The sequence below is a fragment of the Micropterus salmoides genome, unplaced genomic scaffold (assembly GCF_014851395.1).
Source record: "Micropterus salmoides isolate LMB-PRFRI ecotype aquatic unplaced genomic scaffold, ASM1485139v1 Ms_hic_scaffold_3, whole genome shotgun sequence".
Classification (NCBI taxonomy): domain Eukaryota; kingdom Metazoa; phylum Chordata; class Actinopteri; order Centrarchiformes; family Centrarchidae; genus Micropterus; species Micropterus salmoides.
Window position 1 is genome coordinate 16,565,479 of NW_024042261.1, and position 119,409 is coordinate 16,684,887.

The window sequence follows — 119,409 nt, forward strand, 5'->3', positions numbered from 1 at the left end:
CTCTTTGTCTCCGCAGGTCTGTTCACTGTTAGCAAAGCATCTTTCTGTTCTAATTTACATTGGGATGTAGACATATTGTGTAATGGTGCCAGTGTGTGTGTATCCTCTCAGGAGTTCTGGAGCAACAGATAGGAACTTTTAGCCAGAGGATCATTACCACTGAGGGCAAGGCTCGGTAAGTGAATTCAACTGGACAAATTGTCTAAAGATGGACTTTCACAGAAACAATCCCGACTTTGTTCAAATCAATTTCTCTTTTTCTGCTTGCGAAGATCCAGGAAACCATTATTCAGTTTCTTTAAGTATCATATTTGTACATGTCTTTTTTGTTACTCCAAGTGACCAGAAAGACAGGAAGAAAGACAGAAAAGATAGACTTCATTGATTTCACTGGTAAAGATTTATTGTACAATTCTGTCAGGAAAGAGACAAGAAGGCAGTGTCAGACATGCAGAAGGTGAAACAGGCAAATATACAATCTATAACTTAAAAATTGTTAAAATACAGCATTCATTTGTTTGCAGTATCAATTCATAGTAATATAAAAACAACGAAGACACAGAGGTGACAAGATAAAAATCGGTCATTCATCGTTTCAGTGGTCTTTCCGGACAGGATTGAAGTGTTATGACAGCACTTGTAAAAAATAAATATTGGCCGTATATCAAAAAATCAAACTTAAAATCAAAGTTAATTTAACACACTGTCCTATGATTCTTTACACAAGGCTGATATTTATGCTGAGAAATGGTTTTATACATTCAGGAATACTTGTGTCAATCATCTTCACATGTAGTCTACAGTGTGTGTGATTGTTGAAATATACAGCTGTGTTTCCATCCTGACATCAGCTTTCCAAAATGTAAATGTAATCTCATTGTGCTTTAAAGTAGCCAAAATAACAGCTCACTATTCTCCAGTGCGAGACATAGATAGATAGATCGATAGATAGATAGATAGATAGATAGACAGAGAGATAGAGAGACAGCTGCCTACAAATATATTTTAATGAAGAGGAAACTACCCTAAAAAAATTGCTCATTTTGGCAAAGAAAATGCTGGCCCCCCGCAGGCTTGGAAACTATGGCAGAAAGCGTTCGCATTGTTAAATCTACACAACTTTGACATTCATATGATCAGACATTCATTTCAAACACCAATAAATCAACACTGTCAGCCTCATGGTACACTTAGAGCGCAAGGTAGAGGATTTTCTAAACTTAAGGGTGGCAGTGGATTTAAAATCCAGCTACAGTCAAGTAATATGTGTGTATAGTTAAGTTCAGCGCAAATACTTTTGTTTGTTCCAACCTGCATAACAGCCCAGATAGGTGGGCCAAGACAAATGCCAGAAAGTGTCAATAATCAAGTCCATTTGATTATCTGGCAGTATTTGTCCTGAGGTGCTATATGTGGCACACAAGGAATTTAAAAAATATTTTTAAATTAGCTTTTACTTGGGTCTGTTTGCTTTAATCCTCCAGACGCTGGGGTGCATAGATAGCTGTGTGTATGTGGGTCATAAATCTAAATAAAAAGAAGGAGGATGGAGGTAATCAAGATGTGTTGGAGTAGCATGGTATAAATATTCATCATCATGTGTAAGCTCTGCTGTGAATGGAGAGTAACCTGACCTGGTGAGAAAGGCAATGTGTATGTAGCAATATTCTGAAAAATGCATTTTATATATTTAACCAAAACCAAATCATTTGATACAGATGAGGAGAGTGATACATTCACCAGTAGGCGGACACACACCTCTGATGTGGATCCAGATAAAGGATCAAAATCAGACATACAAAATAATTGATTTGCCATGGCCAACCCTGATTGTTTGTCTGGGGCAGACAGTTCAGAGCATGTTTGTCATCTGCATCCTGGTTAGTGAGTAACATAGTGCTCCACGTGTTCTGCCACAGGAGCTCATTTTTCACGATACTGGAAGTTGTAAAGAGGTAAAGACTGGGACTTTAACAGTCAGATGCTCACTTCCACTATGTCCAATCTCATGGTTTAAACAAAAGACCATAAAACACATGCGCCTTTAATCTCTAACCTTTGGAAATGGCCTGTTTTAAAATGACAGAGATCACCTTCATTCTTTATACTGAATCGTGGTAAATCATTGTGACTGAACTGGCACTGGTTTCTAAATCTGCAAGGAAACCACAAATTTACTTCAACGTTTACTTTGAAATCTGTGGTCTACTCCCTTTTAAAGAAACAGTTGGGCTGACACTAGAGTGAAACACCGAGTGAAGGGTTGCAGAAGTTTCTTGTTCGGGAAAGCCAGAAATAGCCCAGTCCATTTAGTATCGAGATTGCAAAAGAACAGAAATGTGACCACTTCATTAAATCTTAGGGGACTTGCTTCATAAGCATTTTAGTACAAGACAGAAACAAACAGAAAATACGACAAAATTGTTTGGATGGTTGGATGAAACACTTCTTAAATAACTCAACTTGAGCTATTACCTGCTGACTTTGGGGAGAAAATATTTTTGCTAGTGATAGAAAATACCTTATGTAAGTCAAAAATACAGAAAATACATGATACAAAATTATTTTAAAACACTGGATTGAATATTTACATCCATGTTCCACAAGAGTTTGAGTAGTTCTTGCCAAGCGTTAGATGAGATGATTAATATCAATCTCTTGGCATATCTAACTATGAAGCTACAGCCAGCAGCTGCTTAGCATAACTTAGCATAAAGACTGAAAACAGGGTGAAACAGCTCGCTTGGTTTCGTCCAAAGGTAAAGAAGTTGTGGTTTTACAGGGGGGTTATGTGCGTGACTATTTCTCGTTCGGGAGCAGCAACTTCCTGAAGTCTTGAAGTCATTGTGAGTTTGCAAGACAACCAGCAGTGACTTCTGGGGGTCTCTGCTGGTTGTCTGGCAAACTCAGATAAAACAAAGAGCTTTAGAGTTTCTGGTAGGTGGATTTTATTATTTTTACACTTGTGAAAAGCACTTTGCAACTTGTTTTTGAAAAGTGCTCTACAAATAAAGATTAATATTCTTATTATTTTGTTACCTTTGGACAGAACCAGGCTAGCTGTATCCCTCTGTCTCCTGTCTTTATGCTAAGCTAAGATAACCTTCCGTTTTGTGACTGTAGCTTCTTGTTTAGAGTACAGAAGTGAGTGATATTCAATGTTCTCTAAATCTTGGAAAGAAAGCAAATATATCCCAAAATGTTGAACTATTCCTTTAAGACTACATCATACTCTCTCTCTCACACACACATACACACACACACACACACACACACACACACACACACACACACACACACACACATTATTCCAGTCTTGAATGTCCTTCTCATCTGCTGTCCATTAGCTCCTCTTCTTCTTCCTTCCTGCTTTTCAAGAGAAACTGTTCAGTCTCATTATTGCTACAAGTCCTTATGAGGTCTGTGCTTCTATTAAGTCTTTATTGCTAAATACTACTCTGGGCTCAAATACATCCCAATCATCGTGCATCATTAAAAATCCCAAGTTTCCACACATGCTGGTTTTGTTTGGTTGTTGAAGCTCATAGCAGTGTCTGGCCTCAAGCTGAGGGAGCTGAAGTTTCTGTACTGTATAGTACTGCTTGTGTAACTTCAATCTTTAACACTTGTATGTGAGTACTGTAACATTCATTTATGATGGTCCACAGTCATAAATACATCAGAGTCTGTGGTGTAATGGTAAGTACAGGGAGTCAGTATTTTTTTAAATGTAACCATCCTTCATTTTTCCACAGTCTTTTATCGCTGGTTTATTCAAAGTCTTTTTCCCCCTAAAAATACTGCATAGCAAGTATTTTCGATTGTTTTTGATGAGGATTAAAGATGTATATCACAGATTACAGGTATATAGTTATGTTATTGGCAGTGGATGTTTTAGTGTACAGCTATGCAAGATATTACTAAGTTAAGTGTATGTTTGTGTGCATGGCACATATTGCCAATAGTACAGTAGCCTGTGTGTGACCTCATTAGTTAACTGTGTTGCTCTCACAGGTAGGTGGTAGCCTCTCTGTTCTCCCTCTCTTTGGCCTGAGCCACGGCCACGTTGATGCACTGCAGCCACTCCTCCGCATGTTTCTCATCCTGAGCTTTCAGCACATACGTCTTACTGTCTGTGAAGATCTCAAAGGCCCGCGGCAGGCCCCGATCCCGCCGCTTCCTGGCTACCACCTATAGGTGAAAAAAAGAACAAGAAAGATGAGAAAAAGGAGGAGGAGAGGATGACAAACTCAGACTTGAACAGCTGTCTTCTGGGAAGAGATGCTGCTGTAATTTTTGAGATTGATGTAATTTGGCTTTATGTAGCCACCTCTTTTCTTACTTCACAGCTGTAAGGCAACCCTGCTCATAGCATTTGGGGATGTGATCTGCCTTCTTTAATTATGTAAACTCTCATTGGGGAGGATTTAGACCTTCCACACTGTACACTATAACATGATCAGATGATATAAGTAGCTTTAAAATGACAACAATGTCACCTCCTTTAAAAGTAGTAGCAAAACCACAGCTATGAGACCAGGTAAACAGCTAATAATGCTAAAAAACACATGAAGATCAAAAGGTTTTGGGAGCAGATTTGGGAGAGACAATGAACTCCTCACCTTGACACTTTGCACTTTGCTCAGCTCAATAGGGATGTCATCCAGCTCGTCTTTCTATGGGTAAAGAATCCATCCAAACAAAAGAACAAATGAAAACCTTAGATGGTAAATCATGTAAGTTTCCAACAGCAATTGTACCATATCATTTGTGGATGTTCCCTATCACCTGGAGCTGTACAACCTGTGCTCACCGACTTAATGCAGGCTTCAGAAAAGAGATTTTACTAATAATGAATACCATGTTGTGCATTTGTCATTGGTAGACGACAACTCCACATCTTTTATTTAAGTGAAAATAACTTGTTCTTTAATAATTCTCAGTTACAAGTATAATGCATGCATTCAAAATGTTACTTATATATAAATAGGTCACTGTTACTTATTATATTATTGGATTATTATTACTGATGCATACATATGTAAGAAGCATTTTAATAACGTTGGTTGAGGTGGAGCAAATTCTAACTATTTTATATACTGTTCGTTAGTTTATCCTGTAAAAATGTATCATATTTATAAGAGCTTGTGTTAATCTGATAAAAAACTATAGTTGTAAAAAAAATACAGTGATGTGATTCTTGATCTTCAGCCATGTTAAAAAGCTCTTTGTACATTTTAAGTATTTCAGTACCTGCTGTTGCTGTTGATATCACATGTAGCCTCCTGATTTCAGCACGGTGTTGTTTACAGTTCATTCTACCTCAGAACAGTTACACTTCCAGCTCTGCTGCACATCACCTCTGTGTTTTACCCCACTAAGTGTCAATTTGAATGTGTCTCTTTGTAAGTGTGTGTGTATTGCACCATAGTCATGTCTTCTTACACCACAGTTAGATGTGTGTTTATAACCACATAACCCTGTGTTTATAACCACTTAACCAGAGCTCGCTGCAGGATTCATGGCAACTGCCCACATCCTTTCTGTGTTTGTTGAAAAGCATTCAGTTGGATGTTCACAGTTTTACCTCCCGGATAGCTGTGCTGAGGGTCTGATTGCTGTTTTTCCACAGTGGATTCACGTCAGTGGATTTGTGTACTGATTTAAATGGACATTTGATTGATGTTTAGCCATATGATGAAATGTTTTATCATGACCAAAAAGTCCATTAAGATATTTTCATACATTTAGACTAAACACACTACTTTTACTAGTATTTTGAATCTTTGTTGTGCACCTTATTTATTCTTTCATTGCATTTGACAGCTTGCATTTCAGGAGACAATGATGCTGGTATGAAGCCAAAGATTTGAAGATCCTGTGGATTGCAATAAATACTAAATGCATCCAGAGAAATTAGTGAATTTTCATCTGTATTTATTGAGACAGTAAATTATGTATTTATTATTATCATTATACAATTAAAATTATTTGTCATACTTGTATACTGACAAAAACTTTTTTTTCTTGTTTGTGCTTAACAGCACAACTACACTTAGCTGCTGCATAGAAGCGGTTGGGCAGCTGCATGTTTGTTTTTTGTGTTTCTTGTACTCTTATTTTCATAAATCAAATCAACTTGTAAATAAATGATATGCTGCATTTTGGAGTTTCTTAGTGTCAAGTGGCAAGCATTTAATGACTCAATAATAAGTTTCACTAACAAAAATGAAACAAGACATAATTACTTTAATGGACTAAGTAGCGCAAGACAGTTTTAGGTGTCTTGACAGTAACACAAATGAAAACTAATGGCTGCTTGGAAGGTAGGGAAATAATATTCAGCATGTTTTAGCAGCAAAAATAGCAAAAAGTAACAGTTTGGTACACTGAACACATCCTTCATTCTCATATTATTCTCATTTAATATTACTCTCTGTCTCTATTTTTTTCTGTATTCCTGCATGAGGTCTTGCCAAATTGAAGTTCAGGCCTGCCTGTAGTATGGCATCACTCTTTGTCTGGTCTCAATAAAGGAGAAAATACAGTATTCAGCAGAGGAGCTCAGCAATAACCTGCAGTACAGATAATATAGGAATCTTCCTTTTTAGAATGTTTGATTGACTCGGTATATGCTCATGGAAATGTGGCACGTTAAGAGTGAGATGCAAGACTTAGCTTTGTGTGGTTTTGGGGAATGTTTCAAACCCCTCAGTGTGTCAAAGCTACTCAACCGTTCAGTTTTCACATTTTTTGGTTCTTAATCTCACTCCCCATTTGGGAAAAGGTCTTTCACAACACGCCAACCACCTCCAGTTCATACTGGCAAAGATGGACTGAGCTCCGAGAAAAAAGCCACAAAACCTTTCCAATTTGTGACTGCTGCTAAAAGAGAGGAATCCATAACCATCTGGGTAGGAGCACAAAGACTATTGTTTAGAGTAAAAAAAAAAGAAACAAAAGAGAGCTCAAATCTACTAGACAATATTCCCCCTGTTTCCAGATTTTCCTGTCATAGCCCTGCTTCGCTCTAGTTTTTAGGAGCTGATTGTGTAAACACGGCGCTGTCTAAAGATCCAGAGGAAACCCGATCTCCTGTTGGCTGTGAAAATGATTTCAATTATAATTAATTGCTTGTAGATGGCTGCCATAAACCAGGATAAAAGCACGGAGACACTCAGATGGTGTAAGTTTCCAAATAAATTGGATTTTCTTATGAACAGAATATATTTTTCTGTCAGCTAGACAAGATCAAACTTGACAATTTTTTTTAGCAAACATTTTCAGACCTCTGACCTCAGCACATGTTTGATCACACTCCATGTTTTTGATTAGGCAATATTTTGCACAATAATTCTCTGTTCAGTGACCTCACCCTTTGTTCACCAGCAAAGTTGGGAAGTTGGAGGAAAAATGATTGCTGTTTTTGTTGTTGCAACCCACAGGAACTCACCTTTACGTTTGGTCTTTCTCTCCCTCACACGTACTTTACGAAACTGTACCTCTTGTGTGTTTGCTACTTGTGCGTAATGATATCTGCTTTGAGTTATAGTGGGTGAAAGTGACTCATGTATTTGCAGTATCATGCTTTGGCCTTGGGAGTCCCCCAAGAGTCCTGAACGGAGCCAAGGTTTGTTACAGTCGGATTCACCGGATGCTCCTGAGGGACAGTTGAGCTTATCACGGGATTAGGTTTCCACTGTTTCAGAATTTCATCATGATTCAAATGACGTGGAACAGGGGAAACATTAATGAGGGTTTTCTGAGTGGGAGGCCAGGGACAGTGTGCATGCGTATCAATGTGTTAGTGTGTTTGTGTGTGAGGAGCCTTCGTTTTCACTGGCTACGTACTGATTTGCCTCTCCGGAAGAGAAGCTGGTTTCCCGCCAAGGTGAAGTAACGGGTTTTCCAGCGCTTGATGAACTTCCAGCGGACCTGCTTCTCCTTCAGCTTCCCCTCAATCAGAGGCTGTCCCTCCTGGTTCACAACTAGATACAAACACAGAACGGCAGACAGAAACAAAGGAAGACACAGACAAAAAGAAAATGTATTAGTGTTTTTAAGAAATGTTTCCCCCATTTACTTTACATAACTGCTGACCATCAATGGGCTGATCTCAAAGGTCTGTCACTATGATGCATTCAGGAGCTGGTGGGAGGGTCTGACATGAGCTATGTTTCCAGAAAATGGAGCCTGAAAGGTAAAAAATATGCGAAAATGGTGGTTGTGAAATAAATAATGTGGCATGTTTGGCAACCAATCAGTTTTTGGTTTCAACTCTGCATGTTGATTTTTCTACCAGAGGACAAGCCAGATCTAGCCCATGAGACAATTTCACAAGACCCCCTACATAGCCCCCCTAAATGAATTTATTATTACATCTGGCTCGCAAATGTCTATTTTCCTATTTCTTTCCCTATTTTGATTTTTCCCCAGTTTTTATTTTACAGTAATCATTTAATTTTCTAGCAAGGCTGTAACATCAGAGAATAAAAGGCTTTTTATTTCATGTATAAAGTTTTGCAGATTGCACCTAATTGTACAACTTCTCAACACTTCATGACAAACAGCACTCTGATTTACCGCATCATACACCACAATGTCTCTTTTTGAAACAAAAAGAAAGTTTGATCTGGAGGATAGGTTAATGTGACTACTTCCTGTCTAATCTCCAACAAGAAAGCTGTCGTTCTCTAGGAAAACAATCTCAGTGGCATTTCTCTTCTAAACATGCGGAGCACTCAATGCACTCGACGTCTGAGTATAGCCATACAGTTTATATGTAGTGTTTATTTATTAAAAAACACCACCACGTGTTGAATAGCGAAATGAATGGAAACCAGTGGCTGCCTGCAGCATATGAAGAATGCATTCCCAAACTGAAAAGACTCAGGTATGCTTTGGATATGGGCTGGGAGTAACACAGAGCATATGTAATTGGTAGTGCATAGCTAAATATACAGTATGAAAGATATGTTGCAGATATGTTGCATTTAAGACAAGAGCAGCTTGATTCTGGATCCATCAATAATAAATGTTAGTAAATGCACCCCATGTAGTGAAACCTGCAGATCTCATAGATCACAGAGTACCTGCCCTCTTCATGTCCCCGTAGATTTCTCCTGATAAAGTGAGAAACATTAAGCATTTCTAAAGAGTGGCACAACCCTGTTGATCTGAGACTTGCATCATGAATTTACTGTAAAACAAACCAGTTCGGCATTCACATAGTTATTTTGTATCTTAAAGTTCAATTCTGTCCTCAATTTCCTTTACTGTTTATTTATCTGTTTCTGTCTCTTTAGTTCTTTGCTGTAACGTTTTATAACCCCAAAGCACCTTGAACTGCATTTTTATGAAATTGTGTGATACAAGCAAACTTGAACTTTTCCACTTCCAGTCAACATTAATGGCTTGTTTGTTTTAAATCAACACAAGCATGTTGTCTCGTGTGTGTGTGTGTGTGTGTGTGATCAGATAGAGGAGGCCTCCCACAAAGTCGGGTCTGGATCTGTCTGATTAGAAACACACACCAACGTGAAACTCCTGGACTAAGTTGGATCAAGTACTGATTTGAGTGTGTGTGTGTGTGTGTGTGTGTGTGTATGTGTGAGCGTCTTATAATCGCATGCATCAATGTGTCTGCGTTTATGTAAATGGCTTTTTGCTTGAATACAAACGGTTTATTTTGTTCCGACTGACACCAAAAAGATGAATCATCAAGTGATCACAGATTTTCAGTAACTGATGAATTGAGCAGTTGTTTCAATGTGTGCATGTGGTGTATGCACGTGTGTTACTGTGTACTTGGAGAGACTGTGGCTGGTTCAGGTTTGGTGCCAGCAAACCGGGACTTCAGATGTTGACCACCAAACAGAGCCACTCTTTGTATCCACAACGATGAGAAAAGCAGTCAAGAGATTACTTGCAATCTGATCAGAGTGTGTGCGAATGTGTGGGCATGCTGGAAAGATGATTTAAGGAGGTGCCCGACGCCAAACAGGACAAACCTTTAAAGGCCATCAGAACCTCACATAACACGAGAGGAGAAAGTGTCCTTTCTGCTTTTCTGTTTTCACATCAGTGTCAATGAAATTCCTCTCTGTTTTGTTGACAGATTGTCAAACAAAACTTTATAAAGCATTAAAAAGACATTACTACAGATTCTTATCTGAAAACTTTTTATGGGCATTTAATAGTATGTTTTGACATTTTATAGACTAAATGATGAATTGATTAATCAAAAAAAAGGTGTATTAATTGATTAATGATAATTATCCTGAACTTCAGCCATAAACATTATACAATACAACATAATTGGAAACACCTTGCTATGCAGGGCGGTAACAGAAACATTGGGGTCAAAATACCCAAATTTATTTTCTCATTTACCTCTTGTGGTATCTAGCCATATTTATTTATTCTATCCAGGTTTTGAGATAGCTGTCTCTGACCCAATACAATAGAGGTGAATAGAATTCAGTTTTCGCTGCTCTTTTTTAGAGAAGATGTTTAAATGTAAGTTTGACTGGATGAGGGTAAAGTTTGATAATGTTTTGAATGTTTCCTATATTGTACTGATGATTCACTGGGATGCCGAGCGTCTGAGTAAAACATTTGCATCTTTCTAATTGATCTGTCTGTGTGTCTGTGTACAGTCCACACCCAGTTCCTGTCCGCCTGTTCAGACAGAAACACTGCTGAGATGAGGCACTGCGGCTCATTTGCGTCATCTAACAAATATTTCAGTTTTTTGGGGGGTGCAGAAATAAACTTGTCGGGTGCATAAATCACCGCGCCTCGTGCCATCTCTTTGCTTTGATGCATACACCTGGAAATTGATCCCTGGATTTGTTGTTCGCCTCAGGCAAGTAGTTCACAACCCCTCATCCGAGACACGCTGACGTCAAGCAATGAGACGAGGACACAAACAGTGGTGGAAAGTAACTAAGTGCATTTTCTCAAGTACTGTGTCTGTATTTACTGTATATATAAGTTTAATTAGTTATTAGATTTTTACTGTAGTCAGTAAGGAGGTATTAATTAACATGTTTCCTTATGACCACGACCCTGCAATGATGATATTACCAGAATATCAAATAGCACCCTCGAGAAACGATGTCTGAAATTATTATTATCAGCCAACTTCTCTAACTCTCAAAACTCCATCCGTGGTAATGACACGGAAACTTAAGCACAACGTGGTGAACATCTCTCTTTACTGAGGGAATCTCCTGAATTTGCAAAATAATTCCTGGAGGTGAGAATTTCTGTTCAGCGTGTCTTCACGGGTTGATGATTGAATGCTGGAGAGTCTCGCTTGGGGTTTTCCATCTTTTTGCAAACAGAGGACCTGCCTTTCACACACGAGTGAATGTGTTCTCAAATCCACATGTAAAGGCATGAGGGATGTTTTGTGTGTGTATGTAATTCACTCAAGGCAATTACAATTCCCTTTTCTCTTGTAAGTTTGGTGATGAGGTGATGGCATGTTGTCGCCATCCAAGTAAAAACACTCAACAACGGCAGAAACACAGAAAAAAAACCAAAGATGGTGAACCTGTGTACCTTATTCTGGCATGTCCACACATACAGTACATGCACAAACACGCACACAACTCTGCTCATTACCGCTCACTTCAAAGGCATTCCAGTAGTTAAACTCAACAGTAGATCATAAAGCATCATGGAGTGGCAGTAACCACTGGCTCCACTTTGGCCTTCGCAGTGGAAAACACTTCACCTTTCTCTCTTTTCTCCTTTACCATTAAAACACCAGCTCCTTGCTTGTGCGTTGTAACCTCTGCCGTAATCACAACGAGCCACTCCGGCCAAGTCAGCAAGATTTTTATTATAGTAAAGCAATATAAAGCATTATAAAGTATAACTCTGGCTGGTGGCAGCTGGTAATGTGAACACTGTGGTTATATGCTGCATTTATAATGAAAATAAAAAAGCGGGTCACCTAAAAGTGAAAAAGTTCCAAATCCAAATTGCACAGCGTCTAAAGTGAAGCTGTTAAATTTGTTTCAGTGACATTAGATGAGTCATCACTGTCATTTACTGTAACTTGAACTAATATACTGGATGCAGCTGGACAGCTTTCAGTTAGACAAGTAAGAACGTTTCCAGTGGACACCTTGGGGCTTGTTTTCTGGCTCCACATTGTGGGCTTGTTTTATAGACATTTTCATTTTGGTGAAAGACCTCTTCACAAACCATTTGAATTTGTGCACAGTTTCATGTACATGGACCATTTGAATTTGCAAAGAGTTTCTGTCCAGTGTTTGATGGCATGGATACAGGAACTAAGGTACAATCACTAACCCAAAGTATTAAAGTGCTATACAGTATGTAGCATTTTGTCTTTCTACTAACTAAAAACAACTTTCCCGTAAATCCATTCAGGCAGCAAAGAAGTTACCTCCCACCTTGTTTTGATGAGTTTGTGTACCGCAAAGCAAAAACGGGTTCCTATTATTTGCTTTGAAGAAATTCAGTACATCAGTATTGATGAATGATCAGCTGCAGATAGTGTTGCTGGTTGGAGGTAGCCTTTGATGCTCAATTGACTTGGAATGTGTTTCAATAAAAATGTCCTCATTGGGTAAAGCTCCATGCTGCAGAGAACAGCTGACTGTGTTTGTGTTTTAGCTCCAACCTTAACAGTGATTCAATATATTGGCTTTAATGATAGTGATTAAGGCTCTGCAGCTACAGGAGGTGTGTCCGAGTTTGACTCTGATGCAGAGTGACTCTGATCTGTCTGTTTAACCTGATTTCTTCTTAAAATTATGGGTGGTAGGTTTATTGATATCATTAACAATGTTAATGGGTTTTAATGAGCCCAGGTTTCACAGTGGTGCGCTGGGTTAATTTAATAGTTTAACACTTAAGCCTCATTTGGAAAAAATGAGACAAGTAGACATATTATTGGTTTAATAACAGGTCAGACTTAAGCATAAAAGATGTATCATGGGCCTAAATGCAATTAGTTCAGGTAAAAAGTGTATTACTGTTTAAAAAAACTTGACTAGATATTGTGAGGAATAAGTGATCAAATATACTGGATTTCTTTTGTAATTTGGGTGAACCGAACCTTTATGCCATGAAAGACGAGCGGAGTAGTAGAATAGCCAAGGACACAAATGCAAGAAGTAAACACATGTATCCACATGCTTCCAATCACACAGTCCCAGTGGGAAAGTACTACTACTCCTTTTGTAAATCCTCCTGTAATGTAGAGGCTGGCATGAATCTAAAATGTAATCATCCGTTCCTTGCAGTCATTCAGCTGGCTCAGTGATTACACTGGTTTGTTCTGAGCAGCAGAACTGGAAGAGTGGCTCACATTTGGCTTTTGTACTGTTTGGATCGGGCTGTGTGTGTGTGTGTGTGTGTGTGTGTGTGTGTGTGTATGTGTGTACCTCTGTGAATCTGTGTGAACCTAGCTTAATGATTTCGTATAAATGAGCCGAATGAATCTTAATTCTACCTGAATGGATGAAGATCATTCATCAGTCACTAAATTTTATTATATCTTGAAGACTGATGAAGTAAATTAGACTGTGCAGTGTTATTCCAATTTTGCAATGTTGTCTTCAGCTAGTTAAAGCTTATACTTAATTAACTTATACTTACTTAACTTATCTAAGTTATAGATACTATACTGTATCTAATACTGCAATATAGTGTCATACTGTCAATTTCCATATAGACTATAACTGTGGAGAAAAGGATGTGTTATGGCTGCTTTAGGTCTTTATTAGCAGAGAAGATTGTACTGGGTTGCAGTACTCCTGGCAGAGGACATGAACACAAAACTTTAATCAGAACTGATGGCAGGATAAAAAATAAATGTGGAAAATAAGGCAACAGTGTATTTGGAATTAGCCCTAATAATACTTGAGCATTTCCTCTAATACCGGTGACTGTTTATTATTAACTCTGACATATAGTATAAGAGTGAGTTTGTCCAACTAGTACAAAACCTCAGACTCCGAACTGTTAACTCCATTGAACCAGTTTGCTTTTATATTGAAAGGCGTTAGGTCTGAACTGGGGCCATGTAAATACGATCCCATACTATCAACACAAATACACCAAAAAGAACATGCTGACGCTATGCAGATAGGCCTGGGACGACCAAGGTCCGAACCCTTCTTGCATTTCTGTCCTTGTGGCCTTGCCACTAACAATGTCTGTGATCTCATACTGGAAATACATTATGACCTTAAATATCAATGTGAATGTTGAAGAACTTTACAGTATATAATCAATCCCATGAATTTTTATTTAGTTTGAGACATACTCTGCACGTCTTTCTGGCATACAGGGTCAGTTCACCCAAATTACAAATTAAATACAGTATATTTGATTATTTATTCCTGGTGGTATCTAGCCAAACACAGGTTTTGAGATAACTACAGTATCTCCACCGTAATACAATGAAAATTAATTTTGTTTGTGGCATGAAACAGCAACATATCTTTCTAGTAAGAAATTCACTAACCTCACTGTGAACAGTTTTCATTGGAAATGCTTTCTAATAAACAAAAAGTTCCTGTGAAAACAGAAACGTCAGAGAGGCATATCAAAACCTAGGCAAATAAAACCATCTAGATTACTTGATAACACCAAATATAAAGGGGTGAGAGTTTTTTTAACATTAGTACACTTTTTACCTAAACTAATTGCAGCTCTGCACAGGAAACCTCTTTTATGCAGCATGCACTCAGTGTATTTAAGTCCGATATTTATTCAATCACCCTGTTGTTACACTAAGTTGTATTTGCGAATATTTTAAATAAATTATTAATTTTCTTGAGATCTCATAATAACCCAAATTCAACACAAGTTGTGGTAGTCCAATCTATAATCTCAACGTTTCTTCCTCCAAAGCACACAAACATAAATAAACACATACACATGCACACATGCTAAACTTTAACTGCATCCCATCTGCCCATTTCCTTCCTTTACCAAACTTCCTGCCTCTTGTTTTTAACTTTCTGGGAAATACCTGCTGGCTTCTTATTAGCAGTCATCAAACAGCAGAGCCTGAAACACATTGTTGCTTGCTGGGACAAAGGTTTACAGATATTTATTAGTGCCACTACAGTCGATTTTGAGTTCACTTTCTCAGAAGCCAGTCTCTCTCAGTTTGACCTTTTCTGCCCTCTCCATGTTTCACAACATCTGCCTTAAACTGCCCTCTTGTAACTCCTCTTATATAACTAATAACAGCTTCCATGTGAGACTGAGATAAACACAGATTGAAAGCCTGTTTCCTAAACACTGTCACATTTGCTCTCATAAGGCTACACTGTCACACGTTAATTTATACGCTCTGTTAAAGTATCACCTACACACTGTCTTTGTGCTTTCTTTGTTTGTCAGAGTGGAGAAACAAGTGAGACTGACAGGCAACAGAGAAGAGACGCCTAACAGCAAAATCAAGCCTGAGCGAGAAAGTCTGAATAGCGAGGAGCCACTGTGTGGGGGACAAACGGATGAAAGAGGTGTTTTTGTTTTTTATTTGCTTTTTAATGTGCTTCAAACAGTTTCCCTATATTTTGATCACATTTTAAACAGTTTTAAGCCTCGAGTGTGTAGAGTTGTAGAGTTGTAGAGTAGACACACGGCGCTCTAAATGTGATTTGTCTTCATTAGGACAAAGTGCTCATCGAAGGGGGGTCTCTGGTCCAAAGTAAACTAATCAGAACTGAGTCATGATGGCAGTGACCCTTCATCACAAAACTGAAATCAGTCAGACAGTTATTAAATAAGAGCTGCTCTTTGCTCCGTTTTCCTTCAATGTTCTGGGAAACGATTATTCCTCTTGAAGGCATTGTGACTAAAAACATCCCATGAAGCTCTGCGTTGGTTTTACCATCAGACCCCAGGGAAATACAACTGTGCCCAGCAAAGCTGATGAGATGACTGGAAATGAGAAAAACATCTTTTAGAATCCCACTTTCCAATTTGTTCATTGCTCTGTTTAGAGAGGACAACAAAGGCTGGGAGCAATTCAGGGGAAACCGCAGTGAAATGTCAGGCAAAGTGTTTATTTTTTGATGGTTGTTAATATGTGTTGTAAAGGTCAATTTATCCATGCTTTCTTCCTGTCTTTTTTCCTTGTGCATTTCCTCTTTGCCTAACCTTTTTTTAAAAATAGTTTTATGGCCATGAATTTATTGATTCTGTGTGGTTACTTCATCGATCAGTGTGTTCATCGTTGTCATTTTAAATTCAATGTATATGGAACAAACAACAATCTTACAATCTTTCTCCAAGAACTTATTCATCTCCAGGTGACGTCAACTTCTGAAGTCAACATTGTCAGCTGCTCCTATGAAAACTGTCACGTAATTCCTGTCTGTGTCTCCTTAATGAGTATTCTCATGCGGGGGCAGCTGTGGCTCAGGAGATAGAGCGGGTTGGCCATTAATCCGAAGGTCGTAGGTTCAATCCTGGCTCCCCCAGGCTGCGTGTCAAAGTGTCCTTGGGCAAGATACTGAATCCTGGCTGTTCTGCCAGTGTGTGAGTGGTGAATACAGATGTAGTGTAAAAGTGCTTTGAGTAGTCAAAAAGACTAGAAATACAAATACGGAGCTTTTACATTCAAGTTTCACTGCTGCCAAGACAACAATCTGAAAATGAAAAACACAAACTGCTGTCAGGGACGAGGTGGAGGCGTCCTGTTTTGTACAAACCTCTCAAGGTTTGTTTGTCTGAAACGGATCTGGTTCATCTGGACCTCTAATCATCGTTATTATATAGTGCTTATATAATAGTGTTTAAGAGTGTGTGTGTGTATGTGTGTGTACCTGTGGCCTTCTCGGGGTTATTACACATGAAGCAGAGCCAACCTCCCTCTTCCTCACTGTAGCCAAACAGGTCAAAGAAACGCACCTCCTCTAGCTGAATCTGGAGACTGTCCAGGTCCTGAAGACAGAGAAAAGAAAACGGAATATTTATTAAAACTGTCCTGTAATTTTATTTAAACGTTCTAGTTGATATGCCTTTTTCACGGCTTTTTCACGGCTTTTTCACACTTCACGCAAGGAAAAGCACAAGTGTAAATGTAAAAAACATTGTAAATTATTAACGAATGATAGCTGAATTCCATTAACTGCTTCAGTTTCAGGGTCCTGTTGCATGCTTGCTCACTGTCAGACTGTCATGACCTACTGGGACACTTGAATATAACAAAGCCATTGTTGGTGTTGCTATGACAATACTGAGTTTGATCCATCCAATACTATTTTTAATAGTTTTCTCCTACATACAGCTGCACAGTGCACACTTACAGTAGGACTGAATTAAAAATAATATGACATTAGAATTGCTCTATATTATAAAAGTAAAGCCTGCATCACAGATTGTCTTTAATGGTCTCCTATAATATTTTCTTCAGTGTATTTTATATAACATCTGTGGAGGCAGGAGTGTCAGTGTAGGTCTGCACAGAAGAGCTCTATTTTTTTGTAAACCAAAGTGGCTCTGCTCACATTGTTTGTTGCTGGCTGATGTTTATATTTATTGTACACCTGTGTGGTATCACCTGTAGGTCACACACTCACAAGACTGTACATCAGATGACATATCCAGCAGTTTTACAGAGCACAGTGGTTTGTTTTCGAACAATTGGTCTACCCAGAGGAAGGTTTATCAACAGCATCAGGCTTTTTATTTACTGCACGAACACTATAAAGAGAAAAAAGAAATGAGACTTTACAGGAGACGTACCAGCCTGAAGAAAGGCTTGTTAAAGCTGCAGTACATGGAGACACATAAAATCACAAGTGTATACACACAAATTATAATTGACTTAAGAGCATGACATTATAGTTATAGACTGCGCAACTTTGCATTAGTGTCTGTGTGTGTTTGTGTCAGAATAGAAATTTCAAAATCCCTGAAGACCCCACGCACATGGTAAGAGTTATACTTCACTTCAAATACACACAAACTTAACTTAACTTAACACTTAAACACATGAGATGATATTCATCTTCGGCTGGTTTGGAGAAAAACCGACACATTTAAGGAGATGATGGATCCTGTTGTTCATATCTGCATGGTTTCACAAAATCTCTCTATAATGAATTCACGGTTTATATATCCAGCAGAACACTCTGCTTTTTCATTTCTCTAAACTCTATACCCGCTGCAGTCATTTTACATTTCCCGGTGACCCATTCAAGAACGAGTATCACTACCGCAAAGTTAGACTCACATGAGATGCCCGGAGGGAGCTAGATTTTACATGTATTGGCTGGGCTACTAGTGTGTTTGATCTTTAGACCTGTGCCCCTTCAGTCCTTGATGTTAATGAGCCCCCCCCCCCTTCTTCTGTACTTTCCCTTAAGTAAGATTATGAATACTGTTGCATTGGTTCTTACGTCTTACTTAAAACTGAGGTAAGTGTATTTTTCAGCCACTTGGGGACAGCGAAGCAAAGTTTTTAGCAAACTGTTGCTGAATGTTCACTCTCTTTAAGCTCTTTTTGGTCTCCACCAACTCCTGAGGGAAATATCTTTAGCTTCTAAATGCTCCACTATGTTCAGCAGCTAGGCGTTAACTGTGTCTGTCTGCTATTCATCGCTGAGCAGGTAGTGTACAGAGGGGTTTTTGGAGCTTTTTTCTCTGAAAACAAAAGTATGACAGCAGAGTGAGAGTGAACCAAAACAGTAAAGTTGCATCCAGACAGCTAAACAAAGAGCTGAAACTCACTATAAAGTTCTGTAAATCCGCTGGAAGGACATTGGCATTTATTACAGTGTCATCAAAAAAATATCAATTACAGCTGCTTTAAGTGGAGGATTTGAATACTTCCAGACAAAAAGTTTAAGTTGCTCACCCAAGGCAATAATGTTACACAGAAAAAAGTTGTTGAAGTCAAATTGTGCCTGCAAAAACTGCCAATGTTGCCACTTGAGGCTGACAAACAGGAATTGCTCCTGATATTCACTATTCACTCAATAATTTTGGCTCTTTTTTTTAATATTACCTTTTCTGGATTAGACAATCCAATTCATGCCTAAATTGCTTTAACATTGTTTACTGATTACAAAACAAAGCTGATTAATCTATTGTCTAAAATGCAACAAGCAAAGGAAGGACAGAAGCGGAAAGACGATGAAAGGCAGTCTGACTCAGAGGTTGAGAAACAATGTGTGAGAGAACAAATCAAAGCCCAAATGTTTTGCATAACACAATGAGAAATGAATCATTAATGAAGTGAAATGAGTAACATACCACATATTTTGCTTCTTTCATTCCTTTCTCCATTACCAGAAGACCTTAAACGACAGTCTGAGATCGACCTGTTTAGAGTGACATATTTGCAGCCGGGCAACAGGCTGATGTGGACAAACACAATACAAGATGAAGAAACAACAGCTGGATTATGTGATTCTGAATATAATCCCTCTATCCTCATGTAACCCCCTTTACTCTTTGAATAAACCCCTCCCTCTATTTAAGCACCCCCCCCCCTCCATCACTGTTTGTAGATCATCATTATAATTTGATCAAGATGCAAGATTGTAAATGAACATGACCCCTGACGACTGAAGGCAGGCTGCAACAACAACGACGGAGAGCTGCACTGAATCTGCACAATGTGTCCAAAACAAAAGCAACTATTGTTCTCATATTAAGTTTTAAAACGCTATTTTACTGAAATAACAGAAGAAGTCTTATTTATCTTTGTCATTTTTGTTAACTCATATACATCAAAATTTCTCTTTGCAGGTATTACTACTACATAGTTGCTTGAGGAAGCTGTGTGAAGTCTGATAAATTGCCTCAAGTGATGTCATTTGAGTCGACATCTATTGGGGCTTTAAATTTGCTTATGAAAAAAAATCTTGTGGTATAGAGTTAGAAAGTAGGGAGCTTACTTGACCAAAGCTTGAGGCTAGTGGTTTGAGACTACTATAGCTGCTACTACTGTAACACACCTGAATCTCTTTGACCAAGCTGTTGGAGGTCAGGGTTGCATTGTGGGTAATGTAGGTGCCAGGTTTTGACATGGAAGAAGAATACATAGAATAAAAAAGATGATATCTCTGGTTCTGCAGCATTGATTTAAATTTTTGAGTCCGACAATGTTATAAGATAGCAATCCTAAATTGGTAGAGTGTTCTTTTAAAAGCCTGGATAAAATGTTAATTCACTACAAAAACAAACACATTCTGAGGTTATCTTTTTGGAAAAGGTGAGAAAATGTGTTATTTTCACATTTAAAAGAATCACTCAGTAACTGATTAAATGTGATATGGCACAATCAATTTTAAGATTAAGCATTGCACATCTAAGATCAATTGGGCTAAATGCTTAGGAGAGGAGAGAAGAGGGGAGCAAATGAGAGAGAGAAGAGAGTAAACAAGAGAAGAGGACACAGAAGCTTTTTGGGGGTTTCCTGAACACACTTAACCAGAGACAGAAAAAGAAAGGAGGTGGGGCAGAAAGAGGAGTAGAGAGGGGAGTGTAAATCAGGAGAAAGGTGAGTCGATGAGAAGAGGGGGTGGGAGTGTTGGAAAGGGGGATTGGAGGAGAGATGGATGAAGGCAATAAACAAGGCGCAGTCTCTATTTCTGTCTCTCCAGGCATTTATCTTTAGGTCTGTCTGGGCATAAATGTGTGAGAAGAGAAAACAAGGGACCTGACATTATAAGCCATTTCAAACAGGCACAGATAGAGGCAACAACATGTAAACCAGATCCTGTAAGGACAGGTTCACACCTAAAGGTTCGGCTCCTGAATCGAACCAATGCGAGGATGATACATTATTTAAAATTTCCAACTGTTGAGTTCAGTAAACAAAAGCCATGTGGTGGAAATGTTGTTTGATTATTGATCATACAGTCAGTGGGCAAAGGAAGACAACAAACACCTTCAATATCCCTGAATATCTTTCATCATGGAGCACCGTCAGGTTCATGGTGTTTGTCTGGAGCACCAACTTATTCTTGCATGGTCAAGACCCGTTGGTATCAGTTTGTAACGCACTGGGGATCCCCATAGTGTCATATTTCAACGCAGTGGGGGAAGCCCTGTAGCACCACTCTGTAAACATTTCATACCACCTCTTCTCAATCTCCTCCTCTACATTACAACCCCCTATCCGTATCCACGTCCTCCTCCAATTCAGTTTCACTCTCTTCGTCTCTCTTTAGACAATCCCACCCTCCTCCTGTCTTTTTCATTCTGCATGTTCACGTCTTTGTGTTCAGCCTCTCCATGTATCGCAATTTTCTTTCTCTTTTGCTTTTTCAATAGTACTCTTAATACTCCTTTCCTCTCACGTAACCAACTGTTTTTTTTATTCTTAACATTCTCTTCTCAAGGAACTGAGAATTAGAGCATTCTCTAATGTTGTGTATGATAATCTTTTCACTCTTGTAATCTTTAATCCCTCCTCTTCATTTTCCTTTTCAATTCCTTTCAATTGCATCTCACTATATAGACTTCTTCCCTCCTTTCTCCCCTTCATGGTACTTTTTTGTGACATCCACAGTCACCTCTTTCTCTTAAAAGTTTGACACTTCTATCTCCTTTTCTGTTTTACCACTCAGTGCCTGCATGTATGTTTTCCAGTCTTGCCCATTTTTCCATTATGTCCTTTCATCCTTCAATCTCCACTTCACCTTCCTCCCTCGTACTGATTTATGTTTATTGTGATAACACAACAATGGTACAGCTCTTCAATTTTGTGGGGCTTGTTAAAGTTTAACCTTAAAGAACCCTAACCTTTATCTATTTCTCAACCATTTCCTCCTCCTGAGTATTTCACATCCATCATTGTCCTCCTTGCCCCCTTTTTATTCTTGACATTCTTACCTCCTTCCTCCTTCTCTCATCTTCACTCACACCAGCTTTCTATTATTCAGCAGTCATAAAACTACTAAATGGAGTTGTGAGAGGCCCTACACCAATAACCAATAACCTTTTCTGTCATAGCTTTCCTCCCTTCGCATATTTTCTCTCCTCTTCTTTCACTACATATGTTTCTGATTGGCTGACAGTGACAGGAGTGAAGATGTAGGACTAACAGAGAGGGTAAGAAAGCAAACAGGAAATGCAGAGCATATGGATGGAGGGAGAGGTCATGACCTTCTTCCTCTCTCCTGTTAAATCTCATCTTCTCTCTGAGTTTTTTGGAGTTTGCTAGAAAATGAGACTGAGCCCATTTCAGAGCAAAAAGAGATAGTAAAAGTGTATCATACTGTTAGTCTACCATGTGTACTTTGCAGGTCCGCTGTATCGGCATCTGAGCCTATTAAGTTGACGGGTATCCACAAAATGTCATTGATCCACATTAAATACAGCTCTTATGTACTATTGTTAGCAGTAAGTCAACATGTATAAAGCTACTGCTAAATATTCGCCATTACCTGCATGTCTCACAAGAAATATGTTTATATGAAGGCAGTGGCAGATCTTTACTGTGAAACCTGAAGTGTTCACACTGACCATTGTGCTAACAGTATCAGTAATTTACACCAAATTGTTTTTCTAATGGTAGATAGACATTATCTGCCTGTCTGTTTTTTGGGGTGGTTATGTTGAATCTTTATGGGTGTGATACATTACATTACATGATTAACAAAGCTTGATGAAGGGGAACAAACGAATAAACGAGGACTGATGTTACAATACAAGACTCTGGGGTCTATTTCGTCTGAGTAGCGTTAGCAAGCCTGATAAGTACTGACATACATGAATGAGAATTATTCCTCTACAGTGGCAGAAAAAACAACATATGTATTATGTATATATACTTAAAAATTAACTGGAGCTAAAAAAAAAACACTACTAGATGAGCTACACTGTTTGGCAGGTCTTTTTACATTTCTGTACACTACAGCTTAAACAAGCAAGATATAACATGTCAATTACTGAGCTTTTGAGGTCTTGGTTTCCAGTTCTTATGCTAAGCTAAGCTAACTGGCTGCTATTTTTCCTATAGACATGAAAGTATTGATATTCTCATCTGACTCTCAAGCAAGCAAAATAGATTTTAAAATTTCAAACTATTCCTTTAATGTACGAGTGGTCCAGTTGGGGCCAGCTGAGCAGCAGAAAGCACATTTTACTGGTGACTGAGCAGGTAGATCAGAGATTTTACTGGGGAAGGATACAATGAAGACGGTAAAAGCAGAAGTTTACGACCATGATTGAACCGTTGAGTGTCTCACAGATGTGTATAGTTGATATGTGTTTTTGAGTGTGTGTGTGTTTGAGTGAATAACTGGTTATGTCCAGGCTCCATATGGTAACCATAGCTGGTCCATCTCATTGCTGCCACAACACACGTTTAGAGAAAGTCAAATGACAGCTGTATTTTCTTTGTGGGTCTAATTGTTTCCTAGTGACCACTTACCTTGTCACGTTATGAAGGGGCAGCACGAGGAACACCACCCACATCCACGCTCTTAAAAAAACAGACACTGAAATAGGTGCACATATCCACACACACACACACACACACACACACACACACTGTTTTTTGTCTTGTTCAGTGTAGCTTTCTCTCTGTAATCTTTGACATGCACACAAACACATCCACACATCCACAAAGAAACGATAAAGATGAAGAGTTGGGGTGAGCAGAGGCCTTGTATACAAAAATGTCCATTTAGTGTATTCCTTATTTAAACAAAGTGGATGTTGAACTTTCACTCTTTCCTATCTTGGTGTTCCGGTTTATTACTACAGATGAGTTCATCCCCTCTGTTGGAGACAGACAGCTTTTAGGAGGAAGCAGCATGCACCCACACCCACCCACACACACACACACACACACACACACACACACACACACACAAACCCACAGTTGTTGAGTACCTTCCTGTGTGGGGTGGTGTGCTGTGTCATAGCCATGGGGAAACTGTGAGCTCCTTTTAGCTGCGTCTTCTCCCAAAGAGAAGCAAGTCTTTGGACACACTCGTCCCTGGAGCAGAGAGGAACACTGGACTTACTCTGGACAAAAGAGAAAAAAAAGACCAAAAGCAGATATATGGTTTGGATAGAGACAGAGGAAAAGTATGGGGAAAAGTAAGGGTTTGGAAAAAAAAGCTACAAAATAAGACATGGAGGATTTCAGAATAAACATTTACTTTGATGCTTATACTTATACTGGGTTTTACTGCTAAATGGAAAGACGACAAGGTTTTCAAAAGGGCATTACATTATTTCTGCTCTGCACTCTAATACAACTTCAGAAAGCAAAACAATACACTTTGGTTCAGACTCAAATTTCTCACTAACATTAGCATTTAGCTTAAATCAATAGTACAGTCAACCTCACAGAGCTGCTAGCAAGGCTGTAGACTATTAGTCTTTGCTCTATGCTTTATATTATGGAGTACTTTAATGCTTCAAGGCGATGAGTTTGATTGTTCTGGATAAATACTTTTAGATACAGTGACATGCTATATGCATTACAGCAGTATGTTCGAGTATTCTCTGCACCTGTAGATGTAGCAGCATGATGTGTATCCAAAGATGAGGCTGTCGGCTGGTCAGGTTGAAACAGGACTTGGCGTACAGACAGTAGTGGCCCTTAAGAGGACAGGAGAACGACAGCTTGGCCACACATCCTCGATTTGAATCTGTCACACAAACGCAGACACACAAATGCAAACGGATAAAAATGTCACAATCGTTCACATTTAGCAGATGCTGAAAAGTTCCACAGCTTAAATTGAAATTCCCAAGATGAACCAGAGACAGTTAGCTCTCTTTCTCTGTGTGTTTCTCTCTGTTTCTTGCACATATGGACTTGGGTAACCTTGGGAACATATTTACAGAGTGATTCATAGCTTGCAAGGACGCTGTGTCTTGTAACCATCAGAAAATGACTTCTCTTCCCACCGCTGCCTCCCACGAACTTCCACATCTCAGCCAAAGAGTAGAAAACCAGTGAAGGAAATCATCTGGTACGTCAGAATGGTGATCAAAATAAAATAATGAACGTTTCTTTGTGATGTGCTTCATTTTAGTATTTTATTTTTATTTCATGCCATGCAACGTAAAATAATAAGGATCTTCTTTTAGCTGTATTGTAAACATGTAAAATCATTTTTAACTGGTAAAAGATGTTTAGGATTTCTTCTGTCTTTTATTGCAATAATTATACATTTTTGGTAATAATTTTATGAGAGGTTAGATGTTAGATGAGATGACTGATACCACTCAAAGCGAAGAAGGTGGATAGTATGCACATCCAACCCTAGTTGGGTATGGAGCAGCTGAATCAGTTGACTGAGTTCTGAGTACAACTGATTTTAAGATTTTAATTGCATGGCACAAAATCCCCCGTAAAACAGCAGACTGTTGTATGTGCTGGTAGGCAGTGACTTTTGTGAAGAGCCTCTGTTTCCATTCTTTTTGCAAAGCTTAGCTAACTTGCTGCTGGCTGTAGCTTATATTTAAAGACATGAGAGTGGTAACGATGCCAGAAAGTGAATAAGTGCATTTCCCAAAATGGTTTAAGGAATCAAACTATTCCCCTTAACCTGACACTCATTTTCTACTTAGACAATTGTAAAAACTCTAATGCGGATATCTGCTAAAAATATTAATGACAAAGTGAAACTATCTATTTATGATCAAACTCAACTCTCTTAACTCTTAATTAGTTACTCTGCAAAACCTTGTGTGTCAGACAACGCTTCTGGTTCCATACCGCGAGTAAACATGGAAGATGCAACACACTGTACAGAGCTTAGGTTACATCAGTTCATATGTGTGTAAAAATAAGAAACTATGAAAGAGAAATGTGTGTGTGTGTGCGTGTGCGTTCTTCTGCGTAATCCTCATCCCCTCGAGACAGAGGGACTGCAGCAGATGTTTAGGTCAGCCAGCAGCACGATGACATCATCCAGCTGAGACCACCTGTGACATCATCTCCTAAGTGCCTTGGGAGTTGATTCTCATTAAGAGACTTAATACTAAGAGAGCAAATGCAAGGCATCAATTATGGTGTTAGGAAGACGTGTGTATCTATGTGTGTGTGCATGTTTAACAACTGTATATTTAGATTCATTTTTAAATTGAATCAATTAACCAGAGTCCAAAGGAGGAGTTTGTTATTTTTTGTCTTGTTTCCTGTTTTAATTGTGTGCATACGTGTGTGTGTTTGTGCGTCTGTGTTTGTGTGACTCCTGGCTGCCTCCTACTTAAAATGACATTAAGCCCAAGGGCGGAGCAATAACATCCCCTCCTGTCAATCAAAATATCATCACGTCTCGTATCGTGTTTGAGTCTGGTGATGTGTGTGTGTATGTGTGTGTGTGTTTAAAAGAATGAAGCCGTGTCCCCATAGGTGGGGTTCACTGCTGCAGATGGCTCAGACAAAGAAATACAGTATTGCACTGTCCAAATGCACATGTATGAAAGTAAGTGTGAACTGATGTGTTTAATGTGTTCATATGAATGTCTGCAGGCGGGCAAGGCTCAACATGTTTTATGTCTATCTTGTAAAATATGTGTATCTGTCTCCATGCAATTCATATTTATTTTCAAATGCATTTCAGAATATTATGTTTCTGTTGGTAGCATTATATCACATCAAGCAAAGATTTATCATTTTGGAACAGGGTGGGGTGAAGTAAAAACAAGTGTGATTCATTAGATAAAGGGGGATGACAGTTAAAAGATGGCAATTAAGTCTTAATTCAAGTGATGCAGATTGGATAGAAATATGAAAAAATAAGCAGAAATCATACGACATGAACGAAAATAAAACAATCAAATCCATGAATATGAGAAGAATGAGCGGGGAAATGTGAAAGTGGATTACAGCGTTTTAGAAAATGGATTAGATTAGTTTGGAGACATACGAGGTTTCTCATTTCATTGTTTTTTTTTCACATTTTGAACTCCATGACCCAAAAAGGTTTCTAGTCAGCATGCACTGCTAGAACTACATTACGAAAGCATGCACACACACAAAACTGCATCCATATATAAGCTACATGTACTTCATGCATACTACATATGTATGCATAACATTCATCATCTGTTTCTACTTAAACCTCACTGTGTTATATAGATGTAACTGAATATAATGACCCTGCCCACATCAAAACAATTCTCTGCCTTTATACCTCAATACATTCGTCCATTAACAAATTAGCTTCATGACATTTAGACTTGTACCCCATTTAATTTGGCTCATAGTTTTTAACATTACAGTCCATTACTTCACTCCAGATTAAGGGCAAGTAAAAGTTCACAGGAGTCTGCAGCTGAATAAAAGGACAGGCCTAGGAATAATCCCTACTTCCTTTTTGTCAAATAAATCCCATGAAAAGACCAAAACCAACAATAAATTGATCAGACTAAGATGTATTTCCTGTGTAGCCAAAGATGATGTAGCTTTTTCCTCTGTGCCATAGACCTCCATTTTTGTCAAAACCCATCACTGAGCCACACATTTGTACTGGGTGACTTTATTACCGCCATCCTGCTGATGGAAATTGTCACTAAAGCATTAAATCTGAAGCTGAAGGTTTACAGTACATCTGTTTGAGTAATGTTTGCTAAAATCCCCAGTGCCCAACTGTGCCTAAGGAAATCATTTTTTAAACTGGCAGTAATATTATATTCTTCAGTGGGAACAAAACGGTTACAGACTGAAAAATGGGGCAAGGAAATCAGAAAGTTTTCTTGTTTGTTTTTGTTGAAAATACAGAATATCACGAGCCCCTTTTCCTTTAAGGCTGGTTTGCTGCTATTAGACAAAAGTCTATCAAACATTTTTCATGTTGATAGAACATGTTGGAAACAACAACAGAAGATGATACAATGTGGAATCTGAATTGCAAAGATTAGATTTCAACCAAAATGCAAAATGTTCTTTGCATGGTGGGTTGTATATAGTGTAAATCCATGGATGAGGTCAATGGGTAAAAAATATTGTGGTCCTCAGTAACTAAACTGCTGTTGTTCTAGACAGAATTGCGGCCACTGCCTAATTGTACAAGTTCATGACAAAGATGGAAACTGGAAACAGCTCTTATCACACAAAAGGTGAGAAATACAATTTCCAATATAATGTGTCTTTCCAGACAAGATAAAAATTATAAGAGCACAATGATATGCATTCATGACTGTAACTAATATGGTGGTAGAAAGAGAATAATCACATTCTGCCCTCTGGACAGGATTAAAATCACTGATCACCATGTGCAATATTAAGGTGAAAGTATTCCCACTGGAGAAAAAAATCCCTGTCTGATTGGGGCTCAAGAGACACTAACCAACCTGCTACTGACTACTGTGCAAATCTGCATCTGTATGTGTGTGTTTGTATTTGAGATGAAGAGGGAAAGTGGGAAGGAGAGAGGGGGAAGAGGAGGTATGTTCATACCACATCATTAATCAACTCCAGGCACCATGTCTGACTGTAATCTCACTCAGGTTCAGCAGGTTACACAAACCCTCCCTTTTCCTCTCTCTGTGAACCCTTTTATTATCCTTCTACTGCATAAACTAATAACACTGTCATGAAATTATTTCTAGTGCTGATCTCAAAGAAAACATGCACTGACAAAGCCGTTTCGTCGTGTCCGCATTACCTTCGATCACACACTGCTCTGGTGTGGGGATCTGCTGCACCATGTCTTTACAGAACTCTCTGATCATCTCCATATTGTCTCTTAAATGGATGAAGAGTCTGTCAGCTTCGCCATCCTGCTCCTCTCCATCCTTCTCTCTGCGTTGACCTTTCTCAGCCTCTTTGACCCCTCTGTCCAGGGAAGCAGTGACGGGCATCGAGCCGTCACCCGTCACTTTTCTGTCAGCCGGCGGTGCTTCCTGGTTTACTGAGTGCGAATTCATCAGTGTGTTGGAGAAGATGTTGTCTGGGCTTTGCTCCAACCCCTCACCGTCCTCCCCGGTGTCTGAGTTGATGGAGCGCGAGCGCACAGCGTGGAGGGCCAGGCTCTTTGACCTAAGACACACCATGAAATAAAAACAGTCAAAGTGCTGCAAAATTTTAGATTTTAACAATTAAAACTGTGTGCGTCCTGCTTTTGACATTGTTGACATTGAATGAGAACATAAAACAGCAAAATGTCAGACTTTCAGTGCATGGCAGGAGTATTGTGGACACAAGCATGATTTTAATAAAGATACTAATCTTTTGTGTCAGCCTTTGGTTGAATATCTTTTCTGTTGTAAGAAAACTGCTGTTAAACTAAATAAAACCAACTTTAGGTAAGCTATTAATTATGTTAAAAGGATTCTGCACTCCAATTCCAAACTCAAAACATAACCTTCAAGGATGTGTAGAAGTCCTACAGAAGGACTCATTGACCTTTTAGTACACAGTCTCCATATTTTAGGACAATGAAGCATGACAGTGATCCTAAACACACAGACAAGCCTACCAAATGACCAGTCACTTGACCTCAATAACAATAAGGACCCGGGTATGCTCAGTCATATCTAGTTTGCACAACATGTTGTCCGACCACATCCAAAATCCAAAAAGTGTTTACAGTTATTCCAAACAGCCATACTCAGAGGCGGGGTAAAGAGCCGGCCACCATAGAGAGGGTGAGATGTACATTTTCTGCACATTGTCAGACTCTCCTGGAAGACATTCATAGCCCGGCAACAGTTGTTCACATGTTCATGTGTCAAGAATGAGAAAAGACCAATTGCGTCACGAAGTGGGTGGGAAAGGTCGAAGTGTCAGTCACCCCCCCGTCTATGAGTCATTCCCTGCTAAGGGTTTGTATAAAAGAAACTATAACATATGGCTTTGAAGTTTATCATTTTTTCCCCCCCTCAAAAATGGGAAACTATGTATAAAAACATTTTATACACCATTCATCTGATATGGGTGTAACATTCAAATCAAAGCTGAAAGCAGAACTTTGACTCTTTGTAAATATTTCATTTAAAATCTAATGTGTTGGGCTACAGAGCAAACACAACAAAAACCGCATTATTATCTCAACATGTATCTCAACTACAACAACAATGTAAATATATCAGGGTTGGGCTTGTTGTGTGTAAGTTGTGTATTCTCAGCATATGAGCTTTTTTTAACAGTTCGCTATGTTTGCAATGTCTTCTTGGTTCCATTTGACTGCAAATCAATAAAATCCACCAGGCCGCACAGTGACAGTGATAACAGTCTATTCTTCATAAAAAGACATTCTTTTTATATCCAGTCAGAACTGAGCAAATACGCAGCAGAGCCATGCAACCTTACACACTAACTGACCTGTTGAATCTCATCTCTCGCCTCTCCTCCCTGACAGCTTGGCTCAGGCTGTAGCGACGCTGGGGGGCAGGAGAGTCTTCCTCCACCTCCTCCTCTCCCCCCTCCTCCCCCATTTTCTCCTCGAAGGCCTGGATCTTCACCTGCAGCCGCTGCTCTGACCCATCTCCTCCACCTCCTCCTTCACCAGGAAGAGATGCACAGGGAGACGGAGGGCACGTCTCGTCCACTCTGTAAAACACACACAGACACAGGGCAACGTGTTGTATTGCAGGTGGTGGGCACGTGAGATGAAGCTGGACAGACACATTTGGATAGATTTCAGTAACCTCTCTCCCTCCACCCCTCCCCCTTCTGGCAAGCTTTCCTGTAATTCTCGCTTTCTCATGATGACCGGCTCTATTTCTGTGTCTCTCACCACATGTGTCCCCTTCTCTCCCTCTTTTGCTGGCTACATCTCACCTTCTCCCCTCTTTCTTTGGCTTTGTTCTTCTTTGTGCCCCACTATGGTGCCTGTCTGCTCTATTTTGCTCTCTAATCAAACTAATTATTCCCTTCTTCACTCCATCTCTCTTTCTTTCTTTCCTAATTTCTTTTTCCCCAAGCGGCCTTTATAACTTCATTAAACAGCCCACTTGTTTGCTGAAAGAGGACTTCCAAATGGCCCGTTGTTGTTTTTTTTCTGTCTTCACCCCCTGCTCTTTCACTAATAAACCACCCTGCCTCTCTAAATCCCTCGTTCCCCTACCAGAAGACCCCAAGCAAAGCCTTTGGAAGCCTCCAATCCTGCACACAATGTTCTTTTTTTCGGAGGAAGCTGTGCGTGCCATTCCCACACTGCAGCCACATGAATACCAGTCAATTTATGCACATTAACACTCATACATGCACATCCTATCACCCTCACATGCAGCATTCTGCATTTTGAAGCATTTTTCACGACTCCCATTTAATGTAAATAAAGCAATTATAAGAAGTCAATGGGGAACAGGACTGGATATAAAGATTAATAAAAATAGTATGTTGTTACACCTAAAAAAACAAACCCAATTTATTGAGGTTTTAGTACCAAAAAATCTGTTGAATGTGTGAGCTCAATATATCCATTCTCTTGCCTTATAAACCAGTATAAAAGCTGTTGAATCAGAAATAAAAAGATTTCATTATCAATTCTTGCTACTCAATCTAGTACTTTATTGACGGTCATTTATCAACAAACCTAAAGCCCACAAAATCTTTAAAATTCTGAGTATTTCTGTATAACATCCTTAGGTCTGTTATACAATCCAATATTGTTCAATCCTGTATGGTGAAGTCATCACCTTTTTCCAACTTAAAACCAGTGAAAAGACCACAGGCAAAGTCACAAATTAATAAGAAGCTGTTTAAGAAAATAGGTTTTCTTTTTATATTTTATAGCGGATTGAGCAAAAACACATCTGTATTACTTGAAGGAGCATCACAGCTCATCCAAGCACCAATAAAAATATGAGCAAAAACATTTGCCTACGTTGATAATGCATAGGGGGTTTCTGGAGCTACTTATAGTTCTTTCCTCAAGGATGTCACAACTATTAACAAATATTCAACAAATCCCTGTGAATTCAGCGCGACTTACAATTTTGACCAATCACTGCAACTTTTCCACAAATTTGACCTATCAACACCGTTTCCCGCAAAAAGCAGACATGTGTGATACCAAAGTCTCACATCTGCCTACAAAACATAACAGCAAAGGGCCGTACAAACAGTATCCAGATCTTCTTTACCAAAGCGTTGGTCAACTGCTTTGCAAAACGTGCTGTATTGTGGTCAAACACAAAAAGGAAACTGTATTGACAAACACTTTGCCACTGCAAAACATACGTGGAGAATAGCAGAAATGCATGGAGGACATCAGACGAGACAAATCACTGTGACACAGGCTGCATGGTTAGGGTTCAGGTAAGGGCCGCAAAATCCTGGAGGGACTGTTTAATGATTTAACTCTAAAGTTAAAAATATCACATCTACCATTGCAGCTTTTACTTATTCTCACAATTTCATAACAAAAAAACGCCCCAAAACACCGCAACTTTCATCACAATGTTTTTAGAAAAGCTGCCACAAAATCAACCACTTTAATCCTAGAAGGACTGATTAGTTAGTTTGTTGTTCAATTCTGTATTCTTAAATTCACAGAACACTTCAACATTTTGGGAATGCCGCTTAGTCGCATTATTGACAGGAATTTGATGACAAAATGAATACCGGTCTCATGTGTATGTTGCATTTGGGGCAAAATGGCTGAAGATGCAGCCCGTCAGTTTCCTGTACAGGTATCTCTCCTGACCTGCAGTGTGTGGCCGTGTTCTCCTCCAGTCTTCTCCCCAGCAGTCTGGCTATAGCAGCGAAGGAGTTGCTCATTCTGTATATGTCTTTACTGCAGCCTCCCAGTAAGGACGGGTAACGGTCGGTCAGAGCTCTGATCTCCAGCAGCAGTGTGTGGTGAAAGCTGTGCTCCATGCTGCCCAGAAGAGACACCAGGTAGACCAACGAGCTGTGAGCATGAGTCTGGAAAGAGAGAGAGGAGGATGATAATATCTGGGGCTGTGATCCAAGCTGAACATTCTGAACTAATCAGAGAAATATTAAAATAAATAGAGAAAGAATAAGATTGTGAACAAGTTGTTTTATTACAAAAGTTTAATGGTTATTTCTAATGTTATGTGTTGTTTACATTTACTCATTTGGCAGACGCTTTTATCCAAAGTGACTAACATTTGAGGAACAACATAAAAGCATCAATAAAATAAGAGATCTACAAGTGACAATATATTCTAGTAAGAGCAGCAATAACTAGTAGTACGAGCTATTGGCGAATAAGTCATCATATCGGTAAATACCTAGGGGAAGAAGTAAGAGTAAACTGAATAGTGCAATCAATACAAGAGAATTGTAAGAAAAAGAAAAGCACAGGAAGTGCATGTTAGAGGTTAGGCATTAGAGGAAGTGTTCTCAGAAGAGATGAGTTTTCAAGAGCTTCTTGAAGTTAGAGAGGGACGCCCCTGCTCTGACAGCATGTGGTAGCTCGTTCCACCATCGTGGTGTCACAGATGTAGGGAGGGAAGAGCCAGACGGCATTCGTTGGAAGAGCAAAAGGGAACATAAGCGTGTATTACGGAGTTTCAGTAGATGGGTGCAGAACCAGTAGTCACTCTGTATGGTAGTATTAGTGACTTAAATTTGATTTGGGAGGCCACGGGGAGCCAGGAGAGGTCGCTGAGTAATGGAGTGATATGAGTCCTTTTGGGCTGATCACACATGGCGCTCTGTTCTAAACCATGTGCAGTGGTTTCACCGCACAAGGAGGGCATCACAATAGTTGAAGTGAGAGATAACCATATCCTGTACCAGAAGCTGCATGGCGTACTGAGTAAGTGGGGCCTGATTTTTCTTATGTTGTATATAGCAAAGCGGCATGGCTAAGAGACATGGTGTGAGAAGGACAATTTCTCACCACCCTGGTAGGAGTGATGGTTGAGGAGCCAATTTTTTATTTGATGTTATGATGGATAGATTGCTTGGCTGGGCTGACCAAGTGTTCAATCTTAGAGAGGTTTAGTTGAACGTGGCAAGCCTTCATTCTTGCAGATTCAGGGTTTCTGAGTGTACTGAAAATCATACTGAAAATGGGACCAGTGTTGTGTTATAGGATGGCTTGAAAGTACTGTTTCACTAAATGTGTTTTGGTGATTGTATCTAATTCAACACACATTAGTTTTACACTTCCAAGTTGTTTGGGGGGGGGTTGGTGTAACTTCTTTTGTTTCTAAATCACGCCAAACAATAATAAATACAAACACATGCAGTTGGCTCTCAGCAAACTTAGAAAAATGTAAACTTCTTTTCCCAATAGACATTACTTTTTCCGTCTGCCGTTGTAACAACACACTTACACACACACATTTCATCATTCTCAGCCTGCTTTTTGTCTCAACTGTATCCAGAATATATACAACCAACTTGTATTCTCAATGGAGGGTTCATACCTCTCTTTTTTATATAGATTCTTGTAATGTGCAAAATCATAAACAATAAAGCCCTTTAAATGCAACAGGTACTTTATCACTATTTAAAGCAAGGTTATAGCCATAAGGTGACATGATTAAATAACAGCTCTCTTACTGTGTTTTAAGGCAGAACCAAAGCCAACAAGACCTCTCTAGACAAAAACAGGATTTTCTTTAAAAATGAAGTCGCTGCACTTGTAAAAACTCACAGTACTTGGACTGAAAACTGAAAAAATAAGGACTAAGGACCTCCCTCTACTCCTCTGACTGAGAGACGACTGATTGATAGAGGGACAGAAAGCCAGACAGAGCCAACAGAGCTTAAGTACACCTTGTAACGAGGAGAGAAGAATGCAGTTACAGCACAGTCTGGGCATGTTTCACAAGCACTCACTGTAGGATGCTAAATATGTGGGGATGCTAAAACTACTTATTGTCAAGATGATTTTACTTTTGAAGGACTCGCTACAATACTTTCAATCATTACAGTATGAGCAGAACATGCATCATTTACTGTTTGTAAGTGAGACATTTTACAGTAACACTATTTGCCAGCTCATATGAAGCCCTCCTTCAACATCAAATATTACAGATTGTGTTTAATTGTGTGGAAAAAGCACTTGGCCCTGATTTAATGTCCTAAATACATCAGTGGTTTAACTCATAACCAAATTGTGTAAAACCCTGAAAAAGAGGACAATAACAGGAAGTAAAAAACAAAGAAAAATTGAAGACAAAAAAGACCAAGAACTGTTGTATTTAATTATAACGTCCCATGTTCTCCAAGAAATTATGGCAGAGTAACAGATGTTTTTCCAAAGGACAGATGCGGATCTGGAGAAAGAAATCAGTTCTTTCTGGTTCATGTGAACAAACAGACACACACACACAAACACATCCTCTGTGAAAGACACAACTTGGCCCATTCGTTTCCATCACTCCTTATCATAATTCCAACAACACTGGGAGCCATTCTCCTCTGGCAGTAGCACATGTGTTTGTGTGCAAGAGATATCTGTTCAGAAAACTTCACTTAAACATTGAATGATTCATAGTTTACAAAAACAGAAAAGAAAACACTGCATTGCTCCAGCAGCAAGCCAGATCCTTTTCCGTGCTCACTAACCTGTAATTTATTTTTTTCTTTCTTTCCTCATTTGCTTGTTTGCTTAGTTTCCCCTGATTGTCCATCAGCCCACTGATCTCTCTGCTTTCTCTGGAGCTGCAGTCTGGCGCACAGCCACCAACCCTCTCTCTAACAAGCTCCATGGAGATACTGGTGTGTGCATAAATGTGTGCTTTCTTTCTCAAAGCACATTCATTATTTGTGACAACAAGAGTGTGTTAGCGTGAGTGTGTGTGTGTGTGTGTGTGTGTATATATATCAAAGGAGAGATGATTCAAACTTTGAAATCTGAAAATGTGTGTGAGGAATTACTGGAAAGTGATCAATTGCATGAAAGTGATATCCCCTCAGTACAAAAACACTTCCCTATTCAAAACATAACAATTACTTGACTGATTTAATACAACCTGTTAACAGGAAATAGACGAGCAAACCTCCTCCAATAATAAATCTAAGCCTGCCACTTATTTCAGTCAATTCAACACTGTTAATAAATGTTTTTTTCCCTGGAGTTTTGATCAGTGTCTTTACACTTGCTAAATCACCCATATGGACTACAGGTCATGTTCTGTCTCTATGCCTATGCCTCTATGTCGTTCCTAACCTTTTTGGCTCGTGAAGCTTTAAAACAAAGTTAACTTGTGCCCCCTTGTAGAAGGTTTTATATTTTTATGAGCTATGAGCAAAGAGTTATTTTTACCTTCTCAAAGTTTTATAGGCCTGAAGAGGTAAAACTATCCAGTATCTCACAAAAACAGCAAAAAGACATGGCTGGGTTAAAAACAACATTGTTTTTGTTTAATCTTTCATAACATATAGGACACTTAATCGTGTAGATCTATCTTGTCTTCACCTTGGGTACCACAGCTCCATTTTTTAAAAAGTAAATAAAACTATTTGTTTATTTGTTAACATTTCTTTATGCCAACATGAGGATGTTACACAATATTAGCAGCTTTAAAACAGTCCAGCCTCGTAACCTTCATTTTGACTGGTAAAATGATTGTTGTTTTATGGAAACTATGATTTGAACTGAGTGACCAGTAAAACAGCAACACCTGTATGATGCAGTCTAACTTTAACAGTTTGGATAATACTTAAATGGTTTCACTGTTGACTCAGTTGTTCACTTTGCATACTGGGTCAGACATTTCAGATGTTGTGTCCACCTAATTAAAAAAGAGGAGCAAAAAAACCAAGAACGATTACTGCAGTACTATGCAAGCTCGCCACAAACTGCAGCCTTAAAAATTCAATCAACACTTTTCCGAAATACCAGTAACACCATATAAAAATTATCTCAGTTTCTGAAAACTAAGATTTACTACAGGACTGCTGGGCTAGACAGCATTACAATGTACAGGGTTACTTTTTCTCAGTGTATGAACATAATGATATATACTGATTTAACACACAATAAGTCTAGAAACAACATATAGACTGGCTTCAGTAGGCAAAGGAATCCAGAGGGAGTGTTGTGCAATCACATCAAATACAAATGCCCCCCAGTGAGAAAGTGAGTGTTTGTGCGTGTGTGTGTGTGTGTGTGTGTGCGCGCGTGCAGGGCACAAACACAAACCCACAGGGGGTACTCTCCACTGCCATCACCAGGAGGGCTCCGTGGAGGCATTTCCCAGAAAAACATGGCTTATTTTCCAAATGGTTCCAATGTGAAGAAAGAGAGGACACTAAGGTCTGACCGACTGTGTGCATGTGTGTTTGCGCTGAAGCTGGTTTGGCAGGTTCTTCGACGTGAAGAATGAGGAGGAAGGGACCTTTTAGACGACGTTTGCCCGGGAGTAATAGAAAACTTAATTATGGTTTCCAGCTCCACAATCTGTTTGTGTGTGTGTGTGTGTCCTTGTCTATCTGTGTCTGTGTGTGTGGAGGGGCACGCACCATCCAAAGAAAGTCATGTGAAACTTCCCCCTCTCTTTAATTTGCACAAATGTTCCTCAAAGTGTCTTAAGAGAGACGTGGGAGCTTTCACCCTGTCCTGCTGTCACCTTCATCACTCTGCACACACACATTACAGACTTGTACAGACTGTAACGTATAACTTCATTGCACAATGTTGCGTGGACATTCATGTATTACTAACTACATCAGCACAACAAGGTGACACAATTATCTCATGCGCTATATGTTGACCTGAGCACTCTGTACAATCCATGACTCGGTCACACAGCCTTCTCAGCGCAAACCTTATGGGACAAATACAAGCCTTATTTTTTACCTGTTTAATGGCAGCGGCTTGCTTCCAATGTATTTTCTAGGTGACATGGATCAGAACACTTTTGCCTGGTGCAAAACCAAACGTTTAAATCCAGCATTAAGTCAATACTCCATTTTGGCACTGCAGTGCTTTGAGCTAAAAGCTAACACATGCTATCATCCTCACAATAACAATGCCAACATGCTGATGTTCAGCAGGTATAATGTTTACTATTTTATTTAAGCATGTTAGCATACTGCTAATATGTGCTAAATAGCACTAAAATACAGCTAAACTGTACTACTAAAGTACAACTTAGCCTGATGGGAAGTTCATTAGTTTTGCAGGTATTTAGTCATAAAAGCTGACTGATAAAAAGTGAATCATTTAAATCAGGTGTGTTAAGCAGGGAGAGCTTTAAAACATGCGTGACATTCCACAAGAGGTTTGGGAAATAGGCTCTCCCTGAAACAAATTTTGATATTGTAAGTCTTCCAAAAATGTAGTTTCAGTATTAATATTTTGAGAAATGATGCAGCCAGCAAATACTTACAATACCAGACAGAAAGTTCTGTCACACAAGTGTAGCTCAGATGAGATTGTCCCTTTTGAACACATTTCCTCCTCTGTAATACAGCTGATATACTGTTTTCCCACATGTATAAAAAAGTACCCTTCTTGAGGTTAATGTTCTCTTAAATTGTGTTTTGCTTGCATCACTAGGTTATAGCTTACATGGCCGCTCCTTAACTGTTCCTTCAAATTATATTTTTTTTCTCCTGCACCAGGACAGCAGTTCATTGTGTTTCTTCAATCTATAGTAGAGAGACAGAACTCTCTAAGGAGTCTGCATGTGTTTGTTTAGGACAGACGCTGCAACTGAACACTGGTGTAGGTGTTAGACCTCCGGATAACCACCAGCCTGTCTGGTGTGTGAGTGTGTTTTATACTTGGAAGGACAACAGAGAACAAGTCATGTGAGAGTGCAGCCAATTCCTCCCTACTCATTAAAATAATCACTACTGCCTGTTTCTGTGTGTGTTTCATGTTTTCATATCCTGGTGGGGACTTGCACCTGAATGAACACTAACCGATGTGGACCCGTGCCACTGTGGGGACAAAAATTAAGGTCCAAATAGTAGAGACTGCTTTTTGAGGGTTAAGATGTGGTTTTAAGGTTTAAAGTAAGAGTTTAGGTTAGGCATGTAGTTGTGAACGTTAAGGTTAGGATAAGGGCCTGGGGAATCATTATGTCAAAGAGATGTCCCCACGGGGATAGAGGAACAAACTTGTATGTGTGTGTGTGTGTGTGTGTGTGTGTGTGTGTGTGTGTGTGTGTGTGTTTGTGTGTGTGAAAACCCACTGCCAAGCAGACTTCAGGTACATTCATAACATTATTCTCATGCCATTTCTACATGAATGCAGACTGTCTGACATTTGCTGCAGAGAGCTGACAACACACCACCTGTGTCTGCTTTTGTGTGACAGGGTCTGTCTATGAGTCTCAGAGTAAGACTGATTTCAAGGAACTCCACTTGATTGTTATCGACACCACTCTCATGTCTCAACACGTTCAGGATTATTAAATATACTACAGAGCAGAGTGGAGCTCTGCAGCAGCGACAGCAGGGAACACTTGCAGGGGCACATCAGAGAAGCCCATGCGGGCGGGGTACTCTTGTGGGGACAGGGCTTATAGCCTGCAATGTGGTAGTGAATTGTTGAAACGGAGTTATCGTCATCACTCGGGTTTGTTATACACTGAACAAAATTATGAACGTAACACTTTTGTTTTTGCCATTCATCATGTGTTTCTCTGAAACGCCTTTTGAGACGACTTATGGTAGAGAAATTAACATTCAATTCACGGGCAACAGCTCTGGTGGACATTCCTGCAGTCAGCATGCCAATTGCACGCTCCCTTAAAACTGGCGACATCTGTGGAATTGTGCTGTGTGATGGAACTGCACATTTTCAAGTGGCCTTTTATTGTGGCCAGCCTAAGGCACACCTGTGCAATACCCGTGCTGACTGATCAGCATCTTGATATGCCACACCTGTGAGGTGGATGGATTATCTCGGCAAAGGAGAAGTGCTCACTAACACAGATTTTGAAAGATTTGTGAACAATATTTGTGTACACAGAGAAAGTCTTAGATCTTTGAGTTCAGCTCATGATGAATGGGGGATAAACAAAAGTGTTTATAATTTTGTCCATTGAATATTAGAAACGGGTGAGTTGTATGCGTTGAATATTTAGCAGTCCCTCTGCCACTGTCATGTTGTTTCATTGTGTAATTAATGCTGTAGGTGAGGGGGTCGGCAAGTAAGTGTAAGTGCCTGGTTAGCCCAGTCATGCACAGGCCTTTCAATCGGAGAATTGTGTGTTCGGTCCCACCTTGTGTGAACATCTTTTTTTTCCCTCTTCAACAAATTAAATATGAAGAGACTGTTTCATATGCTCACAATAAAGCATGTGCTCCAGTGTGTGCGTCCCGGCAATTGGTCCACATCCATCACCCTGGACACTTATTTTCATTTCCCCAGCATCTCCAGGCAGAGGAAAGTCCTGCGCTCTCATTCAGGGGAATCCAATATCTCGTTTCCTGGCGGCTTTTTTTAAGAGGTGTCAACCAATCCACAGACTCTTATGAATGTCTTTCAGATCTTTTCAAAGTAAAAGCTCTCTATTCAACTCTAAATAAAGCAGTGCTGCAAAAAACTGTCTCACGCTTTTTTTTGTAGGCACAATCACTCAAGAGGAAGTGATTATGCGAGTAACTGTTGCTGTCAAGACTGAGATCCATTTCAGCACCAGCCGCTATCAAAGCATAATTTAAAAAGGACACTGTTATAGGGTTATTGCTTGGCTGGGATCATGGAGTCTCCAGTGGTTACTTGGTGAATTGTAGTGTTCATTAAAAATTTATCATTTTTAACCTGGGTGGATGTGTCAGTTTGCTAGAATTAACCCATGTCTATTCACATTCGTTCCTGTCTTTCCACTGACTAACTGCCTTTCAGTCTGAACATACCTAAAGTGCAACAGAAACACATGCTTCCATTTTCTGTATAAAATGAAAATTGCTGCTGCAAACAAATGTAAACCTTCATTTGTACCTCATTGATGATACCCACGGCACCATGGATTTTGGCCACGTGACCCAGGAAAGCAGGGCATTGTTGTCCCATGATCCTCAGCACCGGCAGAAAGCTGACCAGTGAGGAAGGGCTGGCCTGTGACACGTCCATGAGCGCGCCCAGTATGGCCTCAGTTAGGGATTGGTCTTCTAGGTAACTGATTAGTGCAGGCACCTGAGGGCTCAACATCTGTACAGGTAAGAACAAAACAAAGATGAAGAGGAAAGGAAGGTAAAGTATAATTTGTTATCTTTATTTATAGTGGTAATTCTGTCAACAGTCACTTTATAGCGATAATTCTGTCACTAACCAACAAACATCAGAGGTTTAATGTGTCTGTAATGAAGGCTGGAGGTGAGAGGAGTTACCTTGGAGCACGATGAACAGACTAAAAATACACAAAAGTTTGACTATAAGACTGTCTGGACAAACTGAGTGAATGAACAGTTCCTCCTAATTATCTGGACTGGTCACATTGGACCGCACAAGACTGGACTGGATCTGACTAACAATGCCCATCACTGCCAGCCCTCCTGCTGCTACTTTATGAGTGACTTGTTCAGAATAATCATATTAATATTAAACATTATATGGTCCTCAGGGAGAAGATGTTTGACCCCATATTAAATTTTTATTTTGTAATTTCAATATATTTTGTGTGACTGTGTTGGAGATAGAGATTAGAATAACTCCAGATGGCTGGTTTTGCCTCTCTGTGTGCTGGTATGTGGTACTTTCCCCTCAAGTTGAACAGCTCTGCTCCAAAATATGCAGGATTAAGGGAATTCCTACTGAGAAATGTGTACTCCACATTTCCCCACTTCTATCTACGTTCCAGTGGCTTTTTCGGAATTTCGACATAAGCTCATTACAGGATATGGCAAAGTTGAACGGTCAAAGGTCTGATTAAGCTTGAATCATAGGCAGAAATGTTACCAAAAAAAGCAACACACATACTTCATTGCAAGCAGCAGCCAAGTTAAATATAAACTTATGCCACAGGCTCAGAGACTCAGTTCTGATTTTGTTGGATAATGCTGTATTTTCAGATACCCCCATGGTTTGATGTATTGTAACTACTTCATCATTATTTCAAATAACAGTCAATAATAATAAGGCTGCTTGTTTTAGGTGTTACTAGGCCATGGTTTCTTGAAACAGTATTCCAAGGCAGACAAAGACATTGCCAACAAAAAGATTTAAACAAAATAACAAAATATAATTTATATTTAGATCACTGAGAAAATGACAGTGTTATAAAGTGGGATAAAATACCTTGGCCCATGTGGTTATAAAAACACAACACAGTTTCCGGCAGAACAGTAAATAGTTTGATTTACTCACAGTACGTGGTGCTTCATTTCTAACATAAAACTTCACAAACACTCACAAGTGGATGTTGCTCTGCAACCATTTGGATGAGTCTGATCAGGTGTAGTTGCTCTGGGGACTCCAGCTGTGACATCATGGCAGTGAGGCTGCCTATGTGACAGTGGATTGTATCTGGTTGTCTGGGGTAGACCGAGGGCAACACTCTTAACAGCATGTGGTTACCTGCCAGAGAGAAAGAGAGAGAGGCAGAGATGCTTTCAGTAAGCCACCACAGCCAAATTCAAAACTGTACAGCAACAAATCTTGAATACAAACTTGGCGACCACTGTATGGATATTGTAAAGCAGAAAACTTAGAAAGAGAAAAAAGATAATGTGCCCAGAGTGAACAGTGGACGAGGATACCATGAGTCCATTGTCATGTAAAATGCGCAGGACTGTTGTATCAGACTGCATTCGTTTCAGCTGGGTGTAACTAAAGTTTGGTTTCTCTCTGACTTTGTAAAAGATTGTACAATTGTCTGACTGCTTGTATGAAACCGGAATTTTCCTTTAAGCTCTTTGTGGTGTAGCTGTACTGTAACATCATGTATATTTACTGTAACTGTTATTTTCTTCAGAAAAAACACACGACCCCCAGTCATGATACAACATACATCTGTGATCAGAAAATAAAACTTTCTCCATTTGCTGTCAATGCTGTCAGTGCTGACGCATAACTGGACATAAAGGCATCTGTAGATCAGCATGCAGCCCAACAAAACCCACAGCATTACCCAACAGCCTTTGACTCACGTATGCAACATCTTTAAATGATTCACATCACTGAACAAAGACTCTTGTTTTCAAATGGTAGGTTATTATTGGTGACATTTCAAGATTACAAACAATGGCTTTTGTGTCCTGCAGTGAACCAAATGCAAGACAACAATGGATATTGTAAATGTAATGTTTGTCTACAGTAACATTTTGAAGTTTATTGTAAAAATTGTGTAGAATAAAGGCTTATGTCACAGATTCTGTCAGATTTAAACCATGGACAAAATTATGTGCGGAACACTGAGTGCTTACATGATCTGACAAGGACAGTAAGATGGAAGAAGAGATGAATGTTTAATAAGAAGTATTGACTGGAGGATTGTTAATCAGATTTTGTCAATGCTAAAACACGAACACAGTAACAAGAAGAGCTCTACTGAACCCAAAAGGCAAAGTAGGGATTTCTGACATAACTTTACCTGCTGTAATCTGTCATGATTAAATTCAGTTAGATAAACTTGATCTATTCTGCAAGAGGAAACAGAAACAGATTATGGAAGAATAAGTGGGTATCTTGCTACATGCCAAATTTGACCAAATCTGTTAGCAAGCTCATCATTATTATTTTTTAATCCTGTTTTTATTTTCTATTTCACCAAAATTATATTTTAATGTGTATTTTTGTTGCTTTTATGTTTAATGTAAAGCACTTTGAATTGCCTTGTTGTTGAAATGTGCTATACAAATAAACTTGCCTTGCCTTTTGGTTACTATGTTTTTAATTTCCATTTTATTACACTTGTTTATTCATGCCAAATAAATCAATAGTGTATCAACAAGAAATGAAACATGCTGATGTTTAGCAGATATATTGTCTACTGTGTTTACCCTCTCAGTTTAACATTTAGCTTGTTAACGATTTGCCAATTCGCTAATTAGTGAAGTACAGCTGAGACTGATGGGGATGTAATTAGTTTTGCAGGTATTTGGTACAGGCATGTCTGAACCAAATGTCTTGATAATCCATCCAGCAGTAGTGGAGACATGCAACTCAAAAACACAAACTTAAACATCACGGTAGTGCTAAAAGTCCACCAGAATCACTGGGATTCATCGACTAGGTACCATTAATGTTCTATCTATCTAATAGTCACACTATACTTATTTTTGACATGCAGCTAAATATTTCATTTCAAGTTACAACTTTGATATCTTGAAGCAAAATTAGAGTATTTATCAAATTTACAGAACACATAAAGTTTCAAACAACTAGCAGCTCATTTGATAAGCTTTTGTCATATTAGATAAAAATCCCCACAAAAGGTGATCCACAGCTATAAATCCCTTTTTTGGTGGAACAGACAACTGGTAGTGATCAACAGAAAGGACTGACTGTTCCGTGCGAAGGCAGAGGAGGAGAAGAAGAGTGCACATAAATATTTAGGAGATGGTCACTGGCTCTTTTTATGTCCCTTCTTTTCCCTTTAATCATAGATCATACTGTTTCACATATCTACACTTATGATCTACACTTAGGACACAAATCACCATAAAAAGAGACAGTTACAGCATGTGTACAGAAAGAGAGAGCTGGTAATAACCATGAAGTTGAGGTTGTAGCAGTTACAGGTCTGTTCAGAGGAATGTAAAAAGGCAGGAGGAGACGAGAGTCTGCACAGAAACAATGATTAAGATTTATAGAGCTTACCTGTTAGAGCACACTCACCCACATCTAAACACACTGGCAGTACATGTGAGACACAGCCTGAGCTGAATATACTCTGATTACTGAATAAATGCACTTATTGACCTATATTTAATTTGTGAAACCACCTCATTCGACTCCCACAGTGTGCGTACCTTCATTCCAGCATACACCCAACCCATCCTCATGACTTACAAATCTCGATAAAATATTCTGCAATGACCTTTGGTTCTTTAGCACACAAAGGCCACATTTTTGAAAGGCTCCACGGACATTTTCCAAGAAAACAGAGAACTAACTGATCCATATTGTTAACTTTATGTGAAGAGGCAGGAGAGGACATGATGGCCTTCTTTTGCTGTGCTGTTTTCCAAATGTCACATTAGAATCCCAAGGTGAGTCAAAAAATGCAATTACCAATTCTGGAGAGATACTTAACTGTGAATAAAAAATGACTTTAATACAGCTATTGGCAATCTAACAGTAATATTCTTTCTTTGTCCCTACTATATTAAAATGTCTGTGCAATATATCTCCCTGAAGCCCCTAAGAGGGCCCTAATACAGTCTGAGTCATGGGAAAAATTATTTTTCTGTGCCTTTGCTATAGATATGCCTCTGGTAAAAAGGCCATTATATCCCACAGCAATGACAAAACCATAAAGTGAAGGTATCTGTAACAGCGCTGAGAACAGCGCATCTAAATCAAAGTATCTTTCTGAGATATGAATTAAAGATGCAAATGCATATTTGAGTTTTCAATGACATGTTAGACCCCAAAGTCTATGAGACCAACAACCAAGTGGATCAAGATACATTTAAACTGAGAGAAGGGATAGCACATACTGTAGAGCAAAAACAAGGTGTTACACATCTCACACGCAGCCCTATTTCCTGTAGTATATAAAAGTGGCTATATAAAAGTCAAAAGAAATTATTTTTAAAACAAAATGCAAAGAAAGAAACAAAAACACCCAAACACATTTAGTTAGTTGTCTTAGTTAGTTAGCTTGCTAACATTTAAGCAACCAGAAAAGCAATAATTAGCTAATTAGCAATAAACCCAAAGGACAGTCGAGGCTAATGAGGACGTCATCAGTTTTGCAGGCATTTGGTCAAAAATAAAACTATTGGACAAATTAGAAATTTTCACCAGAGGGTGGTGCTAAATGAAAAGTCACAGGTTCACGAAAGTTATTAGGATTCATCATATGGGAACCCTGAATGGAAAATTTCATGCAATCCATCTAATAGTTTAATAGATACTTCAGTCCAAACCAAAGTGGTGGACAGAGAGACTGACCAACAGCCCAACCAACAGACCAACAATTCATAAAGCCATGGCACGAGCAACCCAAACATTCTGCTTATTTTATTAAGATTGAAAATATTTCACATTTAAGAAGCTGGAATAATTTTTGCTTGTAAAACTGCTCAAACAACTAGTCAGTTATCAAAATGTTCCTGTTGTTTGTCGATTGGCTAATAAATTAATCGACTATTGCTGCAGATTTGTTTTGGACAAAGAGAGGAACATTACGTTCATATCCAGCAATGCACATAACTTTCCAAAAGAAACTCCTAAACATTGAACTCTTATGCAAGGGAGGTTATAGTGCAGGACATAAATGCAGAGATCAGCACAAATGATATCCAGAGGGACATTTTTGGATAGCTTTACAACTTAAATGTGTTTTCTCTAGCTTCCAACTCTGATTTCGTGTATGTACGTATGTCCCGAAAGTCATATATCACACAGCTCCAATAACCTCAGGTGGGTGGGGGTAGGGAGAAAGAGTCACATCAAAATGTAAGAGATGGGAGTCAAACCTCACCCAGAAAGCCCATAGATTTAGGATTCTGTGCATTTTTGTCGCATGAACAAAATATCCCCCCTGCAACGCAGCATAAAAAGTATTCAGCACCAACTGAAACATGACTTCTCAGCTCTCTGAAAGGGATCCAGTTGCAGGGGGTGTAAAGAAAGACTAAGCATTTCCATCACGTGAACACATGACTCAAAATGTTTCATGCATGAAAATATTTCATAGGTAAATCATAAAGTGTACACCATAACAGCAGACCAGATGTGCGCCAGTAAAACTCACAGATCTATATTCATACACACTGACAGGTTCTCTTGCAAAGTTCAAACTCAATGACTATCCTCCCCTTTCATCTAGATAATTTCTCCCCATACAGGCAAAATGTCCCATCCATTCTGACTTCCTCATCATTACCACTTAATCCAAGACTCATCAGTGAGTCACATTCCTCAACACTTCTTTCATTAACTGCTGAGTCAGCTGCATGCTTTATATCAAAGGATATGATATCCCTTGGTGTAAAGTATTTTACTTAAAGGTCATACTTAAACTAAAAAGGACATTTGTCTATAGTTAAGTCCCTATAGTTAAGGTATGTTTTAACATCAGAAACTATTAAATTTAGTCACCTTCATGGTTACATGACAGGAGCAGAGTTACAATCCACACTTTGCTAGAGTCAAACACTTTTTATGTCCATCTATCCATCTCAAGAATCAACAACATGCTATATCTTGTAACGCTAAAGCCCCTTCCGCAACAGTTCATGTGTAACAGAATGATGTGAGTATAGCAATGTCCAACTTAATATTGGCAGAATTACATTTTTCTGTATGTATGATTGCTTTTTATCTGTGTTCTGTGTTAAAAGTGAGAACATGAAGGTAAACGTAACATCTCCAGTGGACACAACTGTATCTCTCTTAGCTTCTTTCATCAATCATTTTCCCTATTTGTCTTTTTTCCTCTCAGAAGCTTTACTGACATTGTTTTGCAACGTACAGTCCTCCCTGTAGTGACAGTGAAACAATTCAAAGTACTCATCTCAAAGTAAAAACATTGCATATTTGTTTTAATGGTGAAAAAATAGGAAGCAAGACTTATTTTTCTGATGAATTATGGATACATGATGAGGTTTGGAGTCTTGCAAAGTAACTACGCATTTGTTCCTCAATCTTCAATACTGTAAGAATTAGCAAAATAGAAAAAAATCTAGGAAATTATTTTTTATCCATGATTTCTTCAGAATAAGTCACATTTATCCAACAACATGCATAACGTACCTGCGCACACACTGAAGTGATGTGATCAACATGTATGATGTGTTTCCAGTTGGCTTAATTCCCACCTCAGGTGGAAACATTTACACTGCACACATGCACACACATACTGTGGAAATACCCACACCAGTTGTGTGCCTTTTTAAATTTCTTTCTTTAAACATTACATTCGTTTGCCTCTGACTCTACCTCTCTCCATGATAAGGCATTACATCCACACACCACTCTGTTTTAGTGCCTTCTTATGTTAAATAACATATAAAAGTTAGGCTTTCTTTGTCAGCTAAAAAAGTTTTTTAATTCCAATTTTTTGGGGGCATAAATGCAGTTTTAAGTCTAGTCAGCATGTCTCTCAGCTTTTTGTCCAATTAAATTCAAGTCATAGAGTGTCAAACCGTGGCAGAAATGATAAGTTTGTTTTCCCTTGGGCGGCACAACATTTTTAACTGATGTTTCGCCAAAATTCCAGGACTAACAGCTCAGTTGCTATTTGATCTACAGACTTCAATGTGGTATCAATTGAATGATTAGAGACCATGCTTCCATCAGGCTTTCACTGCTAGTTTCTGTGTTTTGAGTTATGAGACACATGTCTGTCCTCTCTTGCTCTCTATTGAATGTTTTTGCAACTTTTTAAATTGTGGCCTATGAAGATAAGGACTGACCAGCATGGTTATACAGTCTTTCCAGGAAATTAATCTTATTGTCAGCGGGGACAAGAGGTTAAAAATTACAATGACCTTTGCAAAAGAATAGTAGCTTAATAAAAGCATGAAAGACTGCCCTCTGTGGCTAAAAGTGACGTCACGTTGTATTGAAGTACACTTCTGCATCATAAATTCTTCACAACCAAAATAAAGTTGTTCAAAAAAGTAAATGGATGACAAAAAATAGGGGACAAAAACATTTACCTACTAAATACCTCAATATTGCATAATACTGTAAGAACTTGCAACCCATCTTTCATTAATGAGCCTTATACTTTTACTTTATATATGTGATGTAATTGGATCCTCTCAGTACATTGTCTATATTTTGAAGGCTATATTTTAAATCAACAAACACACATTCTCACATAATTCACAATTCAAAGTATTTCTTTTTAAAAAGCACAAAAGTGCCTTATTACTCTCTCAATACTCGGAATTATTGAAGTGTGTACTTGTAGTTGTTATTAGATTTCTTTCACTTACATTTATTTACTTACTTATTTTTTTTTACATAATACATCATTCTTGTTCTATTTGCACATTCAATTCAACTTTTGCCAGTCAGTATAAGATTTTTTGCTTCTGCTATGGTTACTTTAAAGTCTTTTTCTTTGAGATGTTCAGTTGATGTCTTAGTTAACTTGGTAGATGCACTATTTTCTTTGGCTTCTCAGCAACTATTCATATGAATACTCAGTATTTATTATATGAACCCGAACAAATCTCTGCAGCTTCTGAATGAAAAAACATAAAACACACAACAACTCAACAACTCAAAACGTAAACGCTTTAATACACTGGTAAAAGCAATATCATGTTCTTCCGAAGCAGTTACTTGTCCCTTTTTCTCGCACAACTCCCTCTCTCTCTCTGTCTGAATGAAAAGGCTGTTTCACCCAGATAACAAGTGAACAAGTGTGTGTTTCAGTAGATATTTGAGGGAGGGAAAACAGACACAATGAAAGAGAGACACAGGCAAACAGAACGATGGGGGGAGGGGGAATGAGGTGAGAGTGGGAGAAGGGGCAAATCCTAAAACCTCAAGAGGAAGTGATTATTTCCATGCCCTTTAAAACACACACAATATATACAGTCACACACTCACACTATACAAATGCACACAAATACAGTATATTCACACAAATATGCACACACACACGGTGAGGCTGACAAATAAATAAATGAACAAACAGAGGAAAGCAGGAGAACAATAAACCCATTTAGAAACCCCTGATGTCTGGGTTCCATTCAAACTTCCCTCAGCACACACACACACACACACACAAACACACACACACACACACACACACAATCTCTGCATGGGGCAAAAATCAGGAAAGTTTATGTTCCTTGCTTTCTCCTCTGTCCATTACCTCTTTCCCCCTCTCTCTCTTTCTCGTTCTCAATAAGAGTCGCAGGAGCTGCAGTTATATCTGATTACGACATACAGGCTACCTCCAACGACGCATTACTCACCGCTGAGCACTGCTTTTTCACTTCTATATTTGTGAGAGCCACATGTTTTCACAAGGATGGAAATTTAGAGAAATTTTTCATACCTTTCTTCAAAGGAAATTCCTCATGTGTTTTAATGTATCATTTTGTGTAACAACAGGTTCAGATCAGAGAATGGATCAAACATTTTTGGGGAAGGGTTTAGAGTTAATTCAATTAATTTCAATTTAGTTTTATTTATATAGCGCAAATTCATAACATATGTTATCCCATTGCACACTTCATATAGAGTAGGTAGACCATACTCTTTATAGTATTATTACAGAGACCCAACAATTCCCACCATGAGCAAGCACTTGGCAACAAAGGCAAGAACTCCCTTTTCCTTTCATTCATTTCCTTTCATTTAATTTATTTGTTTATTTGACAGGGACAGTGCTCATTAATGACCTTTTCAGGAGGTAGAAGTAGTATAAGGACTAGTTTTAGGGTTGAAGAATTATTCCAGTTTATTACAACTTGGATCTTACCTTTGTAGGATTGGCAATTGTTTGGTTTTTTTTTTGGTAATACGATGGCAGTCATCACAGAGATATGGGGCCCATTTCAAAAAAGAGATTTGTGAGCACTGCTTACATGCAAATTGCAGGTGGTGGCAGCGGTTCCACAAAAGATCGCTTACAAATTCCATGCATCCACATGCATGGGTCACAGGTATGAAGTTTATTTTGATTTGTGAAACTTGTCCAAATGAAGACAAGAGGAAATTATTTCAAGATGCAAATCGCAAGGTGCATGTTGTAAACTTGGTGAAATGGATCCCTGGAGGAAAGCAAAAAGGAGACAGATAAGGAAATGATCGCAAACAGTCACATGACCAGGCAGATCAAAAACCCATATAAGCTAAACTGATTTGGAAGATAAAACCAATCTGGTGACTCTCCTCTCAGGGAAAATACTGAGAGCCATTTAATCCAAAACAACCCGCTTCCTCAATAGCACCGACTGCACGACTATCTACTAAATGGATCCTCAAGCCCACTCCACTGACTGTCCTGACTTGCAGCATGACCTACAGCACTGGCACTCTACTTTAAAAATTTTATCTTTATTTAACTTATATCTTTTAAGATGGTATGCTTGTGTGTGTGTATGGTTAAAGAAGGATGGGGGAGTATTTTTCTTCTTTTTTTTTTATACTTCTTCACTTCAACACTTCTGTGTGTTAATGAGCACACTGCACCAAATTCCAAGCAACTTAGTTGCATGGCAATAAAGTATTGAGTCATGGGTGTGCTAATTTTTGGGTTTAAACCTGTCTGATCGCCTGGGCCCTGTCAGACTTTGCTGTAGCTATGTTCCCACATCTCAGCATTGATTGTGGAGAGTTATCCTAACTGATTATTCGCAAAACTACAAAAATTAGACCCACGTTGGAATCAACCAAATGTATCCTTTAAGATTAAAGTAAAGTAGTAGTACAGCTCTGTGTGGCTGGAGTGCTCTTCACTTTTGAGCTTCCTACGAAAGATTGCTCAGCATTTAATGAAAAAGGAGAGAGAGAGAGAGAGGTGGGAAGGCATTAGGGGGAGGGACAAATACAGTATGAGAGAGTGAGGGGTTGAAAAGGAGAGTGGTGGACCTGCAGCGCTGTAGTAAGTGAGACAGACAGCGAGAAGCAGCAGAGACAAACAAAACACACACAGCCAACCTGACAGTAACCTTCTCTCACAGCACTTACCCAACAAGCAGATAGGCAGAGGAGCAGAAACTTACCAGACACACTCATTCATCCTCACACACTCGGTCAGCAGCAGCAGCAGTATGTTTCGGTGGAGGCTCCCCCAGGCAGTGTGTGTGCTGTCGGCGTGTGTGTGTCTGGTTCTTGCATATGAGGATGATATTGATGTCAACTACTCAGAAGCCTACTTCAATGAAATCACAGAGGGAGACACAGGAGAACGTAAGTGTTATACTGTGCATGTGTGTGTATGTGTGTGTGTGTGTGTGTGTGCAAAGATTTATCTGATTAAGATTCTCAGATGGCTTTGGTTGCAATATAATTGAATTATGGAGCGTGATATTGATTTTTTTGTAGGATTCATGCATGGGGTTGTGTGATTGAAAATACAGCATAATAAAATATAAATATACTGTGTCTGAGCTGAGCCCTTAAAACTGACAAAAAGTGCAGAGCAGTTATGATTTAAGAAGTACGACAGCAATGATATTACTATAAGATGACAGAGCACACAACAACTGAGAGACTGAGGAGAAAAAGAGTGAAAGCATTAAGTAACTGTAGTTATAGTATAGAAAAAGTAGAGTTAGATGAGTACTTTGTATTTTATGTACTAAAAGGCATCTTTAAATGCAGAGATAGACAGAAGAAGAGACCGAGCGCAGAGGAAGCAAGGACCAGAGTATGTACAGTATACAGACTGAGAGACAGAGACGGAGTTTATGTATGAGACGAGCAGCATCAAAGAATATGCTGAGGCAGAAAATCAGAGGGCTTTTCCAGCTGCTTACCGGAACCGACACATATTACAGCATGAATGACTGGCCCCAAATCGCAGGCACATTACAGTTTATCATTATGAATCTCTTCTCTCAGCTGTTTGGGAAAGCATCACCGTTTGTGAGAGAAAATAATCTGTTCAAGTGTGCACATGGAGAAAGTGTGAGCACAATGAGTTTGTGTGCGTGCAACGGGCCCCTCGCAGCTTTCATTTCGGCTTGTTTGTTGTTTTAAAAGCTGGCAGGAGGTATAATTGCAGCACCAACAGCGTGTGATTAACCCTGACTGAAGGGAAAAATGTTAAAGACTTGAACAAATGACTAGGAATAGTGAAATACAAGCACATGAATTACAGCGCTAAGGGTAGATTGGCCTGCCAAGGCAAGAAAAGGTGGGTGCAAGAAGGACAAAAGAAAGACATTCAAATTCACAATTTACTTGCTGGATTCAGGAGGAAAAGTCAAATCATGTGAGGGCAGTGCAGTCTGTATGCAGGTGTGTGACGCAGAGAGACGTCAAAGCCTGGTGGAAGACACAGATCATCGCTTCTGACCTGCTCAAAACTCTGAATTTCTCAAAAGTAAATCAAAAGTAAATCTAATTAACATAAGGTGTAAAACAACTAAACAGGTAGTAATCTCTCTTATATATAAGTAGTAACCAATTCAAAATAACAGGAAAGACTTCATGAGTCCTCAAACTCAGTAGGTCAAAAGTATGAGAAAGGCTTAAACTAATATCTCGGGTTCTTTTACACTCTACTTATGTCCAGATTCATCTAAATCCTTTATAAACCTGTGACCTTAGCCTAATGATTCCCGCAGTCCTCTGATAATGCCCCTCTAGAATACATTCGCAGGTATAAACAGACTTTGAGAGGCCCAGACGTTAATCAGCACAGTGTGTCTGACACATATTCTGGCTCCCGGATTGGGATTGCTTTACACCCTAGTTTTGCTTTATCTCCCTATCTCTAAGTTTCTCTCTGTTGTTATCTCTCCCCTACTCTCTGCAGATCTTCCCTTTCCTTTTTAGTGTGAAAGAAACTTTCCTTTTCCTTCCTTCTCATTCAAGCAGGAAGCCAGATGATCTTTCTGGAAAGAGTAGTTTATGAGTCAATTGTCCAGTTTCTTTCTTACGTTCTTATCTCTCCCCTAACAACTTCCTCTTTTCCCCCCACCTGTATTCTTCATTTTACCTGCTGTTCAACTGCCCTCCACTATGTCTGCGGCTAAAGAAGACATCCTCATCTTGCAGCATTAACAGTTTTCTTTCCAACAGACTCAAATGTATTTTCCTTATCCTGTGGTCCTCCTTACAATTATGGCCCAGAGTTCCTGTCAAAGCTGGCGAGATCATGGGCATAGTAATAGTTCTATCTCAGCACATCTGATAAAATTTAAAGATATTTCCTGCTTGCTCTCTTTGAAGCCACACCTGCCCCAGCGTCTGGAAAATAACTGAGCAAGTTAAGCCTTTTTAAACTCTGTGGGACGAATACACTTTTCCATTGCTCTCGTTTTATGAAGAGCACAATATGAACATGATGACGGAGCAGTGCTTAAATCATGGACTCCTGTGAGGATGATGATTTTATTTCCCCAAATTGAAGTAAAATAAAGAATAATGCTAGGAGTGACAAAACCCATTCATATTATATTTTCTATATTAGAGTCAACTGTTAGTGTCATACTGTGAAAATCCCTCTATCTAAAAAGAAATCCTCCTCTACATACATGCTTTGGAAAACCCAATAATTTCATCTTCTGTTAGCGATCTTAACATTTCTCTTTTCTCTCCCTCTCTTTTTACCATCTATCTCTCCAGCCACACCAAGCCCAGCCCCCTGCAGTTCTCCAGACCTGACCAAATGGGACAAAATCTTCTCGATGCTGGAGAACAGTCAGATGAGGGAGAATATGCTGCTTCAGTATGCAGATGACATCATCAAGGTGGAGATGGGGTCACTGCGCGGAGAAATGCTCAGGTTGGTTGAACGAAGGTGGTCAGAGGTACGAGTAATTATGATATCAAATGAGAGGAAATGGGCTTTCATGATAGTTAAGCTGATAATGTGAATTGAGCAACTTTATGATATTAGAAGGTCAGGCTTGAAACTTAAAAATCAGTTACCCGTTCATCATCTCAGATCCCAATACAAATTCAGTATTTCAGTGTGAAAATGCTCTCAAAAACGTATTAATCTGTCAACTTTATATCATCCAGAGTTCATGCTTTAAAATTTAGAACCTTGAAGTGCAAATGCAGGAGACAGGGATCAAACCTGCTCTACCTCCTGGGCCACAGTGGCCAATTCCAAAGTAGCTCATTTTCAAACTTTTCGCCAGTAATTTCTTCAATTGCCTACTCAATTACTTGACAAATCGCTTCAGCTCTAATTAATTTTCATTTCGATGGTTTTATGAGTGAATTGGGAGCCAAAGGTTAACTCTTTTACATTGGTCCTTTTTGGTCAGATTTGTGGCCCAGTATGGTGGCTCCTGTGGGGTTGCAGTGGAGACAGCGGGAAGAAGGATGGCCTTTCAGCTTGAGAGCCGCCTCAGAGAAAGCCTCAAACTCAGAGATCAGACTTCTCCTGCTGCTGGGAATTCTGTTGGAAATTCAGACCATCTGGAGGCCATGCTACAGCAGCTCCTCACCGCAGCACGAACACAAGCTTCCCGGTTCGCCAAGATGGAGACCAGTTGCTTTGGCAGGCCAGGAGATGGGATGAATTCAAAGACAGGATCTGAGATTCCAGATGTTGGAGGGGCTGGGCACCAGGAGCAAGAGGTGACATCACAAGATTTTAGAATTGTTTTAGAAGAGGTGCTCACTGCGCTGCAACAGACGAGGGTGGAACTGGAGGAGGTGCTGAGGTCATCGAGGCAAAGATACCTACCCGCAGGTAAGATATCCATTTTATCATCGGCACTCTCTGTGTCTGTCTTTACCTGTTGCTTTCTGCTTCTTTGTATTTGTTTTCACCTTTCTCACATTCAGGTCATGCCTCAAATGAAAGAATGAGAGACCCTTCTGTCAGGCTTTTCTTCTGAACATCCAACATCTAATCATGCAGCTTGTGTTTCTCCTAAATACCTTTTCCACTTCCTCTGTCTGTCTCCAGGCTGGTTATTGGGCAGGTATTGGTCAGCCACGTAATGCTCACTTTTGGTTTGTTTGACATTCATCATGAAATCCTTTTGGTGAGTCATCACACAAGAAAAAACTCTGGGCCAAACTCTCAGCTCAGGCATTTTCATTGACAGATACTTCAATGACACAGACACTTTTAGATGTTGATGAAGATAATAATAGTAGCTAATACATTCATGAAAAAAATAAAAGCATAACATAAAACTCTTGCTGGACTGACTGAACACAAATTCTTCTCAGATTTAAGACATTACAGCATCTGGTTTATTCTCCATCCTTGAATTAAACACTGACTAATAACAAATTAACTTAACTTAGAGTGACTAAGTGTGAGTAAGTGAACTTGGACCACGTTTTGATCCTACAAAAGGCACCACTCACATCAGTTAGATAATTTCATTTCCTAGAATTAATCAAATAAAAACTGAAAAAAAAACAACAACAGAAAACAGGATAGGTTATTTATTACTCATCTAACGCACACACACCTTTAGAGTCCAGAAGCTGGCCTACATACAGGGCAGAAAGAGGTGTAATCATTAGCCAGCTGCAGCAAAAACCACACCAAAGCACCCTGGGAAAGCAGAAACAGATGGAAACCGTCATGAACACACACACACACACACACACACACACACACACACACACACACACACACACACACTTTAACATTATTTTTGAGTGGCAGAAACCTGAAACAAATGTAACATCAATATTTGGGATCTCCTGTTGGGTATGGAGTGTGTCCGCTAACTGTGAGTTAACTGAGAGAGAGAAAGAGGAGGAAGGGAGGGAGGGCAGACTAAGATCTAGAGAGAGAAAGGAGAGAGGAAAATAAGAGACTAATGGAGAATGAAAACGATGAAGAGAAAACTCAAAAGAAGAATGGAAAAATAAAGGATGCAGGATAGGACGATAAGCAACAGCTTTCCACATCATGAACTAAATGTGTGTAATGTTTGCACACACACGCTCCAGTCTACGATACCTCCAACAGAGCTCATCAGCACAAAATGCATTTACTCTGCATTATGTAATGGAGAATAAATTGCCCGGAAAGGCCCCGCTCAAAGGGCAACACAAATACCACACACAGCTTCTCCCTGTGTTTTAAATACCAAAAGATTAACCAACAAAAGCAGGTTTCACAATGCAGAGTGAGATTGAATGGGAGTGTTTGAGACGTATGAGAGGATGTTTGAATGATTAAAAAGAGAGGAGAAGTGGGAAAAGAATGAAATGAAGCAGCACAAACCGATGAACCAGATAACCTATACTGGGAGGTGTGTGAGTGTGTGTGCATGGGTGTGTGTGTGTGTGTGTGTGTGTGTGTGTGTGAGTTGGTGGTGCAGGAAAAAATACTCCCATGATTCATGATGTCATCACCTGAATGTGAACTTAACTTGGACTGGTTGGTTTTATTTCACCAGACTTTCATATCTAATACTGCCACCTAAATGTACCTTCAAGTGCATCTAGTGTGGTCACACTGGGGAGAGGGCAGCTTATGGCTAAACAAGAATTTTTAATCCATTTTAACGACATTTATCCATATTAAGCAGCAATATATTCCAATAAAATGCATGAAGGCATTTCAGTCAAATCTCCCCATGCATCTGTCCTACTATTAGAAAGGTATAAGACAGAGTCTAGTGAGATTTATCAAGCTGTAGCTTTAGATTGAGCTCTTTCTCAACATTCATTTCATGTGGAGTCCCCCAAGGTTTAATTTCGGGCCCAATTCTTTTCTCTATTTATCAGCTCTTGCCAGGCCACATCATAATCAAAAATACACCCAACTATATATCCTTTTAAAGCTGAACAAACATAAAATGCAAACTATAACAACCTTGGGGATATCAAATTTTGGCGGGCTCAGACCTTTCTCTAGTTGAATAATAATAACATTGAAATGATCGTGTATGGTCCTGAAAATCAAAGCACCCTCATTACTGCACCTTGTCCTTTTCTGTAAAGTTGAACCAGCATGAATGTTTAGATCCAGTTTCAATCAACTTGGAATCACGTTTGACTCCTCTAAGTCTTTACTTTGGTTGCACGAGATACATCTTTATTTTACATGGTTCACCCGGGTTCCTTCAACTCTTTACTGACTCTCTGTTACTTACAAAGTTTAAAATCTTGCTTTTTACTTTCAACTTCATGCATTTTATTTGTCTTTGGCAAGTTCTTTGGATTGACTGTGTTATGTTAAAGATGCCATTTACATAAAAGTTGATTTGACCATCTGCATAAGGGCAGGGTTGAATGACCAGCAACGTTTTACCTGTAAACTATTTTAGCCCTGAATGTGATCCACATCCTTACTAGAGCTTAATTGAGAATTAAACTATTCTACTGAGAAGTCGGTGACTTCTATAATCTATCACCAATACTGAAGGAAACATATGATGAGTAACAAAAACTGCACTCTAAAGGAGAACGTCATCAGTCACATATCTTAATAATGGACACACTAGATTGCTCACAGCGGCAACCTGAAGTTACATATGAAACGATCCTCATCTACTGACATTGAACACTATCATATCTTCCTTGCTATTTAGGTTGCGAGATGGCACTTCTCTTCCCCATGCGTTCCCGTCGAATCTACACCTCAATCACACCAGATGTCCCTCTCTCCGTCTCCTCCTTCACTGTCTGCATGTGGATGAAGCCGACCACTGTCTCCAACAAAACCGTGCTGTTCTCATATGGAAACCGCCGCAATCCATATGAGATCCAGCTGCTGCTCGGCCAAACCTCTGCGCTCTTCACCATCGGAGGGGAGGCTCACCTGGTGGAGGCAAGGGGTGTGGTGAGCCCCAGAGGCATATCAGAGTGGATCCACTTGTGTGGGGCTTGGTCGTCTGAGCAGGGCCTGGCGTCCCTGTGGGTAGATGGGAAAAAGCTGGCCTCCACACCCGGAGTGGCTGAGGGACATGTTTTACCCGATGGAGGCTCACTCCAGCTTGGACAGGAAAAGAACAGCTGCTGCCCTCAGTCTGACAGCAGCGGGGTGCCAGGGTTTGAAGAAGGGTTCGATCCCAAGCTGGCGTTCGTGGGGAAGATGACAGGAGTGAACATGTGGGACAGGGTGCTGTCAGAGGAGGAGATTTCCGAGCTGGCTTTGCGGGATGGCCGGGGCTGTGAGCAGAGGGGTAACATGGTGGCGTGGGGAGCAACGGAGATGGTGCCACATGGAGGTGCTCAGTTCATCAACTAACAGATTCCTACTGTTCTTAGTGGGAATTATCATCAGCATCATCGTGATTATCATCAGCAACATCGTAATGAGCTTTCATGCTAAAACTGAGGAGAACAACTTACAACTACTTATATCATCATTGTCATCTTTGTCCCTACAGTTAATTTTTTATTCTTTTATTATTATCAAGATGGTTATTTTCTCCATCGTCTCCATTTCTATTACCATGAACGCTAATGCTGCAATGAACTTTACTGGACATGTTTAAATGAAAGAAAGCCAATGCTGTGAGAGATTGAAGTTTATTTTTGTAACCTAACCTTTTGAACACACACACACACACACACACACACACACACACACACGAAGAAAGTACATTACATTACAACTACAACAAGCAGCATTTACCAAAGACTTAATTAGACTGCAAGAAAGACAAAGCATCTATTGTTAAAGTGAAGGGGTTCTGAGCTGGTGACAGCCACACACAGAGAGAAATTAAGAGGTCACACACAATTACAAGAGATTATTTTACAACTGTAGAGTGATGTATGTTTTAGAGCAATAATTTCTCTTTCTATCTAGATTTGTACAGAAATTACAAGTGCAGTTAACATTAATGTGATTAAAAATTTTGCTTTTCTACCTTTGTTGTCTGCAGTAGGTACAATTGATCAAAGTTGAAGATTGTCACCAATCCTCATTACAACTGAAAGCAGAGGTACCATACTAATGTTTTAATAATGTGTTGTCATGTAATGTGCAATACAACACATGATGTATATAATACCCGTTTGAGAAAACTGCTGTACTTGCTTTCATTTCAAGCATGGTCAACCAGTGACTCTGGAAATAGCTTCAAACTAAATGATTTTTGGCAACTTATTATTTTATTGCCACAATTTTCTTGAATTTGTGAAAGCATTAAAAGCATTTTTAGACGTTCTATTTCCATACTTGTGTGTTTACATTGATCATTCATGTTCTTAGTGTTTGTTTTTTGTCAGCCGTTCTCATTTAATTTTAGGGTAATAAATTGTGTCTTCTTTTTTGATACTGAGTAAAGTAATAAGAGTGAAACTATTATATTTGTAATGTGGGATTGACAACGCTTTTTTTATTTGATAAAACAAACTGAGGACAATGTTTACACAAACTAATCTTTTTTTAGTTCTCTTGTATTATACTGTAAATTGCTATTGTTGTTCTTGTGAAAAGGTGAAACTGAATGTATTTTGTACATAAATATATTTTACATAACATGGCGGGCTGAATGGAGAGTGAGGTATGAATAAACATTTCACTTTATGGTATATACCCTTGCTGGATAAGCAGTGTCAGTGTTTTTCTGTCATTTCAAAATCTCATCAAGGCTATATTTGACTACTAAGTCAGCTTATGCCTTATAGATACCTCTAAAGCAAAGCACTTTACAATTCATAAATGCACAGATGGCGGAGGAGCTACCATGCTCACCAGGAGGAATTTGGGGTTCAATCTCTTGCTCAAGAACACTTAGACATATGAGCAGGAAAAGCCAGGGATCAAACCACCAAAATTGCAATTGCCCTCCCCCTGGTACCCCCATGTTAGACATATGCTTCTGCTGAGTGTGGTGCTGACTGTTTTTGGAAAGAGTTAGGTGTTTGCTTTTTAAAGGCACTTTTAGTGCATGTTAGTTGAGTCCTAATGTAAATAATTAAACTTAAAATTGAACTTAAAATTTTATAGCAATACCATGAAAAATGATTATTTTACACAGGTTTTTCTAAGGATTTGTTTTAGCTTATTATTTTTAATAGCGTATTTTTTTCATTTTAAACTTAATTACCTACCTACTAGGGCTATCCACGACTAAGGATTTACAAAGTCGAATCAGAATTGTCAAGTCCTGCCTATAGTCGACTGATAGTCGAATCATGTGTGTTTTGTGCACGGCGATTGCTGAGCCAAAGCTAAACTGAGGCTTATTGTTGACCATTTTCGCCTGCCATTCACCGGTCTTGTGCAGAGTTTTCGCCGTGCTGCCGACAACTGCATGCATGTCGCGGTTCCTCGCGTGTCTATTTCAAGTAGCGGCTGTTTAAAAACGATAAAATATTCTTTGTGGTGTTTCATAAACGGTGATAAATTATCCGATTAACTCGGCACAACACCAGTTGGTGCTCCATCTCTCCTGCCACTGCACACATGCTACATAAATTCACATATGCCATAAAGATACTTTCATTATATATATATATAAAATCAGTTGATTAGAATAATCTGACTATGACACTGAAATACATTTGCCCATTAGTGAAATATAAAAGGTTTCTCCTGCAGCTACAACTTTACACTGACTTCCATTCAACCCACCGGCCCCAAACGTTCCTTACTCTGCCTTCTCTTACAAGCTTGAAAACAGTAACATCTGACAGATGACACATTCCAAACCTCAGTGTTACCATATGATCAGGTTTTACTAAGAAAAGGAAGGAAATCGTGGCTCTAAAATCCCTGTGGGGCCAAAGCAATGCCATAAGTTTCTGTGTAAACACATACACACACGGTTGTGTGGTGTGTGTGTGTGTGACATCTGATAATGACCGAGTCTTGTTGTGGGTCACTGCAGCAGGCTATAAAACCTTCACACTGTATCCTGCTGCTGGCTTCCTTTACCTAGAATCAACATCGGCAGGTGGTCCATGTTCCAAGCTGCCAGCGCAAGACTCTGGCAAGATGAGAGGAGGTGGACTCTGTGTTTTACATCGATGATGCTTGGTGCACAAACGCAGTCAAGATGGACTCCTAAATGTTTATTTGTAAGTTTCATACCATCATCTGGTTGCTGCAGTTTACATTCACCCCATGCAAATTCAAAAAATGCACCGTGGAATGTTCGGGGTATAAGTTGTACGTGTCTGTAAGTATGTATATAAATAATTGTATTGTTTTATTTCATTTTATATGTTACATATTTTAATACAGGCCTACACTTAATTATATGTTTTGTGTAGCATGAAGGAACTACAAATTTTGTTTCATTATGCAGCCTTGTGCATAATGAGTAAAACCCCCCATGAGGCAACCTTCAGAAACAAACTCACAGTGCAAACACACACACATGCAGAGTCCATCCATCCTGTTAGCTCGTGTAACCAACCTATCACACCCCTATCATCAACATCACAATCCCAAACCCCATTACATCACCTCACTTCCTGAAAACAAGTCATCTGTTGTTGCTTCTATGAGCTACGTCTGTGTGTGTGCACAGTTCTGCATGCTTTATAATTCTGTGTTTATGTTGAGATTTCATAGGGGAGAAGAGAGGTAGGGGCTTGTTAAAATGGCAACATGAGGTTCAAATGTTCAGAGAACAGTAGATGAGTCTCAGCATTGGGTAAACACTTGAAACTGCCTAGGCTGCATTAAAAACTGCCCAAGGAAACATAAATCTGCACTCGCTATAATAAAGCCCTCAAGCAAGACTGGTTCACTTTCATCCTGTCTCCATTTTCAGTGTGTGTGTGTGTGTGCACGCCAGTGTACGTGTTATATTCCAGCTTTAATAAGGCCCACCCTCAGGTCATCAACTCCTATCTGAGCTTTAGTGTATCTGCATTTAACTTTCTATTTATCCCATCTTTTCCTCCTCTTTGTCCCTTTATTTCTTTTTCTTCTCTCTTTTTATTTGTGTTTCTCCCTAAACTCACACACAAGGCTAGGTTTCACTGTGTTAGAGTGCACATTAGTGTCCCTAATGGTGATATATGTGATGACTTTGGGGGTGTCATAAACCTTTTGGAAAGAAATTTAAAAATTTCGAAACATTGTGACTATATCATCCCTGAGCAACTGACGGTTAAGAATGTGATACTAGTATGTGAACTTATAATTGTAAATGTTAAAATGAAACACATTAAAATTACGTACTGATACAAAGAACTGTCAGATGAACTGATTTTGACTTTGGCGCCACACAGAGTGCATAAAGTTGTGTTAAACAGGGCCAGCTGTACAAACACAGCACTTAAATTATACAGTCTATAAGCAGGTATTGCATTACTCAAATGGGGGTGGGGTTAGTCAGAAAAAAAAAGGTATGTGTGTTTACCCCTGAGTCCTTACAAGGTAATGCCTCAGGAGCCAATTGACAGAAAATGACAGATGTGAAACTATAAAATATGCACGTATAGCATACTTACTCACTGCCATCCTGAACTTTGCTTGGAGCCAAAAAATAGCGATAACCGCAAAATTGAAATACCGTGCTATTGGTCAAGGCTTCTGTGGAGGATGGCAAGCACCGCAACAACCGCAATGTTCATACTTTACACTTCATGGCATGTTAAATTAATAAATTAGTGCTTCAAAAGTTCCACAACAGTAATGAGCTTTGGAACGGTGCAAGGATGGATCGCCATGGGCTGTACGTGACCTGACTTCAAACTTGGAAGCTGTAAGTGTTGTCATGTTTTGTGTTGTTTTACTGTTTATGTTAATTGGCAGGGACCACTTGCTATCTCTATTTTTGCACAGTTTTATTAACCAATGGCGCAAAGTGTGTTCTAACGATCTGACGAGTTAAGCCCAAACTCTGGCTAAACATCACTTGTAAAATGAACCAGACAGCAGAGGGCTAAGCTGTTTCATGTGCTGAGCTGCTGGCAGAAAATGTGCTCAGTGGGTGCATCACCGTGGTGGCTGCCTCACTCTGATGCATGAAGTGATTAGCACCACGTGCTAGTGTGTGTGTGTGTGTGTGTGTGTGTGTGTGTGTGTGTGTGTGTGTGTGCCAATGTGTGTATGAGGTGTTAGTTGATTGTAGTTCACGAGTAGAATGATTCACAGAGAACACACCTGCACAAATGCCCACAGAGCCACACAAAATCACGTTATTTCTAGAGAAAGTAAACTTCATTATCTAAACCTCTGCCACGGCAACCTCCTTGTGTGTGTTTATTAATGGAGAGTGTGTGTGTGTGTGTGTGTGTGTGTGTGTGTGTGTGAAGGCCTGGGGGGGTAAACAGATCTCCATCAAACAGTGCTAACTATGGCCCTTTAGACACCTACACTACACTAATGAGCTTTAAAACATGTTGAAAAAAAAGTTACACGGGCAGAAAAAAAGGTTACAGGGAATAGCTGTCTTTAAAGGTTCAGTGTGTAATATTTAGGAGGATCTATCGATGGAAATGCATTATAATACACATAACTTTATTTTCAATGGTGTATAAAGACCTTACATAATGAACTGTTATTATGTTTTTATTACCTTAGAGTGAGCCATTTCCATCTATATCCAGTATCTCACAAAAGTGAGTACACCCCTCACATTTTTGTAAATATTTGATTATATCTTTTGATGTGACAACACTGAAGAAATGATACTTTGCTACAATGTAAAGTAGTGAGTGTACAGCCTGTGAACAGTGTAAATTTTCTGTCCCCTCAAAATAACACATCACACAGCCATTAATGTCTAAACCGCTGGCAACAAAAGTGAGTACACCCCTAAGTGAAAATGTCCAAATTGGGCCCAATTAGCCATTTTCCCTCCAGAGTGTCATGTGACTCGTTAGTGTTACAAGGTCTCAGATGTGAATGGGAAGCAGGTGTGTTAAATTTGGTGTCATCGCTCTCAAACTCCCTCATACCGGTCACTGGAAGTTCAACATGGCAAAGAACTTTCTTATCATCTGAAAAAAAGAATGGTTGCCCTACATAAAGATGGCCTAGGCTATAAGAAGATTGCCAAGACCCTGAAACTGAGCTGCAGCATGGTGGCCAAGACCATACAGCGGTTCAACAGGACAGGTTCCACCAGAACAGGCCTCACCATGGTCGACCAAAGAAGTTGAGGGCACAGAGGTTGAAGGGGTGGGGGATCAGCCTGTCAGTGCTCAGACCATACGCCACACACTGCATCAAATTGGTCGGTGTGGCTGTCATCCCAGAAGGAAGCCTCTTCTAAAGATGATGCACAAGAAAGCCCACAGTTTGCTGAAAACAAGCAGACTAAGGACATGGTTTACTGGAACCATGTCCTGGGGTCTGATGAGCCCAAGATAAACTTATTTGGTTCAGATAGTGTCGAGCGTGTGTGGTGGCAACCAGGTGAGGAGCACAAAGACAAGTGTGTCTTGCCTACAGTTAAGCATGGTGGTGGGCGTGTCATGGTCTGGGGCTGCATGAGTGCTGCCGGCACAGTTCATTGAGGGAACCATGAATGACATGTACTGTGACACACTGAAGCATAGCATTCAGCTGTGGCAAGAAAAGGCTAGGAAGAAAAAAAAAATTCTAAATATGTACATCTGCGATTTCAAATAATTTAAACATCTGCTTTATTACATAGCATGATCCCCTAGCTTTGGAGACTGGGCCACAGGGCAGTATTCCAACATGATAACAACCGCAAACACACCTCCAAGACTACCACTGCTTTACTAAAGAAGCTGAGGGTAAAGGTGATGGACTGGCCAAGCATGTCTCCAGACCTAAACCCTATTGAGCATCTGTGGGGCTTCCTCAAACGGAAGGTGGAGGAGCGCAAGGTCTCTAACATCCACCAGCTCCGTGATGTCATCATCACAGAGCTGGTGGATGGAAGAGGAGTGGAGGAGGACTCCAGTGGCAACCTGTGAAGCTCTGGTGAACTCAACACAACTTGGGAAAAGGGACCATCCAAGGAGCACATGAATGCACCGTGAGCTAAGCCCCGCCACCCTTAGTTACTGTTGCTAAGTCTGACAAACTGTCTTCTACTGCACTCCCTGAAGAAATATTGTCAAATTTGTTGGAAAAAGTGAGCTCAGAAAGAAGCAGAGAGTTTTGCAGTTGCATTATACATTTGAAGGTTGTATTCAGGCTGTCGTCTCGACTCAAACAGACGTGAAAAAAATTAAAGATAGAAGCTAAAGCCTACCGATCACACAGTACAAGTGAACCAAGTGAACTGACGATTGTGACCAAAGACAACGATATGAATGATCAACACTGTCCCCGTAAAGCTGGGTAGGCCTCTATTCATTATTACAATCATTAACAAGCAGAACAGTAGGGCTTTATTTTGTTCCATTCAGTAGGAAGACGTTACATTAGAAACAATCCACAGCCTACATTTTTCTGGATTGATTTTAGGTTTTGGAAAGAGAATAAATCGTACTTCTCCTTTCAACCTCTCTAGGTAGCAACTTTAACTATTACAAGTGCCCCAGGAACAGCATTTGACCATATCTTAAAATAAAGTAAAAATAAATAATAAATAAAAATAAAATATAGCCAAAGAAAGCTAGAAAACTACTCTTTTTGCATTAGAGTCAATGGAGCGCATCCATGAAAGTGTCGGACCCCAGTTAGAGTGAGACCTATACTGCAGCGTGGCTTAGCGAAGGGTCAATTGCAACCCTCACCACTAGATGCCACTAAAACTTACACACTGAACCTTTAACCACTGACCAGATGTCAGCTCAGCTCCCCTCTCTGACCCTAACTGTTAAGAAGGGAAGTTACTGAAAAATACTGATCAGATCAATGCTTGAGGACAATTTCACATTAAGCTCCAGGAGGATTTTCAGAGCACTTTGAGAGGATACGTGCACACACTTAATATGCTTTGGTCAATGGGAAAACAAATTTGTTTTTCTTCAACTGTTTGAAATTTTAATTCCTTGCGGGGCTGAATACACAAATGAATAGAATAACGTGTGCACAAGATGGAACAACGCTGTATTTATGTGGCAAATCAATGAATGGAGCAATGGACCTTTTTAATATGTTTTGATCAAAAAGTAAAGTACAGAAAACGGAACCAAGTTCAAGAAAATGTTTACGTAGCACAGACAGACAAAAACAAGATAAACTGCACAACACCAAACAGCAATTACCCTTTTCTCCACCTCCTTCTTACGTATGAATTTCCATACGACATCAAAAGGGTCATCAGAGAAATTATTATTTGTAACAGCTGTTATTTACCATCATTATTATCCTCAATGATATGGAGCTACCAATCATTATACCATTATTCACTATGGCTCATGATAGGATAAGACTGCGGTTTGCTACTACAACTGCTGATTACAACAGTAATCCATTTTTCCACTCCAGTAAACCAGCTGATCCCATTGTTGCAGGTCTGCTAACAGCCCTCACAATAAGAGCATGCAAGTGCTATTTCTGCAAGCCAATACATGTCAACCACTGACAACTAAATAAATAGAATAAAGCCTATGATGGCTTTGTTAGAGAATCCTTTCGATGCTCATTCATAAGCAGAGCTTTCCTGCAAAGCTCCTTCTGTGACTCAAAGGGCAAACGCCCACACACACATACACATATGCCTAAGTGTGTAAGAATATCAATGTGGGACTGCAGAAACTAAGGAGAGAAGAGAAACACAGGAGACCACTTAAACCAATTGTATGGAGAAAAAAGGTCTTTTTAACAGCAACATCTAGTGAGGTATGGCTGCACAAGGATTAAAATATGTTCATGCAGATGCATTTGTGTGCATGTATGTTAATATGTGCGTACAGTATGTGCGCGTGTATGAGCACTTGTATGTGTGTCCTACCTCCCAGCACACTGACTGTTATGGCCTCTGTGTGTTCAGCCAGCAGGTCAGCCTTGGCTATAGCAGCCAGGGAGAGATAACTGGACATGTTCCTGCTCAGCTCCCTGTTTCCCCTCTGCAGGAACCGCACCGCGACCGGGACAGCAAGCACCATGACCGACGGACAACTGTAGTTCTGAAGGGGATGAAAGAAGAGTGGTGGATGAGGTGACAGCAACTGCCAATTGTCAACACAGGGGATTTTATTTGGGACATTTGACAAAAACCTTTCCATAGTAACATTTCTTCTTTCTTGAGTTTAATGGACAAGCCAGATGATAATAAAAAAGTAATAACTGTAAATACTTTGTAACGTGATTTGTGGTAAAAGTGTTCAAACGTGCAAAAAAACTGGTACGGTCCATTAAGCCCACACACAGCATCCCCAGTATTGCTCCAAACCTTTATCACCACTTTTATTGTTTTTATCAAAAAGAAATATTTAGAAAATCTCTGTTCAGATGCAATGCATCTGCACCACCCGGGTTTTTTGCAAAGTGAGGAGAATAGAGAGCCAACTACAGCTAGTTTCCTCAAGCAGTACAATGAGTGCTTGCGCTGACTTAAATTGTTCACATTTACCAAACTGATCAAAGTGTGGAGGGGAGAAAAGAAAATTGTTGCTGTATTTGAGGATGCATACACATGCGCAAGTTTGTACCTGTGAACATTCAAAGAAGGAACAACAGGAAGGGGATTTGAAATGCACTAGCACCCTCAACAGGACAAACTGATACCAAGTCTGTGTGTGTGTGTGTGTGTGTGTGTGTGTGTGTGTGTGTGTGTGTGTGTGTGTGTGTGTGTGTCTGTGTTTGTGTGAGACAGCAGAGACAGAGAAAGATGAGGAAAAGAAGCAGCCAAAGGAGACTGCTTCTGATCCAGCCCCACCCCCAGGCTGCAATGCTTCTAGAGAAGGTGGAGAGAGAATCCCTCTGCTTTTAAGCCTTTTAGCTGTGGAGAAAAGATTTCCATTTCCATTTTTCAGATCCTTGGCAGTAGCTACATACATTACTTTTACTCCGTTGAATATGTTTCATGATATATCATTAATCTGCCATGTTCCCTGCATTCCTTAGACATTATAATTTCCCTTTGTGTATCCACTTTCAGACTCCACCATCCTCATCATCAATGCCTTTCGACCAGATTTTTTTCATGATTATGTTTTAGTGAGTTTCTCTCTCTCTCTCTCTCTCTCTCTCTCTCTCTCAATTCAATTCAAATTAGCTTTATTGGCATGAATGTATAACAACAATATTGCTATCTCTCTCTCTGTGTGTCTGTCACATTTCTATTCTGCCACGTGATGGCAGTGCAGACAACATATTCACAAATTATTATTCCACCAATCAAGATGATCCATCAAACTACCTATTTATCAATTTCCATTACATTACATTCATTTGTCAGGCCCTAATTTCAATCTAAACACACATTACATTTTTATCGTATGTATGGATATACAGATTTATTTATCCGTCCCATCTCTCTCTCTCTTTTATCTTATTAGAGACTCACTTTAATGTCAGGCACAGCACAGATCAAGCAGTCTGTATTAAAAAAACACTGAATATGCCATCATAAGCTAGAAATCTGTGGCCACGTGTGTGTGTGTGTGTGTGTGTGTGTTGCATATAAGCAGTGTGTAAATGAAAAACCCTTCTTCCTACAGTCTTTTGCTCACTTCTCTCCTCTCTGGGGGAGTATCAGTGGAAGGGTAAAAACAGTGTTTGTGCATCTGTAAGTTCAAAGCAACAGGAAGACAAAGAGAGCAGAAGAAATCAGAGAAGAGACAAAGATAGTCGGAGGGTACGAGAAGGTAAGAGCAAACTAGTGAGACAGGGGAAGACAGAATGAAATAAAGATACAGAAAAAAGAAACAGTGACAGAGTGAAGAGAGAGAAATGCTCTCCTGATAAATGCTGGAGTTTGGACTTTACGCCTGTTGTAGGTCTTTAGAGTCTGGAGCTGCTGTCAGAGCTGTCAGGTCTCACCTCAACGTGTGTGCGCGCGTGAATGCGTGCGCATGTGTGCGCGCGTGCCTTTTCTCAAGAAGTCTCATTACGATGGTATTAAGGACATTCCCATTCCCACAGGAAAATTCAGGGAGGGGGAGGGAGAAGGTAAGAGAGAGCGAGTCTGATGGGAAAAGTAGGAAAGATTTTGATTTTAAAGGACCTCGGCAGTGATACACAAAAAAAGTACATAAAATATTTCCTCTGAAAGCAAAAATCCACCTTTGGATAAGCTACATAATGGATGTCATAATTTATACTTGTGACTCACTTTCCCTCAACTTCCACAACTTATACAATGGACCCAGAAAAACAAATAGCATTATCAATATTTTTGTGTTGTGTTGGTTTAGACACAGGACCCCTCTCAGGGGGCACAAGATGACAGACGGGACCAAAAGGAAGAAAAATAATGCTTAAATTTAGATTATCGTATTAGATTCTATCTTATCATTGTTTTTTCCCCTCTGAGATACTGAATAGTTTTACCTTGTAAGGCCTCTACTGGTTTTACAGATGAAACAAACTGAGTGGTTTCAAAGGAAAAAATTACTCAATGGTTGAACTGATCACATCACATAGACAAAACCTGGGACAAGCAGTGGTGTAGAGGTGTCTTCATAGGTGTGTATACTCCAGCTTTTATATAAAAAAAAAAAGTTAAGCGTATAAATACTATACACTGCTATAGCTTAGACTAGCCAACTGTATATATAATAGTTACATATGAATGCATCAGTAATAATAATCCAACGATAAAATAAATAGAAGCCTTGTTGAACATTCACAGCGGACATTTTTTTGCATTATGAATATGAAGTACATTTAGCTAATGAGACATTTTCAATGCAGGACTTTTATACTGAAATATTGCTACTTTTACTTAAATACAAGATATTAATACTTGCTCCACCAATCCTTTTGATGTTTTAAATGTACCCAGCCATTTCACACACCCTGGAAGTCAACATCACAGGTTACTATTATACTAGGTTATGGTAGACTGTAACTCGATTGCTTGCAGCCTTGCTCTGCAATACGTGCGCTGATACATATCTGTTGCTATTTTTAGGTAGGTCCATGGTAAATCCCCCTGTCCAGAGGTGGGTATATGTTGTAAGCCTGCTTATATGTACCACTACATCTCTGGTCACATGCAGATATTGCTTCTTTCAAGGGGTTCCCCGGCTATAAATGATTGGGAAATCTAAACACTTTAAAATGTATTTTCCATAAATGGTTGTTGACTAAATCATACAGACCAAAACCCTGCACGGCAAATTTTGCGCTGAAGTATCACATTGGCTGTTGGATTAATCACATATTTGCAACACTTGTGCCAGGGTACCCATTTTACACCATGTGAGCACACTCAGAAGTGTCAACATGTAAAGGTATGTGTAAAGGTATGGAGTGTTTGTGCAGTTAAAACAAACAGAGAAGTACTTCTCTCTGGAACACAACACTACAAAACAAAGTCTTGTGTCTGCGTGTGTGTACCTGCAGGATACAGCTGGTGATGTCAGAGGCTATCTTGGCATGCGGCGTGTCCTCTGTGTTTTCACCTTGAGGGGTGAGGTTATGTTCCAGACACGACTCCCACAGCCCCACCAGGGCTTTGCTGTGCTGCTCGATGGAGCCCGTCTCCCTTATGGCCGTGGTGATGCGCGTTATGCAAATCTCCACCACAGCCTGGTCATTGTCATTGGTCAAATAGTCCTGTCAGCCAGCAGACAGTAAGAAGATGCAAAATTAAGCATACAATGAAAAATTATGGACAAAAAAATGAATTATGGATGAGAACATAAATAATGAATTAAACTGACATTTGCCCTATAATATTTTGGATAAATATCATCTATGTGTTTTGGTTCTGCCAACAGACCTGTGAGCAGGAGATGGCCTTGATCTGGTCCAGAGCCTGAGACAGACAGTCTTCGATCTCTGAGTCGTCCAGAGAAAACAGATCCCCCGCTCTGGACAGATCCCTCTGCCCCAGCACCTGGCTGAACAGCTGGTGCATTCTGGTCCTGGTTTAGGACTCCTTTTAGACCAGTTTGGGACTGGTGCCCCTGAGTTTAAGATCCCTTAACTAAGAATGAATACATCCCCGACATAACGATAAAGGAAAGCAAACTTCTGAATAACACTTTCCTCTTGGTTTTAGGGGACAAATTTAGAGAGTCCTCTGGATTGGGATCCCAAAAGAGTAGAAAGTAAAACCTTTGAAAATGACATCAATTTAAATTTCCAGGCACTGTTTTAGGCATTCTGGGTCCTGTGAAAGTGTTATAATAACTACAAGGATTAGGTAACATCACTAATATTTTAAGAATTTTTACTTAGGTGAATTTTTGTTTAAATCCTCTTCAGTATGGTCCAGGATCAGGTAGGTTGGACAAGAGTAGACAAATTTGGCCCAATGTTTTTCTGGGTTTGCTTGAGGCTGGTTACCATGGAGACGAGGCATATTCTGGAGAAGGCGGTCTTTCTACAGCAGAGACCTGAAGGAGAGAGGGGAGAGGGAGATTAAATTAACTGAAGAGAACCAAATGCTGAGATATTCATTTTGAAAACAAAATAATATTTTGGCAAGAATGAAACTGAGCAGCTGAGAAAATCAAAATTGAGCCAGTAAAAAAAGATGCAACGGTTTAATTAGGGATTTGATTTGGTCTCAAGAAATAGACTTGGACAACCAAGAAACAGACTGATGCAACAGAAGTTGATGCAAGTCAAAAACAAAGGAGTAGTTCCACATTTTGGGAAACATGCTTATATACCTTTTTCCTAGGAGTTAGATGAGAAGATTGATACCACTTTCCTGTCTTTTTTTTTAATCTGCTACCATCAGCAGCTTAGCTTAGCATACAGACTGGAAACAGGGTAAACAGAGGTAAACAGCAAGACTGGCTCTGTCCGAAGGCCTGCCGTAGTCTTGTTGTCACTGTGATGTTCCCAGACAAGCTGGGAAGACTTCAGTAAGTCACTGCTTCCGCCCAATTAATAGTCCAGCACCTGGGCTTTTGTACTGATTAAACAAAGGAGATATAACGTGTTAATTAAAGAGCTTCAGGTGTATTTTGTTAGCCTTGAACAAAGCCAGGCTAACTGTTTCCACCAGTTTCCAGTCTTCATGCTAGGCTAAGCTAACCAAGTGCTGGCGGTAGCTTTATATGTAACGCACACAGACATGAGAGCGGTATGAATCTTCTCATCCAACCCTCAGCAAGAAGCTCAATAAGGATACACCCCCAAAATATCAAACTATTGCTAGTGCATGCTTTGCTTTCAAACAGGCAATGGCATTCAACGACGATGTTACAAGTATCTTCAAAGTATCTGCTCACTCCTATACCCTCGTCCATCCCTCCCTTCCTTTTAAAATCTTTTTCTCTCTCCTTTGTTTTCCTTTTTCCGCCGGTGCAGCAAGTGTAAGTTAATATGTGATGATGTGAACTAAATTTCTTGGTAATGTGTGACACATCTGCTGCAAAATCATCCAGTTCTAACAAAATGGTATGCACACGCACCCCCACCCCCCCACACACACACATATTTACATTGACATAATGCATTCTCTAGCCCCTTCCCCTAAACCATCACCACTACATGCAAGTCTCTACCCATGGGAACCCCCCTTTTTGTCCCCATGGTGACACAAGTCCCCAAGTGTTGGTGTGCATTCAGGTTCAGGTACCCACCGAAATATAAAAACATGAAACACACACACAGACACACACACACTTGCATGCATGTACTTTGGGAATGTGTGACTACATGTTTCAGTTCACAGAGGTGTTTGTTCAAACTGTGCAGCCTCAGTGGCATTTTAGGTGACCGTCTGTGGGCAAATAGTTACATTGTTCAGTTCAGTTTATATTCTACATTGGGGTGGGTTCAGATAATTAAACTTGTTATACGTGTCACCTAAAAGGCCAAAACAGTATTTACATGATGAATGATCAAATGTTTTTGAATGTAGTCATATAATGTATCTTTTATATCAATATCAATATCAATTTTATTTATATAGCACACTTAAAACAACCAAGGTTGACCAAGGTGCTTCACAGGTTAAAATACAACAACAAGAGACTACTTTTGTGATATTCTTAGTATACTTCTCTGCCATGAAGTATAACGAATGGGGTCAGAGTAGTGGGAACTCAGATGCACTGTGTTAATCATTATCACTCATCTGTGAACCTCAATTAAACATTAAAACATTAACACTACGGGGGGTAGCAGAAGGGAGGAGGGGACACACACACACACACACACACACACACACACAATACATCCACATTTATGAATGCTTGTTTCAAAAAGTGTGTTATATCTCACTTCACACATTGACAAGCACATCAGACCTCTCACATAAAAAGTAGGAAACACACACACACACACACACACACACACTCTTCAAAACAGCCACCCAGCTTGTCTGCTGCCTCCTTTCATGGGATGAGCAGCTAAGCGTATGTATCTGTGTCATTGTCTGCTTCCTGCACACACTTCCCTCCACAATCACATCATCTCTTCCTCAAACCATTTCTCTGAAATTCACCCTGGAGTCCAAGCTAGACCAAAGGACGGCACAAAGCAGAGCACATGGGAGACCGTTATCTCTCCTGCCAAGCCGGCGATGGCCATGGAAACCCGCCTATTGCCAGGATACCACATCAGGAATTTGTATTGGCCCAAGCCAGGCTGCTGGGACCAAAACAACAAAACAACAATGAACACAGAGCAAAGAGATTTATCTGTCTCGCACACACACACACATACACACACACACACACACACCCACCCATTATCTGTGTTGTGTAGAGTAGCAATGTGAGATATTTCTTGTACATTATGTGTGTGTTGTAGAGGTATCAGTCACCAACTACATGCATCATGTTTTGTACATATACCGTATGTCTGTCAGGGTTGGGTATCATTTAAAATTTTACGATATCAGTACCAAAACCAGTACCCTTAAAATGATACTGATACCAATAGAGTACTTCATTCAATACCTCGCATAAAATGCCACCTGTTGAAGCCATCGTAGTGGATTGGTAGCCTATTGTTATTTTTATTGTTGTTATGGACATGCAAGGTTATCTTTTTTTTTTTTTTCTTGTTGTAAATAACTGCTGTAAGTGTTATTTCCTTTAATGGTGAGTTGCAAACCTCCAAAAATGACAGTCACAAGTATAAAATGATTAAGGATTTTAAACAAGTCACTTAACTACACTAAAGACACACAAACAGAGGAAAAGAGAGGCTGCACGTCCAGCCGATCAAACCAACTAGAGAGAGAGATGGAGAGGATCTGTGAGAGATAACAGAGAAAAAAAAAAAACAAGAAAAGAAACCCCAAGAGAAGAGGAGGAATGAGAGTTAGACACACACACACACACACTCAGAGTGAAAGATAAGGAAGAGAGTAACAGAGGAGCAGACAGAGGACCGGAGAGAGAAAGCCAGAGGTGGATAATGTTTCAGTGTCCTGAATTCCCTGTGTAACCTGCAGACAATTCACATACTGAGTGTCCATTATTCAACCTGAATGCCTCACCAAAAACTCTCATACGTACACACAAACACTTGCTCATACAGTGTAATAATATATACACATGCCATCCTCTCTCTCCTCACAAGTGAACTGCTATGTTTATTTACTGTATCCCTTCCTGCTTTCGCTATGTCACAGCCCGCCTGAGTGACTGAGCGCCAGTGTGCGCGTATGTGTGTGTAAGAGCAGAGGAAAAAATGGGCCTGAGGAATTTCACTTCTTAAACAATCAGCTAGTTACTATTAATCGCCCAGCTACGGCTCAGCAAGCGCAGGAATGCAGCCTTTAAACACACACAGAGTAAAGGACAGCAGCAGTAGCTTGTCTTCACCTGTGTTTTATGATTTATACTTTAATCTAAAATGCTCTGTTCTTGTTGTTGGTTTCTTGTCTTTTATGTTTTTGCAAATCCTTTGACAACATAATTTGTTCCAATGAAATTCACTTGAATGTAAGAGCTGTGAGGGGGTGAATGGGTGTGGGGTGACGGGTGAGAGGGTTAGGGGCTATGTAAGGACAATATGACCGAAAGGGCCTCTCTCTCTTTCTTTCCTCCACCACTGCCACTACTGTCTTCACTCAGCTCTATGAGAGAGGGAGAGAGAGAAAGAGAGAGAGAGAAAACACTGGCTCTTTTGTATGACCAATAAGACAGACCTCCCCGGTCTCTCCCTCTCTCTCTGCTTAGTCGGCCCTATCCTTCTGTGTAATGTGCACCTGCTCGGCCTGCAAGACATCACACACACACATACATACACACACACACACACACACACACACACACACACTCGCTCATACAAATACTTTAGAAAGGAGCTGTGTGAAAGGGGGAGACAGAAGAGAAGAAAAAAGCCCTGCATTCCGCTGTTTTCTCTACTTTAATGCTTCATATCTGAGTATGAATTAAAAAGCAGAATGTGGAAGAAGTGCCTTATATCTTTCTTTCTTTCAGTCTTTATTTATGCACATAATTATTATGTGTATTTTTAGAGTGGGGGAAGAAGAAGGAGGGACTTAGGAGTAGAGGCAGCCTGAACCCAGTTGGAAAGCTGCTTTTCAAAAAAGCTGTTTGAAGTCCCTCATATCACACCATTAAGACAAAGATAAATATTCCCAACTGGCCGTCGTTTAGCAGTCAGGAACTCTTTGAAAATACATCATCCAGAGTACTTTCACTGATTAGATTTGCTCTTATTGGGGCTACAGGTTCCTGTGTGTGTTTTGCTCTCTTGTCAGTGTAGCTGTTCTAAAGATGGCATGCTAAATTTGATATACAAAATCAATGTTTGCTTTGTTCATTTCTGATAATATGCAGACAAGAAGCATGTGTTTTAAAATGGTACAACAAATAAGCTTTCTTCATAAGAATTGGTGGACACAGAACTACATGCTGGAGTGTGTTGGCTCAACTGGTATGACTTTGGGAAAGTTGGGAGGAACTCCTGAGAAATGAGATCTGAATTTAATGTTTTCAAATGTCTTGTTTTGTTCAACCTAAAAATCCAAACCCCAAAGATATTCAGTTCAGAGAAAACCAGCAAATCTTCACATTGAAGCTTCAACCAGAGAATATTTGTTTTTGCTTAAAAAAGGAGTTTAACGATTACTTGATTATAGGACTGCAAATAACGAAATAATGTTCATTGTTGATTAATCTGTTAATTATTTTCTCAATTAGTTGTTTGGTCTATAAAATTTCAGCAAATGACGTCACAGCCCAAGATGACTTTCTCAAATGGCTTGGTTTGAAAGGATAAACCAAAGGAAGTTTATATCTCTTTACTGCTTGGAACGTATCTGCTCTGAGTGGCATATTTATATGTCTTATTAGGTGTTCCTGTGGTCTCTTATCAGGTCCACAGTGACCACCCTCAAGAGGGATAGTGAGATATTATGTCTGGTGCCTTCCCTTCATGCTCACTCTCTGTTTTTTCTCTCTGTGTCTCTCCATATTGCTCATTCTGTCTTTCTTTATCTCTCAGTGGCTTCGGTGTGTTTTTTTCTCCAGCTCCTGGAACACAGTAATTCCCAAAGAAATTCAGTTTACTGTTGCAGAGGAGTAAATAAACCAACAAATATTCATATTTAAGATGTTGGAGTCAGATAATTTTGACTTTTCTTCTTAAAGAATTACTCAAATCAATTAATCGATTATAAAATTAGTTGGTGATTCATTTATTAGTGGACAACTAATTCATTAAACATTACAGCTCTACTTGATTGTCAAAATAGCTGCCGAAAATCTTTCAGTCAGTCAAACTAATTGTTTCCGCTCTAATCTGATCAACTATCTGGTGGTTTAACTGGACCTTCCTGCATCTGAACCGTACCTGGACTCGTTGAAAAACCTGTTAAGCATCCCAGTGCACTATTGTGCTCCAAGATTAGTATTTGTGTTCTGGCAACGACTTCATTTAACAACCTCCATACATCGATCAGTGAAAAATATACTGTAACACCTCATGTTTTGGTCCTGAAATATCTTCCTGTGATATCCTGAGCAGAAAGCCATTGTCCATATTAATGGTATGATTAAAGGAAGGCTGGTTACGTGGGTTATTATTATTCTAATAGGTTATGTAACTGATGCCATGAATTTCATGAATAAGTAAGACACAAGTCACAAGGAAGAGGCACCCTGAAAACTTCTTTGGAAATCAGTCCACACTGGCGCAGAGAACTCAGTTAAGACTTCTTGAAAGATGGACCCCCGAGGTTTAGCTTAGGAACATACTGTATGTGTGTGTGTGTGTGTGTGTGTGTGTGTGTGTGTGTGTGTGAGAGAGAGAGAGAGAGAGAGAGAGAGAGAGAGAGAGAGAGAGAGAAAAGGAGAGTCCTCTATCATTTATGCCCTGCAGTTATACAGCTGGAGCTGGAGTAACGATTGGGAATTACTGTGTTCCAGGAGCTGGAGAAAAAGTAAAACACACCGAAGCCACTGAGAGATAAAGAAAGACAGAATGAGCAATATGGAGAGACACAGAGAGAAAAAAGAGAGTGAGCATGAAGGGAAGGCACCAGACATAATATCTCACTATCCCTCTTGAGAGTGGTCACTGTGGACCTGATAAGAGACCATAGGAACACCTAATAAGACATATAAATATGCCACTCAGAGCAGATACGTTCCGAGCAGTAAAGAGATACGTCAAAAACAGTTCAGACACACGCAGACTGATATCTGCAGTACACATGTGGCCTTTATCATGGTGATGGACTAATCGATCACTTCAGCTCCATTATTAAGCATAAATTATAGCGGATAAAAATGACCTGCCTTGCTCGGTAATGTTTCCACTTCCTTTGGTTTATCCTTAAGAACAGAAGGTTTTTCTTCTATCCTACACTATCCAGTCTCTCAGCTTTAACCCAAATTGGTCACACAAAAATATCTTTTGGGACCCACTGTGCTGGATTCCAAGGTGAAACAAATTTGAGTCTCAGACAGGAATAAATATTTTTTTTTAAATGAAGCCAGAAGAAGAAGATTCCACTCATTCCGTTTTCCATTTTGTGTGTTTGTGTCCATACATGTGGATGTGTCTGAGTCTCTGCAGGCAGGACTGTGTCAAATGGCAGCGAATCCAACCTAAAGTGTGGAAGGGGGGGTTCCTTTTTGCTCTCAAGTTTTGGCTCTGCTGTGCTGTGAGACTCACAACTGCTGAGAGGATTTCCACAGCAGAGAGGAGAAGCGCTGGTTGGAATAGTGCATTACCGCCACACTCAGCCAACTAACATTCATACACATTTCTCTAAACCATCCATTATTCATTACTCTCTGCTGCCTTCCAAGGCCCAAACTCAGGAGTCTCGCCCTGAGAGCTGAATGGAAGCATGTTCTGTTTTCAGCGTGCAGGCCTGACTCAGGAGTGCAGGCTTAAAGGAATGAATTCAGCACATAAAATGTTAGGGCCTTGTTCTTAATAGTGAGCTGCTTTCAAATATCCTCAATACATGTTTAATTTGTTTCTAAGTTTAGAAATGTTATTATTATTCAGATTTCCTGCTTCCAGAGTGAGTATGCGGGTTGAATAGGTGATTCAATCTAATTAATTACAGCTTTCACAGGTGTATATAATAGAGATATATTGCCCTAATACATTTAACTTAAACTTATTTTTCTTGGTAGCTGAAAATCACCTAAATGTCATCAGCACAAGTAAATGCAAAGATACTGAAAGATAACACCCCATGATAAGACACGTATGTCAACATAGCTATGCAACAAGTACCATGATACATCCAATAAATACTTGCAATATAGTGTTAAGCACATCAATGTCTGCTCCAATTGACCCAGTACAATGCAATAAGATATAGATTTAGGTCTTGTGGAGATGTGCTAGAGTGTGTTTTCATTTATCTGTCCTGCCCTGAAAAACTGGCAGCTTCTACCTAGAACATGAGGAATGGACAAACAACAAATTTACATTTATTCATTTAGCTGACGCTTTTATCCAAAGCGACTTACAATTGCTATACATCTCAGAGGTCGCACGCCTCTGGAGCAACTAGGGATTAAGTGTCTGGCTTAGGGACACAATTGTGGATGTCTCACAGTAGGAATTGAAACCAGGTCTCCCACACCAAAGGCAAGCATCTTATCAATGAGCCATCACCACCCCTAATGAATGAATGAATGAATGAAGTGCAGGCTGCTATTTGAATGGAGGTGACAATGGAGGTTACAGGAAAGTCCTTTTATAGAAATAAAGCAAACAATATAAACTATGCACAAAAAGTGAGAAAAATTGTGTTTGGTAGATTATTCCTACCAAATTTTGAATTTTGGTAGAATTATTATAATAATTATTTCTTATTTCTATACTTGCGACAAATGCCAGTTGAAGAATGGGATGCCGTCCCACAGCAGTGTGTGACCAGGCTGTTGTGGCTGTGTATGGTTCTGCCACATGCTACTGACTCTCCTGTTTGTTATTGCCAATATATCTAGTTTCTTCAGACTTCAATCATTAAATCCAGCATACAAGAGTCAAAAGCAAAGAAAAGCTGTTTGGCATTGGCAGAGAATATTTTTTAGGCAGACATAAGCAGGCTTTCAGTGGTATAACATTTATTTGCAAGAAGCATTATTACAACAAATAAATAATCTACCAAACAAAGTTTAGTGATTAGATTATTAGTTAGTTCAAGTTCGGGACAATCCCGATAATTTCATCAACATCTGTCTATCTCATAAGTCAGTGACCTTGAGGAGTGCCCCCCCCACCCCCACCCCCACCCCATCCCACATACACACACACACACACACACACACACACACACAGGGGCGGAGCAACAGTAGATTTCATTAAGAAAAGAAATGAACACTAAATGTGAGTAATGCGACTGAACTTGCCTTTCAAGGTCTCAAAACACATTCCTCTGTTCCTCTGTACTGTGGGAAGGGGTGTGGGGGATGTGTAAAATACATACCCTATGATTCAAAGACGTTTTCACCAAAACCTAAAATATTCCATATAATGTGACATGTGTGATTGTACCGCACCTCTACTGTTGAACTATTTCTATAAGGGCAGTAGTGCACCCTGCAATTACACTGTCAGCAAATGCAATAACTAACAAGTAGCCTAGCCTATTTAGTCCTATAGCCTATTACATTCAGTGCTTATGGCAACAGCCCACGTTAACACCAATCCACCTGCGCGAGCTCTCCTGTGGATTTCTATTTACATTTTCAGAGTAAAAGGTATTTAATGCACGATCAGGCTGTAGATTTCAAGACTGAGGCACGTCGGTGCTTTGACCGCCGATTTCACCTCATCCAGTCAACTTTCCCGACATCAAGGAATGTGGGTGGCATTCATGCATTTAGCCCGGCAACGCGTTTCTGCCTCTATAAAGACAGAATGCCGTGCAGCAAGAAAAAAAAAGCGATTCCTAAAACCTACAGCATCGGACAGCTTACCTGCTCCGTGCAGGACGAAGACGCACGGACACTGGATGTGGAGCTTCGTGCTGTGCCTCCAACCCTCGGTCCAAAGCGGCACATAGCAACGAATAGGCTATTACTGCACAGCTTCAAGTCCCCCGACAGAGCAAGCCTTATATTCATCCTCCATCCGGCCAACATTGGAAAGCACGCCATCGTGTGGCCGACGAAAGCAGCGGCGCAACAGGTGGATGGAGGGAGAGACAGGTTGGCGTGGTGCCTTCAAGTACAATCGGGAAATAGGCACCTGCAAGAATCATGAGATTTGTGACCAAACGAAGAAGTTAAAACTGGCCTTTTCTCTGTTGGTTACGAGTAGCACCCATTCATCATTCATTTATTCATCAGGTGTCACTGCAAATTAAATCATGTAGACTAGGGACTTCTTTCAGTCGTAAGGCCTTTATTTATATGATGATATAGGATAGGCCTAGACTAAATAGCCTAAACCTTAGGAAAATTCTCTCTCCACTGAGCTGTTTTTGATGGTTTAGGCTGCATAGAAGCCCTAAAAGTCATCATATAGGCATCTCCCACATTTTATATATTTTCATCTGGCATTCGGTTAGTAGGCTTATTGTTATTATTGTTCTTTGTGAAACATTTAGCATAACTTTCACAAAATTGTATCTTTGAAAAGCATCATTCCCATGTTTTCAGCTTCTGTAACTCTCCCGTTGCAGCAGATCTATGTTAACTGACTTGTAACTGTTGTAGGCCTACATGTTTTTGCCAACTCATAGGCTACTTGAAATTATGATGTAATCATGTTGGGCGTTTAAAATGAGCTCTTAAAGGCAGCATGGTACCACAGAGGGGATTTAGAGAGAGAGAGTGCGAAAGAGAGAGAGAAAGAGAGAGAGAGAGAGAGAGAGAGAGAGCGAGAGAGAGAGGTGAATGAGGCCTAATGGCTTTATGGCTGCATTCCAAACCAAAGCTATCCCTAATCCCTTCCCGCAGCTCAGACATAGGCCTAACTGTTTAATGTTTGCTGTGCCATAATGAGGCTACCCGCAAGCAACTAGCTATTTATATATAAGATAGGTGTTGCGTTTTTTTCAGAAGCAGGATCCGATGAAATTAACAAGAAAATTTAATAAAAAATAGGTGAATAAAAGATGGCATTAAAGAACAAACAACAAAACAAAAACACTGCAGTGGACTGGAAAGTTGTTCCTCCTTTCAGATTTACAGCTTACAGTCCTGATTCTCGCAAAATGAATTGTTAATATCCTCCAGGTATGTAGGCGGGTCTTTTCCTCCAAATGGCCCAGGACCATAGCCATTGGTCGTTTGGTCACTTCTTCGTCACCCAATTAGGAAGGGTGTACCTTACTGCTCTATGTTACTTTTGGTCGAACAAAAGAGCGCCAATTCCCAGACGTGAAACCCCCTTCAATCTACAGGAATAAACAGTCTTTTGCTCTAAACTAATCATGGAGAACAACAGGGCTTGTCTACAAAATGGTTGACACCCTATCTTAAGTGTCAATGAAACAGTCAAAAAACTGTCCTTCTGGCACTAAACAAAGAGGTGTCCGTCTTCTTTACATTACAAAGAGGATACAAACAATGGTTTAATCAACATTCTAATGCAATCGTTTGGCCTAAATTCCTGCAGGTTTACATTTGAAGGAAAGCACTGAAACACTGGAGTACATTAAGTTTGTTTAAACTTTTTAAAACTCAACATAGGCCCTATTACATTTATCAGCTATTGACTCAGCAACCCCCCCCTAAAAAAAAAAACAAAAAAAAAACACAGTGTGTCTTAAACATATCCAAGGAAGGTTAAAATCAAGGGCAACTGGACTTGGTTGAAGACAATTGAAGAATTGTCAATATTATTGTTACTATTTTACTATCAGTTGTAGTAGTGATTATTCAAAGAAAGCAGACGGATGACTAACACCTGGTCTGCAATGGACTGGATGTTTATGTCTGAAAGAAAAATCCAATGATAATCAGTAGTAGTCTTGTTTAAATAATAGGTCTACAATAATATGATAAAATAATGAAGGGAAAAGTCTGAGGGCTCTAAGAGATGTATGTTTCCACCATAATTTGTGGTGTAGCCTACTTAAAGTGTTTACTGGCATGACTTAATTTTATTTATTTATTTTGCTAATTTCCCCAGGCATCATCCGTCGGGAGTGAAGCTGGAAAAATAGAGTCCAGTTTCCGGCGCGTCCACTTCTGCCTTCAAAATAAAAGAGCAGGCTTTGACAGCTTTAAGCATTCAGTATAAAAAGGAGGCGGGGTGGGGGCTACTGGCGTGAGGCTGTCACAGGCACACATTAGCAAATAAAAACCTATACTGAATGTGCGAATGAGGGAATTATTAGACTAAACTAAGTTAAATATGTAAAAGTAAGTAAGTTGCCATAAAGCATATTCTAAAATGGCTCCAGGCAATTTTAATGGTACAAGCCATTGCAAAACCATACAGACAACTTTAAAGGATATCTACCTTGTAAATCTCTATTTTTCACTATATATGTGGCAAAACTGCTTGTGGTGAGCTACTCCATGGAATATCATACAAATCAGTCAATGTGGCTACATGTATCTAGGACTGTGTGTAAATTAAACATATTCCAAACGACACATGGGATATGCTCCTTATTATACATTTCGCTAACCAGCATGTTAAACTACAGAAATATTTGTCCTTAAGGATATTATTTTGAAAAGATTCTCACAGGAAGTTGTGATGTGGTCTTGACACTTTGGGGAAATCAAAGATCGACTGTAACAGTAGGAGCTAATCTGTAATGCTCTTTAAAGACTATGCACATCGTTTACAGAGACGTGTGAGGATGTGGGTAAAGTTTAAACAGCCCAACAAACACTCAGCAGTCGGAACCGAATCCATTTTGTCAGGTGAGCGGTTACTGGAAGATAATTTTAGCCATATTTGTTCGTTAGCATCTGATCCTCAAGTCTATGCAAATGTCTGCCGCTAACGTTAATGCATATAAAGCTAAAGTTAGCACGCCGGTATTTATTTTAGAATAAAAAGAGTGTCCTAATTATCAAACATCACCAATATGTTAGGATTCCCCGACATTAAGGCGTAATTACTAATTTTGGATTAACTCTAAAGCAGCAGTAACGCTTCTCACTTGTTCACTATAGTTAACTTACGTGTTTAGATATTTACTTGACAACACTGTCCATGTTTGACTGATGTTCCTCCTGCAGACTCGTCAAATGACAGAACAAGACTTCACACTTCACTTCACAAGACTGTTTTATGAGGTAGGTAGTCTTGGTAGACCTGCTTACACCAGGGTTGGGTTGTGTTTCCCCGGAACAAACACACGTCTATTTACACTTTGGAGGCAGCGGTAGCAGCAGACCCTGCAGGCGGCGGACAGAGCCAGCGTCGCGCCATGGCCACTGCGCGCTTCCCCGGGAAGAGTGTGGACGTGGCAGCCGCCAACTGGACAGCTCCAGCGCCGGGCCGGCCGGTGTGCGTCAACGGGACGCCGTGGATCCTGTACCTGCTGGAGGAGTGTGTGGATAACGTGTGGGAGTACTGCAGCGTGGTGATAGGACTCGTATCAATGTTCTGTTTCCTGCTCTCCACTTTGCCGTAAGTCATATAGCCATTGAGATGAGTACCAGTCTTAGAATAGTCAAGTATTGCCTTGTGAGGTGGCAATCAGTTCTCAGTCATAAAACTGTGCTTTTGTGGTGATGAAATTCATGTTATCTTATCCTAGTTTTATCTATCTATCTACATATCTGTCTATCTAGGCAGGTCTATGTGGCCTATCGGAATGGTAAAGTGGAGGAGGCCATGTCATTTGGCTTTCTTTTCTTCCTCTTCAGTGGAGACCTGACCAACTTTGCAGGCTGCTATCTCACCGGCCAACTGCCCATTCAGGTGAACACACAGCCCTATCTTTCAAGTGTCATTGCTTGTTTCTAACCAACGCAATTGTCATTTTCACACCAAGCGCACACGTTCTTTAAAATAGCAAATGCGCTTGTTAGTCTTAAAATGAGGTGTGGTCAGGCAAATTGTTAGGGTTTAGGATTTCTATCTTTAGGCAACAAAAAGCGATTGCGCAACTGACCAAAAAGCAGGTCTTAAGTCAACAGTGCAGCATTTCACTGTTTTTTGTTATTTTATGGGCGCATTACTCCTGTGGTAAGAGAGATGCTGTGTGCATTTATGCGCACAGGATCAGCATCAGATTGATCAGAATCTAATGTTAATTCACACCCTCCCTTCTTCTACACATCCAAACAGTCTCACAAGCAGTCCAAGTTCATACAATGAAACTGTTTGGAGTAAACCAGCTGTCTTCCTGATCAATCAAGGGCTCCATCAGAGCGTCTCAATTATTTCAGAAGCTAAAAGTTGAAATCGATTCCCTCTGGAGAGTTTCCTCTGTCCTGTCATGACAATACACTTACTGCGCCCACGGAAATGTTTAAAATGATGGACAGTAGCCTCTCTAATCATGAAAGTAAACCATTAAAGAAAACACTCATATGGGAATAAAACACAAAATAAAGTATCCACTGTAGGGGAGAGATGTGACCCATGACCACGTTACAATAGGACCTGTAGTCACTCAGACATGTAACTGCCTAGCCTCACTCATTTTGCGCTGATGAGACCTTGGAGTTTATAAATCTGTACTATGAACTCCATCCTTGTGTTGTTAGTCCCTCTCAGATCTAAGTTGTGGTCATGTATATTTAGTTTGACCAACGGTGATTTGCTTTCTTGTCCCTGTAATTGGTGAGTTATTACATTTCAGACGAGCTGTGCTCAGACTTTGTTGAATTGAAGATGACCCCATCTCAACAGTATTACCAATCACAATCGTTTAAAGGGTGTTCTCATTGTACCCTCCTATTTCCTAGCGCTGTCTGTATGGAGTGAGCCACTAAACACTATGAACTCATCAACTCATAACAACAAATTGTTGTGAGTTAAGTTGCATAATCAAATGTTATTGCTACATTGTAAAATTTCTTCTTCCCATGTCCCTCTCTCAGGTAGTCACAGTGGTGTTCTACATCTTCACAGACCTGATCCTCATCTCCCAGTTTCTCTACTATAAAATCAAAAACAGCTCCAGCAGAAGTAAGCCCTGACATTATCTCTGCTACTGGGATAAAATGGAGCTGGGGAGTGATGGCCGTGCTGTGTGACTCACCCATATCATGACCCTGCAGATTAATGAAAAGCTTAACTAGGAGGAATGCCATATTTCCTGCTGTTGACTGTTTAATTTTAACTGCATGACATCATATAGTGAAAGTTATACCTTGTCAGCTATTAGATTTACAAGTTTATTAGTGATGAACTTTAATTAAATTGCAATCTGCATGTCTAAATACAGCTATATAGACTACACACAACATATCTATAAATGCAAACCTGCTAATATCACTAATACTCAAGAGGACATACATACTTGATTATGAGTCTATAGGATTGTTGTTGTGATGGCAGGAATGAGCTCTCTTTTGTTAGTAGGATAATCATCTTAAGTTATTAAACACCAGCGGTCAACCAAAAAATACATCCGGTTATGATGTAGATTTCAAGACGTGTCTGGTGTTTAAGGGAGAGTGGGGTACAGTTTGTCAGACGTGACATCATTTAACTGCATTATTCTCTGCAGTACAACAATATTAACTTTTAGCTAGTAATGGTTTTAGATTAGATTAGCTGTCATTAAGGATGGGAGAAACGCGTTAACATTTAGAAAAGACGATGGTGACTGAGGACATTTAGGGCTCCAAACTCCCAAAACTTGCACATGGGAGTGCTAACGTCGTTCCACAGCAGCTACACTGACAATGCAGCCTGCAGACGTGCCTGCAGACATTATAAACTGGCCGATTAATCAGTCGATCACTATTAAACACAGTTACTAAACATCATGTGTAAGCATTCCCACTGGACAGAGCTATCTCCCAGAGATACTGAGATTAAGTTTATTTACTTATATTCCAAGACTCGTATTAATGGGCAACGGCTTACTAATAGACTTCCAAAAAGCTGGTGTAGATGTTTTACTTTATGATTGGAAAAACCTGTGTTGTTATGAGGTCCAGCCACCTGCTGACTTCATTGACGATAGAGGCAAGTCCAGTTGGTTTGTACTTAAGAGTGGTGACCACCAAAGCCAAAAGTGCATAACTGCCTAATGACACATAATCATACTGACACTTGTTACTGGCTACTTGTAATGTCACTGATATGAAAAAAACAGAATAAGTGTCTTTTGCTCCTCTCGTGTAAAAACAGTATACACTATGACACTATGTATAGGAGCGTCAGCTAATGCAAAGATGCGTGATTTGGGGGGATTGTTTGTTTGTTTGTGTCTTCACTCTCATTTCTTTTCTTGTTTTTTTGCGTGAGTGCTCTAGAAAGCCCTGTGTTGAAGTGGCTGTGCTTCATGTGGTGTGGCGCTGCTACATTAGTTCTCCTGGCTTTACCCAAACTCATCATAGACAATAGTACAACTTTAGACACCCAGGTATGTAGATTGTGTCCAGTGCACTGTATATATTTGCATCCATGTGATTATGTGTGCAGGCGTTAGATTTAAGGGTTCTTAAAGCAACTTTGTGTTGTTTATTGCCCTGATATTTTCAGGTTTGTTGGATACACGTTAATTCACTTTGGACTGGAGATTGTTTGTACTGTTTCTTTTGTAGTTGCCGCTGTATTGACCATTTCTCCTCTCTTTGTGTCCTCATCTTTACCAGAGTCCAGCTACCTCAAAATCAGAGGAAATCACTGGCTATGTATGTGGCTACATGGCATCTATCTTCTACCTCTCCTCCCGTTTCCCCCAGCTCTATAAAAATGTAAGTGACCGTTTGTTGGTGTGATTAAGTTGAGATGTGGACTTTCCTTTTTTCACAGTAACGTGGTTTGCATGTGAGCAGTGCCATCCTGGAGGTAGACCTTGGCGTTCTCAGGGTCTGATGGAAAACTGTACTTATCATATGTCCGTTAGTCATAAACAGGGGGACTGTGTGTGTTTGAAGACGGGGGGTGGGATTTGTGTGTTTGTGTATACAGTTATGTGTGTCAAAATGAGAACCAGACGTTGAAGACAATGATGCTGTTGTGCTTGGGAAACATCCTGGCTCGACTGCAGCTATTAATCACCAGAGGGGATCGTCTCAGTTCACTGCCACTGCCAGAAAAACGTCTGGGCACACAAACACATACTCCCTTACTATTGGAAATTGTAAAAAGTCAGATTTGCCCCGTGGAAGTTCCGTTCGTGTTCCAACGTGCTTGGTTTTTCTGCAGAAATCCCAGAAAATTTTCATATCACATATCACTTTTAGTGGCAAAGTGGCTGATCCAGTTTGGTGAAACCAAAAATAACAAAAGAAATTGTGTCTGTTATTTATGATTAATCTCAGTATTGCTATGGCAAACACTCGCTGGTTGCCTGGTGTTGTTTGGGTCCAGCACGTGTTGTAATCTACAGGGCATTAACATCGTGTTGCCATGCGAGTTGCCACAACAGGCTATACAACGCCATTAGTCAGTCAAGGTGAAAATGTTTCTTTCGTTTAACAATGTTAGGTGGATGCTGGTCACTGGAAACTTGAATCTGCTTTGAGGTGATTTACTGTGTAATCTGCCATGACACAGACAATACAGTGCTTGTTAGAAAGAATGAATTGTCTTGTCATTGTCTGTTATTATCCCTTCAAAGGATTTGTTTATAGTAATAAAAAAGATAAAATAACACCAGTTTTATCCTTGTTGTCTGTATGTTTGGAGCAGAAGTACAAAGAAAGCAAATTTAACAGGATGTAAAGCTCCAGTAAAACATATCTATATATATAAATATATATATATATATATATGTATAAACAGTACTACTAATAATAATTATAATAATAATAATAATAAAAAGATTATATGTAGGGAGAAACGATTTTCTGCCATTACAAATATTACCTTCATGTCCATATGGGCGGCGTGGTGGTGCAGTGGTTAGCACTGTCGCCTCACAGAAGGTTGTGGGTTGGGGCCTTTCTTTGTGGACTTTGCATGCGGACTAGGTTGATTGGTGACCCTAAATTGTCCTTGGAGTGTCACAGGGCCACACATAGACAATTTGTGCGACCGCCTTTCGCTTTTCCCAAAGTCAGCTGGGATTGGCTCCAGCCCCCCGCGACCCTGTACGCAGGATAAGCAGTTGACGATGGATGGATGGATGGACCTTCATGTATCCTATTAATGAAATGTTGTAAACTATCCATTCTAGTTCCAGCGGCAGTCTACGGAGGGCACCTCCTACATGCTGTTTGCCCTGGCCATGATGGGCAATGGCACGTATGGGTTGAGCGTCATGGTGATCCTGCCTGCACTGAGGGGCTCCAAACAGACCTTCATCATCAAACATCTGGCCTGGCTCATTGGCAGCCTGGGAGTCCTCATACTTGACTTCTTTGTATCCTTTAAAACAAAAGTTCATTCACAAGTTGACTGCACAAAGGCTGTCATATCATATCTGTTTAAGACTTGTTCACATCTATCACTTGGAACCATATCCAGGCATACAGTAAATATCTCGATCATATCCTAGCACATACAGTATTATAATGTAAACTTATTGATGTTAACTTATTGAACATGTCACACACACACATATATATAGGAATAATCACTCTGTATGTATTTATATATACATACAGAGTGATTCAGGAGTTGCCTGATGAGAGTGTACTATTGGTGAGCTGTATCAGAATCAGCTTTATTGCCAGGTGTGTGTACACGTACGAGGAATTTGACTCTGAATTGTAAATGCTCACGATGTGCTTGCTTATACAATAATACAATAACACAATAATATAGTAATAAAATCAAACAAGGGCTACAGTATAGAGAACACGTATATACACACTATAAACAAAAACAAAATAGACAGATTGAGACAATAGTGCAATGAGCAGAGTGCAAAGGATGCAGGAGTAAATTATTAAAAAAATATTATTACCATTATTGTTGTTATTATGTACATGTCAGAGGTGGGTGTGATATACAGGTGCACATACACATACAAGCATTCATGTACACATGTACACAGTGTGATGGAGTACAGTGCAAAGGATGCTGGTATGAGCCTTAACCTAGTCAGGTGACTGCCCAGTTTATCATGTACAGGAAAAACAAGTCTCCTAAAAGCAGCTCACTACTCAGTGTCCCAGAAGTGGAGCCCCTGCTGTGTGAGGAAGTGGAACTGTCGGGCTTATAGGACACAGAGTGGACACAACATGGAGTCAAGAACGCCCTGGTCAGTCTACGGTTTGTTTTTGATCATCCTGTGTGTTCCCAGCGTTCACTGATTTACTCATAACAACTTTACAGAACGGAGATATTGCAGAAGCATTGGAGAAGGTTCCTGTGCACCTTTAGAGTCTCATTCTTCTGCTGTTAAGAGGACAAAAACCATGATCAACTCTAATGTTGTTTACCATTGAAATAAAGGAAGAGCCACAGAAAACATCTGGTTAATCCATTTTCAACACTGGAGAAAGTTAAATTAAAAAAACATGTCTGTCTATATCTCTCTAGGCAGCCAAGTTGGCATCACTGAAGTCTTTATCTGGTTATGAGTACTGTCGTTTTCGATAAATGTTTCTACTGGGATTGCTTGATTTAGTTTTAGACGGAGTAAATGTAGTTTTATTTGCCATTGGAGACCGTACACACCCAGAGGAGGAAGCTTAATGCCAGATGTCTTTTCACAAATGCAAGTGTTAAGAAAGAATGAAGTGCCTGTTATATTTACACATTTTTGACAGGGTAGATACTTTGGATTGCAGTAGTAAGCCAGGATGCATGGTATGGGCTTGTTTTTTTTATTTTTCCTGCCTGATTTGATGTGTGAGTGCCATAATATACGGAGTCTGTGTGAGCACTGTAATAGAGGAACCACCACAGATGTTTCCATGTGAAGTTGGCTTATAGGAAATTGTCATGAGCAAAATACTAGACTCTTATTTCACAGGATGTGAACGTCTGCAGGGGCCATCCTTCCACCTGAAAGATATTAATTTGACTACAGGCGTGTGACAGCCTCATTTCCATTTCAAAGAGATGTTGCTTTTTTCTGCTGTCTTGGTCCAAATTCTCAGCTCTCCTTCAGGAACACATTGTTTGTGCCTTTTTTAAACTAAACACGGTCTTAATATAAATGCGCTATATATATTGATTTCATAACTAAATTATTTTTAAAATTAAACAAAGTTAAATTTTTAAACTATTGACTGGTTTACGTAAGGCGCTGTTTTCTTAGAAACTGTAGTGGGACCTTTTCTCTATGCTACCCCCTCTTCTTAAAATATGATCTGCCTCTGTTAAGTGTTGTGAGTAGTAATGTAATGGCGTCCTATTTTGTAATGTCTTCATGGCATTCAAAGACATATGTTTAAGAAGACATGACCATTCGATAGTGTATTTTAAGATAGATCTGAGAATAGAAACATTGATGGGGTAATGAGGTTCAGGTTTAGAACAAAGATGCTCTTGTCAAGTCAAATTTATTTTGAAAGCATTTTTCCCTTCATAGCTTCATTCCAGTCACTCACAGAGTAACACAAAACAAATACAACATAACTAAGGAGAGGAAAAACAACAGAACAAGCAGTCTTATTGATGAGCTAGATGAGCAGTTTGAGTTAGCGGATATTAATTTAGATCATTAGCAAAACTAACAGCTCTATGTTGTGCTAAATGTTGTTACACATTATGTATGTGCTGCTGTCAGTGTTTAACCCGGTCATCTGCATAATAACTATTATGATTATAAGTACTGTAGTTGCAGAGATCTGCAGATTTCTCTACCTCGTTATAGTGTGGATATGATTCATTTCTCCCAGTGTGCCTGTGGAATTTGGAGCGCAACGCTTCATGTGTGGAAACATGTCTATCTCTACACTGAGTAAAAATTAATCAAGCATATTTTGTAGCATCTCAACATCTATGTTTCGGAAAATAAATGTGAAGGAGTATGTGTTGGTCATTCCTTGTCTATGAACAACGTGACTATTCTTAGCCAGTCAGGGGATGCAATAATGTGGTATATGTAGATACGGGATTTGTTCTGACGTTAGTTACTGCAAAGGGAATTTATTTGCAAATATATGCACTTAGAGTACATTTTAAAACTTTTTTAAGTATTTGCAAATTATTTTTGTATTGCACGATTCATACTTTGATCACTTCTCAGTTATTTCTAAATGAGTCTGATATACTTTTTCAATCTAGCACAAAAAGTATATATTTATTGTATATATAGTATTTCTACTGTATGTAGAAAATTTAGTATTTATAAGACTGTAGTTTTTATCTTAATGGTGATGCTGTATTGCTAAGATGTATTTATATGTAAGTACAACGGGTTTTTTTCCCCATATGCATTTAACTGTTCATGGCCAATTCTATTGTGTATGTAAAACCACTCTGTGTATGATACTTACTGTATACTGTACAAAACTTGAATAAACTGCAATACACAGTGAATCTTCCGATATTTGTCTATGTTGTTTTGAAGAAACAGACATGTCTTGAGAGTGAATGTCTTTAAAGAGCAAAATAAATGATTTTGTATGGATATTAAATCAAGTGTCATGTTATGAATGTAGGCTCTGTTCTATCGTGGCATGAGATGCAACTTTCACGCAGCTAAAATTAATAAATTACACCTCAAATGTGCATACTGCAAGTGTCCTCTGCACAGTTTGACAACAATAATACTACTGTTTTTACACTTTCCCCCCTGAAAATGAAAATGCACTAAACATGTTAGTAGGTTTCTTTATCGTATAGATATTATAGATGATTGTTTTGCAAATGTTTTAAAACTTTTGTTTTGGGAATTGTTACTTGTAAACTACATAAATGCCTTGTGCCGGATTGTATAGTTACTTTACTTTCTTCATAATACCATGTGCATTACATTTCACTACAATTTACACAGCAATAATTATCACAATAAATTACAGTTTATTTTTAGATTTGTTGGTGGGTTTGAAATCACTGTAGTATAGACTCAAAGCTACTGCAGGGTGACATGCTATATTTAACAAAACCTTTTCATGTCTGTAATAATAGTAGCTTAGCCTTTGATTGCAAACCACATACACAGTGTCCTTAGATGTTATCATAGGATTACAAGAAGTCTTTGTAATGGGGGAACTACAAGTCTCCGAACTATCCCACCCTCACATGCCTGGCCACTTTTTGATCGAGCTCTCTGGCACCCAATTGATGAAATGCACTCCTCTGGGGGGCGGGGATAGGGAAATTTGTGATCTTTCGGAGGAGGGACTTCCTTCGGAGTAGCAGTTGGATGGCAGGCAGCTGCTGGGGCTGACACGTTACTAAAGTTAAAGGTGCTACGGAGGCCTCGTCGGGCACTTGAGGTTTTACTTTACACATGAGCGTCTGTAAACTGCGTCGGGAAAGTCTGCACGGGGAGAACGGAGACGCAAGCGGGAGTCGTCAGCCTCGGTTAGTCTTGCATTTCAGCAGCTCAAAGCAGGAGTTGGACGTGAAGTCAAGAGAAAAATCTGAGCGGCCACTTTGAAGTCAGAGGAGGAGCAGGAGGAGGAGGAGGAGGAGGAGGAGGAGGGGGTCGTGAGTGGATGTGGCTATGCTAAAATAATGTATCCGTCGGGACATATTCACACTTAACTCGTCTTTTCTGCTTGGAAATGTGCGGGGACTAAGGGGAAGGGTGGGGGTGTTTCTTCAGTCTTCACCAGGAGGTAAAAAGTTGAGTCGGAAGTTTCCAGCAGCAGAGACGGGGCGTTTTCACGTAGACAGCGGGGAGGGGTGCGGGTCCAACATGGGAAGCGGGGTGTGCTCCCGGAGGCAGCGGAGGATCTTCCAGTGTCTCCTGCTGGTCACCGTGGTCTGCGGGATGATGTACGCGGGGATGATATCGTACGAGATGCACAAGCAGCTCAAGAGGACGGAGGCAATGGCACTCAAGTATCAGCAACATCAAGAGTCGCTCTCGGCACAGCTCCAAGGTAAACACGGTGACGGGGGACGATGCGTGTGTGACAGATGTGAGCGTGAGAGCTCACTCTCTTCTGAATGTCACGCAACACTCCACTAACAAAACTGCAGTTTTATGGTTGTCCTGCTTGCTGTCAGACACTCACGCCTCTGAGGACTTTAAACGATTCATTGCTAACCATAGTTCAGTTCAGCATTCCAGTTAGCGCCTTAAATTTATTTGAACCAAAATACACATTGGCTGGTGGTAGTTAAAACTGCATCTAACGTTAAATGTGTAGAAAATAAGACTCCACTGAAACTGTCTGCCATTTGACCTAACTGGGCTGTAACTACACTGTATAGCCAAGAAGTGATTTACCAGCAGCTTTTGTAGTCTTTGACCTTTGACCTTGAGTAGACTTCTAATCTTGTGATTAACCAGGTTATGGTCTGAACAGACTGTGTTGTGAAGTTCAACAGAGATGGACAGGTACCTTTTACATGCCTACTGTAAGACTGCAATTAGACCCCACGCTACTCAGAAGTGAGGTTTGCTGCTGACCGGAGGCTATGACACACACACGCACACACACTCAAACAAGCACACACCTGGTTATAGTCATTGTGTCCCCAGGCTCATCTCAACAGTATACAGATTATTATACCTTAACATTTTCAAGCGCAGTGTTACCCACAGTAGTAACTTGTTTTTAAAACCATTTTATGGGTTAGCCAGATGAGTGCTGCACCACCCTGATATTATGTACAGTCCCAAATAAATGCCAAGGTCCTACTGAAGACAATATTGTTTATTGTTATTGTACACTTTTTTACTTTTTGGATTGGATTTTGACATGTTCATATTGTAGTCTTTTCTATTCTCCCTAATGCTTTAGTCCCATGATTACAAAATAACGTGTAAAATGGTGCCTGCTACGATTTCCAAAAACCCAAGCTGATGTCTTCAAGTAGCTTGTTTTGTCTGATCAGCAGTCTAAAACCCCAACGTGATCTATTTAGTTTAACGTAAGCAAATCCTCACAGCTTAGAAGCTGCAATGTGTCGAATATTTAGTATTTCTGCTTGAAAAAATGACTGATTTTAAATGATTAATTGATAATGACACTAGTTGAGGGTCAATTTTCTGTGTATCTGCTTATCAATTCATTGAGTAATCACAGTGTTCCCCACAGGATTATAACAGACTATTATGTTGTATGTGGATATGTGGAAATAAAAATATTTTCGGGTCATTTTGAAACTATGGCAGAACAAATTAGACTAGCGGGCCGCCATGGTCTCATTCATTAATGGGAAACACTGAATCATTTAATTCCTAGTTCCAGTCCTGGGTTTTAAATTTTTATGGAGGGGCAACCAATTAGTTTACATCTGGATCAGAATTTATCTTTGACAGTATCCCTGGCTGCACCAGAAAACGTGATGATATTCGTGTAACGTAAAGGTCTGTTAGCATTGAGTCACTAGTTATTTGTCAGTCATAAAACATTATCACTTCCAGTAAAAGGAACCATCCACATTCAAATCAGTAGATATGGACTAATCTATTTGCTTTATTGCTATATATGGAAAATAGTGACACTTGCTCACATTAGTAGACCTATAGCCCAGTATGTCTCACGACATTACGAGGAAATGTTTCAATTAAAAACCTTACCTTAACCCCCACATTCACAAAAGATTAAACAGCCTTGTCCTACAGTAACCTCACTGATTTCCTTCCTCCATATAAATACTCTACTGTGCTGACAGGATGTGAGGTTTTGTGTTATGCCGTGAGTTTAAGATGAACAGCTGGGCGGAGAGCCCGCTCCTACGCCTTCATCTATTCAGTTTTTGCCCACATCAGGGAGTCAAATAATGTGTCAGGGTTTTAGCCCAGACTCTGGACCTGTTAATTTAATGCAGCCTTTGATCCGCCTAACCAGCGGTCATCTCTCCCTATCATCCACAGCTCGTTCCAGTAGGCCTACCATGCAGTTGCCCTGCCTATCTTGTTTGTTAAAAGTGTCAAACACATGCACGTAGGCCTGTGTTTGTTTTGTTACCATGTAAAGAACTTTGTGACAAATTACACTGTTAAACAGTAAATCTGATATGAAAGCTTTTGGTGGTAGTGGTTAGGGCTTCCAATTGGGCAGCCTTACGTGAGAACTGTGTCATTTATTTCAGAAGATGTTTTTGTTAAATTCGTTGTCATTCTCCTTACATCCCGACAGCAATCAATAAATCAAATGCTCTGGCACAAAAATTAGAAAGATCTGGTGTCTGTGGCAGGCCTGTAATAAGCAGGTCAGTCATTTGTTTTGGACAGAATGAAAGGAATGCAGGTAGACTGGCTTCTGGGGGACTGGCTTGTGAGGGAGGTCTGATGGGAGGGGGTAAAATTTTTTAGGCTGGATGCTTTCAAATTCTAGCGCTCACTTGCTAGATTCTCCACTGTTACCTACCCACCTTTAAGTGCCTTGCATACTTTTTACTGTGTCCATTTCTTAGAGTCAATGACATGATGCATATTTTTGTGTCCGAGTGAATTCTTTTCTGTTAAAGTAATTTTAATCAATTCACGACATATATTACTTTATTCTACAAAACGCATTTTGTGTGAATACATTTTCACAACATTATAATGTTAATATTTTATGTTTTGGCATCTAAAACTCCCAAAATGTCAGGTGGTGCAACCGTCCGCGCAAATAAACAGATTAAGAAAAGATTTTAAATTGTGTTTTAAGCATATTAAATTCAAAATAAAATACTGTGGCATGATGTTATGCTTAAACCTTTCAAATAAACCAATAGTTTTAAAGTTGCTGAGATAATAGAAAAACTTCTGTCCAGCAATTTTAATGTTTTCAATTGTCAGGGTGGCACAACCATAAGCATGGGACATTTATTCCAGAGTGAAAATTTATTAACAGTAACAGGTTATTGCATCATCCAGAGGACCCCAAGTAACCTTTATGTCTGAGTGAAAAGGTTTGTAAATCCCAAAATACCGATGTTTAACTTATAGTCAGACTGGTTCACTTTCCATGTCAGGTGGTACAACCAATGTAATACTTGAAAATTATTATTATTAGTATATTATTATTTATCATAATACCCTTTATTTAATCAAAACAATATATGTATGAACTTGCTAGCAAAGGCGAAAGTTAGTACAAGTTTCATGTTATAAGCCTGTTTCATTTGAAATAAGTTGTAAAGTCAGGTGGTGCAACCAGTATGTCAGGTGGCCCTGACTGCAAGGAAAGTTATTCTAAAGTGACTAATGTTTGGATTGAAAATTTAAAAATGTGTTTTAAATTAAGAATGTTTTACACTCTCTAAGCTTCTTTCATGAGAATAGGTTGTGTTTACTAGCGTCAGAAGAGCTGCGTTCAATACTACCAATTTAATAAGGCACCTAAAAAAATGAACACTAAACAGAATACAGGGAGTTCACTCGGGTAACTCAATCCAAAGCTGCCCCGAAGCAACACACGAGGATACTTTTAAGGATAGAGAAATGTAATTAAACATAGCCATCCTGAAGTGTATACTGTGCAACTGTATTATCTAGTAAAATACAAGTATCGGATCAAGACTCGGAATTAGCAGATTCTAAATATTAAATGACTCTGATCGGGGGCAATGATGAGGAAGATAGAGGGAAAACTGTGAAACTCCCAATTAACCAGCGGTCCAGAACAGCAAAAGGTGAGGCAACAATGGATGTAAAGCCAGTGAAAGCACAGGGAGAGGAACATTAAAAACATTGTTGTTTAGTTACAATCTAATACAGTGTATCCACTGCACTGCAGCCTATTCCAGTTGCTTTACTGAATGTGATATCATGTATCCTGTTTTTAATCATTAGTTCATTACTTCAAGTATATTCGCTGTCATTACTAATATGTTGTCAGGTGGCGCAACTGAATTGTCAGGTGGTGCGACCAGCTAAAATATTGATTTAAAATGATAAATAATAGGTTAAAGCGAACATATGGTTTAAAACGATGATCATGGATACTGTATTGAAAATGTTAGTTTATATTTTTGTATACTTATTTTTCCATCAATAAATGTAAAATTGGATGCTAAAGATAATAAATAACTGGCCTCTAGGATTCAATAATCTTAGATAAAAACCACAAGCACAAAATAATAATTTGTTAAGCCTATAGACACTCTAGGGAATACTTGCCAAAGCTATAACTTAAATAAATAGTAGGAAATTATATATATTGTTACAAATATTTGGTTGCGCCACCTGACATTTTTTGGGCTGTGAAGTTAAAAAAACGTAAAAAGAAATTGTATTTAAACACTTTGAAATAAAAATAAAACTTGTTTATACACATTGTTCTAATTTCAAAAATACGAATTATATCCATTTTGAAAAGAAAAATTCATTTTTAGTAGCTTTATATGTCATTGACCCAATGGTAGTTGTATGAGGGTGTACAGCCCACATTTAAAAATTTAAAAGAACTACTTCTGATATTTTGGTGGTGAAGGCATGACCTGTCCTACCCAGAACTGCACTTTTACTGGTCACCGGGACATAAAAACTACTTGAAAAGAATCAGCAATAAAATCTGATTAAAAATCGACTTTGCGTCAAAATAAGGTTTAAAAGTCATTTTTCCCGACCGGTTATACTTCCAGTATGTCATGACCAGGCTCAAAGGCCATGCCAAAAAGTGGGAAAAGACACAGCGATTCAATTAACAAGGTTTATTTTAACATAAGATAATCAAAATAACGCTTAAATTATGTTATGGGTTAGTCAGCAACATCAGTAGTGTAAGTGTGGATGGGTGAGCATGGTGTAGAGTGTTGTGGTGTCCATATAAAATAAACCAAAAGATTCAGCCGCTGGCAGGGAGTATGAGAGAGAGACATGATCTTGGAGGCGGAGCTTTTATCTCCTGTGTAGCACTGGGACCAGGTGTCAAGCCACACAGGGGCGTCACAAGTAGTAGTGACGCATGTGCAGTAGACTCCTTACGTCAATGGAACCACACAATTGGCTGAAATATGTTTCCCACCTTGGCTGTTAAAAGAAGACGATTGGCTTTCTAGCGGGAGGGGCAGGACAACCGCCATTTTTGGCGTTACGGACATTCCCCATAGAGTTGTATTGAGGATTCTTAAAGTTGCATGTCTCCTTTTTATATAACGTCTCTGTATCAACCCAACCAACGAAGGCAACGAGTTCTCACCAATCAGAGGCAGAGTAAGGCGGTTGATGCCATCACCATCCTCGGGGGGAAAACATTGGCAAGCCTAACCCACTTCCACTAAATATCTGTTTTCCTTGAGCTAAATGGCTTCAATTAATCAGTTTCAGGTCATTGTCATACAAATGGCTGCTATTTAATTTTTTGCAAAAGTGGTGTTTCCAGAAACCGAGAACATTACAGTATAATGTGACACTCTGAATGATAGTGGGTATTTCTTAACTCTATTGTGCACCACACCCTTACTCTCATTGTGAAGCAATGGATTATTCAGCCAAGCACATGGCCCGGGCCTCTTGATATCCATCATTGACTTCTGTTTTCAGTTTTTTGTGTCCTAAATTTAGAGACGGGTCATAGCTTGGGGGCTGTGAGCCTGATGCATTGATTCACTGTTGCCCACTATAACCACAGGCTGGAGTTGTTGTCATTTAAAAGGATCAACTGGCACTTTGTGGTCATGCATGCACTCTGACAAATGTGTCCCTGTGATTTAACACCCATTCACTCCCTCACGCACATCATTGTTTATATGTCATTTGCAAAACATTAATCAAATGAAATAATTGCAGCTCTCTCTGAATGAGTGTTGTAATATTTTTTGCATCACCAACACTGTTGTTGCCTGCTGTTTATCGTAATGCACGCTCTTATCTCAACAGATGGAATGGTTTAGTAGTAAGTAAGTAACTAAAGTTTGTATAGCACCTTTCACAGATAAAAATCACAAAGTGCTTCACAATAAAATGTTTGTTTTTATCCTTGACTAAAGGAAATAAATACTTTGTTCTTTGAATTTGAGATGTGCTTGTACCTGGATTTAACAAACCCGATTTGGGTTATATTATTAGTAGTATTTCTCTACAATAATGAAAAGTTCAGATTTTGTGAGCCAAGTACCTTCCAAACACTGACTTGAGATGGGACTTAAAACAAATCAAAGCACACAACAGAACACTGCTGTCTACATTTGAAATATAAACCAGCAGCTCATGTGAATATTGACACTACTAAAAGCTAAATCACGCCTTGATTTTAGAATTCGCTAAGATTTTTCAGGGCTAGCAAATGTCCATATGTCTCTGCCCTTTAACCTTCATCTTGAAGTTCATTATTCGGTCGAGGAGGAAGCGAGTTCCTTGCCAGGTTCCCACATATCTGAGGTCTTTCAGGTTAACGGTTAGAGTATAACAGTAAAAAAACAGGTGAGCTGTGGAAACTCACACCACCAGCTTGCTCTTCTGAGTAGCCTTTAATGTAACAAAACAAACCCACCAATTTCAGGCAAGTCTTGTGTAAAGTATGACTTTTCTGGGTATAAAGGTACATGTGTGGGTTATGTTTACCCATAAGAGGTAGAAAGACAGCCGCAGGAATTACCACGAGAGGAGGAAGTTTGAAAGCCACAATATGTTGTGGTGGCGGGGGGAAGTCTGAAAACACAAAAAACACTCTTCAAACTAAATATTGGAGCCAGTTTCCCTGTGTGACTGATAGTATTCACCGTCCACACCATTGGCCAACTCTGACCAGTAAAGGTCACCACGATAGAGAGCTCCCTTGTTCTTGCTTAGCTGATGCACTTTTACCACACACTGATGGAAATGTTTTGTTGTTCTAAGCCTTCAGGCAATAAATGTTCATTGCCATGCACGTTGAGGTTTGACCGAGGTAAGAGTTGGTGTAAAGTGAATCGTTGTGTAGTTGTGTGTTGAGACGCTTTAGAGAATGCATTTGCCTGTTTTTAGGAATAAAAGTCTGTACTACATTACTGATTTTACAGTGGGAACATTCATTAATGACTGGTGCATGTGGTGGTAAAACCTTTGCAGATGAATATCTGTAGAAATATTTTCAGTATATTGAATTAAGCTGTGGTGAAGAGTTTGATTCAGCTCCAAGGAAAATTTTTGAGGCTGTAGTTTGTGATGTTGTCGTATTGGAATGCTTAGAAATTAAAAGTTCTTTTAGACCAACCTGTTATATATTCTCCTCTCTTTAACATGTCTTGTCATGTTTTATAAATAGTTTTTTAATGTGAAGCACATTGTGTTTCTCTATAACATGTACTATGTAACTAATAATGTTTCCTTGTGTCACTAATGTGGGTTTTAATAATTCAATTGAAACCCTTTTCTGAACTGTAGCTGTTGCCCTCTAGTCCATGTTGTACCCTAGAGAGAGGGTGTGTGTGTGTAGCGTGGCCGGAGCTGAGATGAGAGCAACATGGCCTCATCTTTGGCACCACTCACTGCTGAGAGGGTATAGAGTCTCCAACAGGCACAATAAAACCTCCCTAATCTCATGTAGCGGCAGGCCCATTTGTTCAAGCTCAGAGATGTTTGAAGACATTTGTGCTGTCAGTTTAGTTATTAAAAGAGAGAACTGGGAGAGAAACTTGAGAGATTTCATCTATTTTTACAGGTATAACCCTCAAGGTCACATGTTAATTCTGAAACAGTCTTGTGATGTGAAGTGATGGCTCACTGATTACAGTGTCTAATAGGTCAGAAATTTCAAGTAAAACTTATTTTTCCCCAAACATTTTTAATAATAATAATTATAATACATTTGTATCACTGTGTTGCAAAGTTCATTACACACAACAAATACGCCTACATTTTTTGTTGCTGTTTGTTTTTACCACAGACTTGATGTTGTTGGCAATGTCAGGAAATATATTCCCTGATCTGTGCCTGCAGGATCTCTTGGCCAAAGACAAGAATCTCAGTTTTTCTGAATTTAATTGTTTGCGGACATCCAGGCTTTCACATCAACAACAAGAAATTTAACCCGAATCACAAGGGTTATAGGGATTAATGGGGAGATGGGGTATTATCTGCATAACAAAGAAATGCAAAGCCATGTCTGCATAGGATGAGACTAAGGGGAAGCATATACAAGGAAAAATAAGATTGGTACCTACTTTATTTTTGGACAAACTGTAACCTACACAGTAAATTTATTGCTAAACTTCACTGCTCACCTTTTCACCTGCCACTCGCTCACTAGTAATATATATATATATATAATTTTGTCATGCAGTACTTATTACCTTACATATAATCTGCCACAATGACTACTTTCTACATCTAGTTTATCACCAGCACTCTGTTAATTCTATCCAAAGCTACGAGAAACCATTTCCTAACCACCATCTGGCTCTAAAAAGAGGTTAGCCAAAAAAAAAGGGTTATCTAAAAAGGGTCAGCAAGTCTGGTGTCCGAAGAGGAAAATTGATGAGGGCTATTTGTATTATTATTGAAGTCATGTAATTGACGTGACAAAAGACCAACTCCCGGTGAACACTGACTGTGAGAGCTACTAGGAGCTCCTCACCTTAGCTCTGGAAGACTCCTCAGCTGATGTTTTGTTCTGTGGTGCTGCAGTGTTTTGAACAGAGGAGCTGCAGCGCTCCCCCTGGTGGGCAAACTATGCAACACTCATGGCATGAGGGAAGAATCCGACTGTCTTGTTTCTTTTTAATAGTCATATATCGGCTGTTATAAACGGCAATGCAGATATATCTACAAGTAGCTTATATCAGCCGATAATATTTGCAAAATGATAAATCAGTCGGGCTATAGTTAACTGCATATTAGACACACAGCATTGTGGGCTAGACAATGTCATACATGCTACAATGACTGATTTCACCAGCAGCTCAGATTTTATTTTTTATTTTATACAAATACTGTATACCACGATGAAATGTCAGAAAGGTACAAAAAAAAAAAGATTTACCACCCATGCGTACTGTATCACATATACCAACCCTCTGATGAAGTCTGTTTATCAAGATGCCATGATCTGTTGTATTAAGTCTCAAGGCTGCAGTTAAGTCTAGTAAAATGAGAATGGAACAGTCTGCAGCTTTGGCATTCATTGAAATGTCATTTGTAACTAAGAGAAGTTTAATCTGCTTTGATTTTTTTTTTTTGAAAACCTTATTGTCTACCTTGGCTTCCAGAATCTATAAAAAACTGTCTCTTCTAAGATTTGGCAGTAAACGGATGTTTGGAAACCAGCCTCTAACTATTGCAGAAAGCATATCAAATTAGGGACAAGGTTTACTAGGTGGTTATCCCAACAAATTGGGGTAAAATAGCTGAAAATGGGACTATTTGGGCAGGATTTGGGCCAAGGTAAAAGACCATTTATTATTCAAAATCTGGATTTTACAGGGGCAGCAGCATTGTGAGTGGAGGTACAGAGAAAATTGTAATTATTTATTAGTGTATCATAATCAGCCGAATTGGTTTCAGTGACAGTGGCAGAGAAAAGAGGAGAAATAAATTGCAGTTTCAGCCTGGTGTATGGTGTCAAAAATGATATGAGATTGATCTGAAACACAAAGATGACACGTGTAAACACAAGAGTGTGGCCACAGTTATGAGTGGGGCACAGAATATGTTTTAAGCATCACAAATGAGAGAAAGTCAGACAAAGCAAGCACTAGTCTGCCATTTTTTATAGTGTGGCACTTTTATTAAAAACCACAGCTTAGCCTCCCACATCTTGCCCACTAAGTCTGGACTGACTAATAAAATCATGCATAGGAGGGCAAAGCTCTGACAGAACGACAATCACCAGGCCGCAACCATGTCTCTGTTAAGAACATCAAATCAGTCTGCTGAAATAATAAAATCATTCAATGTAAACGTATTATTTGAGATAGCTCTCACATTGCAAAGGTCTAACTTGTCAGATTGAGCCGGTGGTGCTGCTGTTTGTTTACAAAACCTTAGATTAAAATGTCCGACTATTGAACAGAGCTTGTTGAAAGATGAAAATGGGAAGACGTGATCTACATTACTAGTTCCATTAAATAACCACCAAGGTATTTAGTTAATCAGTGGGAATGTGTGTCCTTTATTACTTTAGGTAGCCATTAGTTATATGTTTCAATGTAGACATCGTCCGATGGAAATTTGGTAGACATCGCCCAACCCTATTGCCCAACCCCCCAACCCAAGGCAGGAGAGTCAGAGCACATTAAGGAACTTGCGGAAGTGTTCACAGTCCAGGTTGTTGGACCTGTATTATTATGCGCTGAGGTTATGGGCACATGAGTATTTATTACCGATGTGTTGATGGGAGTTACTATTCTCGTCACTTATCAAAACAAAGTTATGAAATGCTACACATAATACAACTATTACAATCACTTATACACCACGTGGCAATGCAATGATATTCTCTCAACTTAGTGAATGACTTGGAAATAGGACTGTGTGAGGATAGTGCTCATAATGGTAAATGGACCGTACAGCAACTTTCTAGTCTTTCAACCACTCAAAGCGCATCGCACTACATGTCACATTCACACACTGATAGAAAAGTCTGTGCCACATGCTAACTGCTCATCAGAGAGAGAAACTAATTATTCACACTCGCACATCAATGGCACAGCGATCAGGCACAATCTGGGATTCAGTATTTTGCCCAAGGACACTTAGACATGCGGGGTGGGGGGAGCTAGGGATCAAACCGATCTTCTGATTAGTCGGTGACCCGCTCTTCCGCCAAACACATTTTTGTTTTGAATGTATAAAGTATAACTAGCTTCTGTACATTTCTAAAATGTGTGATCATTGTAGATTTAGTCCTTTTGATATTCTGTAATCACTAGAAATATTTGCAGATCCATAACAATAATACTACTACACTAGTAAAACTGAAATTCAAGTGAAGAAAGCAAGTTAGAAAGATGCTATTGAGGTGAGGGACTACTATCTACCAAATACATGTGTTCTTAAGTGCTCTGATCAAAGTGTAGATATATCAACCACTGAAAGTCTTGTATTCTCCAACAAATTTTACATTCCATACATATGGACAACAAAACAGAGTTGGTCTGTGACGAATGCCTTTGTACAACGTGTGGACTACAGTGTTGAATGAAATGAGAGTGGATTTGTGCTAAAATGCAGCTTGTGGAGAGACACTGGTCTCCAGTTAAAATCTGAGAAATATGAATAATTGAATCTGATTAGCGAGAAATGCATTTGAATGAAAGTTCATGTTCATGCATTCACAAGACTTTGCATATCATTTTAAACAGTGCTCAGGTTTTATAAATCATTTCATCCAGGTCATTTTGTGAATGTGTTCCTGAAGTATGAGCAGGACACTTTTAGATGTTTGAGAAGTTTCTCTTCAGTATCTGTCTCCATTCACTTCCCCCCCCAATCTTCCTTCCTCTTTGGTTTCATTTGATGGTTGTTACTTGTTCTGAACTCCCTTCTGCCACAATATGTACAAACATGCACACTGAGCTAAGCCTAAACTGTTATAGATTGCTCAGGCTCACAGGAGTTTTCTTTAAACTTCACTCAGTAGATTATAATTGTGTTGAAATTTACCCTACAGTCACCTTGACAAACAGTTGTAAATAAAGGCAAAGAATACTCGGTCTGCTTCCAGAAACTCCTGTAATCACCTCCATTTCTTCCTAATTTTACTAATGTTTGAGGCAAACACCATACACGGAAGCAGCCTGAACCAAGCTAGTAGTATTTGTAAACACCGTTGGACCACCGGTCTTGTGAGGAATATCACATCTTTCTGCTGATGGTGGAGCGGTCATGTAACGAGATCACAGCCTGGTTGAACAAATATTACACCTGGCTCTCATGTCAACTGCGAAATACACATCCTATTTTCTGTCTGCCTCTCTGGAATAAGCGTTTGTGGGTGCCTATGTTTTGTGCAGTGTACATATTTGAATTACAGCTCTTTTTTTATTTTGTTTACCTTCTACCTGGGCCAAACCACTCAACTAAACCTCTGTTTTCTCTCTCTCTATGCCCCTCCCTTCATTTGTCTCTTCACTGTCCCTCCATCTCTGTTTTACATGGTCAGTGGTGTATGAGCATCGCTCCAGGTTAGAGAAGTCTCTTCAGAAGGAGAGATTAGAGCACAAAAAGGCCAAAGAAGGTGAGAAAAATAACATGTAAGCTCAATTCCGACTCTTGAGGGTATATCATTCAAAGGAGCTGTGGGAACTTCCTGTCTCATTCTCAGACTGCGTGTCATGTGGTAGAACAAATATTGGACTGCAGTAAAGTATACTATAATGCTTATAATCTTTAACACATTATTATTGTAAGTCACTTTAGACAAATGCATGTGCTATATACATATACATGTTATAAGTTTTTACCCACTTAAACCTTTCACAATGTCATCTACAGCATCAGATATGTATAGAATATCACATTATTACACACAGTATTACAGTATGGGTGATTTTATTTGACCACAACATAGTGATGTATAAGAAGACTTCTGATTCAGGGGCCGTGTGCCATTTTTTGTGAATGGACTGAGGTGTTTATTAAAAAGCTTTTGTGCAGTTTACAAGAATGAACCCCCTTGCTTATGTAGGTCAGTATCTGTGTTGCATTTCTCCTCCACGAAGTTAATGCACACTCATCACATGCATGAACTTCTGTTTTCTAGATTATCTGGTTTATAAACTGGAAGCACAACAGTCACTCAACAAGGAGAAGGTATGTTTCCACTTCCTCTGCCTCTGACACACACAATGACTAAGTATCATCACTTTTAACAGTCTAGAGAATATATTTTATGTTTCTAATCACCTGACCATCAGCTATAATGATTTCATCTCTTTGCCATTAACAGTACCATTAAACCGAGTTTAGTTGTTTTTTTGCTGAATGAAAGTTAAAAAAAAAAAATGTTTTTGCTCAAACAGCAAGACTCCAGCAGCAGATTCAATTCCCTCCAAGTGCAGCATCAGATGCTAAAGGTATAGATTATTATAATCAACTCATACACAAACAAACATTTCCATGTGTTTCTTTATTCTTGCCATTAACACAGACATCCTCATATTCAACCTTCTGTCTTTCTGTGGTCGATTTCAACACACTCTCTCTGACCTTACCACACTACATCCCTCTTTTTGGTGTGATGAAAGGGTTTCAGCTTTGATAAATATGTCTTTCAGAACCAGCACGAGGACCTTAAGAAGCAGTATTATGAGCTGCAGGACCAGCACCAAGTCCAGGGCGAGGACCACAGCCGGCTGCTGGACGAACACAGAATGCGCTATGACAAACTACAGCAAACCAAAGAGGTGGAAATCTCCCAACTCAAAGGTACTGCTGGTGTTTTTGTTGTTGTAGTTTTATGTACTGTATTTTAACAACACACAGCTTATGTGCAACCTGTGTACATTAAGACACACACACACACAGGACCAATTCAGTCATTAAACATTCTTACTTTGTCTCCATCTTCTGACATTTCTGATTCCAGCCGTATTACTTAAAACATTTTTTCAATATTGCTATAAGATATTTATACACATAACTCTGTGGCCAGTGGTTCAAGCGGGGATATGACCTAACAAGTGGAGCCTTCTGAGTCATAAGGATAAAAAAACAAACAAAAGTGGTTCATATTGTTCTTTGCAGTAGAATATTGTTCTTGTGTCACGTATTTCCCGTTTCGATGCATGCTTTCTGTAAATGCATTTGCCTGTTTGTGACGGCAGATAGTGTACATAACCTGAGAGAGGAGAATAAACAGCTGAGGAAAGCCCACCATGACATTCACACACAGCTACAGGATGCACAGGTGAAAATAAATCTGTTTTTATTCTAATTTTGTCATATACATCTGAAAACTTTTAATATGAAGGACTTTATAAAATGTGTGCTATATCCCTCATTGACATTGAAGAGATAAAGTTGTCAGTCCCCTAAGAAAAAACACGTGTTATTTCTTATCTTAAATTTTACTCTAGATCTTTAACATTTTTTGAGCAGTAAGATTTAAGCCCTACATAAAAATAAATGTTTTATTCATGCTGTTTGATTGTACTTGTGTGTTCAGGTTCAGCATCAGGAACTGAAGGCAGCCCATAGTCAGCTCGCACTGACACTGGAAGACCACAAGAGTGCGCTGGCTGCAGCTCAGGTAGGACAGCAGCATGTAGAGATGCAATCTCATTGTTTACTTCAGTCACTGAATACAACAGTTGAATAACGCGAAGTGCCTGCAACACAAGTATTTTGGTCACATATTTCTTTCCCAATCAAAGAACAGTGCTAATGGAGTAAAACAGCCAGGTGATGGGGAGGTTCTGTTACCAGTGTACAGTTTGTCAGTATGGGGGGAACAAATGGACTGATAAAACATGAGGTCTGCTTGAAAAGCCGAGTGAGTCCTGTAAGAGTATATCCAAGACATGAGGTAAACGTTGACTCCTGATGCCTCATTTACTGTGCATATACAGCTGTCAGGCTTAAGTGCAACTAAAGCATCTCTCCTTTGCTCTGCATTCCTCTCAGTCTTACTTTAACCTTTACATTAACCTTCTTAATAAAGCAGAAAAAAACATTTATTGCAGTGGTCTGTATAATCCGCAGTAGAGAAGGAAAAAAGATATGGCCGAGGTGTTGCTTGGTTTTGGGGTAATTAGATCAGATGTTGCTGTTTCTCCTAGAGACTGACCTTTGAAATGCCTGAATGGTTTATTGAACGTACAGTACTCTGCTGATTTGTTTGAAATGCTATCCATCTGCATTGATGGATACTCACTCTCCTCTCTCTCTGTCGCTCTGTCTCGCTCGCTCTCTCTGCATTTGCTAATTTATTTTAAAGCCTGTCCTGCTTTCCATCAGTGCTTCTGGTTGGATGGGTGCACACTCTCTCTCTCTCTCACACACACACACACACACACACACACACACACACACACACACACACACACACACACACACACACACACACACACACACACAGTCTTTCCTTCACTCCAGGGGGTTTGGTTTAGACAGGGCTGTCAGAGCAGTGCATCTAAAGCACGTTCCAGCCAATTGGCCAGCAAGATGTAAAAGAGGGAATGGAGCAAGACAAAGAGTGAGGAGAGGAATTTTTTTGAATTTAACCCCCTGGCCTGAATAGAAAGTATGTTTAAAGGATGGTGTCATCTAATGGTCTAAACTGGATGGTCAATTTGAGAGAACTATGTCAAGATTTTAGTTATATGTAATCTTTTCCAGATGTAGGTGAAGCGTAGTTTTTCAGCCACATTTAGCAGCATGGCTGTAGGGATTGTGCCACTTTGGTCCAGACTGAAAAATCAAAATAACTTGATGGTATAGATATCCATGGTGCCCAGATTCAGTCATCAAAGCCTGTATGACCTTTAACGCATACCTTTCTCCCTAAACTGATGGAAAGCTGACATCGAATGATTGCTCAGATTCATGGACTTGCTTGCTTCTCGTTTAGTCTTAATCCGATATTTACAGAATGAAATCATAATTTTTCTCATTTCAGACTGTATTTAATTTAGGCTAGGTCTTGTAGGAAAGCTTTGACAATGTAGGCTTCTTTTTAAAATGGGAAACAAGCACTTTGTAGAAAAGCATATTAAAATATTTCAAAGTAGAATACTGGAACTGATGTATCATATCCACCCTAGTTTTGAAAAATGTCAAGTCCTAAAGGTTCATACATTAGACGAGTTTCTGAATGCTAAAAATCACGCAGCATCACATGATTCCCCCAGGATTTTAGCCCTCCTGAGATTGTGTATCTGATTCCCTTTAGATGCAGGTGGATGAGTACAAGCAGCTGAAGGAATCCCTGAACAGGGAGCCCAGTCTGAGACTGCCTGAACAAAACCCTGTCCCCCAGCAGTTGCAAGCAGCTGCCGCAGCACCCGAATCCCATATTCACGAAACCCAGCAGGCCACAATACTGGAACAGCCACAAAAAGAGGAGCCCACCCATGAGGAAGATCACCAGGGTCACCGGGACGCTGAGTCCAGGGTAATGTGGGATTCTTTAGGATCACTTTATTATCAAGACAAAAGGCAAAGTGTAAATATAAAAAGGCTGATGATATTTTTTGTTACTTTGTCCTCAGTTGGGCCATCAAAAGGAGGTGCATGCTCTGTCTGAGACTTACAAGCAATCCTTGTCAGACCATGAGGAGGATAGAGAGGGAGAGGCAGAGAGGAAGAGGGAGCTGGCGGAGGAGGAGATGGCTCAAGCAGGACAGCCTCAGAAGCTGGAGGAGGACCCGGACCAACAGCAGGATGAGCAGCAAGAGGAAGACGAAGAGCTGGAACGGAAACAGCCGGACGAGAATGCCCTGGACCGACAGAGACGCCAGCCACAACTGGTCAGAACTGGTCTAGACAACTCAGTCTTATCTGAACAGGGTTAAAACGGGCCTATGCTGTCGTTCAAATTGTTTCGGATTAGCTTCATTGAGCAACATAAGAAACCTTCGAATCATAAATTAGTCACGTGTGTCCTTGTCAGATTGGGGACACAGCTGCTGCTCATATTGAAGTGGTAATCACTTATATTAAATCCTAGAGGAACCAGAAGAAATCACAACCTTTCCTCAGTGTTTGCTTCTTATGATTAATGGCAGCTTGCTCATTCTGTGTTGTGCTCATCATTGTCATTTTCATCTGTTGAACTTTCCCAAAGGATCACTTAAAGCTTACCTCTATGTTTATGTCTCAAACTAGCAGCGACTCATTTTCTTGCCCCGCTCCACATGTTGCTCCTTGTGGATCTGTTTATCTTGTCAAAAGGGTCCCCATCAGGAGGCCCAGCTGCAGCACAAGGCGCACGCCGAGGTGGAACACGTGAAGTCGCCCTACGAGCAGCAGCAGGAGCAGCAGCGCCTGGAGACTCAAAGGGCTGAGGAGCGCAGGCGGGTTCAGGAGCGTCAGGAGGCCCTGCAGGTCCAGAGAGACCGGGTGCTGAAGGAGAGGGAGCAGAGGCTGAAGGAGGAACAGGAGAGAGAGCAGCAGCAGCACAGGGAGGCCGACGGACAGGAGAAGCAGCTGAGACAGGAGCCCCAAAGGTCAGATTTCAAATCAATTTTAAAATCAGGTGCCCAAAATTCAAAAAAATATACTTTCTTACTTAAACTGAGGGGATATGCAGATAGCATCAGTTTTATGTGTCCAGGGATTACGATATCCACCTCTGAGATTTCTGTTGCTATGCCAATACAAAGGAGGTAATAAATCCAATTTCATTTGTCCTGTTCGAATCATTGATACTCAAAGGCCACATGGAGATGGTGGATGCCTGAAACAAGCATTACAACATATAGTAACATAAATAATAAACGGTAAGAAACATACATATACAGGAAGAAAGTAACATAAAAAAAACAACAAAAAAGCAACGTGAAATCCATCCAGACATGAACAAAAACCCTGTTTCACCTTTTGACTAGCCTTAGTCAATGTAGAGACCCTTTGACAATACATTTACACACTCTACTGAGATATTCTGTGAGTGGCCTCCAAATGTTAAGAAATTAACAATAATTGCCTTTTTAGTACAGAGCTGATCCTCTCATATGGAAATACATTAAATAGCTCTTTGTGTCAGCCATCATGATCTTTTGCTGAAGAAGTGTCAAATAATAAGACAAGCATTGCATTGATTAACCTGAGCAATAGTAAAAATCTTCTTCCTGCAAACTAACATATATCCATAATCCAGGAGGAAACATTTGATGCTTTGATAATTATTAAATTTAATAATGTATGTAATGTAAGGGAAAATTATATAGGCCTTTTATATGTTGTTCTACCACACAAATGACATACATTATTTAATGTAGATAGAGCTAGGTATGTTTCAAGAGCTCAAAAAAAGTATTGAAGAAAAACTGCTCTGTGGCTAATAGTACATTTTTAAACACACTGTAGTACACATGCATATTTCTCAACATTTATAGCCCTGTTTTGGTGTGGCACATAGAGCCTGTGCTGTTCTGACTGCCCTGTACTATCTCTGCTGTAAGTAGGAAGAGGGCAGAGTACGAGAACATGGACAACGATATCGTTCAGGGAGAAGAGGACCGACACACTGACCAAGAAGAAGGTGAGACAGAAAGAATACCAGTAAAAAATAAATAAAAAGCATCCTGGGATCCAGATAAGATACTTCAGAATGTGTATCATTACATCCTATTAGCAATATAGCATGACATATGTTTTGTGTGTGTTAACAGACAGAGATATTCACATGTTACATGAGGAGGAGGAGAAACAAGAAGTGGATCACAGAGTGCCGCCACATCAGCAGGTAACTGCCTGACCATCCATCCTGCTCACTGCATCTGTTAACACATGCGTCCTTTATCATCTGTCTGTCCCTTCAGCTCATCCAGTCACTTAACATTCACACCAGTGTACCATGTGTCATACGTCCCTTGAGCAATCCATCCAGAAATCGAGTCTTTCATCCTCCCCACCCACTATCCTTTGCTGGCATATTCATCTTCCACTTGTCAGTCAACCCAGTGATCTGATAAGTCGTCTGAATACCAACAAGGCAATTAATACAACATTAGAGTACACTGACTGCCACAATCAGTTTTTTTCTGTCAAAAATATTCAGTTATCAGTCTTTTGCACTTATTCTCTGTCTCATGCCAATGTTGTATCTCTTCTTTAGTCTCCTCAGTGTTATTTTACTATTATTTCCTTTTCTCTAGGGTGCTGATGGTGAGCTGGACCCCGAGGACGACCCCAACAACCAGGGAGAGGATGAGTTTGAGGAGGCTGAGGACGAGCGACCGCAGCACAGGGTCGCAGAAGAGGAAGACGAGGGGGTAGAGGAGGAAGAGGAGCCGGCAGCACCAGCCCAGCACATAGACAAACACCAGGGCCCCGAACAACCTGCTGTGGAGGAGGAACTGGTGGTGAGTAAAGGGGTCAGAGAACGGCGACGGTCAAATAAACAGGAACTATATTTAGCATCGACAGTAGCAGCTGCAGTGCTGACAGAGACTTGTGTTTTAACTGTGTTAGCAGTGTTTTAACTTGTGTGCGCGTGATTTGTGTGTTTTCAGATAGCTGGAAACCCAGATCAACAGGAAGACACGCTGGATGACCAGTACCAAGAGGAAGTAGAGGACGAGGTGTGTAACACTCATGCTCTGACACATGCTTTACATGTTGAGTAACACAAAATATATGAAGGAGTTAAAAAAGGAATACATGGAAGTTTGAAGCAGATTCACTCTCAAAACTAAACAGACATGTATAGTGTGTCTCACACTGACCCAAACGCGCAGGAGAACATAACCATGTAATACAGATAAGTTTACTACAATGTAAGTTTAATATAAGTTTAACTGTATCTTTGGTTTTACCTTGCTGTGTTTTTTGGTTTTTTTTTACTCCTGAAATAGTTTTTGTGTGATTCTTTGTCTCGTTGTTGATGTTCTGAAGGCTCAGGAGGACATAGCTGGTGGGCAGAAGAGAGAGGGGGAGGAGGAGGAGGAAGGCGAGGATACATATAATGAGGAGAACATAGAACAGGTGGGTGTTTCTGCAGGGAACCAGAGTCACAGGATTTCTAGCCTTTTCCTCAAGGCATCTGAAATTCTTCATTACAGCATTTTATTTCCACAACCCAAACTGCTAATGTATTTTTATATAATAGTAAAAACCCATTTACTTAATATATTCAAAGGAGTCTCAGTCACTTCACAATAGTCTGTTTTCTTGGGTCCAGTGGCCAATTGGAGGCTGCATTTTAAAACAGTTTCAAAATTCAGCCACAGTGACTGCCACACCTGAGACACCTGTAAACAGGTAAAAATGTTTTGATATCACATCCGGAAAGCAATATTTACGACACTGACGTATTGGCTACACAGGGAGGAAACTGTGTCAGCATGCGTGCGTGTGAGCGCATGCCTGTGTTTTGTCCATGTAACTTGAACCTTGCCCCGTGTGTGTCCTGGTAAATGAGATCAGGTGTTGAGTTTGTTGGGGTGTCAGGTTACTGCCTGGGATTAGTTTATTTCATTTGCCCTAAGAGGAAATCAGTTTGAATTGAGAAGCTTGCACATTTTATAACTTCTATCAAAATGACTATAGTATATCAAGCAAGACATTTGACTCCCTTCTTCTTTCTGTTGTGTAACTGACCCTGACTCCTGACCTGCTTAGAGAGAGACATTCATTTATTTATAATCCCTAGGTGATTGCCAGGAACGCTGCACAGTCAGTTTTGTGCATGTAAAAATGATTATGCCTACATACTTTGTTGTCTCTACTCCTAATTTGTAAAATGTAAACAGTCTATGAGCCTAAGAGGTAAACACAGAGACGGATAATATCGTTTACACCTAAGTTAAACTGTGTCATGAATAAATGCCTGAAATGATCATCTTCAGTGGGAAAATATCCAACATTTGCATATAGTGGCCATTAAATAGTCTCGTTGTGTGCTTGTGATTTGCTCCAGGATGAAGTGAAAAACCAGGATGGACCAAGAAAGGAAGGGGATCACAGGAAAGAGGCAGAGAATAATGAAGAAGAGAATTACGAAGAGGATTTAGAGGAGGATATGGCTGGTCGAGACAAGGGAACCAATCGGAGGGCAGAGATGTGAGACAGACGCAGACTTTGACCAGTTGCAGTGCCTTTTCAGCTGCCCATGGAGCCTATCAGGTCTTTTCTTCCCTTGTTTCCCAGTGGAATAAAAATAGCCATCCATTCAGAATCCCACTTAGGAATATTGGGATACTATGGAAGATGGGATGCAGTAGAAAGCAGTTCACTCTGTGGAAATGGACAGAATTTGTGAGGGAAATGGGACATATACTGTATATGTTTTTTTTATTCATTTGCTTTCCTGTCTACTAGCATGGCTGCCTGATTGCTTGTCTGGTTATATTTTTATCAGCAGACAGGCAGAGAATATATTTTTATCATGTGCTGCCTTTGAGTAATGTGCAAAAAAAAAAACCCCACAAAGATAAATTATGTTATTCTGGTGTCCTCATGTTCAGGCCTTTATATGTATGATTTATGCACACCGCTGTATTCTTTTGTAGAGCTCAAAGTTAAATGTACATCTTGTCATTCCAATCGATCGAGTTGTTTTCTGTTATTTATTGTTGATTGTAACAACTTTGACAATCGTAAAAAAAAAAATAGAAAAAGAAAAAAAGGTGCAACACTTCTTTTGATGTCCCCTTACTCAACTAGTTTGTGTCATAATGGCGTTTACCAACTTCTTGAAGCTGATGCACAGGAGTATTTCCACTGGATAGTTCTGCAAATTCAAGTCAGAGAGACATTTCTGTGCTGAAGGTGTCACACTGACATGTGCCTTTCCATTCTTGGAAACCTCTTCTAGGTATGAGTCATTTTACATTTAGAAGCGTATTTCAATAGGACAGGAGCGATACGAGCATGCCAGTCAGTGCGGAACCTCTTGCAGATTGCTTCAGCATAGCCTTAAATGGATAGCTGTTTCATGTCAACTGCTGGTGTGAATTTAAATTCACAACCTGAATGCAATTTACTGCAAAATCTCAAAGTCTACTGTACAGTGTATAGTTAAATAAATGCATTTTTCCACCTGTTATATTTGATACAAAAAAAGTGGGATTCCACCTGAAGTGTGTTTGTGTGTGTGGAATAAAGAGATCAAAGGATTTCAGATAATTGTGATTGTGTTATCTGATTCTGTACTTTGAAGGTAATCAATCTGTGTGTGTGTGTGCGTGTGTGTGTGTGCGTGCGTGCGTGCGTGCAACAACGCCTCTGGAGGCAGTATGAATAAGGCAAAAGATCTTGTGTTCAGCAGGATTCTTAAATGAAAAGCACTTTGGTCCAATGATGTTTGTGACTTTGCTTTTATAATTATGCTATGCTGTTATCATTTCTGTTGAAGACAATATAATGTTGCAATGATAAAAAGCAATCCAAATTCTCTACAGGCTATGGAGGGCTGCGTCTTTACTTCCTTTTGCCGTTTAGTAAAGAAGATGAGATGCAACAGTCCTAGCAATCCTTGCCCCAGCAACATTAAAACATAGAAATAAGGAGTTTCCTTCAAGTGTTGAAACTTTTATGAAGCAAAATCAAGGAAAAGTAGAAAGAAGAGGACATAATATTTTGACTATTAAGATCCATCCCAGTGAAAATAATTACTAAATAATCCTGCTGCTCCATGTAAAGAGTATACCCTGGGTATCAGATCTGAAATTATTAAATCAATGAACGGATTTGTGGACCAAGAGGAAATTATTTGGCAACTATTTTGATAATTGATAAATTGTTTGTGTCCTTTTTCAAGCAAAAATGTCAAAAGTGTTCTGGTTCCATCTTTCAGATATTAGCATACACTGTTTTGTTTTGGTCCCTCTGATGTGATAGTAAACTTAATATGTTTTGGGGTTTAGAACGCAGGTCAGACAAATCAAGCAACACTTTGTGTTCCCTGCAATTTTGATGGCTGTTTTTAAGTTTAGAAGATGAATTGAATCCATCATTAAAAAAACCCCATCCAAAACTGGGGAAAAAAATTAAATCTGAAACTTTAAAAAAAAGATCTTTTCATGCAAATCTGTCTCCATACCCTTGGTATCACGGATGAGACTGTGTCAAACCACTGACACAGACTAAGGCCACAATGCTCCACCAATATCCTTATCGTTAGTGTTACTGTAAATTTGTATTCAAGAATGAGGAGCTCGGCAGGCTGAAGGGACCTCAGAGTTGTGTTGCTGCTGAACTGAAGAACACTGAATCTGCTGCTTTGCAGAGAGCACCAGGAGATCCCCGCAAAGCATCCAGTGGAAGTTGTTAGGATGCTCCACTGTTGTTGTCCTGTTCCCTGACATGACTAATAAAACGGATAAATGAAAGTATTCTTGACTTGCCTCATGCTCATAAAAGACAGTCAAGACAGTCATAAATATGTATCCAGCAGAAGGGGGTGGGGGATCATAAATATTCATTGTAGAGTTTCACGAATCACGGGCGCTCGCTCAGTTGCATTTTGCATGGGTTGCACGAATGTTCCTCAGCACAAATCCTGCCAACTCTGTTCCTTCCTCTTTCTAGTTGAGAATGGAGAAGTGAGGAGATTGTGTGTGAACCCTCTCACATGGGAAATGAACCGACAAATCAGGATGAAATGAAAATCAAACGAGAGGAGGTTGACTGAGAAAGGCAATTACCTCTAATGAACAACATTTGTCCCCAGCACACAGTCCCAATCAAATCATCCCTCCTCCTCTCAGTCTCTGTTTCTGCTGTACCTCTCAGTTCCTGTCATCATCGTTGTGCTTTCTGTCTCCATTTCCACCCTCTCTGCCCCCCTCTTTTTCCCTGTCATCATCCCTCTGCTGTTGTGAGATTGTTGATCTCCCCAGAGGGACTGTGGGATGCTGGAGGAGTACGAGAGTAACAGGTGTCTCATTACTGTGCTAATGGTAGGCCACAGGGAGAGACACACACACACACACGTTTTTACAGTGACAAGCAATGGCAGAGATGATAACTCCTCCACATGCCTCACATTCTTGCGCACTCTCTCTCTCAGTCATCATTTCATGGGTGAATTACCAGGCATGAATAATTTTAACTTGTCGATGCCTAGAGCCGGAGTCTATCTTGAGATGCATGCCCACACGACTGCCAGCAATTCTCAAATCTTCCATTTAACACCAGTGCAAGATTTACTTGAAAGCTGAAGCTCCAAGCTATGAAAAGATTTTTTCCCACCCACGATTTTTGGAAAATCAACTTAAAACTCCTTTCCTATTTTACTGCCACGTTGGAAGCGTCAAAATGGGCTGCAGAAATAACTGATAGCATTTTGAGACCATCACTTGGTGACACCAGCTTCTCTTTTTGACCTGGATCCTTGTTTGCAGTGCGTTGAGGATCCAGCGAGCTCATTATACTGAGCAGACACGTGCATAAGGGGGTGCACTGGGTGCAAGAGCACCTGCCCCTTTGCCCTTTGACGTGCAAAATTTTATTTTTTAATTTGTAAAGCTCCTTTAGTGAAAGCCTACCCAATCAAACTATTAGTAAAATGAATGCATAATAACTTAGCAGTAAATAAAATGGCCCACATGATGAACTTACATCTGATGACCTCATTTGTGACGAGCCCTCCTGTTCAGACACCGTTAGTGATTCAGCAGCACTGCCTACAGGACACCTTCGATTCCGCCAGTGAGAGGGGTTTGCCGCAATGTGCTTGTTGTGGGTTGTTGGATGTATTTTACAAGAAAGACGCAAAGAGAGCAAGCACAGTAGTTGTGTATATTGCTGTATTGTCGCCTGTAGAAGTAACGTTAGCTGCCGGCTAACACTGTGCCGACAGCTAACGTTACTTCTACGCACAGAGAAACAAAGGTGCTCTGTTCACTTCGTTGTTGCTGTTTGAAGGGGAAAAGTTTCATGGGCATCGAGAGGTGTGGTCTTTTTTATGTAATTTGACTAAAAACTTTTCATTTAAGCTAGGATTATTACAGTAACTTTATAAAAGCCTTGGGCTTTAAAATAATTATAACAACAGTGGTAAAACAGGCTTATACTGATACTTATTCCTCCGATTTATAGCTTACTTATCAGACCTTTGTAAAATGATAATTTAATTCAGAACAGTATTGGAATAAATTTACATTTTTACAGCAGCTAAACAACTATAAAAACTCAATAACTGGAAAATATGAAAATGTCAATGTAAAATAAATAATATTTCTGACACCAAGAGTGAGGAAGAAATGGCCAATACATAACAATGTATTTCTGTATTGATATTTTGAGAACAGCCCTGTTTAAATCCTTGTTCCATGTGCCCCTTTTATACTCTGAGCACGAGCCCTTCCAAAGGTCTCTGCACATTCCTGATACTGTCTCTCTACAGCAGTAATGATCTCTCATTCATCAGCTGCAGACTTAGTTCTATCTCCAAACACACACAGGCATGCGCGCGCACACACACACACACACACACACACACACACACAACACACACAACACACAATTGCAGAAACAATCTTCCACACTTAAACAAATCCCAATGAGGCATGTAACTGGTAGTTTGTGCCTGGCTGTTTGCTTGTTAGAGAGATATCAGCTGCTTAAATTGTGTTTCTCTGCGTCACCGTGAGGGAGGATAGTGCAAGCACTGTTTTTGTGCCCTTACTTGAGACGAGTGTTATGTGCACGGGTGCACAAGTGTGGCAGTATTCATGCTCATCAGATAACAAAGTGTGTTTATGTCTCAGGTGCAGGCTGAAATTTAAACCACTATTAAAGAATACGCTGCTGCAACATATGAATAAATCAACTCCAGTTGACAGGAACTGGGCAATGTGTGTAACCTCTGCAACGCTACTTTAACAGTATGTATTCTTTCACTCATAGCACTTAACAGTTTAGAGTGCACACACTTTCAGTGGGGATTAATG

The 119,409-nt window shown here is 39.7% G+C and overlaps 4 protein-coding genes across 10 annotated transcripts; 3 read left to right on the forward strand and 1 right to left on the reverse strand.

Moving 5' to 3' along the window:
• Positions 1-381: 381 nt before the first annotated feature.
• Positions 382-80,994, reverse strand: veph1 (ventricular zone expressed PH domain-containing 1). Of its 4 annotated transcripts, XM_038693147.1 has the most exons (15): positions 80,853-80,994; positions 71,240-71,858; positions 70,855-71,073; positions 67,301-67,475; positions 42,178-42,341; positions 40,767-40,976; positions 32,586-32,806; positions 30,257-30,484; positions 28,599-28,972; positions 24,487-24,626; positions 23,860-23,994; positions 16,830-16,947; positions 7,852-7,988; positions 4,623-4,676; positions 382-4,191 (listed from the first exon to the last, which is right to left on the reverse strand). In XM_038693147.1, the coding sequence occupies exons 2-15, from the start codon at positions 71,375-71,377 to the stop codon at positions 4,009-4,011; spliced, it is 2,496 nt and encodes an 831-aa protein (XP_038549075.1). In that variant the 5' UTR covers positions 71,378-71,858; positions 80,853-80,994; the 3' UTR covers positions 382-4,008. The 4 variants fall into 4 exon arrangements, 2 of the variants coding, with proteins under 2 accessions (XP_038549075.1, XP_038549076.1); XR_005440555.1 differs by lacking the exons at positions 382-4,191; positions 4,623-4,676; positions 7,852-7,988 and adding an exon at positions 23,396-23,462; XR_005440556.1 differs by lacking the exons at positions 382-4,191; positions 4,623-4,676; positions 7,852-7,988; positions 16,830-16,947 and adding exons at positions 19,310-19,367; positions 23,396-23,462.
• Positions 51,496-60,065, forward strand: ptx3a (pentraxin 3, long a). The gene is made up of 4 exons (XM_038693149.1): positions 51,496-51,815; positions 54,201-54,360; positions 54,851-55,281; positions 58,097-60,065. Exons 1-4 carry the CDS (start codon positions 51,677-51,679, stop codon positions 58,753-58,755), a joined length of 1,389 nt encoding a protein of 462 aa, XP_038549077.1. The 5' UTR covers positions 51,496-51,676; the 3' UTR covers positions 58,756-60,065.
• A 2,592-nt stretch (positions 80,995-83,586) lies between the features above and the next one.
• Positions 83,587-92,420, forward strand: LOC119883052 (lysosomal amino acid transporter 1 homolog). Of its 3 annotated transcripts, XM_038693531.1 has the most exons (10): positions 83,587-83,759; positions 84,081-84,137; positions 84,221-84,474; positions 84,639-84,768; positions 85,896-85,983; positions 87,282-87,391; positions 87,624-87,725; positions 89,153-89,338; positions 90,026-90,181; positions 90,256-92,420. In XM_038693531.1, the coding sequence occupies exons 2-9, from the start codon at positions 84,090-84,092 to the stop codon at positions 90,140-90,142; spliced, it is 1,035 nt and encodes a 344-aa protein (XP_038549459.1). In that variant the 5' UTR covers positions 83,587-83,759; positions 84,081-84,089; the 3' UTR covers positions 90,143-90,181; positions 90,256-92,420. The 3 variants fall into 3 exon arrangements, with proteins under 3 accessions (XP_038549459.1, XP_038549458.1, XP_038549460.1); XM_038693530.1 differs by having other exon boundaries at positions 90,026-92,420; XM_038693532.1 differs by having other exon boundaries at positions 84,225-84,474; positions 90,026-92,420.
• Positions 92,421-93,223: 803 nt separating this feature from the next.
• Positions 93,224-115,639, forward strand: golim4a (golgi integral membrane protein 4a). 2 transcript variants are annotated; one of them, XM_038693465.1, is made up of 16 exons: positions 93,224-93,926; positions 106,011-106,085; positions 106,611-106,660; positions 106,870-106,923; positions 107,125-107,275; positions 107,674-107,756; positions 108,015-108,098; positions 109,740-109,961; positions 110,059-110,316; positions 110,741-111,015; positions 111,973-112,052; positions 112,183-112,256; positions 112,669-112,875; positions 113,026-113,094; positions 113,408-113,497; positions 114,432-115,639. In XM_038693465.1, the coding sequence occupies exons 1-16, from the start codon at positions 93,740-93,742 to the stop codon at positions 114,576-114,578; spliced, it is 2,106 nt and encodes a 701-aa protein (XP_038549393.1). In that variant the 5' UTR covers positions 93,224-93,739; the 3' UTR covers positions 114,579-115,639. The 2 variants fall into 2 exon arrangements, with proteins under 2 accessions (XP_038549393.1, XP_038549394.1); XM_038693466.1 differs by having other exon boundaries at positions 111,976-112,052.
• Positions 115,640-119,409: the final 3,770 nt, after the last annotated feature.

Coding starts and splice junctions, on each gene's coding strand:
- golim4a (XM_038693465.1), top strand. CDS start 93,740: ATGGGAAGCGGGGTGTGCTCCCGGAGGCAGCGGAGGATCTTCCAGTGT. Junction 106,086..106,610: donor GCACAAAAAGGCCAAAGAAG/GTGAGAAAAATA, acceptor TCTGTTTTCTAG/ATTATCTGGTTTATAAACTG. Junction 113,498..114,431: donor ATGAGGAGAACATAGAACAG/GTGGGTGTTTCT, acceptor GATTTGCTCCAG/GATGAAGTGAAAAACCAGGA.
- veph1 (XM_038693147.1), bottom strand. CDS start 71,377: ATGCACCAGCTGTTCAGCCAGGTGCTGGGGCAGAGGGATCTGTCCAGA. Junction 16,948..23,859: donor ACACCACCCCACACAGGAAG/GTACTCAACAAC, acceptor CTCTGTCTTCAG/GACCTGGACAGTCTCCAGAT. Junction 4,677..7,851: donor TCTTCCGGAGAGGCAAATCA/GTACGTAGCCAG, acceptor CTTTACCCATAG/AAAGACGAGCTGGATGACAT.
- LOC119883052 (XM_038693530.1), top strand. CDS start 84,090: ATGACAGAACAAGACTTCACACTTCACTTCACAAGACTGTTTTATGAG. Junction 84,475..84,638: donor TTCCTGCTCTCCACTTTGCC/GTAAGTCATATA, acceptor CTGTCTATCTAG/GCAGGTCTATGTGGCCTATC. Junction 85,984..87,281: donor CAAAAACAGCTCCAGCAGAA/GTAAGCCCTGAC, acceptor TGAGTGCTCTAG/AAAGCCCTGTGTTGAAGTGG.
- ptx3a (XM_038693149.1), top strand. CDS start 51,677: ATGTTTCGGTGGAGGCTCCCCCAGGCAGTGTGTGTGCTGTCGGCGTGT. Junction 54,361..54,850: donor CTGCGCGGAGAAATGCTCAG/GTTGGTTGAACG, acceptor CTTTTTGGTCAG/ATTTGTGGCCCAGTATGGTG. Junction 55,282..58,096: donor GCAAAGATACCTACCCGCAG/GTAAGATATCCA, acceptor CTTGCTATTTAG/GTTGCGAGATGGCACTTCTC.